Source organism: Coloeus monedula (assembly GCF_965178545.1).
Source record: "Coloeus monedula genome assembly, chromosome: 19".
Classification (NCBI taxonomy): domain Eukaryota; kingdom Metazoa; phylum Chordata; class Aves; order Passeriformes; family Corvidae; genus Coloeus; species Coloeus monedula.
In genome coordinates, this window is record NC_138799.1 from 5,628,588 (window position 1) to 5,746,463 (window position 117,876).

The 117,876-nt window shown below is 54.0% G+C and overlaps 6 protein-coding genes across 7 annotated transcripts; 4 read left to right on the forward strand and 2 right to left on the reverse strand.

The window, feature by feature from the left end:
* Positions 1-12,608: 12,608 nt before the first annotated feature.
* Positions 12,609-17,947, forward strand: FADS6 (fatty acid desaturase 6). 2 transcript variants are annotated; one of them, XM_082294360.1, is made up of 7 exons: positions 12,609-12,861; positions 13,086-13,441; positions 14,187-14,353; positions 14,609-14,789; positions 15,602-15,789; positions 16,346-16,525; positions 17,437-17,947. In XM_082294360.1, exons 1-7 carry the CDS (start codon positions 12,824-12,826, stop codon positions 17,584-17,586), a joined length of 1,260 nt encoding a protein of 419 aa, XP_082150486.1. In that variant the 5' UTR covers positions 12,609-12,823; the 3' UTR covers positions 17,587-17,947. The 2 variants fall into 2 exon arrangements, with proteins under 2 accessions (XP_082150486.1, XP_082150487.1); XM_082294361.1 differs by having other exon boundaries at positions 13,089-13,441.
* Positions 17,948-20,588: 2,641 nt separating this feature from the next.
* Positions 20,589-30,432, forward strand: FDXR (ferredoxin reductase). Its single transcript, XM_082294000.1, has 12 exons — positions 20,589-20,943; positions 21,028-21,125; positions 22,240-22,335; positions 23,521-23,643; positions 24,165-24,278; positions 24,789-24,890; positions 26,127-26,234; positions 26,442-26,526; positions 27,145-27,338; positions 27,646-27,817; positions 28,220-28,393; positions 29,074-30,432. Exons 1-12 carry the CDS (start codon positions 20,913-20,915, stop codon positions 29,202-29,204), a joined length of 1,428 nt encoding a protein of 475 aa, XP_082150126.1. The 5' UTR covers positions 20,589-20,912; the 3' UTR covers positions 29,205-30,432.
* Positions 30,433-36,951: 6,519 nt separating this feature from the next.
* GRIN2C (glutamate ionotropic receptor NMDA type subunit 2C) lies at positions 36,952-51,867 on the forward strand. Its single transcript, XM_082294147.1, has 13 exons — positions 36,952-37,412; positions 41,491-41,914; positions 43,436-44,031; positions 44,549-44,663; positions 45,185-45,396; positions 45,512-45,680; positions 46,024-46,177; positions 47,467-47,592; positions 47,684-47,913; positions 48,118-48,278; positions 48,812-48,999; positions 49,505-49,737; positions 50,127-51,867. The coding sequence occupies exons 2-13, from the start codon at positions 41,507-41,509 to the stop codon at positions 51,534-51,536; spliced, it is 4,002 nt and encodes a 1,333-aa protein (XP_082150273.1). The 5' UTR covers positions 36,952-37,412; positions 41,491-41,506; the 3' UTR covers positions 51,537-51,867.
* Positions 51,868-55,185: 3,318 nt separating this feature from the next.
* Positions 55,186-97,580, reverse strand: TMEM104 (transmembrane protein 104). Its single transcript, XM_082293903.1, has 9 exons — positions 97,467-97,580; positions 95,556-95,677; positions 93,580-93,661; positions 92,564-92,666; positions 92,093-92,173; positions 87,654-87,753; positions 86,765-86,873; positions 70,432-70,525; positions 55,186-58,699 (listed from the first exon to the last, which is right to left on the reverse strand). The coding sequence occupies exons 1-9, from the start codon at positions 97,509-97,511 to the stop codon at positions 57,939-57,941; spliced, it is 1,497 nt and encodes a 498-aa protein (XP_082150029.1). The 5' UTR covers positions 97,512-97,580; the 3' UTR covers positions 55,186-57,938.
* Positions 97,581-99,429: 1,849 nt separating this feature from the next.
* On the forward strand, positions 99,430-102,841 carry NAT9 (N-acetyltransferase 9). Its single transcript, XM_082294061.1, has 6 exons — positions 99,430-99,773; positions 100,500-100,609; positions 101,560-101,694; positions 101,915-101,974; positions 102,134-102,228; positions 102,317-102,841. Exons 1-6 carry the CDS (start codon positions 99,697-99,699, stop codon positions 102,461-102,463), a joined length of 624 nt encoding a protein of 207 aa, XP_082150187.1. The 5' UTR covers positions 99,430-99,696; the 3' UTR covers positions 102,464-102,841.
* A 3,368-nt stretch (positions 102,842-106,209) lies between these two features.
* Positions 106,210-115,194, reverse strand: NHERF1 (NHERF family PDZ scaffold protein 1; the record flags this gene model as incomplete). The annotated part of the gene is made up of 6 exons (XM_082293865.1): positions 106,210-106,362; positions 106,492-106,590; positions 107,123-107,163; positions 107,712-107,865; positions 108,626-108,787; positions 114,802-115,194. 6 exons carry the CDS (start codon positions 115,192-115,194, stop codon positions 106,210-106,212), a joined length of 1,002 nt encoding a protein of 333 aa, XP_082149991.1.
* Positions 115,195-117,876: the final 2,682 nt, after the last annotated feature.

Here is a 117,876-nt window from a genome sequence, read left to right on the forward strand (position 1 = left end):
AACTGCTTTTGGGAGTCTCCATGGCTATTCCCAAAACCGAAGTGCCCCAAAAAGCAGAAGCATGGGCACAGCTCAGCGTGTCCTCCCAGTGACACACTTGCTGAGTGGGCCAGGAAAGTGGGAGAAGTTGAGAGCCATTTTATTTAAATTCTGGCTTTAGATATTAACAGGGCAAATAATTTTCTACATTTACAACTCATAAATTTTCCACTTAATGCCCATTCATAAGTATTAGCAAAATATCAAGCAATGCCATGGATTCTGACACCAGTTTTCTCAAGGCTGGAGTGAGCTCCCTGGTACCCACTGTCCTGGTACCCATTATCCTGGCTTGCTCTCAAGAAGGAGCACAGGGACACACCTGCTAGATGGCACCGAGCATCCCAGGGGGGAGCCAGGGCAGAGAAAGGTGTGAGGCATCACCAGTGTCCTGGGCCCACTCAGGATTCATCCCACTGGGCACTCACTGACAGTGCTGCTGGGAAAAAGTGTACTTGGAGCACAGGCACCACCTGACCATCCCAGGTCATTGCCCAGGACATCATCATCCCCAGCTGCTGAACATCCCTGGTCCTCCATGACACCCAGGCCCTGGCACAGCCCTGGAACCTGCAGGGAGGATGGGCTCCCGGAAACACTGCTGCAAGGAAACTGAAACTGGGGAACTATTTTAGGAGGACTTGACTCAAGCCCAGTGATGGAGCTGGCTCTGTGCCCTCCATGTGCTGGGGTGAGAACACTGAGCAGTCAGGAACAGCCCCAGCACCACAACATCTCCTGTGTGAACAACAAATCAGCTCAGCAGGGACACCTGGGTCCCAGGGGTGATGGCAGGTGGGAAACCCTCAGTAGCCAGGACAATACCAACAGTGGCTCCTTGGCAGTGCTGGTAGCTGTGACCATGCTGTGCCTGGGGCAAATACTTGCACTGCAGGATTGATGCTCTGGATGGCCTGTACATCCTGCTCTGGACACTTTGGTGGGAGAAAGCTGGGGGGAAAAGGCACTGAGGGGGTTGTGGGACCCTTGGCTGGTGTGGGGCCAGGCCAATGACTGTCACTACATGTGCCGTGGCACCGCCTGCCCTGTGGCACCGGAGATCCCTGTTCACAGAGCCTGAGCTCCAGGGTGCCTCTGAGGGCTGTGCTGATCCCAGCTTTCATCATTATCTCTCGCCTTCTTGGAGTGACAGAGACAACTTTCCTGCTGCTCCTGATCTCTGTCTAAGCTTTAATCTTTCTGTCTGTACTTTGACAACAACTATATCTTCCTGTTCTAACACATCAGCACTCTACACAGCCAGCAGAGCCACCCAGCCCAGAAAGTCCTGGTGGGACCAGGAGCAGCCATCACCAAAGGAGACACCTGGGTGAAGGCTGGGCCACCCAATCCCTCATGGAACTGCACTGGCTGGAGCAGCAAGTGCAGGGCTGCCAGGGTGGCATCCAGTCCAAACACCACCTAAACCCAGACGGTAAGCAAGCATGGATGGACTTCCCAAGGCTCCCATCTCCTCTCTGTTGAGGCTGCAGCCACCGCTGCCTGGGCAGAGGTAGAAGCAGGCTCAGCTCCAGCCCAAGGACGGGCTCTGCCCTCGCAGGAGGCGCCAGCGACAGATCTGTCTGCCACAACATCCCTTTGTTCCCATCCATTATCTCTACCCCAGGAAACAGCAAAACTCGGCAGGCATGACCATGTCCAAGCAAAGCCTGGGATCCTCACCCACGCTCATCCCCCCAGGACACTGCTCTGGGCTCTCTGGCTGCGTTTTGGAAATGCACACATGTCTGGGATGGCCGGGCTCCACATGTCCCCATACGTGGAGTGCAGTGCCAGCAGCTGTGGGCAGCGCTGGTGACCAGTGTAGAGAGATGTGTGGGAATTCCAGAATGCCAAAAGGCCTGAACAGGGCAGAAGGCGGATTCTGGAAGCAGGCCTGGTGCTGCCTTTTACGTCTGCGGTGATAAACCCACAGCCTGGCCCTTCTCCACAGCCACAAACAAACCCTGAGCGTGGCACTGTGGCTCGGCTGACCCGGGATGCCTGCGTGTCACAGCACCAGAGTCAGACGGGGATGCTACCCCCAAACCTTTCCACATCCCTGGCACTGCACACCTCCCACACCAACACCCCTTATTTCAGCTCCTCGACCCCACCAATGTTTTGGAGCAGACTTCCCAGGTCAGGGGGATGCCGTGGGGTCCCACGAGGCCAGGGAAGGCTGAGCAGCACAGCTGCCCACCTGGAGAGGGTTGGGAAGCTGCACAGGGCATCCATGACCCCCTTGGAGCCGCTACCTCCGGAGGAGCAGGGAGCCCAGCCCTCGGCCCCGGCTCAATAACCGAGCTAACGAGAGCCGCTGTCAACAAGTCCGCAGCTCCCCAGCCGGCGCAGGAAGGACGCCTGCTCCAGGGATCCGGGAGGAGAAACCTGTTTCACTGACCTTGCTCCATCACCGCCTTCCTGGCTGCGCCGTGGGCGTTTGGGGCTGCGGCGGGGGGCGAGCGGCTCGGCGGCCCCTCAGGGGCACGGCGAGGAGGAGGAGGAGGAGCGGGGCTGGGGCCGCATCGCCGGCGGGCCGGGGCGCGGGGGACGCGTCGGGCGGGAGGGAGGGAGGATGAGCCCCGCTCCGTCGATGCCGAACCTCGGCGCGGCTCCTCGCCTGCCTGCGGAGCCTCGCTCCACCCCTCATCCGCTAATAAAGCCTCCGCCGCGCCGGTCCCTCCTTTGCCACTGACTCACGAGCTGACCCAGCCCCATCCCCGAACTGCCCCGCACTTCCATTTTCTGACCTACAAAGCCCGGCTCATCCCCGCCACTCTCCTGCTCCTTTACATAAGAGCACCCGGCTCCAAACCCAACCCTGCGGCACCGGGACACTCTCAAGGGATGCCCGAGGGGCCACAGTGGGTGCTCGATGGCGGGGTATGGGCTCGGTCACCCGTGCCCAGGGAAGTGGACCCCAGCTGTGGTTTCATGGGTGCTGCACAGCCCTCGAGGGCACTCGCTGACACCCACAGACAGCATCTCCCCAGGGGCTTTGCTCGCGTTTCAGGAGGTGGGAAGGGAGGGTGAGCAGCAGGTGCTGTTCTTGGCATGGTGTCCTGCCTGGTTTAGTGCCAGGGAATGCCTTCACCCCGCTGCCCTGGTGCATTGGCACCCCTCCAGTACCCCGAAACCCAGCCAGTCGGGTTTGAAAAGCAGGCCAGGGATGGCTGGGGAGGTGGAGGCTTTATGGGCACTTGTCAGACTGTGATGGGATGTGCTGGACTCATCTCCACTGCTGGTCAGGGAGCAACTCTGGCCACATCCTGCCCCTTCTCTTCTCACCTGGGAAAAGCATAAAAACATCTTCTTTTTTTTTTTTTTTTCCCCCCAGTTGCTTTCACAGGCAATGGCAAGTGCTGCTCTGTGAGAAGCAGGACTGTGCCCCAAAAGGTCCTGAGGTGGAGGATGAGCATCCTTGGGTCACACTGGGGATCAGGTGACAGCAGCTGCCAGCATCCCTGCAGCAAGGCTACCGGGCAGAGAGGTCCCCAGGGTAATCAGAAGATGCAGGGATCCCCAGGGAGTGAGACCTCGGAGCTCTGTGTCCCAGGACTGGATGCAGTGCCGGGCTAGGATGGGTTGGGAGAGGAGCTGGCTCAGCCGTGGCCCAGCGCTGCCTGACGTAAGGGGTTATACAATCCAGTGCAGGCAGGGTGCTGGGAGCAGCACTGGCGTGTCTGTGACCAGAGCCCTGCTCCAGCTCCAGGGTAACACCTACAGGAATGGGGACAGCCCTGCCCTGTGCTGGGCATCCCTCACGAAAACCCGGGGTGCAGTGAGGGCTCCCTGACCCTCCCCAGGAGGCATTTTGGAGGTGCCAAGATAGGCTCCCTGGTGCCAGCGGAGCAGCATGGCTCCTCCCTGCTGGCATCAGGTGAGAGATCAGCCCCCGGTATTCGAGGCAGGCGGCTGAAGATGTTACTCACTTGGCCCGGGGCTGCTTGGCTCCACCGGGCAGAGATGCCACGTGCTCAAACTGCCTTTCCCAAGGGAGGATCAGCCAGTGCCTCCTGGGTGGCTTTCCATGCCAGGGGGGATGAGCAGGTCCCCAGCCCTCCCCAGGCATCCCACAGACACCAGGGCCTGAAGGAGGTGACATGGAATGGGTGTCTTCTTCTGTGAAGGGGACCGCAAGCTCGCTTTCTCACCACCCCAGGGACAGGTGATGCCAAGGACTGTGCCTGCCCTGACAGCAGGATAAAGCTGTGAAGGGACTGAAGGCTAAAAGAATTACCTTTTTACACTGTTTCTTCCCAAAATTATTATGTATGTAAAGAAGGGGTGGGATCTGGCAGCTCTGACTCTCTCTCCTCAGATATCCTCCCCACCCTGGATCCCCACCAGACCTGCCACCAGCAGAGCCTTCCCAAGGGACTGAGGGCAATCTGCCCTGCACTTCCATGGGGCAGGGAAAAGGCACTGGAACCCACTCATGATATCACTGTGGACTTGTCTTCAGGAAAGGTAATTTTGTTGACCGCAGGGCTTCTTAGGAAAGAGAGACCTACTGCTAGGGGAAAGCAGAGATTATGGGGATATTTTTGCTGTCTGACAGCAGGTTTTCTCCCACTCTAGAGCAGATGGAGTGTGTTCCTAGGTGACCAGTTGTCCCGTCAGATTTGGAAAAGTCATCAATCCATGTGCAGGCTCAACATGGGATTTCCCATGAATTTCAAGGAGGCTGGTTTCACCCCTTTTTCCAACAAAACATGAGTCTTAGTCACTTCCCTTCCAGCAAATTTCCCGGTTTTCTGAGGGCATCACCTTTGCCACGTGCCAGAAGGAAACAACCTTCTTGGAAGCAGGCTCAGGCTGGGCAGAAGGGTTATTCCCAGAACTGCCTCTGGCCTCTCTTGGCAAATTCTGCTATCAGCTCCCTGCCTGGCTCCAGCTGGCTGTGGCCCAGCCGGGGATGTGGCCACAAGATGCCTTCTGTGTTTTCCGGCGGACCCAGCTGCCCTTGGGCTCCCTGGGCTGGCAGGTGCCAGGGTGGTGCTGGTGGCACCTCGTGAGTGCTCTGTGTGTTTCGCAGGAACCCTCTGGGCTGTGCCAAAGGCCCTATGACTCTCATGGTGCCACTGTAGGTGCTGCAGGAGGCCAGTCTTATCTCACCTTGCGCCCAGCTTGGCTCATTGTTGATTGTTCTCTTCCCAGTTAGGAAGAAAGGTAAAAACAAACCCTACTTCTTCTGCAGAACTTCTCTGAGTCTCCATTCGTGATGTGTCACTGGCCAGGCGTGACACTCCTGGGGCAGCAAGGACCCTCTGGAGGCACGTGGCCATCCGATGGACCAGAAGAGCCCTTGCAGGATGAAGCAATGGCTTTAGGGCTGAGCTCTTGTTCATTTTGCACCCAGCCTCACCCTAGAGTCCCTCTCTCCCTGTGGCCTCCAGCCCAGCAGCTCCCAGAACCAGAGGATGGAAAACCCTGGAAACCTGGTGAGGATGCAGAGGATGGCTCGGAGGCGCTCTGGTCCCCTGGGCTGGCAGGGCAGCCAGCTCCACCTGCCACGACAGCTTCTACACCCACAGTTTAGCCCTAACCTGGTTTCTATTCTAAGCCCTATTTTTTTTTTCATGGGCCTCCTCCCTCTTTTGCTGTGCCCCACTTTGCCCTCCCGCCAGTGAGGTCCAGCTGCCACTGACCCCGATCCCAGCAGGACCTTGCTGAAGTCGGTAATAAAATGCACTGGTGAGGTGAGGTTGCTTGGGTCAGGGTGGCTCCTGCTTCCCCAGGCTGGGATTAAGGAGCAGCACATTGGATTTACCTGCAATGGCTTATGGTGGGAGGGGAAAAGCGGGAGGAATGGGGCCAGGGAGACTTTTCTTTCATGGGAAAACCACTTGGAGGATTAACAGCTTTCCCGGTGTTTGTGTTTTCTTAGTGGGCTGCAAAAAAAGCCGTTTTTAAGGTGCTGGGGATGGAAGGCAGCTTCTTCACCCAGTGCTGCTGGCAGGGCTGGGTTTGAAGCCATGTGCCAGCCAGAGCTGACCCACAACCTCCTCAGGGCTCGTCCAGATATTCCCTCGGTCGACTGGGAACCAGAGCACCACTTCTCCAAAGGTATCATTAGAAGATTCATGTTTTTCCGAGCTAACTGGTTGTATGGGTCTGGCTGTGCTGATGAAATAGCTGCCAGGCAGCATGTGAGTTATCCCTCTGGATGGCAGGGAGCATTGGGCACTCACCTGGAAGAAGAAACAAAAACTGCCCTCGGTGAGTGCCCAGTTCAGCAGGGCTCTGGTGGTCTGCCTGTGCCCACTGGGAAGGATGTAATGGACAAAGTGGACACACTGGGTACTGGTTGGATGTGTCCCTAAGCCTGGCAGGAAGATGGAGCTGAGACACACCCTCTCCCCATCCCCTCAGCTCAACTATCATCTCTCCACAGCAGCTGAGAGTGGGAAAATAGGTAACAGCCACGCGAGACCAGTGAGGTGGGGATGCATTCTTGGAGTCCGGCTGGATTTGGGCAGCCCTTTGGCTCCCAACCAACTTTCCAGCCCGAATGAGTGACACAGCACACTGGATTCCCAGGCTGGCTGGGCGGCTCGCTCCCTTCCAGCACTGCCTCCCGGGCACAGCCAGTTACATCATGGCCCTGGCTGCCCTCGCCTACCCTGCGGCCGGAGCAGCGTGGGATCGGGCACCTGCCCGTGGACTGTGGCACCTAATTGCTGTTTGCATCCATGGTGGTACCAACCTGCCATGCCAGGGAAAAGCATGGACACATGCCCAGAGGAGGGCAGTGCCCATCTCAGGTGCAGGGGCTGCACGGTGCAATCTCTCCTCTTGCCAATTAAAGCTGTACTGGGGCTTCTTAATGAGCAGGGAGCTTTCTGTCTCGCAGGAATTCCTGGTTCCCGTGTATTCAAGGTATCCTGATACCACAAAGAACAGGAACAAAGACAGGTACTGGTGGGTGCCCACCTTAGCTCTGGTTTCTTAAAATGGGCAAACACAACAGCCCCAGCAGAGCCTGTTCAAAAACTCCTGGGGAAGAAAGGAAGAGGCACTCGGCCTTGAGCCCTGCACTCCCTGCCAGGCCCTTTCCCTTCTGGCATGTGAAGCCAGCAGTGGAAGCTGGCAGAGAGAACTGCCCCCCAAAAGCAGCTCTGGGTAGTGACACTCAACCACCCCAGCAAACCGTCCTTGCTCAGTCACAGATTGGCCCAAGGTGGCAAGTGCTGGCTAATGCCATCCTGGGGTCCACATCCTCCTTCTGCACACTGAGGAGGTTGGAAATGTCCCTCTTTCCTCGAGAGGGCAGAGGATGGAGCCTGGAGTTACACTGCCTGCACCGAGTGGTAAAAATTTTGTGTGGGCGTCTGATAGGGAGCTGCCGGCCTGGGTGCCTGCCTGCAGGGACATGTGTGTGGCCAGCCCCAGTGGCTCTGGCTGGGGACCAGGAGGGCACCTGGGAGCTGGGAGGGCTGGGGTTGGGTAGTGCCATGTTTACAAGGAGAAACATACTTAATTTTTGAGGACTGGAAGCGTAGAGTTGTGTCCAGAAGCATCGTTCCAGCCGCTGGCTGCTGACTGGCACTGGAGCCATGGCTGGTTCCCTCCTCAGGGCTGATCCTTGCCAGGACAGGACCCCACAGAACCTCAGGGTTACAAAAGAACTGCTGGGCTGGCAGAAGAGAAGACTCGGCCATCCCTTGGTGGCACTGTTGGGGGCAGGCTCAGCATTTTGGCAGCGGAGAAGGACAGAGCCCACAGCATCTCCACCGCGCACCTGCGTTGGGTAACACCTGGCCAGGCGGTGACGCCAGGGACACAGGGGTGGGGGCAAGCAGTTTCGGTCGGGGCAAGAGCAGAGGCATCCAAACCAGTGATTACCTTGGCCCTGAGCTGCTAAGTGGAGGAAGTCTGTGATTAGTTGACACCTCCAGCCAGGCTTTGGAAATTAAGCTGGGCTGGAGCAGGGGTGGATGACAACTGCTTTATTCACTGCTGATATATAAAACTGAAAACACAGCCTAGGCACGGTATCAGGATATGCTGATGGTGGATATGCAGTGAGTCCCCAGGGGCTTTGGGGGTGCTCAAGGGGAAAGGTGGGTTTTGGTGCTGTGGATGTCCAAGGGATTTTTGGGCTGGGATGTCCAAGGACTCAGGGCACGGCTTTGTGTTGGGTTTGGTTTTCATGTGCTTTTAATAAACCTCTATTCACAAGCCACTGCTGCGAGTCTCATACAGCCTTGGGAAGTAAAGAAATTACACGTGGTGCTGATCCTTGAGCTTTGGGATTCTTGTGTTTGCACGTGGCTACTAGAAAGGGAAGAGGGGAGATGGCTGTGTTTGGATCTATGGCACAGCTGATACCAGGCATGTGTTCGACTCTATGCAGGGAAGAATCTCCCACTCTGTCAGGCAGTCCCACGAGTCTGTCCCCACCCTGCAAGTGGGGGGATATTCGTGGTCTATCCCTGCAGCACAGCAGCACTCTGGCCTAGCTGGGGCCTGGAGGACCATTGTCCCAATCCCAGAGCCAGGAGGGTTCAGGCTCTACATTGCCATGTAGCCCCTATATCTTACAAGAGTGAGGAGGTAGACTGGTGTCTCCATACCTGGCTGCTGCTGGCAGGTAAATCCCAGCTGTTCTCACCCCGGGGTGAACATCACTGAGGTTTAGCAGAGCAATTCCCCACCTACAACCCCTCCAGCATCCATCTTGGGGTCAGATGAGACCCTTCGTGGATGAGAAAAATACAGCAGCAATGAAAAGGATGGTGTGAATGACACTGGGGGTGTGGGGCCCCCAATGCCTTTCTGGCTGGACAATGTCCTTTGTGGGGTTTTGCCATTCAGCCGGAGGTGCTGGGGCAGCGCAGGGCAGAGCTGGACCAACATGAGGCCTGGATAAGACCAGGCTTCTGTCCACAATTCCTCCCCCACAGCCGGTGCATGACCCAGGGCTCTGCCCGCCCCGTCTCGCCGTCATCCGGTCTGTGCCATGCAAACAGGTCGGCCAGATTAGCCAGCAGCGGGATCCAGCTTTTTCCCGGAGCTGCTGAGCATGAGCAGGAAGTTTTCTGTGACCCAAAGTGGCCATTTGGGCCCTGCAAACAGTGAGACATCCTGGGGAGGATTATTTTATTTAAGGTTAAAAGCATGACCTTGCCAAAGGAGGATGTGGACTAAAAAATAGCCCTTGATAGGTCTGGCATCTCACCCCCCCCTGCCAGCACCACTGGAGCTCTCAGAGAGGCTGTGGCTGTGCCCAAGGTCTTGACCCCTAAGAGGGGAGTTTGCAACCCATGGGATGGGGCTCAGTGTCTATGTCCCCCCAGCATCCAAGGTTTTGGTCCCTGGAAGGGGACTTTGCAACCTCTGGGTGAGGGCTTGGTGGCTGTGCCAGCTCTGGTGTCCCCGGAGAGCTTGTTGCCCTGACACACAGATCAGGCTGGGTCTCACATTTTGGGAGCCCAGCAGCTGAGGGCTAAGCATCCCTTGGGAGTCCACCAGCTCAATTTCCTGCACTTTTGGCCAAACGACAGTGCTAGCAGCCGCTGCACGGAGCTGTGACTCCCTCTGGTGCCTGCCCGGTGGCTCCCGAGCTCGTCCTTCGCCCTTTCCTCATTCCACAGCCCCAGGCAGGGAGGGTTTGGGGTGCCCCAGCTGGCCTTGGGGTGGATGAGTGAGTGGGGACCGGAGCTAATCTCCCAGCTTGGCAGCAGCTGCGGGAGCTGCTCGGCTCTGGAGCTCGGGATATGACGAACACCGTGTGCCAGGGCCGGAAAGCGGGAGGAGGGAGCTGGTTTTGGGGTGATGGAGGCAGAGCTTTGCCTGCAGATGGAGCTCCTCGCTCGGCCTCCGGGCTAAGGGAGGAGTGAGGGCATGAATCCGGAGATTTTCTCCTTTTTGAGGACCCCGCAGCTCAGCCAGACCCCAAAAGACAAAGAGAGGCAGTGCTTAAGGTCTCCCTGCTGGGCAGGGGATAGTGGTAATTAATCCCTCATTAAGTTAATTACCCAAAAGCGCTTGGTCTAAAAGAGGTGGGGGGAAGTGCTGCCCCGAACCTAGGTATTATAAAAGTGAATCTCTGCAGACTCAGCCACGTCAGGGGAAGGGGAGGTGGTGGTTTTGGGAGTGTCTGGCTGAGGCAAGTAGGGGATCTGGTGGTGTCCCACTGCCAGCCCCTGCAGCCTGAGCCTTCCTCCCCCAGGGAGGAGGATGAGGGTGTGCAAGGTAGGCAACTGGAGGGAGGGAGGGAGGGGCTGCTGAGGGAGCTCTACCCCCTCACCACGTCCCTGGGGTGCAAATACTGCAGCTTTTCCAAACTCCTGGATTTGGGCTGGAAACTGCACTTCTGGGGCTGCAGCAGGTGCTGTCCCACGGGCTGGGGGGAGCCTGGGAGGGCTCAGCAGGGAAGCATGTGCAGCTGCAGGGTCCTGATGGCCTGACGTGTGTGTCCTTATGCCAGGCTAAAATGACCTGCTTTCCCCTCTTTTGGGAGCAGGGACATGGGGGGAGCTTTTTGGGAGCCAGGTGTAGCCTTTCTAGGAGCTCAGTTCTAGGGGCAGAGGGGGTCAGATGAGGACCGTGGCGGGGTTCTGATACCCGTGGCTCCCTCAGGCTGGCAGATGCCTGAGGGGGCAGTGGGGGCTGCCTGTGGGACCCTCGTGCTGCCCAGGACAAGGGACAGCCACAGGGTCAGCAGCTGCTGGCCAGAGCTCGCTGCTCCAGGGATTACACTGATCCCCTCCAGCTGCCCTGCTGTGTGCTGAAGGATTTCTGAGCCTTACACGTGTTTTCCTTGCTAAATTGGAGGTCTTTGTGTCCACGGTGCAAGGGCCAGGCCAGCATTTGCTTTGATCTCTAAGATCTCAGCTGTGTCAGGGCAATGGTGTGAGTTGGCCTGTGTGTGGTGGGAAATCAGACGTAAATTGGGGTTTAAAAGTTTATTTTGGAAATGGAGCTCTGTAAGGTGGCAGATTTAGGGTTACAGTCCTGAACCTGCTGACTGTCCTAATGGCTCTGCAGACTCTTCTTACAGTTTCTGGTCTGTTGTCAGCATTGTGAATCACACCTTGGCTGTACCTTGATGGAAGAAACTCTTTCGGGTTCAGCACTTTTCCTCGGGAGCCAAAACTCAGCCTCTCCCGTGTGGTTTTCAACCCACTATTTGTTCTCTTCTCCCAGGTGGTCTCTGGTCCTGGTGGCAGCACAGAACTGAGCGATGCCATGCTGCCTCTCCCTGTGCCAGCTGCAGTGGGATCTTCATCGATCGTGTTGGTCTTGGATGTGTGGCTGATTCCCACCCCCTGCTCCTCCTCAGCTGCCACCACGTAACCGGTTCTGCCCCGCTGTGCAATGGGGCACTGCTCACCCTTGGCCCTGCCAAACGCCACCCCCAGAGCAGGGCTGCCACCCTCCTGCTGCTGTCCCTTTTGTGGTGACATCTGAGGTGTGACAGTGAAGGTTTGTGTCTCTCAGGAGCAGCCTCAGCTGCCCCACCCGATGCACCTGTGGGTCTGACACCCACCTCCCCCGGCCTGGCAGCACCCATGGGTGCTCTCCCAGTGTGGGCAGGTGACAAAAGCCATTCTGCTCATCAGAATGAATCGCTGGCTGGGCTTCACACACCGCCGTGATTCCTCAGTGCCCCTGGCTCTAGAAATGGTCTTTCCTAAATGAAAGCTCAGCAGGTCTCTGATGGACTCTCAGCTCTGCCCCTTTTGCAGCAGCTGGGATTTTTTTTTTTTAATTGTTATTAATTTTTTTTTTTCCCCAGGGGATGATGGCAATTCCCTGGGGCTTGGTGTAACTTGGGCGTGGGGTTTGCTTCCCTGCAAATTGTGGCAGTGATGTAGTGTTACTGGAGGTGCTGAGCCCATCCCAGTTTGGGGCTGGGATACCCTAGTGATGGGTGTAGCTAACCAGCCTTGTTTGTTGCAAATCCATAGGGATTTGATGGATGTCAATGTTCATTAAGGTTTTGGTGAATCAGCTGAGCTGATTTGAGGTTTGGCAAGGAGAAAATAACAAAGCAAGAAGAAATCCAGTGCCACAGCGAGGAACAATGCAATTTTAGCTTTCCTTCATAAAGAAATAGGGCTCTGGAGGTCCTGGTCTGTGCAGGGGCATCCCCAAAGCTTTTGGATGCCTGTGGGTGGGTGGAGGACAGTGATGGAAAATGGAGGAAATTCACACAGGAATAGGTCAGAAGAGAAGAGAGACCCTGCGGGGGTCAGAGCTGGTTGCCAGAGCTGCTAGGGACAGATCTGGCGTGGCCTGGCCCCTGGCGGGTGCCCCCGGGCTCGGTGTGCCCCCGGCAGAGCGGAGGGTGCTGGGCGGCTCTCAGCAGCAGCAGTTTGGGCAGGCGGGCACAGGCAGCCCCTCCTTCCCGCAGCCTGCTCCTTGCTGTGGAAAAGGTCGGCTTTCTCCCCAAAACGGCTCCCTCGTGGGACAGACAACGTTTGCTCCCTCTCCCTGGCAGAAGCGAAACCCTATCCCTGTCCTCCGTGCTCCGCTTGGGTTTCTCAGGGCTATTCCTGGCGCTTGGCTCCTTCGCCTCCAGCATTTCCAGCCTCTCTCCATCTTTTTTCCACTCCTTCCCTCCTCTGCTGCCGTCGCTTCCCTGTGCCCTCGCCGAGCGTCCTCCCCGCGGCCCCGCTGCCACGGCTGCTCCCCGAAATGGGCCACCAAGGCGGATTATTGCCATCGCTAATCTGCATTCGCCCTCCCCCAGTCCTCCCCTGCTCCTCCCTTCTCCAAATCGCAGCTGCCCTGGTGCGCGGAGCCGCACGGGCTGCCCGGCCACCCTGGGATGGCCAGCGCCGGGGGAGCCACCGAGCCAGGGCTGGCGTGAGTAGGGGGCTGTGGTGGCCGGGGTGTCCGTGTGGTGGGAGGATGGGTGGCTCCTCCGGCCGTCTCCGCTGGCTGCGTCCTCCTTGGATTGTTTGTTTTTTTTCCATCCCTGCCCTTCCCGTGTCCTTCGGCGGCAGCAGGAGCCGGGAAGCCCGTCCGCGGTGGGTCGGGGTGCTGGGGTTGATCGTCTGGGGGTGACACCCTGCGTGGCCTCTGCTCAGCAGGGAGATGACGCTGGAGGATGGGGACCCGGCGAGGCCGAGGGGACGGCAGGTCAACGGTGAGGTCGGCGGTACCCCCCGGCTCAGGGGGATGGGGGACCCCTCGCTCCGCGTCACGACAGCACCTGGTGGCAGCAGGACAGAGGTGATGGCAGAGGGCTGGGAGTGGGGGCCAGCACTGGGTGACGGGGACGTGACCCCCGGGGGAGCCCCAGAGCGAGCAGGGCAGCCCGAGGAAGCCCTGATGACCGAGCTCTCGGAGCTGGTGCAGAAGGTGGTGAAGAGCAGCAGCTGGTGGGAACGGCACGGTGTGGACATCAGCATCCTTGCCTGCAGCTTCCTCCTGCTCCCAGCAGGTAACCGGGCTCAGTACCCCCCAAACCACGGCCAGGGGAGTCCCCAGGGGTCCCACTGCCTCCTCGTGACTGCTTTGTGCTGGCAGCCTGTTGGCACCTATTGAGGTTGTAGCAAAGCCACAGTAACTCCTTCACCCCGTGACTTGGTGCACCCTGACCCCACAGCGGGTGACAATGACACCCGGGGGACAGCCTGGGGTGTGGGGACAGTGGTATCTGGGGTACAGCCTGGGCTGAGGGGATGGTGCCCAGGCAGATGTACACAGGGCAGGACGGGGGGTGATGTGTCCCACCATGGGACAGGGAAACCGTGGTGGTTTTGGTGGCAATGGCCCTGGCTGTGGTGGGTGCAGGGGAAAACGGTTGGGCATGGGTCTCTGGCTGGAAAGCTGGGACCTTCCCTTGCTTTTGAACTCCTGGGGATGCTGAAATCCTGGCAGGGTCATGACAACAGGGGGATCCCACATCCCAGAGCTGTGGGGTGGGATCGGGCACCTGCAGCACCCGTTGCCATTAAGGCTGGAAGTGGCCAAACCTTCAGCACAAGGGTGAATGTGACTGGTCCAGTCATGAGGGTGATGAGGAGGCAGACTCTGACTTCTGTGGTTTAAATACCTGTAACTATGGCTGAAGAACAGGTTTAGAGCCGTGGCTGGTGTGTTTGGGTGTAGCAACACCTCCAGCCTGGCTCAGAGGGCTGCAGGACATGCATGGCCAAGCTCCTGCCCAGCTGGTTTCTCCACAGGATTCTTGTGCCTGCGGTCAGCCCAGGCCATCCCTTTCTTGGTGGGTGTCCTCACCCTTGGCGTGGTGCATCACACCCTCACCGTCAAGGGCAGCCACCTGGCCAGCCACAATGCCTTGACTGAGTCCAAGTCCTGGGGCAAAGTGTGGGCTATCTTCTTCATTGAGGTGAGTGGGGCAGCCCCCAAAAACACCCCATCAGCTCCTTGCCATGGTGGGGAATGTTTGGAATGGTGGGAATGGTTTCTAATGCTTAACTCTTAAAAGTCCATTTCCAGACTGGTTTGGGGTCTGTGGGGTGCAGAGCATCTCCCCATGGTGCTTCGTTATAGTTCCAGAGCATCTCCCTGGGTTCCTCCCACACAAGCCCAAGCCAGGCAGTGCCCAACCCTGGCACCACAACTTCTCTCTCTTCCCTCTCAGCTCTGCTCATCTTTCACAGTTGAGCAGGCCACCTACAACCATGTGAAGATCCACCACGGCTACACCAACGTCATCGGCCTGGGGGACTCCAGCACCTGGAAGCTTCCTTTCCTGAACCGCTACGTTTACATGTTCATCGCGCCTCTCGCAGTGCCCATCCTAACCCCTCTGGTTGCACTTGGTACGTGTCCCAGGCACCTGGGGACAGGGTGCTGGGTGCAGGGAGCTTGTACTGCCCACCTCACCCAAGGGTCCTGCTTTGTTTGGAGGCATCACATTAACTACACCAGCCCCTGGAGGGACATTGGGCTGCAGGAAAGGCAGGAGATGCTGCACTTGCCCTGGGGACCCCATGTGCTACATCTACTTTCTGCTGATGCTGAGAAAAACCTTCACCATTTCCTCTGCTGAATGTCAAAATCTCTGGCAAAAGCCATAATGAGCCTGAAGCACCCCAAATCCATTCTCCTTTAACTCAGATCTGTGGCCATAATGGGTGTCACAAGTGGGTCTCAGGTTGATCAGAGCATCACATGAGGTGTTTGATGGCTGTGTATGGGGTGCAGGTGTGGGGGGCAGGGGCCAGACATAAAGAGCTTGGGCAGGAAAGGTGATGGTGCCAGAAAACAATTAGGGAGAAGAGCCCAGAGAGCAGTAAGAGGCTGGGGAAGCAAAGCCCTCCAGGCTGCATGACCCAGCTCTGGGCAGTGCCAAATGCATGGACAATGACTTGGCAAATTGTAAGAAATGAAGATGCATCCGAGTCCCCTGAGTGATGATGCACAGCTGGATCTGCTGCCCTGGGGAGGCTCTCAGACCCAAACTCCAGCAGTTCTATAGAGTTTGGGCCAACCTGGAGGATGGGGAAAGTGAGTTCATGGGCTGGGCTGGGCTGTGGGGCTATTGGCACACTGGGCAGCCTGGCTGCTGGAGCAGCAGTGGTGGTAAGGAAACAACACCTCTCCCATGTGCTGCCTCCTCTTCCTTGTGCAGATTTATTGAGGAATGTGGAGTGGAAAGCAGCTCTCCGGACCCTCTGCTGCATGTTTCTGGGGTTTTACTGCCACTACTGGCTCCTGCTCCACGTCTCAGGCTTCCAGTCACCGTGGTCCGCCCTGCTCTGCATGCTGCTCACCCGCTCCCTCCTGGCCCATCCCTACATCCATGTCAACATATTCCAGGTAGAGACCTGAAGCTTCAAGATATCCCAACAGTGCTGGAGACAGGCCAGCCACAACCCAGGGCTGGTGGCAAAGCCCTGATGCTGCTGGCTGGAGCTTGTGTCACCTTAAGGCGAGTGGGTCACCTGCCTTGTGCTGATGTTGTCACTGGGAGGATCAGGCTGGTGGTGCTGGGTGGAAAGTGATGGTCCTTGGAAAATGTCAGGGCAGATGAGTGCAAAGAGTGTGAGGATGATGTCCTCTGCAGTGGCTGGCAGGATTGGGAGGGCTGATGTGGGTTTCAGGTGGTGTTACAGGCCCTGGGATGGGGAGAGGCTGGTGGCTCTAAGTGTGGATGAATTGGGGGAACAGAGCCTGGGAGCTCCTTGGTGGCTCCATGGACAGACGAACACAAGATGGAGTGACTTTAGGGACCAACCCAGCTCTGGGGCTGGCAGAAAGACCCCAAAATGTGGCTCTTCATGCCCACACACAGGCAGAGCTGCCATTGGCTCTGCTGGGAAGAGACTGGGGAGGTGACAGGTGCCACAAGGTGCCCACCCTGCCTCTCCCACAGCACATCGGCCTCCCCATGTTCGCGGCCGACCGCAAACCCAAGCGGATCCACCTTATGAGCCTGGGTGTCCTCAACCTGCCCCGCAACGCCCTCCTTGACTGGTCCTTCGGCCACTCGCTCATCAGCTGCCACGTGGAGCATCACCTCTTCCCCAGCCTCTCTGACAACATGTGCCTGAAGGTGAGATGACCCCACAGGGTGGCTGAGAGTGCTGGGAGGTGACATGGGGATGAGACATCCACCACCTCCCGTCCCCACTGCCAGGCCTGTCTGTGCTGCTCCTTCCCGTGTTGGAAAGCACTCGCTGCTTTGCCACAGCCCGTAACCCACCTCCTGCTATCCCATTCCTGTTTCTCCTGGGTTTCTGCTCCCTGCCCCTTCTCCTGGTCGCAGTTCCAGCCTGCAACAGCCTTTCAGCAGTCCAGGATCCTCCCAGTTATTCCATTGGGAAAGCATCCCCAGAACTGCGCAGTTTTTGGTTCAGACAACATCCAAGCAAACCTCCTATCACTTTGGTCATGCTCTTACTTGCTGCTCTGAGGTGTGGGGTGTGTTTAAAACGTGGGCTCCGAGCACTGCCCTGGCTGGAGGGGATCCCAAGGCAGGTCCACACACTGCCCTTCAGCACAGGATCGCCATTCACTTAATGCTGTGCCCTTGTTTTCAGTGCCCTTTGCTCAAGCTCACGGGGCTGGCAGAACCTACCTCCCCCAAAGGGGTGTTGCAGGGAAGGGGGTAATTAAGTCTGTGGGAACTTCCCAGTCCCATCACCGAGCTGGCTGTGTGGGCACGTGGGGATAACAATGGGTGTGAACGATGAGCATTCGTGGCTGGCTCTCATTAGAAGCCTCATTAGGGCATCTCTCCTAATTCAGAGCCTTACAAAGGCGTTTTGCCAGGGTGAACTCCCTGTGATGCTGCAGCTGGAAACCACCTTCCTCTTAATATTCACAGCAAAGATATTACAGCTGGTGCTGCCTGCTCCAGCCTAGCTTTGGGGATCGGGGATGGGTTTTCTGGGCACGTTTCAGGCACCGTGTACAAACACCAGGGCGTCCTGCACAGAGGTGACGCTGCCTTTGCCTTTGCAGATCAAACCCATCGTCTCCCAGTACCTGAAGCAGAAGAAGCTGCCCTACAATGAGGACACCTACAGCTCCAGGCTCCGGCTCTTCCTCCAGAGATACGAGGAGCTGATGGTCCACGCTCCCCCCATAACGGAGCTGGTGGGCATCCAGTGAGGACCGTGGGGGCCACAGCACTCGGGGGGCTGTTTCCCACAGGGACATGCAGCAGGGATGGTTTTAACAGGACCAACACCTCCACGAAGCCGTGGCGTAGGAAACAGCCCTCCCTGAAGTTTTGCTTTTGGCTAGAAAATGGGGCACGGAGCCACTGCAGGGGGAGAGCCACATGGTGCAACACCAGGGACGGAAAAATCGGGGTCCCCCCACAGTTATTCCCAGCCAGGGCTTAGTTTTATTCACTCTGCTTTCACACCTGGGGAGAGGAAACCTCCCCCATCCGTGGGGGACGCGGCGCCACATCCAGGACATCCAGAACTGAGAAGCACCAGGATCTGTAGGATGGAGCTGCAGCTGTGTGGTCGGGGTCTCAGGGGAGGGGTGGATGGTGGGGAGGGGATTGTGTCACTGCTGCTTGTGCTTTGCCTGACTTTGGGCTAAATCAGTCGCTTCTAGGAACAAAGATTTGGCAAATTCAGCCTTAACACTTTGGGGTGGATTTCCTTTATCATTGGGTTTTGTTGCTGGAGGCAGTCTTACTGGTATCCTGTGGTGCCCAGGGTAGGACTGGGGGAAAGACCCTCACCGCAAGGGTGGTGTCTGCACTGGGGTGCCAGAGGTGACCCCAGACCTGGTCATTGCTGTGGCAAGGATTTATCAGGGCAATCATCTGCCAGAGGCAGGCAGGTGTCCAGGGCTTGGGAGACTTTCCCTATTTAGGGAGGGTTAACTTTGCCCCCTGTGCTGCTGCCAGGGGCCAGGATGCTCCTGTGGCCAGTTCCAGCCTCCTCTGGGAAGCTGTGTCTGGCTTCACCAGGGTCCTCTGCTGTCCCTGACCCACAAGACCGATGACAAAGTCCACCCCAGTGTCACGGTGGGGAGCTGGCAGCAGAAAGGGCAGATGGCCAAACTGGGATCAGCGTGGCTTTGCTCTGAGCCTGGGGTTTTATTCCCTGATTTGAGCTCTCCTCCCATCAGGGCTGGACCCCCACAGTCCCACAATGTGGATTTATAAGGCTGTACAAACAGATGTGTCCCAAGGCACAGGGAGGCTCTGCCCTGCTCCTGGCCTGTGGCAGGGTGATTGTGCAGCAGGCAGTCCATGGTGCTTTACCCCGCTTCTCCTCCACCAAGACCAGGAACATCCTCAGATGCACTGGGGAAGTGTCCCTGTGATGTGGGGCTGGAGCTGGGATGGCCATGGCATTCCTGTGTAGATGATCCAGACTCAGGACAAGGAGGAGTGGCCCTGGGTCCATCCAGTGTGACCCCTTTGGCATCAGAAATGTTGAATTATTGATTTATCCTGGGCTGGTGCCCAGGGAATGCTGATGCACTGATCTGGTGGCATTGCCACCTCTCTCCAGGCCCATGTGGGTCATCGATCCAGGACATTATGAAATATCCAAAGGGCAAATTCCCATCCTTTGAGCATGGGTTAGGCTGGGTGTGTAGGTAGGGGAGCAGCTGGAGGGGTTTGGCCAAACTAAATGGCCTGAATGGTCCCGGGGGTCAAAGACCCTCCCCAGAACTGCCTCCCTGATTCATCTCTCAGTTGAGCATCAGAGAAAAATTAAGATAAATGTGATGAATTAGCAGCATTCCCAGCTCCAGTGAGGGGGTGAGGGCCATTAGAGGTGCTTTTTGTTCAGGCAGGGTAATCTCAACCTCACGTGTTCCCGTTTGAGGGCACAAGATGCTCTTTTGCCCTCTCCTGCTGCAAAGAGATCAGCCCCAAATTGTGCCAAGCACTGGTGGGAGCAACAGCCCTTTTCCCAGCCGGATTTCATGGGTGTTGTTTAACGCAGTGCCATCTAAAGGCGAGCGTTTGCAGGTCCTTCAGCCAGCGGGGGACGGCCTGTGACTTGGGAAACCGGCGCATTATTCCCTGCCAGAACTGCTGGATACAGAAGTTAATGGGGGAAGGGGAGAATTCTGGGAAAAAGGAGGATTCTGACTCCTGTGATTGGAACCCTCCAACTTTAAGCGTTCGTGGATGACCTCTATGGTGATATTTGAAGCCTTCAGCCTTGCCTCTCTGGGCAGGGGGTCGATGACTGCTGTGCTGACCTGAGGATGAGGGGTTGGAGCCGTCGGAATTCCTGGTCCTCACCACAACCCCCCTGAAGGAGCAGCTGCAGAGGGAGGCACAGAGCCAGCTGCCGTTCTCAGCGTGTCTTTGCAGAAAGCCATCAACTCCTTTCCAGGGCCAGGAGAGAGCATGTGGGTTTTATGACCCGTATTACAACCGGCTCCTGGCTGTAAACTCCTCATAGTCTTAATTGCATTTAAAAAGGCCCGTGGAGCACTCGCCTGTGTGCTCTGGCATCTGGCCAACTTTTAAACGTCTGCTGGGCCCGCTGAGCTGATATTTCTGGCTGGTGTGTTGTGCAGAGGCTGAACCAAGATGGGATGTGGTGCTCCTGCCTGGGAGGTGTGAGTGCCAGCATTTGAAATGAGCTGAGTGATGGGGATTAAGGAGGAAATAAGGCAGAGACCATGGGGACGCTGGGCCAGGAGCTCTGTCATTTTTCCACTCTCTCTGGCGTTAATGTTTGACCCTTTATCGAAGGATGCTGTGAGTTTCTCCTGGCAAGAGCAGGGTGGCTGTGCAGCGCATGGTTAAAATCACTCTGAGCTTCTGTTTCCCTCGGTTGACCTCGGCAGCTGGTCGCGTTTTTGGGTGATAAAGGGGCGCAGGCAATTAGCAGCATCAGCGATGATGACGCTGCGAGAGCGCACCGGGTACCGCGGACGGCTCACCATAAAGAGCGGCGGTGCGAACGGCCGCCACACGGCCGCTCCTTCCCCGCTCTCTATGGTATCGCCTCGTTTCCGGTCAGCCTCGATGGAAACGGCGAGCCGCCATTGGCTGCCGGTGCGGGGGCGGGGCCAGGCTGCGGCGGGGGGGCGGGGTTATGCTAAGCAAGGCGCTGTCCGGCCTCACGATTGGTCGGCGGAGAGGAGGGGGCGGGGCCCGGCGGCGGCGGAACCGGGCCTGGGGGGGCCGCATGTGTGAGGGGAGAGCGGGCCGGGATAAGCGGGATAACCGGGGCAGCCGGGGCTGTGGGCCCGGGGGGCTACGAGAACCGCGCCCCGCAGGCCCGTGCGCCAGCCCAGGGGGGACTGAGACGCACGGGGACCCCGGTGCGCGGGGTCGGGGGTCTCGGTTCTGGCGCTCTGGAGCAGCTGACACCCCTCCGGGCACCCCGGTACCGCCGGCCCCGGCCCGGCCGTAAGCGCCAAGGCCCCTGACCAAGGGGTGTTTCCGCCTGCCCGGGTGCGGTGCATCAACCCCGGCCGCTCTGTGCTCCGCTGCGGCCATGGCCGGCGCGAGGGGACGAGCCCCGCCGGGTGGGTGCCGGGCTGCAGGGAGGGGCTGTGCCGGCCCTGGCCGCTCCTGTGGCTTCACTCCCTGCCTGTCCTTGTGCCCTGCAGGTCTGCGGCGGTGGCTGTCCTCGCCTGCCGCGGCGCCTCGGGTCTGCGTGGTGGGCAGCGGCCCCGCCGGCTTCTACACGGCTCAGCACATCCTCAAGGTACCGGCATGGGACCTGGGCACCGAGGGAGGCATCTCTGTGCTGCCTGGTTCTCGGCAGGTTGTGGGGTGGTTTAGTGGGCTCCTGGCCCTGCTCCAGCCGGGTCTGTGTTGTTGTGGGGCTGCTTGGGACAGCCCAGATGCCACAAGGTCCTCCTGGGCCTCTTTTTTTGGGGTAGGTAGTGCTGCTTTCATCCCTGCCCTGTGCCTGGCCCGTCCATTCAGGATTTAGGTTGGTTGCTGCGAGTTCATTCCAGGTGATTTTTCTAGAATCAAATAATCAGCAGGAATCTGCCTCTCTCAGAGCTGTTGTCACCCAGCAGGAATGACATTACCTGTGTGTTAAAAGTGGGTGTGTAGGACGTGCTCTCCTCCCTCCTCCTTCCCCACCGGAATTAAGGCACATGGGTGGTGCTTTACCTTGTGCCTGCAAACTTCAGTGCTCCAGGCAGTCAGGTCTGTTGGGAAATGAGACCTGAACACAGAACTGGGCTGCTGGCACCCTCTAGAGATACAGCAGCTTAACCCCATCATTAAACCGTGCTGTGTTGTCTCTGGAATGTGTTGGAAAATAGCTGTTACTAAGCCTCAGGGACGAATTTCAGGGCTGCTTAATCTTGGGAAGAGGCTGACTCAAAATACAAGATAACAAAAGCCTTGAAGCCAAACATCTGTCTACAGCTCTGACCCTGAGGTGACTCAGCTCAGGGCATGGGCTTCTCTGCTGGGGACTGGGAGATGTCTGGCAGGCCCCCCAGCAGCCAGGGTGCTGCACTGGGAGCTTCCCAGCTGGCCTGGGGGCTCTCTGATCAGCCCCCCGGGTATTGGATCCCACCAGGTTAGTGTGGAAAAGGAGCTCAGGACTGGGTAGGGACATGGAGCCCCACAAGGTGGACTTGATGGTGGTTGGGGATCACTCTGTGCTAGACCTTGTGGTCTGAGCTGGCAGTAACAGGTGCAGCATCATCCTGCTCATGGAAAACTCTGGGCGAGGCTGTTTCTCGTTTGCTGCACCCCCCTCCTGCCCTGCATTTCCCCCAGTGGCAGATGACTGTTGCTAGGCTCCTGTGACCTTTCTGTCCTCATCCCCTGACTGTGACTTTCTTCTCCCACAGCACCATGGCGGGGCCCTGGTGGACATCTATGAGAAGCTGCCTGTTCCCTTCGGGCTCGTCCGTTTTGGGGTGGCCCCAGACCACCCCGAGGTGAAGGTTGGTGCTGGCTCCCTGCCCTTGCCTGTGAATGTGGTGACAGTGGTGGGTGCAGCTGAGGTGGTCACTGTCCTTCCTGGTGCGTCAGGCTCTCTGTGACATGGAGCTGTCACACCAGAGAGGTCCGGATCTCCTCCTTGTCCATGCCACGGACGGGTGACATGGGACACCTGGCATTAGGGCTCTGGACAGCGGGTCAGAACCAGGGGCTTGTGATGGGAGGTGCTGCTCTTGGTGCTGGTCAGCCTGGCCCAGAACAAGGCTGAGGAGCATGGATGGGTTTCTTTGTCCCTGAGCACTTTTTACCAGCAAGATCTCACCTGCTCATTGCTGCTGCTGTTTGCCCCTCAGTCAGTACCCATTCTGGGAACACACAGATCTCCTCATGGGGGCCGTGGAGTTGGGCTGTAGGTGTTCTCCTGGGCAAGGAAAAGCTAAGCCAAAGATTTCCCGACCATTTTCCTTTGCCTGGCAGTGAGTTGTACCCAGGGGTATCTGCTGTATCTGAGCTGGAGTGGAGGTGGTTGGAAGGATAGGACACAGGAGATCCAGACACAGCAATATCTTGCAGCGATTTCCTCTAATCCCTGGAGATCATAAGACCAAAATGCCTGGATCCCTTTGTGCAGAGAGAGGAGGAGTGGACATACTGCAGATGCTGCCCCAGCTGTTACCGTGGTATCTGTCCTGTCCTGTCCTGTCCCCAGGCTGAGTCCATCTGGAGCTGCAGGGGTGGGAGTGGTGGTTTTGCTGTGTAGCCCTGATCACTCAGAAAAAGGTCTGGATGCCATCCTGGCCTGCATCCTCTCTCGAGGCTTTCAGGAAGGGCTGAGATGAGACGCTGGCAGAGGCGGTCGGGTGGGCTGCACACCTCACTTTTGGGAAGTTCTCCCCTGCAGAGGGGTTTATTTTGAGGGGCTGAATGTACTGGTAAGGTCTTGTCCTCCTCAGGTGGGTGCAAAATATGGATTTTTCTTTCACAAAGGGTGGTGGAGAGTCACAGCTGTGCTTATCTTCCCTGTGAGTTATCTCTGGCTGTTGGTAGATAAGAGTCTCAGAATAGCTTGACTGGGATGAGACGGTGAAGCATCTCAAGGCTGGAGGGGATGGGGACAGGGATCTCCTGCTGGCAGTAGGCCTTGTCCCTGGCTGTGGGACATAACTCCAGGTCTGTGCTCTCTGCAGAACGTGATCAACACCTTCACGCAGACGGCGCGCTCGGAGCGCTGCGCCTACTACGGGAACGTCACCGTGGGGAGGGACGTGATGGTGCCGGAGCTGCAGCAGGCCTACCACGCCGTGGTGCTGGTGGGTACCCACCACCTTGGTGCCCCAGGGGTCCTGGGAAAGGTCTGCAGGGTTATTCCCCACTAGGATCTTGGGAAGAGTGTTTGGGTGAGGTGTTTCTGGGTGCCCTGTTATCATGGGAAGCTCTTCCCAGCCTTGGGACAGCTCAGGGATTGTCCGAAGTCCTTGCAGGGGGAGTGTGTGCTGGAGCTTGGCATTGAGTGCAGGTCTCTGAAACCTCTCCCTATGCTGGCCAGTGCTTATTTCAGCCTGCCATGCATTTGTCCTTGCTGCTCAGTCCTCAGCTTGTCATGCTCTGCCTTGGACCAAGGACGTCAAATTTGGCTCTGGAGCCCAGGATGATGAGGTGGATGAAGCCCCTCTGCTTGGGCTGTGTTTAGCCCTTCCACTGAGTATCCCAACCCTTGGCATGGGATATCACAGCCATGCAGCAACCCTGGCAGCAGCTGGAAGGGGAGATTTGTGTTTTGGTGTCCAACCCTGCACATGGTGACATCTCTGACTGTCTGCTCCCTCCTCAGAGTTATGGTGCTGAAGACAGCCGGGTCCTGGGGATCCCAGGGGAGAACCTCCCTGGTGTTTACTCAGCCCGATCCTTCGTGGGCTGGTACAACGGGCTGCCCGAGAACCGGGACGTGAGTACGGCCCTGTGCTTCCCTGCCCTTCCTCCCATCCTTCTTCCCATCCCAACACAGGCATTCAGCTCCAGATTAAGTCCTGAAAGGCCTGCAATTGGAAAAGATTAGCAGGAGCCATGTTAAATCCTTCTTAGATGGTAGAAATGTGAACAATTTGCACATCAGTGAGAGAGGATTAGCTGGCTCTGCACGTTGGCAGCACATTTTGGCAGGGCCAGATGGGAACCTGTAGGGGTGATGCTCTGCTTCCTGAGGAGGCTTTTTGGCCAAAACAGCTCCTGGTCCCAGGAGAGCAGGCAAGGTGGGAAGAGGGATCGTGTGGGGTGCCTGGGGCGGCTCTGTTGCTGTCTGCCTGGGGAGGAGGCTCGTGTGGAGTTTCCCCATCTGCATCACCTCTTTCTGAGGCAAAGCAGCGTGGAAGGGAATTTGGGTGGTAGGAGAGGGTCTAAAGGGCTGGACATCATGGAGGCCATGTGGATTCAGTCACAGCTGGGTCTCTCCCCACAGCTAAAGCCTGACCTGAGCTGTGAGACGGCGCTGATTCTGGGTCATGGCAATGTGGCACTGGACATTGCCCGGATCCTCCTGTCTCCACTGCAGCTCCTCAGGGTGAGTGATGGGTCCTTTGCACCATGAGGGCAGCTCAGGCCCCAAATTCCCTCCCTGCTGGGTGGCTGCTGGCTCCCACCCGTCTCCTGGTCAAAGACAGACTCCCCTGCCTTTGGGATCTTTCCCCAGGGAAGGCTGCTGCCTCTCGGGTGCATCCATGGATTCACAGTCTGTAGGGAGTGATCCAAGGCTGTGGTCATGCCTTGGGTGATGCTGCAGAACCCTCTGGATTGCTCTTCTGGCATCCAAAAAGTTGGAAATCGAGCATCATCCCTTGCTTTCCCATGAGAAGCAAAAGAGGAGCCGCATTCCCTCTTCTGCCACCAAACTGGAAACTTCTGCTGGGGTTTATCTTTTCCTACTGGAGCTGAGGGCAGCAGTCTGGTTTCAGCTGGTGGCACTGGGCAGACTGGGGCACCTCATCCCTACAGACAGCTGGGAGCTGGTGTGCACCAGCTGCTGCCCCAGATGTTGGCAGCAAAGGCTTTCCCTCTGGGAGAAATGCCACGAGGTTTGTTACAGCTGTGCAACAACTTCCTGTATTAATATCTAAATTTTTTAAAAAACCCCCAAACTTGGAGGCTCTGCCAACCAGTGACTAAAGCCAGCTGGGAGCTGTGCTGCAAAAGACATGGCACTGGAATGAGTGCCAGGGTGGGCAGGAATGGTTTATCCTGGTTACCTGGTGTCCCTCCCATCTTGTTTTCTCTGGAAAAGATCGTGCAATCTAGATAAACACACATGACTGAAACAGAGCACAGGATTTCTGTGAGGTCCCAGTGCCAGGCTGAGGCCTGGCTGTGCTTGTGCTGGAGCTGCCTGGGGCAGGCAGGTGGTGATTTGAGCTGTGGGTTGCAGCTGGTTTCAGGCAGAGCCTGTATATCCTGAGCTGGGAAGTCACCTAACAGCATCTGCAGGCACCTCAGAATGGAGCTCACTGGAGGGCTTTGCTCTGTTAGCCCCAAGGTGAACCTGCTGGGTGGATCCCCCGAGGCAGTCAGGGAGTGCTGGCTCGTTACCTCTGGTGCATTATGGCCTCAGAAGGAACATTCAGTGATGAGGGACCAGCTGTGCAAATAGCTCTGTGCAAAGGGAGATGACTTGTTTCCCGTCCTCCCCGGGCTCTCTGCATGCACAGCCAGCTTTTCTGCTGATTTTTCACCTTCAGAGGCTGTGCCTTCCCCCCAGCTCCCTCCAGATCTGCCCTCGTCCCACTCTGCTGTCTCTGTTTTGCAGAAGACAGACATCACTGACAGCTCCCTGGCAGCTCTTGCCTGCAGCAAGGTGAAGCGTGTCTGGCTGGTTGGCCGGAGGGGACCTCTCCAAGTTGCTTTCACCATCAAGGTGAGGCTGGAGGTGCTGCTGTTTCCCAAAGTTGAGCCCCAAACTGCTCTGGTGGGGAGAGGTGGTTTGAGGGTGAGTGTGGATCCCAGGCATCCTCCTTCCTGCACCCATTTCCTGGCTCGTAGCCTGGACTGCTGAGGGAGGGGCTCTGGGGCTGTTGGATGTCCTCTCTGCTGGAGGTAACATTTTCCTGCCCACAATTCCCAGGAGCTGCGGGAGATGATAAACCTGCCTGGTGCCAGAGCTGTCCTGGACCCTGCTGACTTCACAGGCCTTGAAAATGCTGTTAAAGGTGAGGGAAGTGTGCCATGCCCCTCCAGACAGGGAATCACCTTGGCAGGTGAGCATCCAGGAGCGATCTGGAGGTGCTCAGAGTGCACATCAGAGAATCTCTTGTCCTCTGCTTAATGCCTGGCTCGTGCAGGCTCAGTGACCATGGTGTGTCACGTCCTCAGAGTGCCAGGAGGCACCAAGACAAGGGAACATTGTGTATCTCTGTTTGTGCAGCCACTCAGTGCTTACAACCTGAGTGATGAGGGCAGGAGACTCAGGAGGGCTGAGGGAACCTTGCAGGGGAGATCCCAAGGCTGTTGATTTAAGAGTTTCCTGTAAACCTAAAAAGAAAACACTGAGTTCAAGGGTGTCCAGAGACCTGCTCTTCTCCACAGGCTGCTGCCTCCAAGCACCAGCAAGACAGGAAATTGCAGACTTTGATTTGTGTGTCCCACTGGCCTCAAGCCTCAGGAGGTCCCCTGGTCACTTTGACTTGCAGTTTGTCTTCTCAAAGGTGTCAGACTCCCACCAACATGACAGACTCATACTGACACTGCCCTGACGCGGCCTTGGCCCCGTGCTGTGTCCCAAGGGGCTTTTACTGATTCCTGTTTCGACGATTTCTCTCTTTTCCTAGATGCTCCCAGGCCCAGGAAGCGACTGACTGAGCTGATGATCAAAACAGCCCTGGATAAGCCAGTGGGGGTGCAGGAAGGGGCAGCAGCCCCTCGGGCGTGGGGGCTGAAGTTCCAGCGCAGCCCCCAGGAAGTTCTGCCCAGTGCTGATGGGAGGAGGGCGAGGGGCGTCCGCATGGCCCTGACCCGCCTGGAGGTACCAGGGGGGCTGGTGTGGCCCTGGGAAGCTGGGATGGAGCAGAACACTGTTGCATCCCTTGGGAATCTCTCCAAGGACAGCTCTGTGTTCCCTGTGTGGCTGGAGTGGCCTCTGGCAGGCTCTCAGGGGATCTGGTACCAACAAGAGCTTCTGGTACCACCAGGAGTTTTTCCACAGGGAGCTCCTTCCCTGATGCTGCTTTTAGCAAATATCCAGGGGTCAAAGATGCCAAAGGGGACTGGAGGGGGCTGCTGCTCTGCAGTGGTGACTGGGGTGGTCAGCAGCCTTTTCCTCCCTCTCTCAGGGCTCGGGTGAGTCTGCCAAAGCCATTCCCACTGGAGATGTGGAGGAGCTGGAGTGTGGGCTGGTGCTCAGCAGCATTGGCTACCGGAGCCTGCCACTGGACCCGGCTGTGCCCTTTGACAGCCAGCATGGGGTCATCCCCAACAGCTCGGGCAGAGTGGAGGGTGTCCCAGGTCTGTATCCACAGGGATTTGCATGGGACATGCTGAGCACAGTGGGTGGGTTGGGGGCTTTGGGGTGGGAAGTTCATTCACCAAGGGGATGGATATTGCACGCCTTAGAGGGTGGAAGCTGGGGAAATGCTGCCTCCGTCAGGAGTTAAGAGCTGGCCACTCTCCATCTCTTTTTAGGATTGTCTGGTTTAACACAGGGGGGTTTTACTGGATGCTGTTAACTGAAGTGACACAGCCCATGCAGCTGCTTAGTGCTGATCTGCAGGCACACAGATTCCTGCCACAGCACTGTCTAAGGGTCTGTTCACACCACCAAGGTGGGGAGCAGGGCAAGGACTTGCAGCCAGAAGGGTCTGAGGGCATGTGCTGACCCCAGCCTGGCTGCTCCATGTGCCCCTGCAGGTCTGTACTGCAGCGGGTGGGTGAAGAGAGGACCCACGGGCGTGATCATCACCACCATGAACGACAGCTTTGACACTGCCCAGTCTGTGCTGGAGGATCTCCAGCGAGGTGTGCTGGATATATCCCCCTCCAGAGAAGGCTTTGGGGTCGTGGAGAGCATCCTGCGCAGCCGAGGTCAGTGCAAGGCTTGGTAGCAGCCAGCAGGAGGGTTCAATGCAGCCAGACTCCTCCTGGATCTGTGAGGGAGCAGAGTCTGAACCATGGGAATGGATTTTGCTGCTGTTTCGATGTTCCAAAACCCAGGGAGAACAGGACTTGAATTTTCTCAAATATCTGTGTCATTGCTAAGGTTAATGACCACTTTCTGGGAAGGGCCATTAAAAGCAGCACAGACCTTGGGTAAAATGTCACTGTCAGCTGCCGAGACAGTGAGCTATTGCTCTTGAGTGGTTTTCCTAGTAATCCTTCCAAGCAAGTTAGGGGAAGGATTAAAATGCCCAGGAGAGTAATTTCTTGTAGCCGTGTTTAAAGACATTCAATTAAAGTGTGTGTGTGTTTTGCCTCTTAAACTGTCTGAGGTTTAACAGTGAGCTGGAAGCATTTTGTCCCCTGAGGTGGTTTGTGCTCGTGGTTGTTACGGCTCACAAAGGTCTGACTGATCCGAGCCGACTGGAACCTGCCATCCCTCTCCTTGTGGCGTTAGAAATTATTTCTCCTTTGCGAGGCTGAGCTCTGACACCGTGTCGGAAAAGGGCAGCTCTGCTGCCACATCGGGGCCCTGCCAACGGGGAGGTGAGGCTGAACTTGTTCTCACCTGGTTAAGTTCTCTCTCCCGTCTCTCACCATCACCCCAGGGGTCCGTCCTGTTTCCTTCTCGGACTGGGAGAAGATTGACGCTGCTGAGGTGGCAAGAGGCAAAGCTGCTGGCAAACCCCGGGAGAAGATCGTGGATCCCGCGGAGATGCTGCGGATCATCGGCCACTAAGGCAGCAGTGGTGGGAATGTGGCACTGCTCCAGGGGTACCATCCTGGGGCAACACCAGTGGGTCATGAGCAGAGCCTGGGAGCCCAGGGCTTGTGCCTGGGGCTGGTGGTGGCTCCAGAGGGGTGTGTGACACTGGGGCCTCTCTGGTAACGATGAACTCTGGGTTCCCAAAATCTCAAGACCTGAGGCTGCTGGCTGGCCCCACATCCCTGCAGCCAGCTGCCATTCCTGGGGGTGATTCTTGTCGTGTCCTTGGAGCATTAATGAATCATGTACTGCAGGTGAGGGGAGGTGTGTGTGCACCTGGGGGACTCCTGGCCAGCCACTTTCCTGTGGCAAGTCGCATGGAGAAGCTTCCCTGTGTCTTGCTGCCTCCCCTTTAGCCACCAGCCAAATGGCTTTGTTGCCTTGTCATTTGTGCCAGAGCAGGCATCTTTTAATAATGATTGTCTTTTTAAATAAACCATTCCAGGGAAGCCAAAACAGACCTGCTACTTGAGTCTGGCTTCTTTGTCTGCCACTGCCTTAACCTCGGAGCAGCCTCTAAGTGCTGCAGCTCCTGCAACATCCCAAGGCAAGGCAGCTCTGGGTGCTCTCCACTTGTGAGCTCTATACAGGCAGAAAAGGGCATTAATTTGCTTTCTGCCTCCCACAGTTAAATCCTGGGTTCTGTCTTATGGGGTAGGTTGGGATAACAAGCATGTAATTGCTTTGTTCCGGATCAGGAGGGGTCCTGTGTCCATCAGTACCTGCCAGTGCTGACTGGTGCAAGCAGTGCCTTGAGCTCTTTGTCTCCTTTCACTGGTGAGGTTATTTTTCTGGCCTGTGTGTTTTGAAGCTTATTAAATGCTTCTCTTAGCCCAGATTGCCTACAGTGACGGTGTCAGGTTTTAAGCCAGATTACAAGCCGTGAGCTGTAATCTCTTCTTTATCCGTGGCGCAGGGGCAGCGTCAGCGGGGCCCCTTCCCTGGCTGTCCCTGACCCCCCCGTGCTCCCTGCCAGAGCACTGCAGGATTGCAACCCCTCCTCCCTGGCCTGTGGAAATGGTGACGGTGGCAGTGGCTCTGTGATGGAGGCAGAGGGTAAACCCACCTCAGCCCAGCCCTCTCTCACGGCAGAGGACTTGCCCACAGGGCACTGTTCTCCCACCTCATCTCTGTCTCGACTCAAGGAAGGGAGATCTCTGACTTCTCCCTATTTAAATCTCATTTGCAAGCTCATTAAGAAACTCAGGAAATGTGATAATGGGAACTCGTACTCAAACGTGCAATAAAGCTTTTGTGGAACAGCTGCTTGTGTGATGTGGCTCTCCTTACGTCTCGCGGCTGATGCAGTCCTAATGCTGAACTCTTGAGCAGGAGATTACATCAGTGCTGCTTTCTGAGGTGATTCAGAGCTTTGGCAAGGGGGGTGTGGAGGCGAGGGGGGCTGCACCTACCATGGGGAGCAGCAGTTCAGGTTGACAGCCCAGCCAGGAATGTGATGGCAAAGGGGTTGTTGTGGCTGCATCAAATCTGAAGGTTTTGGGAAGAGAGAAGACGGCTCCTCCCCAGGGTTTTCTTCCACATCGCCTTGACTGTTGATGCCAGGGTGCTTTTGTAGCCTTGGTAAAGGCCACCGTGCTCGCGCTGAGCCTGGCACACGGCTGTTCCCAAGCTGAGGATGCTTCAGGGTGGTTTTTGGGCTGTGATAACAGATTAATGGGAGTGTCTGTCCTTGCTGAGCTCAGTGACCTTGTTCAACCCTGAACTTGGCCAAGGCCCTGGGGTTAATGCTGGTCTGTGGGAAAACCATGGGATGATGAAGGTCAGTGAAGGACAGGGGACTGAGCCTCCTGGGCAGAGGGAGGATGGTTACAATCGTGTAAATTCTTATTCAACCCCTCCAGCTCCCCTTCCTCTGCCGCCTACGCTCCCAAGCCCCAGCCCCGTGTCCCGGTTTTTCCAGCCTCCCCATCGCGCTCCTTGCTCTCCGTCCTCCTGGGGGCAGCGGGATGCATCCAGCACCGGGAAGGGAAGGTCCCTGTCCCCGGCCGCCGTGTCGTTAGATGGCGCTGGGAGGCCGTACCGGGGAGCGGAGGGGCAGGGAGGGCAGGGGGGTGACCTGGCACCCCCGGGCCGGGGGGGTCTCAGCGCTCCTGCTGCCCGCCGGGGTTCCGGGCAGCCTGGGGGGCTCTCGCAGGCTCCCGCTCGCATTCGGGTTCTGCTTTTAGGCATGAATAACCTTGTGTTTGCTCCAGGTGTGTCCCCACCGCGGAGGTGAGAGAGGGCAGCCTCGCTGGGCAGCCGTCCCCTCGCCCTCCGCTCTCCCGAGCTGCCAGAGGAGCAGCTCCGAGGCAATTTTCTGACGCAGGTGAGGAGCTGGGAAGGCGATGCTGTGACTGACACCCGTCTGCTGTTGGAAAGAGGCCTGAAAGTCTTCGCTGCCAGCTCTGCATGTGGATTGCCCCGCTCGGATGAGTTATGGCTCAGCTTAGCTTTAATGAGGCTGCACAAAGCTGCTGGAGGTCAGCATCTGGTGAGCGATAGCCTGGATGAGCAGGACATGGCTCCCTGCTCCGTGCTCTCCTTGCTGTCTGTGTGCTTCTCCGGGCTGGCTGTGGGGCACAGCTTGTCACACTGTGGGCTGATGCCATGGTTTCGTTGGGGTCTTTGCAACTTCCTCTTGCTGCTTTGCACTGCCGTGCCTCAGTTTCCCTGTCTGAAAGACTGTCCAGGCAAGCTCTTCGTTGCTCGTGGGCTCCTGCCTTGGAGTAGCAGGTCTGACACATCCCAGAAGCTCCTGTTGATGCTGCGTTTTCCAATCACTCCCAGAAGACAAGTGCAGATCTCTCACTGGCTTTGCTAGTTGACTGCCTGCTGAAGTTGGCCTTTTCCAACAAGTATTTAGAGCCCACGAAGCAGGAGGTTTCCTGCGCTCTGGAATAAGGGAAGAACCAGCTTGAGTTGGATCTCTGGCCTGGCACTGAGGAGCTGTGTTGCTCTTTAAAAGCCAGCTCACGCGACCAGAAAAATGGTTGAAAAGGCTTTTCCCCAGCGTGGCTAATACACGATTTCCCAGCCCCATCCCCGGAGCTGGCGTGGCGCAGAGGCGGTGTCCGGCTCTACGCCGGCCCCTCGCCGCGTGAATCACCGAACTGCGGCACCCGCTGCCGGGAGCCCGGGCGAGTCCGTCTGCGCCGGGGCCTCGCCGGGAACAGATGGCTCCGGAGAGTGCTGACTTCAGCGCCTTGGCTGAGCACAGCACCGGCCCCTGCCTCAACCCACCCTCGCTGCTTGCTCTCCCGGGCACATCCCTCATGTTCTTTTCTCCTCCAGATCCATCCCCAGCCCTGGGCAGGGGTGGAGAACATCTTGGCGTACCAAGCTCCGGGGTCTTTGGAGCGGGATACCAACCCCACTGTGCCCAGGAAGCCACTTCACGCCAGAGACATCATCATCCCTTCTCCCAGAGGACCCCAAGCATGTCCTTGACTCCAGACCCACCAGAGGTTCATGGTTTCCACTCTCAGTCTTACAGATCCAGCCTTGCCAGGGTTCTGCACTCGCCAAAGTCTTGCTTGTGGTTGAAGGGTTGTGCAGGGTCGGGTAGAGGTGCTGTAAGCCCAGATGTTTTCCCTCTGCTTGGGATGAATTACTTTGGAAATTGGGACTGCATGAGCCCATTTCCCAAGGTCAAGAGAGGAGCAGAGGTGTAGGAGATGTTTCCAAGCAGCTGTTTCCAGGAGTTATTTAGGGATACGACAGAGGCAAATAAAGTTGTTGGCGGGTGATGGCTGGTTACGCCCCAGAAAGAAGCGATTTCCTCCCTTCCTGGGAAATTTCCATTTCCAGCAGCTTTGTCTGCCTTATCCCCAACCTCTGGGGCAGCCCTGCAGGCACACAGCACCCCAGGGGGAGGAATTATCCCTGCAGGGATGAAACCATCCCTGTTTATTTTTGCTCCCTTAATTACTGTGAGGGTAGGACATGGTGGCAGCAGAGCGGAGCTGTGCCAGATCGGAGCTGCGCCGGATCCGTGCCAGACATGCACCGTGCACAGCACCATCCTCGTGACTTCTGTCCCACCTTTCTCCTTGCTCCACTCTCTGCCTTGATTGTTTTTATGGCTGCTGGGGATCCAAGACACTGGCCAGCTCTGTGTGATTATTTAAACACCGAAGCCCTGAATTCTCTAGGGGATGGAGCAGATAGGGGAGGTGGGGAAAGAGGGGTGGTCCTGTCAGCTCAAGGTGGCACAGGGTGGAAGAAGGTGATCTACACCTATGTTTACTTCTTAAGTGAGACCCAGCAGGACAGGGTCAGGTGGGTCCAGGAATAGGAGCAGCTTGGCTCAGATCTTAATTTTTGGCCAGACTTCTTGGGAAGGGGAGGTTGGCAGCCAACAGGAAGGATTGGGATGGATGCAGGACCGGGACAAGTGCAGGGCAGGGAATGGGTGTAGGTCCATGGCCAAATCTCATGTGTCACAAGTGTCACCAGCAAGACTCAGCTCTGGCAGAGGGACCTGTGGGCATCTGATGTCAGATGCCATTAGTGGGATGCAGATGCCTGTGGGGACAGCCCAAGAGGGCTGTGTCACCCAGATGCCACCCTGCCTTTCCAGGGACAGATCTGGCTTTGTGCTGGCAGTGCACAGACGCAGGTCCTTCCCCAGGTCCTGGTTTAGGATGCACATGGGTTAGAAACCTTCAGCTGACTTTCTCCTAGGAACAGGAGGCTGATGCTGGGGTTTGCCCCACAGAGCTGGAGAGACCAAAGCCTTGGTGTGTTGCTCTCGTGGCTGGGGATGTGCCCTGGGGTGGATGCTTTGAGTAGGGTCTGTGGTGCAGGTTTATGCGGGAGGTGGGGGCTCCCAGAGGCTCTGCCAGGCTGGAGTTCTGGGGGAACCAGAATGGAGGGGGCTGGGCCAGGCTGTGGGGCTTTTCCCCAGTTTAGGATGTGGGATGCCAGTGGGGTTGCCGTGGGTTCTGAGGAGTCTGCATGGAGCCCAGGGCACTTCTCTGACTCTGGTGTTGGCCTGGATGGACCAGTGCAAAGCTGGACAAACATCAGGGTCCCAACACGACCCTTCCACATTCCTCTTGCTCCCCTGGCCCGGCTGCCAGCGAGCTCTTCCCTGCAGGAGGTGGCTGCACACCAGGAGCTGTCGGAGCACAGTGCCTTGCATTTATCAACCTGCTTACAGAGCCTCCTGCAAGAGGAGATGCCAGGGAAAGGTAACGAGGCAGTGGAGAAGCTGGCTGAGCTCCCTTTTGCTGAGACTGTGCCGTGGTTAAGGGACAAGCTGGGATGCCGAGGGTCACACACTGGGGCACTACCACAGCAGTGGGAGGGAGGACGAAGGTGGAGACAGGCACTTTGTGCCCGTGCTGTTGCCACCCAGCCCAGAAAGCTGGGCAAAGAGGGCACAGCATCCCCTGAGAGAGTGGCACCAAGGGGCTGGGGAAGCAAGAGGAAAAGTGCAGTTGCATTTCCTGGGGTTGTGGGCTTCATCTTGGGATGCTATTGGTGCTTGTGTTTCAACCTGGACTTTTGTAGCCATCAGGGCACTTTTAAAAAAATATAAAAAGGACTTTAGGTGTTTAAATGCACAAATGAATTATTTTGATGATGCAGAACAGCCCCCACAGGCTGCATCGTGTCTGGTGGCCCAGACCCAGCAGCAGGTTGGATTTGGGAATTTACTGCATTTTCACCCAAAAAAATGTTGGGGGTTTTTGTTTTTTAAGACATTGAAGGACTTGGCCAGGAAAGCTGCAAACCTGGAGTTGGGCTCTCGGTGCAGCTGCTCACTGTGAGCCACTGGACCCAGTGGAGAGGAGATGTGGCTGAGGGGCCTGGCATGAGAGTGTCACCACCAGTCCTTGCCCTCCACTGCTTGTCCCCACTGCAGACACCTTCCAGCTGTGCCCAGTTGTGCACCAGACTTGGGGTTGTCTCTGTCTCACGTGTGGGGATTGGGCTCGGATGGGGATCAAATGTCCCATGGGATGGGGATGCTGGGGAGTCATGGATGTGATGGTGGAGCTGGGTATTATCCCAGGTGTGGGGTTGCTGTTGCCCCCCTCAATCCACCTGGAAGCTCTGCTGGGAAATATTTGTGAGCCAAGACCCTCTGAGGGATCCAGTCCAGGGAGCAGCCACTCATGGGAGAGATAGATGAAGACCCTGAGCTGCTGGAGAAGCAATAAATATGTGGGAACAGCTCAGTGCTTCTATGCCAGCCCCAAGGAACCAGATCCCTGGGAAACTGATCCCCCAGGCCCTGTCACACTGGATCATGAAGGCAACAGAAAGGGTTAAATGCAGCCGCTGCTTCCTTCAATGTTAAACCCAAGATCGGCCCTTTTGTAGTCCTAGGAGAAGAATTTGAGGCATTGAGGACCTGTTGCCTACCCTTACATCTCTCTCAGGGCAAGAGAGGGACAATGCTGCCAGAATCAGGCAGAGGTGGGCAGCCTGATGCTGGGGGAGCAGGACACGGCCAGCAGGGATCCAGGACAGGATAGATCCTGCATCCCCCATTGCCCCGAGCCCCCACACTGCAGCAGCCTCAGAGATTTGGCTGAGCTCTCCTGCAGAGAGAGCAGGTGCTGCTTTACAGGGATTAAAATGTAGCCTTAGACGCATTTTTCTCTTCAATTTTTTTGGCACCTCTTCCATCCCCGGGGTGCCCTGAAGGCACCCACAGCACATGGGCAGAAGGTGGCCAGGCTGTCTCAGGGATTAGGAGTGTGTGTGGAGGTCCTGCATCAGGCAGCTCATGGCTGAGGACAGACAGAAGGTTTTTAGGCAAGTTGAAACCTCTCTGGAAACGGCCTCTCCAAGCCCAGCAGCCACAAGGATGCTGTTGCAGGTGGCTGCAGTGCCAGTCTGGGTGGCAGACACCCAACTGTCCACTTGGGTGACCCTGTCCCGGAGCCAGGCGTCTGTCCCTGGGGAAGGCAGAAGCGCAGTGCCTGGGCTCTGTTGAGAGGGCAGCTGCTCTCGGGGTGATGCCCAGTGTTTTGGTGGCTCTGAGCCGGGACATGAGGAGGTTTGAGAGAATCTGCCCCCCCACAGTGTGGTCTGAGTTGGGCTCTAACTCCTGCCAGGTCCTGCCAGAGCCGTAGTCCCTTTGCCCGCAGACAGTGGCTCGTTTTGGGGCAGAGTGGGCACCACCCAGGGACAAGGGAGCCCCAGCAGGGCCCCTGCCTGTCTCCCCCCTTCCTTTACTGTATCTCCCCCTTTTCTCCCCCCTCCCCCGTCCCCCAGTCTGGCTTGCTCTAAACCAGTGCTCCGGGATCAGCTGACGCTTTAATACTGGCCCTGGCGACAGCTGGAGGATGCTGCTGCCTGCGGGGGCTTTGTTCAGCCACCCCCCTCCCTGTGACCGATGGGGACCCTGAGGCTATCCTGCACCGGCTGGGGGGCACCAGGGTGGGCAGCTGGCCAGTGCCCACCACTTCAGTCACCAAAGGGATGGAAGATACTGGCGGGAGGGAAGGAGTCCAACCGCATTCCTCCGGCCCTCCCTGGGACTGGGGACGGGCAGTGCCCAGAGACGGCGTCTGTGCCATTTTGCCATGGGTTTTCCCTCCTGGAGATGGAGGAGAGGGGCGAAGGAAAGGAGGGGGTCTTGCCCTCTTCTCTCTCCGGCACTGGGGCCGGCCCCGGTGCCAGGAGAGGCGGGCCGGTTTCTGGAGGGAGGGCTGTCCGTCCCCCGTCCCCCCCCTTCCACCGGGGCTGGCGGCCAGCCCCGAAGTTGCGGCGAGGCGGGAGGACACACGTCCTGTCCTTCCACCGCCCCCGGGCTCCCCCCAGCCTCCATCCCCGCATCCCTCCGCGCTCCTCCCGACCGTCCCGCCCGGGCAGCCCCGCCGGTGCCGGGGCGGGGGGAGATGGCTGCCGGGGCTCGGAGGTCGCCGAGACACCTGCTGCCACCGGGCCCCCCCCCGTGCACACCCGCTCCGCTCCCGCTCCCTCCTTCCTCCGCTCCCGTCCCTGCCTCCAGCCGCCGCTGCAGAGCCGCCGCCGCCGCCGCCGCCGCCAAGGACGAGCCGGGACCGACGGCGGCCGCCGGAGCCCCCCGCCAGCCGCGGCGGGGGCTGACCCTGCCCCGGGGGGCTGCCCCGCAGGAGGAGAAGCTTTGGAAGAGCCGAGCCCCCGGTGGGACGAGCTCCGCCGGAGCCGCGGGGCATGTAGGCACCGAGCAGCGGCGGTCCCGTAAGTACCGGGCAGGCTGGGGGCAACCGGGGCCCGACGGGCTCCGCTGCCGCCTCGCCATCGCCGCCAGCAACTTTTAGGGATGAGGCGGTTGTTTTTTTGGGGTGGGGGCTTTCCCCGTCCGTCTCTCCCTACCTCAGCATCCCCCCGCATCCCCAGAGCTCCCGTTCCCCATCCCAGGCACGGGACAGAAATGAGCCTTCATCCTGGGCGCTGTTCTGGGGGGTTTTGGGGGGAGTGGGAGGCAGGAAAAATTGAGGAGACCTCCCTGGGTGCCACCAGCCCTGTGTCCCCCGCCGCCACCTTGCGTAACCCAGCGGCAGGCAGGACACTTGGCGTTTATTTTTGGTTAATCCATATTCGACCTTTTTAAGCTGCGTTTCGGTGCGTGCGTGTGTGGGGCCCTCACCATCGCCCCGGCCCGCAGCCCCCGGCCCGCAACTGTTGCTGTCGGAGGTGCGGGCGAGGAAGGGGAGGGTGATGAGGAAGAGGAGGGTGATGCCGGGTGGTGACGGATGAAGGTTGAAAGGAGACGGTGCTTGCCGGGGGCTGCCAGTGCTTCTCTCTCCCGAGTCATCCCCCCTGCATGGGGACAGGGATGGTGATGAGTTGTCTTGGAGGAGGTTTTGCTGCTTTTTCCCCTTCTGAGGGGCTTCATCGTGGTCTCCTTGTTCCACAGGGGTGTCCCCATCGGGGCAATGACAAGCCCTGGCACATCCTGGTGCCCTCCTCTGTGCCGCCTCTCTTCCCCACCTGGCTCCTGCCAGGTTTGGCTTCGCTCTGTCCTTTCCGTCCATCAGCAGCAGTTCCCCATCCCCTGGCGCAGGCTGCGTTTTCCCTCTGATTTCAGGCTCGGAGGCTTTTTTTGGGGGATAAGGTTTCTCTTTCCTGAATGATATTTTGCGTGTCGGAATTTTATTTCTCTCCTTCCTGAGGTCAAAATATCTGCATGAGCTCTCCCTCTCTTGGAGCAGGGGAGGGAGTGAGGGCAAAAAAGGAGGTTTAAAATTAGGAGCAAACTTTCCCTGTTGCATTAAAAATGACATCTCAGGGTCTGGTGGGAGGTAGGGGTTCTATTGGTGCCTTTAGCGTGAGGCTTCTGTGAGTTTGGTGCACCAGAGGAAGCTGTGCCTAGGAAGGGGGTTAACCTGCTCAAAACTACCCCAAAGCAACAAAAACAAGTGCCAAAGCCATCAAGCAGCTTTGTGGTGTCCTCTGGGGAGGCTGCCAGGAGGTGGCATTGCCTTGCCCAGTCTCCTGGCCATGGCCACCTTCTTCCTGACCCAGACTGGCCACTGGCCGTTCACCCGGCTGGAAAACCTCCCTTTTGGGAAAGCCTTTTCTAAAGGGACCGACTCTGCAGTGCTTCCTACGAGGGGTTGGAAAATGTGGGTTTTCTTTGAAGTCAGCAGGGCTTTGCTGTGTTGTGCTGAGCCCAAGAGCAGCCCCAGCTCTGGCAGTAGCTCAGGGATGGGCTCAGTTTCTCCTCAGCCTCCACCACTTTCCTGCAATCTGTCATCCCCTGCCAAAAACCCAAATTTTCCTGGACCCCTCTAGCTCAGTACGAGAAACAACGGGCTGGAAACGCATGGTGCTGGCTGGGCTGGAGGAGCTGGCTGCCCTTTGCCTCCCAAATTCGGCCATTTTGGAGTGGCCCTGTCTCCAAGCTGTGCATGGACCCCTTGCCAGCCATGGGCTCTCTGGCCTTAAACCCCTCCATCCTCTTCCATGTCTGCCAAAGGCTGTGGTGAGCCAGCCTGACTCTGCATGGTGGCACTGGGTTCCTGGGAAGGATGGAAGTTCATTGCCCTGGTTGCCTCAGCACTGGCTGAACGATGGGATGAGCCCGTGCCCACCTCCCCTCTGCCGCTCCAGTGCGTTCTGGCTGTGAGGGATGGGGATATTTTCCACCCGTGGCTTGGTCCATGGGAAACCAGATTGCTGAGCCCTGTCCCCAGTCACAGCCAGGAGCAGGGGGTGACAGAGCTTGGCATCGCAAGGGGTGTCTGCTGCTCTGTGCCTGGATTACTCGGTACTGGAAGAGGCTCCTGAGCTTGGGCAAGAGCTGGGTTGAGGAAGAGGAGGATAGGGGCCTGGAGTAGGTGAGATGCCAGGGCTGGCACAAGCAAACCCCATCAGCCACCACAAGGGCCCAGAGTATATTTAAACGTCCTTGAGGAGGGCTCAGACGGGCAGTGCTGCTGGCAGGGCGCTTCTGTTTGTTTTGGGTGGCGTGTTGCTCCCCTTCCTCTCTGCTCGGGTAGCTGATGCCGGATTCCCGATGAATTATTTATCACAGGACTAAAAATACTTGGGAATTCGCAGTGAGGAGCAGGCAGCGCAGGCTGCCCGGCCACTGAGCTGGCCGTGCCAGAGCATGGGACGCTGCCAGCATGGCATGACTCACCTGCTGCCCTCTCTGGCCAAGGGGCTCTGGCTGCAGCCATCGGTGTGGCGTTGTGGCTCCTGCAGCTCCACCAGCTGTGATGGGAGTGGGGTGGGGGATGCAGTCAGGTAGGGTGAACCCGCTGGGTGATGCTGGGTGCTGGGGGTGGATGACTCCCTGATGAAACTCACCTGGTTGAGAGAGATGCTGCTCGGTGAGCATCAGTGCCTGGACAGCTGCCTGAGCCTTCCCGGTACCCATGGGGCACAGGAGGGAAATGTAAGGTTCGTGTTCCTTGTCTTCTGGAGGTGACAGTCCTGGTGCTCATATCTGCACCACGCAGCTCTTGCAGGGTGCCCAGCCTGGCAGCCGTTGGGTTTAAATCCCGCATTTTGAGTCCAACATGCCGGCAGCGTTTTCGCAGTGTGCTGAAGGGGTGTCTGTCACTGCGGCACGGAGGAGTGTTGGGGTGCAGGTCACTGGGGCAGCTCAGACCCCAAAACCAGCTGGGACTCAGTGAGAGAAGCATCTGGCTGTGCTGTAAACACGTTAAGCAACAGCAGCTTTTAATTGCAAGTGACGTTTCTGAGAACCAGCTGGCACCTTGCTGCATGAAGCAACACCAGCGCGTGGCTGGTGCCACCACGGAGGGCTGCTCGTCCCCCTCCCCGCTGCCCAGCTTGGCACGAGGGTGACAGCCCTGGGGGAAATGGGGCTCAGAGGGGCTTGGATGCCCCTGACCACAGGTTGGTGGGCTGTGAGGGGTGAGCTCCTGCACAGGGGTGCATCACTGTGGGCAGGGATGTGTCCCCCTTCAGGGGACTGTCACCCCAACTGCTGCAGCATGAGCACCCACTGGCAGTGGGGAACTGGGGACCTGGCAGGGAGGATGTGCCCAAACAGCCCCTGAGGGCCTGGATTTGGGGTGCAGCCAGCAGAGACACGGTGTGAAGGGCGTCCCATCTGGGCGGGCACTACCAGCAGGGGACACATGTTGTGGGTAAAGACAAGAAGGAGGAAAGATGAAGGACGCTGTGTAGAGGGAAAACTTGGAGATACGGAGCCAGACTGGTGCATTGGTTGGGATTTTGTGGCAGAGAAGGGGCTGAGGTAGTGTGATGGGCGGGAGACAGGCAGCAGGACAGGCAGGGGACTACCTGCTTCAGGGACTGTGATGTGCAAAATCTCAGTAAGAGGGGTGCAGAGCTGAACCCTTCCTCAAGGGCAAAGCCTTTGAATATTGAGGGTGGCTGTCTGCTGCAGAGAGAGGCCCCAAGGAGCTGCCAGCCCCTCCTGGCACCTCTTGCAGCTGTCCCTGTCCCTAGCTGAAGGGACAATATGGACCAGCGTAGCAGTGGTGGCTTTTGGATGGGGTGGGAGGGCAGTGGGAGGGAGATGGTGGTGGTGGGATGGGGGCAGGGTGGTGGTGGGAAGCAGGGACTCTCTGTGAAGGGTTAGTGCTTCATAGGACTGGAGACAAGTGACACAGTACTGAGGGGTACAGTGGGTGGTGAATACAGCCCTGTGGCCATTCCTTCACCACATCCAGTGTCCAAGGGATGAGGGTCCCCTTGTTCCCCCGGGGTCAACCTGCAATGGCGATGCCCCAGGGCAGTGGGGAGGGCTGGGGTGAGTGGGGCTGGTGGTCCTGCTGTTCAGCTGGATGTGAGGGGCTGTGTCCTGTGCTGGCAGGGACGCGCTGGTGGACATGGGCAGAGCGCCGGCGCACGCTCTGCTACTGTCAATGGTGCTGGGCTGCTCGGCTGCCTTCACGGACATCCTGCTGCCGGGCCCTGAGGAGCCGGTGGTCAACGTGGCCGTGGTGTTCGGGGGCACGTCCTACCCCCTGCACATCCGCTCCCGCCTGAGCCCCCAGAGCTTCCTGGACATGCCCCTGGAGATCCACCCCATCACTGTCGTCGTCAACAACACCAACCCCAGCACCCTCCTCACCCAGATCTGCAACATCCTCGCCAGTCACAAGATCCACGGCATCGTCTTTGAGGACAACGTGGGCACGGAGGCCGTGGCCCAGATCCTTGACTTCATCTCCTCCCAGACCCAGGTCCCCATCATCAGCATCAGTGGTGGGTCTGCAGTGGTTCTGACCCCAAAGGTGAGACCCTCACTTGGTATTTCCAAGGGAGATGAGAGAAATTAGGAATTATTAGAGAGAGTATGTAAGGGATGTGGAATGCTGGAGGGCAGAGGAGCTGCTGGGCTGCAGCCTTTGGGATCAGGGGCAGGAATAGGCAGTGGCTGTGGCAGTGTGGCCAGCTGGGGTGATGGGACATGGTGGGGACTTCAAGGAGGGGCCCCGTTGATGGGATGTGGGAGAGGACCTTAACGCCCTGTGGAAGGACCTTCCCTGGTGTGCTGCTTCCTGTGCCCACCACGGGGTGCTGGGTTGGTGGCACTGGGGCTACTGGGGCAGTGGCAAGGTGATCACAACCTCATCTTCCTCCCACCCTGCTGGGGCTGGATGCAGCCCTGGAATGGCCGGGTGGGCAGTGTGAAGAGCCTTGCTCAGCTGTGGTGGCGATCTCAGGTGCACCATGGCTGACACAGGATTTCTGTCTTCCCTGCTCCTCGCTGGCACCAGACACTGTCAGTTACTGTCCCCTGCCTGCTGGGAAGTGCTGGTGGCAGGGAGAGCTGGAGCCAGGCTGGAGGGTGCTGGGCATTGGGGATTTGGGTTATCTCCTCATAGTGGCTCATCCCACCCTGCCCGGTCTGGGTGCTGGAGGGGTTTCAGTGCTTGCTCTTTCCTGTGGCTTGAGATCCTGCCCTTCTTCAGGGCACAGATTTTGTGCTTTTCTTGCATAGTGGTTTGGGGTCCAACCCCTCTGGATTGCACCCCCCCAGCCCTGCCTGTACCCGCTGGTGCTCCTGGAGCACCTCAAGCTCATTTTGGCTGGGTGGCAGTGGGGGCAGTGGACTCATGTGGGTGTAAAGGGCTCAGATGGAGCCTGGAGCAATGGAAAATAATCCATGGCTTTGCTGAGGTCCAGGTGATTTTCTGCATCTTTCTCCAGGGGTTGGATGTTTTGGGGTCAGTGGAGGGATCTTGTCTCCTCCTCCCTGTCTGGGATTTCCTGGGGCTCACCCCAGACTACTTCTCTGGAGGTGGAGGGGGTCTGGGTGGCAAAACCCTGCTGCCTGCATGTGACCTTTGGCAAATGCCATTCGCTGAATCATTTAAGACAGAATCAGATCAATTAAGGTTTGCTAATGAGAGGCCAGATGGCTGGGGAGGTGGGGCGAGAGGGAAGGAGCTTCACAGGCTCTGGCTGCAGGTAGTGAGACGAAGCAGGGATGGGATTTATGCTCCTGGCAGAGCTCTTGCCCACCTCTTTCTCCTGGTTTAAGGAGAAACTGTTGATCTCCTTTGGAGGATGGAAGAATTTTTGGTATATAAGCTCAGAAATGGATATGAGGCTGCAGGAGTTGACCCTTTGCATGGGGTGAGGTCCTTTGGAGGAGGATCAGTCTGATTTTGGGTGTCTCCAGCCCATGGACTGTACTGGTTCATGGCAATTGTAAACTTTTCATGATGGCAAATTCAAGGAGGCTTGCATAGGTGCAAGAGACGTGGATCATGATGCCAGAGCAACCCCTGACCCCTCTCCTCCCGCAGGAGCCCGGATCAGCTTTCCTGCAGTTGGGTGTCTCCATCGAGCAGCAAATCCAGGTGATCTTCAAGGTGCTGGAGGAATACGACTGGGGCTCCTTTGCTGTCATCACCAGCCTCTACCCAGGCTACAACATCTTCCTGGATGTCATCCGCTCCTTCACGGATGCCAGCTACTTTGGCTGGGAGCTGCAGGAGGTGCTCACCTTCGAGATGAGCCAGGAGCAGAGCAGCTCCAGGATGCAGCGGCTCCTGCGCCAGATCGATGCCCAGGTCCTCATTGTTTACTGCTCCCGAGAGGAGGCCGAGTATCTCTTCTCCATGGCAGAACAAGCTGGGCTTGTGGGGCCAGGATACGTCTGGATCGTGCCCAGCATGACAGTAGGCAACATGGAGGTGCCGCCCTCCTCCTTCCCTGTCGGCCTCATCAGCGTGGTGACAGAGAGCTGGAAGCTGAGCCTGAGGCAGAAGGTGCGGGATGGGGTGGCCATCATTGCCATGGGGGCAGCCAGCTTCTTCCGTGCCCATGGCTACCTCCCAGAGGTGGGGCGGGACTGCTGGACCCCCACCAGGGCCACAGCCACCAACACAAGCTTCTACCGGTGAGGCTTGGGGTCCCCCTGGGATGGGTGGGAAATGGGAGGAGTGGGGAAAAGAGAGGGAAAGGGCAGGGGAGGAGGGGTACAGAGCTGGTGGGCAGCAAGGATGATGCTCCCTGAGGGCTGCAGCTGGTGGTCCATGCCTCTTGGCTGGGACTCTCCTGCAGCATCTCCCCAGAGCAGCCCTTGCCTTTTCCCACGTTTCTTGGCAACTCAGGACCCCTGCGGATCTCAGGGGGGTTTTCATAGCTCTGTGGCACCTTGGGGCTGCTGTGGCAGTCTGTGCATCCTCAGCCCTGCAGTGGACCATCATCCTCAGTGCCTCCTTGCTGGAAGAGCTTTCTCCAGCTCCTCTCTGCCCCTTGCATGGGGGCTAAAGCTGGTCCCCAGCTCTCAGCCCCACATGTTTCCATGGGACCTGTGGCAGCCTGGCTGAAGGTGGAGGAGAAGGAGGAGGAGGAGGGCTGTACAGTGCAGGGCTACACAGCCAGGAGCTTACAGGCTCTCTGTACCCCACCAGGCACCTCCTCAATGTGACGTGGGAGCACAGGGACTTCTCCTTCAATGAAGGTGGCTACCTGGTCAGGCCCACCATGGTGGTGATCACGCTCAACCAGCACCGGCTCTGGGAGATGGTAGGACCCCCAGGCCCCCTGGGATGGGCACACTGAGGGGTGGCTGGGCAGGGTGAGCCTGGGGCCATGCACAGGCTAGGGTCCCACCCTGGGGTGGGTTGTACCATGTGAAACCCAAAAGTACTGTGGCTGGTCCCAAAAGCACCCGTGGTGCCATGGTGGGGGTTTGCAGCAATGGTTCTCCCCTGCAATTTGGCTGGTAAGTTCAGTCAGAAACGCAGATGCCCACCTCTGGAGAACAGCAGCCAAACACCTAGACCTGAAACAAGATGTGCGGAGGGGTTTTTGCTAGTTTGAAAGTATTTTGGGTAAAGTTTGGCCAGGTTTGTGCTCACCCAAGTGTGAAGCTTGGGGCTCAGGAGGAAACACCTCACCCCGTGGTCTGGGGGTGTGTGGGGAAAGGGATGCTGAGATGGGGCTCAACAGGAATAAGCCCCAAAGGTGGGAGGATGGATATGGGATCCCGTGTGATCCCCCAGAGCCCCTTGCTGGGGTGACCATGTGCTCTCCCTTGGGGGCAGGTGGGCAAGTGGGAGAAAGGCATCATCCACATGAAGTACCCGGTGTGGCCCCGCTACGGCTCCTTCATGCAGCCCGTGGTCGACAACCGCCACCTGACAGTGGCCACCCTGGAGGAGAGACCCTTCGTCATCGTGGAGAACACGGACCCCAGCACTGGGGTCTGCGTGCGCAACACCGTGCCCTGCCGCAAGCAGACCAACTCCTCCCAGAGGTGAGCAGGGACATGGAGCTCAACAATTCTGGCCACCACTCCCTTGGCACGTGGTGTCCAGGGTGCTCAGAGCATCTCTGGTTGGTCCAACCCATCTTTCCCGGTGTGTTTCCAGTGGCGATGGCCTCGTGGATCCCTACACCAAGCTGTGCTGCAAAGGTTTCTGCATAGACATCCTGAAGAAGCTGGCCAAGGCAGTGAAGTTCTCCTACGACCTCTACCTGGTGACCAATGGCAAACATGGCAAGATCGTCCGTGGGGTCTGGAATGGCATGATTGGTGAGGTAGGGGTGGGCATGGCTCAGACCCCCGCTTCAACACTCCCTGGAGGGCACCACTCACCCCTGACCTGAGGCTTTGCTGGTGGAGATGAGATCTGTGGTGGCACTGTGGGCAGGGGACAGCTTGGCATGAGCTCCTCCTTGGAGGAGGAGTCAGATGAACATTTACAACCCCACAGCAGGTTGTGTCTGTGCCACTGCTAACTTTAGAAGTTAATTTTTTGTTTTTAATAAAGGCAGAAATTAAGGCTGGAAATGCTGGAGATGAGGAAATGCCTGGGGAAAGTGGTCTGGGTTCCTCTGCTTGTCCCTCTGCCCATGCCAAGCCCACCTGCCCCTTTTCCAGGTGTACTACAAGCGTGCAGACATGGCCATCGGCTCCCTCACCATCAACGAGGAGCGCTCCGAGATTGTGGATTTCTCCGTGCCCTTTGTGGAGACGGGCATCAGCGTCATGGTGGCCCGGAGCAACGGCACCGTGTCCCCCTCTGCTTTCCTGGGTGAGCCCTGTGTCCCCCCGTCTTTCTGCAGGTTCATCCCATGCTCCCTACAAATGCAAATTGGAAATATTGTTCAGTTTGAATAACTTTCAAGAAAAAGAAGCCTAAGTCATAAGGGAAGGAGATTGTGCTGTCGGCTTTGGGGCTTCCTCCTTCCCTGTCTGAATAATCCTTTTATTATGGAGATGGAGGCTGGAGATTGAGGCTGGGCTCAGTGGTTTTCTCCCCTTCATTTTTGTGTGGAGGAGGAGGATGGGGACGTGGGGGGATTTGCCAGCTTGGAGCTCTGCTTTGGGGATCCGTCTCTGCCACCGTCACCAGAGCCAGCGGTTAAGCCAAGTGCAGGAAACCTCCAGTGCTAAAAGTTTTATTTAATGAGTTTTACACCAGCAAAGCTGCAGCCTAGGAAGGGGAGGAGACTGGCCAAGGTCGTCAGGAAATTCGGCTTGGGCAGGGCTTGAGGCTCTCGGCAAGGGCACAGCAGCAACGTCCCAGCTCTGCTGGAGCTGGGCTCTTGTGTGGGGAGGGTGCAGGTGGTTGCTAAGGATGCCATGGAAGGTGGGACCACCAGCCTGGGCACATCTTCCTCATCCTGTCCCCCCCACACCACAGAGCCCAACCTCCCAAGGAAGCAGGGTCACCTTCACCAGCCCCGGGGACAGACGGAGCATCCTGCCCTGCTTTGGCAGGGCCGGGGTCCGCGGTCCCCACGTCCCCGTGTCTCCTGCCTCTGCGCTAATGAGCCACACCCCCATCAGGGGAGGCCTCTCCTGCCTGACAGCGAAGGACGTGCTGACAAATGGACCTCGGTGGCCGCGCACTGACAGCTCAGACGCATCCCCAGTCCTCCTGCTGCTCCATCCCAGATCATCCCGGGCAGGCAGTGGCTCATTGCCTGTCCCCACTCACAGGCTGCGCAGGCTGGGGGGCTGGTTCCATGCCCGATGCAGGCACAGTCCTGTGGGCAGAGTTATCACGGGGGAGAACTTGTGATTCCATGGGAAACTCTCCTGCAGTGACCCTGGAGATGGGCAGCATTTTGTAAACATCTCCCTGTTGATGAGGACCTGATTTGGTCTAGGCAGGGCTGCATCCCCCAGCTCTGCACCAATCCCCTTCCCTCCTGATTCCCTGTGGAGCTGCTTGGCCATGGTGCTGCCAGCCTCTGACTCCTCTCCAAGGAGGGGCAATATTCAGAATGAGCCCCATCCACCAGGGAGGGCTCCTGGGAGTCCTCAGAGGACCAGGGGATGTCCCAGGAGGCTCACAGAGTTCCACTTGCTTTGCAGAACCTTACAGTCCAGCCGTGTGGGTCATGATGTTCGTCATGTGCCTCACCGTGGTGGCCATCACTGTCTTCGTGTTCGAGTATTTCAGCCCCGTTGGCTACAACCAGAACCTCACCAGTGGCAAGAGTGAGTTGGGCAGGTGGGAGCTGGGAGCTGGGAGGGGGGACACACCCCTGGCTGGGCTGACAACTGTCCCCTCTGTTCCCTGTCCCCACAGGGCCGGGAGGTCCCACCTTCACCATCGGCAAGTCCGTGTGGCTGCTGTGGGCTCTGGTCTTCAACAACTCAGTGCCCATCGAGAATCCCAAGGGCACCACCAGCAAGATCATGGTGCTCATCTGGGCCTTCTTCGCTGTCATCTTCCTCGCCAGCTACACAGCCAACCTGGCTGCCTTCATGATCCAGGAGCAGTACATTGACACTGTGTCGGGGCTGAGTGACAGGAAGGTGGGGCTGATCACTGGGGTGGGAACCCTAAAAAAATCCCTAAAAAAAACCCCTTTTTGAAGTTACTGGCAGTGATGTGTGTGAAGCTGAGCATCACTGCCAGTTGGCTGGGCATGAATGCATGAGTCGAGGGCTGGCTGTGGGGAGGGGACATGGAAAGCCATGGCCACTGTGTGATGCCACCCCTGGGGCTCCCCATTGCAGTTCCAGAGGCCGCAGGAGCAGTACCCACCCTTCCGCTTTGGCACTGTCCCCAACGGCAGCACCGAGAGGAACATCCGCAGCAACTACCCCGACATGCACACCCACATGGTGAAGTACAACCAGCGCTCTGTGGAGGACGCCCTCACCAGCCTCAAAATGGGGTACGGCTCCTCCAGATGGGGTGTGGTTCTTAGAGCTCCTTCAAAAGGGATACAGCACCCCCAAATAACTATGGCTCCCTGGAATGGGGTACAGGACCTCCCAGATGGAGAAGGGATTTCTCAACTGGGGTACAGTCCCCCACAAGCTGGATGTGGCCCCCCCAGGCTGGGTACAGCTCTCCCAGACTGTGTATGGCTCTGTGCATCTTCCCTGGATGAAGTACAGGACCCCCAGACAGGACATAACCTGCTGCAGATGGAGTGCAGCTTCATACAGCTCCCCTCAAAAGGGATGCAGCTCACCCCAGATGGCTCCCCCAGGTGGAACACAACTCCCCCCAAGGTTGGGTACTTCCCCTCCAAGTGTGGTTACAGCTCTCCAGGATGGGTCAGGGGCCCCAAGAGCACATAGAACCCCCTCCAGATGGGCTACAGCTTTCTGAAAGGGATAGAGCTTCCCCAGATAGGCACAGCCCTCCCCCAAAAATAGGCTTTCAGACCCCCCCTCACCCTTCCTCCTGTTGGTGGGGCAGGAAGCTGGATGCCTTCATCTACGATGCAGCGGTGCTCAACTACATGGCGGGCAAGGACGAGGGCTGCAAGCTGGTGACCATCGGCAGTGGGAAGGTGTTTGCCACCACGGGCTACGGCATCGCCCTGCAGAAGGACTCGCACTGGAAGCGGGCCATCGACCTGGCCCTGCTCCAGTTCCTGGGAGATGGTGGGTGCTTGCATGAGCTCCTCGTTAGCCCTGTCCCCATCCTCACCCCACCCCTGCCCTGCAGATTAACCCAGGGGACAGGGCTCAAACCCTGTGCTCAAACCCAGGCTCACATCCTCATGGCAGGATGGCACTGAGGGACTTCACCAGCTCCTTTCAGGGGATATTAAATACTCTGGATGTTGTGCTCGTCATTCCCTCTGGGGTTGTAAAATCCAGGAAATGGCTGTGCACAAGATTTGAGGGTCCTGAGGAGAAGCCTGGGAAGAGGACAGTAAGCATTGGTGGCTGGCGCATGGGTGGGGGACAGAGTCAGGAGAGGACCCTGGTGGTGGGATGCTCAGGCCAAGGGCAGCAGCAAGCATTAGGTGATTACAGCTCCAGAGGCTCAAGGGTCTCTTTCTCCTCCTCTACCCACAATGGGGTGGAGAGGGGCAAGGATGTGCTTGGGAAGGTGATTCCCAAGGGTGGATTTTCACCCCCTGCACCGTTGTGCGTGTCCCAGGCGAGACCCAGAAGCTGGAGACGGTTTGGCTGTCAGGGATCTGCCAGAATGAGAAGAATGAGGTGATGAGCAGCAAGCTGGACATCGACAACATGGCCGGGGTTTTCTACATGCTGCTGGTGGCCATGGGGCTGAGCCTGCTGGTCTTCGCCTGGGAGCACCTCGTCTACTGGAAGCTGCGTCACTCTGTCCCTAAATCCCACAAGCTTGACTTCCTCCTGGCCATCAGCAGGGTGAGGGATGCTGACAGGGGCTTTTGAGGGGCGCAAATGTCTTCACACGGTGTCACAGGGATGGACATGGCTTGGTGGGCATTGTCCTTTGACCCTCATGGGAGGGATTGGAGATGTTTGTGTTGATGTGAGCTCTTGGTGAGAAAAGCCAGCTTTTGAGGAAAGGGCTCACTCCTGGAACGACCCCACATCCTTATTAGCATCCCTGGGGAAAGGGGTGATAGAGGATGGTGTCACCCACCCTGACAGTCCTTGGAATGCTGGGGAAGGGGCATCAGTGCTCTGAAGCCACCTCACCTCAGCAGCATGAACTCAGCTCAGGAGGGTGGGCTCAGGGGGCAGGACGCCACTGACCTTGCTGACGGTGGGGGGCCCATTTCTCCCCACAGGGCATCTACAGCTGCTTCAATGGGGTTCAGAGCCTGTCAAGCCCCGGGCGGGCGCCCACACCCGATGTCACTGCCAGCTCAGCCCAGGCCAACGTGCTGAAGATGCTGCAGGCTGCCAAGGAGATGGTGACAACGGCCAGCGTGGGCGGCTCGCTGGAGCAGGCCACCCGCACCATCGAGGACTGGAGCAACCACAGCGAGCGCCTCCAGACCACCTTCTCCCTGAGGACACCCCAGCTGGTGGTGCAGAACAGCACCGGCGCACACCGGGGCCCCCCCTCTGGCCCGCACCCCACCGAGAGGCTGGGGAGAGCCTACGCTCCCAAGGGTGCTCCCCTGGGGCTGCCGCTGCCCCAGCCCATCCCTGTGGACTCCCGTCTGCACGGGGAGGAAAACTGGAGAGGGGCAAACGAGCACCCCCACCTGCTACACCCCTTGAAGTTTCGGGGTGGCTGTGTAGGGGATGAAGCCCTTACAGGTTTCCCCCACCTCCTGGTGAAGACTTCCCCAGGAGGGGATTATGGGGAGCAGGTGCTGGTGGGGAACCATGTCGGGGCTCCCCTCCCGCCCCCCACATCCCCCAGGGACCTCCCACCACCGGACATCTACAGGGAGCACAAGCGGCCATCGGGGCGGGGGGACCGGCTCCAAAACAACCCCCTGCTCCAGAGGGACGGGGCACACGGGAGCTCAGGGACTCTGCCTCGGCTGCTCTCGGCAGCGGAGAAAAAGCGGGAGGTGGGCAGCGCCTTCCTGCCTCCATCCTGCGCTCGCGGAGCCTTCCCGAAAGTCACCAGGACTTGCAGAGCCAGGGGCGAGCCGGCGCGGCAGGAGGCGGCGGTGATGGAGCGGGAGAAGCCGAACCGGTGGGCGAGCTCGGCCAGGGCGCCCGGGGAGCGCGGCGAGAAGCGGCGTCCCGGGGGGCTGCGGCGCTGCGGGGCCGCTCGCCCGCCCGCCCGCGCCGACGTGCCCGACCTCTTCCCCGAAGCCGAGGCCGGCTACGGCTGCGGCTCCCGCTGTCCACAGGCCGCTGGCCGGCTCCCACCGCGCTCGCCCGTGACCAGGCTGCCGTCCTACCGGGAGGCTTGCCGGCAAAACCCCCGTGCCACCGCCACCGTGTCGGGGTGCGCGCCCCACGCCTGCATGAACTCCTACGCCAACCTGCCCCTCTACGCGGGACACCTCTCGCGGGGGTCCCCGCCGCCCCGGGAGCACCCCGGGGTGCACCCCTGTGACCGGGGGTCCGGGCGCTGGGACAGCGCCTGCAGAGACTGTGGGAGGCGCGGGGAGCTGGCCTTTCTGCGGGCGCTGGGGGCGGAGAGGAGGGACCCGCTGGTGGCCCGCGGGGTGGCGAGTCCCTGCGCCGGCGGGTCCTGGCGGCGGGTCTCCAGCCTGGAGTCGGAGGTGTGATGGGGGGACAGGGGGGTGTTCGCACCCCTCTGCCTGCCCTTTGCCCGGGTGTCCCCACGGGCCAGCCAGCGGCTCCCGGCCGGGCTCCGGCCTCCCGGGGTCCTGCACCGCCGGCAGCGGGATGCTCCAAGCGGCTCGGCGGGTCCCGGTGCGCTCTTTGGGGGAGTCGGAGGAGCCTGGCAAAGGCTGGTACATGCTGGGTCGAGCTCTCCCCACAGGCAGGGCTGGCATCGGGGACGCCAAACACATCGCCGCCGTTTTGCCGTCACGTTTTGTTTTCATTCAAAGGGACTCGAAACGCCACGTCCAGGTCATTAAAAAGACATTTTCAGCTGTCTGGGGACCCTTCTTCCATCCTCCGGGGCTGCCCTTGGTATCATGGATTCCTATGAATATTCGTGGTGCTGTGCACCCCCTCCCCGTCCGTGTCCCGTTACTGCTGAGCCGGGGCACGGGCTCGTCCCACCGGCAAAGGAAAGCTGGAAAAGGCAAATGGCAACTGCGCTGAGGGGTAATTAGGAGCTGTCAGCCTGTGCAGAGGCTGGAGCCGAGCACTGGAGCCGGGGTTCCTGCCCCCTGCTCAGGTTTTGGGGTGCTGGGCACTGATGGCCCTGGGCTCGGGTCACGGCTACAAAGGGCAGCCTGGCAGGGATCTCCAGCTCGGCACAGCAGCCCCGGGAAGGTGTTCTGTGGGGAATGAGAAAGGGAAAAATTCCTTCCAGGCTGATGGAGCCATAAATCAGGTGTGATAGATGAGCAGGGTTTAATTCTTCTCTTCAGGTACGTCTGACACAGTCCTTTCCCTGCCGGGCTGGGGCGCGAGCAGAGGCGGCCGTGACTCACAGGCAGGGGAGAGGGTCTTTGGGAAATGGGAATTGAGGCTCCGGGGCTCCGGGCTGCAGCCACGGCTTTGCCGGGAGATTCCAGCCCCATCCCAGAGCAGCACTAGGACTACACGGAGCTGCCCGTGACTGGCTGGCAGGCTGTCCCAGGGAGATGCCAGCCCTCAGCCCCTCTTCCCAGCCGGTTTGGCATCGCCTTCCTCCATGAACAGCTCAGGAAGCTGCTCTAGAGCTCCTTTCTTTTTTTTTTTTTTTTTTTTTTTTCTCCTTTTTTCTTCTTTCCCGATTAAAACGCAGTTGTTGGGGGTTGCTGGCAGCCACCGAGCAGCCGGGGCCGGTAACAGCGAGGGGACGATGGCAGGGACTGCCCCGGGACACCCAACCCTGCCGCAGGGACGGCTGCAAAGCCCCGAGGAGGTCCAGAAGGGCCCGGCCACGCGTGGTCCAGGCTCAAAAGCATTGGCAGTATCTGGCTGTCCATCCATCTGTCTGGGGTTAAATCCAGCCAGTCCCCCATCCCCCAGCCTGGCTGCCATCACACACTGGTGCCGGCGCTTTAATTCCCTTTACTTATTTATCATCGCAATTGTCTCTTAATTGTTTTGGCAGCCCCTCCAAGCCTCCTGGCGAGGGTGGGAGGTGCTGGTGTATAAATAAAGGCCATAAATAAGTAAATCCGGTGGAAGAGGAGGGTATTCATCCAGGTTGCCCCAGGTGATGGCACCCATTCACCTGGGGCAGCTCTTCCCAGTTGAGTGCCCCAGATGCCTTGTCGGGTGACAGGCTGGTCCCCGGGAAGCTCCAGCGTGGCCTTGGGAACTTTCCCTCAAATTGCGGCTCTCTGGCTGGAGGAAGCCAGCACACACAGCTGCAGTCAAACCTCAGCTGGGGTTCGGGCTGTAACAGCAAAGGGGAGCAGAAAAGGGAAAAAAGTATCAAAAATCCCCAACCCACTTTTTGAATTAATTAGTGATGTCCCTGGTGACTCAGCAGAAGCCAAATGGATCTGCTTCATGTTTTATTGAAGGCCTTTGCTGTGGAAGGCTGAGGACAGCGAGGAACAGGGCAAATGGGGTGCAGGGGGTGCTCGCAGGGGAGGTGGCCTCAGGATTGGGTGTCAGCACCCGGTGTAAGGCCAGGGCTATTCTGGGTGCCCCATGTGAATGCCCACACCCCCGGCCACCATGGTGGCATTTGCATAATCATCTTTACATGCTAATTGGGATGGAAAAGCACAGTTTTTCTCCCATTCCTGGTGCCAGGTGCTGGGCACTGGTGGGAAAGGAGGTGTTTGGGGCATGACCAGCCCAGAGCCGGTGGGATCTGTGACCCCCAAGGACCAAGGAAGGGCTGAGCTGCTCCTGCAGCATTTCCCTGCTCCTGTCCTGCAAGGGACAAAGCTTCAGGGAAGCAGTAGTCTGGAAGCACCGTGCAGCAAAGCTTTCCAAAGAGGGGCTGGGTAATTTAGTGTTTAACAGACGTTGAGGGATATTATTTCTTTTTGGTGAAATTGTCTAATCAATCACTTTTTAATTCAGCCTGCTCTGGCACCCGGGACACCCCAGGAGGCTGTGGGCTGCTATGCAGAGAGAAATATGGCTGGATCACTGCTGGGCACCCACCTCTGGGGCTCAGCCCCACTGCGGGGGGTGGGCAGTGTCCCCCCAAACCCACCCCCTGCCTCTGCCAGCTCTGACATCTCCATGGCAGGTCCTATTTTCACTGCCCCGTTGCTCAGCATCATAAGATCCATCCTGATGAGGAGAGGGGGAATGAAGCAGATCAGCACAGGTCAGCCACTGGGAAGGGGTTCCAATGGCACGGAGATGCTGGTGCTGCTATGGGAGATGGTAACTCAGGTTAAGGCAGAGGGAACTGGTTAAATCACAATCCAGGACAGATACGGGGCCAGGAAGGTGCTGGGGACAGCTGCCATGCCTGTGCCTGAGGATGCCTGAGGGAGCAGCAGGTGCAGCCACCTCCTGGTTACTGCCTCCTGCCAGGCCAAAGCCATGGCACAAAACCTTCCCCAGCTGAGACCCTGCAGCAGGTGCCCTTCCCTGAGCCACTGACAGCTCCTGGGCTGCCCAAATCCATCCAGGAAAAAGGCTGGTGAGCACTTTCCCTAAACCTTCAAACAGCTGAATCCCCTCAGGGACACACAGCTCCGTGGTGGTGGTCAAGCTTTGCCTAAAGCTTCTTCTCAGGTTCAACGTTTTTCTTTCCCTGGCCATTGCTATTCCAAGCACTGCAATAGACTGAATTCCTCCCCGATGCCAGTTTGGCCTCAGATTTACAGCCCAAGCCCCAAAATCCGCCACTGCTTGTGAGGTCCTTCGAGAGAATCACAGCAGAAAGTGTTTATTTCCATCATAAAGATCTGCTTTAATATTTTAACATAAATCAAGCTGCGCTTTATGGTGATAATAAATTTGCTAGCAGAAACTGCCTTTGCAGCCTGAGGCAGCAGAGCAATTCAATTTGTTTGGCTTTAAGTGTAAAGAGCCATAATTGAGAAGGGGAAAGTACAGATGTTTTAATTGAGTTTGCAGCTAGCACCCAGAGTTGCAGGAGGCTAATAGAGAAGAGGTGAGGGTCTCCATTAGCCTCTCCACTTGCCATTTCTCCTTGGCCTGCACCCCCATCCGTCACAGCCATCCCCTCCAGGAATAGCTGCTCTGTGCCTAAGCACGAGGAAGAAAGAGATGGAAAAAGAAGTCAGACTAAACCAGATGTATAATGTGCATTTTATTGGTTTTAATCCCATTTTTGTAAAACTAATTACAGTCAGGACAAAGCATCACGTGTGAATCTGTAATAATGAATTGTTAGTGCTGATAATGGCCAAATAAAAATAGACTTATTCGTGATGAGCGAGAGGAGAGAGCTCATGCCCTGCACCGTGGGGTCACCCAGCATCCCCTCAGCCAGTGCTGGCTGCACTGAACCATCCCCTTCCTGCTTTCTCCAGTAATTTTTAAGGCATTGCTATGTCATGTTTTATATGAAAAATGTTCTCTTCCGTAGAGCTTCTTACTGTTAATCACCCCAATTCCAATTCCCAATTTGTTTTGCTGCTGTGCAAGGACAACAGGTGTCTAGGAATTCATGGGTTTTTATCTGAGAAGCACTCGTGCTCCTTGGGGAGCAAAGCCCTTCCCAGTAAGGTACCACGGCAAAGGCTGGGGCTGGAACACAAGCCCTCAGCATGCCACTGCATCCAAAACCTGGATTCCAGCAGCTCTTGGAGGTGCAGCCCCTCAGAAGTCACTGTCACACACTGTGTTGAGGGGGAGAGGGGGACACATGGGCCAGGGAAGAGAAGGCACATCTTTAAATGTCAGAGATGGCAGGAAAGAGGGTGCCAGGCTGGGCCCCCTCCCTTCCCCCTCAGTGGGGCAGCCCTGGGAAGGGGAGGGTGAGAGGAGATGAAACAACGGAGAACAGCCCCGTTCCCTGGCTGCAATGAAATGTGAAGGCAATAGACTGAAATGGGCATGTGGAGGGCAGGGGCTGAGCCAAGAACCTTGCAAAGCATGGGCAGCCCAGGGCAGACAGCCCTCAGCCTCTCCATGAACCCACACCTGCACACTCGTGCAGAGGAACAGCCCCCTCAGCCTCTCCAGCTTCCAAAGGCTCATTTCATCAGCATTCAATTCCTCCCTCCAGCTCTGCCCAGCTCCCAGCTGCCACACAGGTGGCTCCCAGCTCAGCTGCCCCATGGATCTGCCCTCCAAACTACTGCTGCCTAAACAAGACACCAGCACCAGCTACCTGTAAAACCCCTTCTTAATTTGGTACTGAAGATACCACATCAGCTTTGCAGGAGCACTTGGGGATGTTTAAACTCACTAGCAGGGGCTGTCAATGCCTATTTGGGATCAAGCTGGAGAGAAGATGAACAGTCCCTCCAGATCCTCTCCAGGCAGCTCGGCAAGGACACAGTGGCGGTGCTCAGGCTTGAGAGGTGCAGGGTTTTGCTTTAAAAGCCATGAAGTGGTTTTATACAGCTCCAGGTACTTGCATATTCCCCCAGGAGGAGCACTTCAGGTCATATGGAAACCAGAAAGTCCTACTTGAAAACAGAGCTTGATTAAAAAGAGCTGCAGTTCAAAGCTTGCTTTAGTGAGCGATGACATTTAATACTGCAGCAAGTGCAGAGGGCAGGAGGATCTGACATGCACCTGGCTTTGAACCTGCTTTGATAACAGGGGGGTTAAAATAGTTCAGGTGAAAACTTTTAGAGTTCTTCCTTCTGTCAGGAAACCCTGGATGATCTGTGCCCAAGGGCTTCTGAACACAGGACCCGAAGACAGAGGGTGGTGTTACAGTGACCACACTCATCCTAAAAGCAGACTCGCCTAGAGCTGCCTAAGGTAGGAGCAGCCCAATTCCGAGAGCAGCAGAGCAGGAGCATCCCAAAGCCCACCCTAACCCTGTGCAGAAAGACAAGAGGGGGAATTCAAGCCCAGTTCCAGCAGGGTTTCAGGTTTTGCTCCCTTGTTTTGGGAGCTCTGCTGCTGCAGGCAGGGCTGAGCCAGGGCACAGCGCTTCCTCCTGGCACCGGCTCATTCCCCTGAGTTAACACCCACCTCGTTTCAAGGCTAATTACCCAGCGCGGGAGCCGGGAACGCATCAGTGTGCACAGCCGGAGCCTCTCGCGTGTCAGGACTGGGTAATTAGCACCTCTCCAGCCCACACCAATCCCGGCCGCTGGAGTCAGGGTCTGGCTGCTTGTACCAGCCCCGGGCAAAGCTGAGAAAGGGAGAAGGGCTCTGCCGGTGGAAAGCTCAGAGTCGCAAACCGGTGCTGAGGGAAGCAAGGCTGATTTCCTTTCCAGTGGAAAGAGCTGTACCCTGCATGCAGAGGGGCACTGCTCTGCCCAAATGGGCTGCTACAGCACTGGAGAACAGGATGGAAGTGTGAATGTAAACTCCCAGGCTGGAGAAATCCAGCTCTAAGCAAAAGATCCCCGATCCCAGGCAATGTGCATAAACATGATAATGCTTCTACAAAAAGAAAGTGTAACAGCACAAAATTATTTCCTTCTGAATTAGGTCTATTTCCACCCTTATGTTTTCCTTCAGCTGGCACAGAAGGTTGGTCTGAAGGAGTCTCAGCAGAAAGAAGAGACTCAGTTCTCCCAAACTTCTGCCGGATTCTGCACAGCACATTCCTGCCTTTGGGAGAAGGGACATTTAGTGATGCAGCCAAGGCTGTTTCCTGTGTGCTGAGACCAGCAGCACACAGAGAGCCAGGGAGGGACAGACAGAGAATGTGCTGCTCTGACAGAGCCAAAGGCAGGAATGGCTGGACACTGTTTAACGGTGCAGGCTGCCAAGGGCTCAGCCCCAGGGCTTCGTCTGAGAACCAGAACTGTAACAAGGCTGAGTCCACTCCATCCACATCCAAAGTGGAGTGAAGAAAAGTCTGTGTCACCAAGCCAACGGCCTGGAAACTTCCCTTCACACTGCCTCTTCCCCTCACTGGGGAGTTCCAGAGGGGGAGCTGAAATGCTGGAGTCTCTGGAGCTCCAGAGGGAGTGTGCTGCTACCCCTCATCAGAGCTTTGACTCACTCAGGACAATGTTCGCAGTTACAAACACGAAGCAAGAGAAGCCCCAAATGAGCACAAACACAATCCAGAAGGTGTGCCGGAAAGGGGAGAGGTGCTTGTTCACGGTCCCGCTGCCGAAGACCAGCTGAGTGTCTTTCCGACTGCAGTACGCAAGGAAAGCTGGGATGAGATACTGGATCCCATTCCCGGCATAGGCTCCCGTGATCCCCACCAAGGACTCCAGATCGTGAGTGCAGAAAGCCACCAGCACTGGGGGAATCAGCGTGATGGCAGGAAAGACAATCCTATCCACCACCCACGGGTAGGTGCCCCCTTCTCTGTGGAAAAGGGTCTTCCAGTTGTTGCGCAGGGTCACTGCAATGATGGGGAAGTTGGTGCTGATGGTGAAGACCGGGAAGAGGCCCAGGAAGTAGCGAATGAAGGCCACGCTGATGATCTCGCAGTTGGTGAAGTTGAGCGTGTACATGTCCATGAGGGTGTCGTTGCGGAAGCAGTAAATGGCAGTGAAGGACAGGAGGCTGTAGAACGCCAGGATCAGGATGTAATCGAGCACCACAAGCTTGTTGATGTGCTTCTTCTTGGAGATGGGGGTGATGAGGGATGGCAGGGAGTGCTGGCACATGAAGGAGTAGACGCACACCCCAAACAGATTGCGGATGCCCGACAGCTGGGCCATGGACGGGTGACCTTCAGCTTGGCCTCTGCCGATGCGGATGAGGGCCAGAATAATCATGAGGATGAAAGCTGGAGAGAGAGAAGGTCTCAGGTCAAGCCCAGGCCTGCACTCCCCATGACCCTCCTCCCATTGCACTGGCAGTCTTGGCATCAACTCTCTCCTGCTATGCAAGAGCATCTCCTTATCTCTTTGATGTACCACCTTATCTGAGGGTGCTACATAAAAGGCGAGGTGCACAGGAATTAATCGTGATTTGCTGTCAGTGCCAGTCAGCAGATAAGGGAATGGGCTCAGGCATCTCCCTCCAGTCTCCTTCCCACAGGGACTCACCCTCCCACCCTCAAGAGCACAGGGCTGCCCTGAGCCCTTTGGAGGCAGAAGGCTGACATGGCTGGTGAACCCTAAGCCCTCAAAGGTTTTGGTCCATGGATGCTTCTGCCACACACACACACACACGGGTTAAATATCACCTTTTAAAAAAGCCTTGGAGATGTCTGAGCTCTGACTTGGCTCCAGTCAACCCCAGTAATATTCCTACACATTTCCAACCGGACTAATGTTTTCAAGACCTCCCCTAAGCACACAGGAGCAGCAGCTACTACCATGCTTTCCTGTCCCTGGGATCTGTCAAGCATGATAGAGCAAGAACTAGCCAGCCATTTCCTGGGCAGGAGGAACAGGCTGTCTGTAGCTAATCCCAGGGTGGAGAAGCCAGTCTGGAAGGGACTAAAGCAGCACTGAAGGACTGCTATTAAAATTCATCGTTTCTAGACACAAAGTCTGCTCATCTACCCTTCAGTTATGTCAGGAAAAAGCTTAACAACATTTTACAAAGCTTATTACAAATAACAACATGCCAGGGACAAAATGAATTGAGAAGATTGGGCTAATGCCCTTATTACTCTGAGGGTGGAAATTTGAGCCAGAGCAGTTACTGTGAGACTCATTCCCAGCACAGCATATAAAACCAGCAGAAAACTAATTCTGGTGTCACAAAAATTGCATCAACCTGGGAAAGATGATCATCAACTGCTGGAGTTAACAAGCAACAGGGAGAAAAGGACCTGCCTGGCAGGGCAGCAAGCAGTGAGATTTACAGTCTGGCACTGCAATGGGTGGGCCACAGTGGCTTGCACAGAGCTGTCCTTGCACCAGCACAGGAACAGAGCCGTGAATTATCAGGTAATGAAAAAAATCAACAAAATGCTGAGACAACTACTACAGACAACTTTGAATGCCATTAATATAAATCCAGAGGAATTAAACAGGGCAGTGCACAGTTCAAATCCATAGGAGGCTGGCACCAGTGCTAGGAGCTGGGCAGGCTCACTTTGGGGTGACAAGATTATGGGCCTGCTCTGTGCCCAGTCCTGCTCCCCACAACAGGCGGCTGGAGATGGGAACCCCTGCCAGGGATGCGACTGGGGAAGACAGCTGCAGACCAGTTAGTGAATGCTGCCTCTCTTGTGCCCAGCAAGATCAGATTAACCTCACTGAACGTTGCCTCCCACACACCCCCAGCACTCTCCAAAACCCTCTCTCAGAAATTCACGTTCTCCTGCAGCAAACACCAGCTCCATGCTGAACCCTTCCCAAGCCACATGCTGCATTTCATCCTGTGCTGCCTCAGGAAACCTCTCCCTTCCAACTGTTTTCCAGTGACAGGGCACGTCTACCAGCCCTCCCCAAACACTGGACTGAAGGCAGCAGAGCCATTCCTTCATGGTACCACAAGGCCAGGTCGTTTTGGGAGTGCTAGGTTCTACTTCCTCCCCCAAGGGCAGTCACAGAGAGCTATGGAAGGCAACAGCTCATTGCTCTGGAGGTGTGCAATTCCCCTTGCCTTCACTCAAGCCCAGCAAGTGAGGGGCACTGCGAACATGGGTACAGTTGTTGTGCCTCCCCCACTGCTCCCCAGAGGGGAGATGCTTGCCAGCCATATCTGCTCAGCAAGAGAGCCAGAGAGAGCTGTGTTCCAGGTGATGTGACACGGCTGCACTCCCTGGGGCTGCACATGCTACAAGGAAGAGGAGAAGATGCCCTGAGTAATAAAACAAAGCAGGCTGGGCAGCTCTGGAAATGTGCTGAGACTGTTCCTTTCCTGCTTGCCTGGGAGAGGCAGTCAGGCTCTGCAGCCCCATCCTGAGCTGGTCCCGTATCTGAGCTAGACGTGACTCAAAAGTCTCACACCTCTTCCCCTGCACACTAGACAGTGAATCTCCTCAGGTTCTGCACAACACAGTAATGAGTGACCTATTTCCATCCCCCAAACCCACTCTCACCATTGGCTCAAAGCCCCACTTTCTGCACCAGTGCCAACAGGACCAGTTCAGGGGCACTTTCAGGCAGGCACCCCATCCTTGAAGTGTCTCCCACAGGCTCTCCTCTGCCCCAACACGTGCTTTTTTGGCAGGAACACTGAAGGAACAGAGTTCTTGTGGATTCCCTAAATGATGGATGGTCTTTGGCTTAAACAACTAGAATTTAATACATTTGTTTTTCATTAAATGTGCGTTTCAGAAATTTATTAAAATTACAAGGAGTGAGGATCCAATACTAAGATCCAAACTAGTTTTGCTTCCAACAAGGTAAGCTCTGCTTCCCCTGCCTGAGCACTGGTGCTCTGCAGATGCAAGATCCTTGAGAGAAATGGTGCTGGGTAAACTGGACACCTCCCTTGCACAGTTCCAGCCTCAGAGAGGACAACAAAAGCCCTGCCCCACGGTTGTTTTCTCTCACTCCCTGTGGCAGAAGAGTTTCTCACTCCTGGAACTGGAGAGCTAAAACACTTGCATGTCAAATTTATCTCTCTGTCCCTGAGAGGAGGCAAACCCAAAAATGAAACTCTGAAACCTAGATATGATCTGGATGATAAGTCAAAATGAAAAGAAGATGACAGGCTGACTGACAGGCAGCTTTGAGCAGAAAAGAGGCAGCACAGGATCCTCAGGCACACACGAAGCTCCCACTCACATCCCCTACCCAGGACAGCAGGCTGAAGGCAGAGTCACATGACACTATTTCATGTCACCTATTGTTGTCACATCAGCTGTCCAACAGCGTTTCTTCACCACAAGGATCCTGGTGAAGTAAGACATGGATTCACAGAAACCCCTTGATGTGTTCCTCTCCACACAGAACAGAGGACAAGCAACGTGTTCCAGGGATGAAACACCTTCAGACCATGATCAACAGCACCTGGAGCCACAAAGCAAGGTCAACAGTGATGGCACCAAGGATTGTTAGTTGGTTATATGAAAAATTTGCTTTGAGCCTTGTTTTATATAAATGCTTAAAAAGCAATCAAGGGTTTTGCTTGTCCTGATTTTTCCACAGTGTTAAACCCACTCCAAGCCCCCACACCACAGGCTTGGCAGTTAGCAAGGCACAGAGGCCACTTCTTGTCTCATCTTGTCTCCTCTAGGTGTTCGAGCATCATTTTTAGTGAAGGATATGAGTGAGCCTGAGGAAAAAAATAAAGAGGGGCTATGCCATAAAGGAAAACTTGTGATGAATCTCATCCCAACCATCCAACTGCCTCTCCTACAGACTTTCTTTGTTCCCCTCACTATTTGAGGAACAAATGCTCTTCTCAGATAAAGCAGGCCCTGCAGTCAGCTACTGCTGCCTCTCCTGCTTGACTCAGGAGATGTTGATTCAGAGACAGGGCAGTTCTGCTCTGGTTCTTGCAGGTGAAGTAAAGATGAATACGGATGAGCAGACATCCAAAGTAGTACAGTTCGGGAAATATGGGAGTCTGGGGATATTAAGAAATACATTTTTGTGCATTTTGATAGAAACATAACAGAGCTGCAGAGAAGCAGTGAAGATAATTTAGCCATTCTGAGTTTAAGGATCGTTTTACAAAGTCAGAGAAAACACCTCTGTAAATGAAAAATGGTGTTTGTACATGAGCTTCATCTCTCTGCAGAAAGGCTATTGCAGAAAAGAAAATAAGTCCAAGCCTCAAACACATTTTTTCCCTGTCATGGTAGGTTCCTGCAAGAACTGATGCTCAGAACAAGCTTCTGGCTTAAGCCCCCCTTGCATCCCTGCAAGACATGGTACTTGTGAGATGTTCACATCTTCTCCAGCCCTGTCCCTACTCCCATTCCTCCTTCTACAAGGAAAGCCTGGAGAGAACATCACCACACCTGCCTGCCATGCCTTCCAGGGACCCAGAGAGGCAGTGGTGTGCAGCCACCCCACGCCTGGCTGCTCCCCTACCCCCCAGCCATTTGTCTGAGCTGCTGCCATGACACGTTTGTGGCAGGGCCATCCGTCACTGCCGGCTGATGGTGTGACAGAGCTTTCCTGTCCAAGCAGAGAATCAATATGCCAGGAAATAATGATAACGGATCACCCTATCCCAACGCACGCCGCTTGCTTCCCTTTTCATACATTAAGCAGCATGATGGATTCCAAGAGGAAGATGTTTTCAGGAGCTTCCTAAACCCAGTCTCTTTAGAAAGGGGAAGATTTCTCCCCACCTCAATCCCCTATCAAGTCAAAACACAGCAGGCCACTCTTAAACAGAGGAACAGATCTCATTTAATTTAACATTAGGCAGCTCTTTCATAGAAAGGGCATAAAAATAGGAGCATCTGCTCTGTACACTCTGAACAGCCCAGGAGCACATCGAGACAGTTCTGCATCCCCACCTGACACTTGTGCTGTCTACTTCCCTGCTGATGTCTTTCTAGGATGTTGGTGCCCCTTCTCAGAGTCAGCTGCCTTCCAGCAGTGATGTGGGCAAGCTGAAGAGCCCACTGCAGCTCTGGAACCACCAGGCATTCTGGATCCTGTGGCATTTGAAGTATTAAAGCACAGCTGGAGTTCAACATGCTGGCAGAACAAAGTATCTGAAATTAAGACATTGATTTTTAAATTTAAAACTCATTTAGCCAGTTTCTTTTGCAGAAGCTATATCCTGCCATTTGTTCATGACCTCCGGTTCTCCATAAATTCCAGAGCAGCAACTGATTAATTTCTCCAACCTTAGAGGTGGTTTCTGTATGAATTGACAGTAAAGAGGTAACATGAAAACCAGGTTTGCTTCATCAGATGTGGGAGCTGCAGTAGTTAAGGATCGGATTTGACAATGACAGAGCCTAAAACACCATCTCTAAGAAGATGAAGGATTTATGAGTGCAGAGACTGTGGGGAAGCAAGATGGATATGTTCATAGAAGACAGCAATTCTCTGGAGAGAGATGTCAGAAGGAAAAGAGGAGGGAAATTACTTCCCAGAAGAAAGGTATGAGCAAAAGTTGTGGAACATCACTGTGGCTCCTTCCTCTAATGGAGAGCAGGGACTTGCAGGGACAGTGTTACCCTCCCTGCCCCAAAGCCTGAGGCAGAGTCCACATGGCAGGGGACTGTTGCTCATACACAGAAGTGTGACACAGCTTACCAAGAAGGCAAGAAAAAGCACCTCCACTCCCCCAGGCCTGGCTTGTACCTGCTGCCTTGGGCCAGGTGGAGCCCCTTTCCTTCACAAAGGGAAATTCCATTTAAAAAGTACTACCAGGGCTTTTTGGCTGTCAAAAGCAGTTCAGTGGAGCTTCTTTGCTCTAAGGGCATAATTTCCCTGCTTTTCTTCATCAGGCTTGCAATATCATAACCAACATTTACAAGTAGCTTCCCCAATTATGGTAACAACTCCTGCCATGAAACCAGTGTAGCTGCCTCATCTCAGCCCACATCAGCTGGTCCCACAGACATCTGCACACCAGCAACAGTTCACAGGGAGAAAAATGGCTCTGCACTCGGGCGTTTATCACAGATGCTTTTTCTCAACATATGGGAAGGAAAGAGCAGCCAGCGAGGCTTGTTTGCTTCGGGTGGAAAATTACCCGTGTAGTTTATGGTCCCCTCTCTGCCGGTCACCTTTGGCAGAAGAACCATAAAGCCTCTGCAACCAGGACTCTGCTCTCAGCTCTGCTGCTGGCTTGGCCTATTAGCTCTGACAGTCACTTCTCTGTCCATGTCAGAATTTACTCTTCTGAGAGAAGGGAATAATACACACTTCAGTGTCACTGTGAGCCCAAACTATGGCTGTGCATGCTTTGGAAAACACTAGTTGCAGAGCACCCATGTTCCCTGAAATCCAGGTGCTCTGCAGACTTAGGCACATCTTGCCCATCCTGCCTTGGGCCCTACACAGCAAAGTTTTTTATCATCTTGTTCAACCAACATCCACTCTGAACAGAGAGCAACTTTTCATGCCACAGCCCCATTCTGAAAACCTGCCTGGGCACAGTCATCCAGACCCTTCTGCAGGGTTGAACATGTCCTTACATTTCCAGCTCCCTTTCTTCAGCTCTCAGACTCATCAGTGTCTCCTGCTGCCTGAATAAAGTGCTCTTTTCAGGAGCATCATCTCCTCAGGCAGGATCTCAGTGGTCCCGTCCAGCACTGCAAATCACTCTCCATCTGCATCTGAAGCTCACAAGGCTCTTTCCCTCACACAGGCACTGCTTCACCCCACTGCCCCCCATAAACAGTACTGAAATGAGCTCCTCAGTCGACAATTCCAAAAGCAGGCATGACAGAAGCACAGCATTTTAACTAACTCTTCATAAATATATTCACTTCTCTTAGTGAATTATTTACCCTGGGCTCTGGCAGCAGCTTCATCTGCTCCAAAAGAGATATAAGAACATGAAGTAACTTTGTTGAAGCAGCTTGTCAGAACGAACATGCAACAGTGTCCTGATTTACAGTCCAATCCCCTCAGCCTCCTGTATGCCCTGCAGTGTGAAAGGAGAGGGGCAGAGATCACAATGATCCCTCCTTAAGCTATTTGCAGAAAGCTCCATTTCTGATGTGAAAAGAGACCGCCCACCTTGAGGACTGTGGGCATTGGCAGACTAATTTCTCGGCAGGAGACTGGAAATGCAGGACTTCAGATAACTGTCACTCCCTCCTAAATCAGCCTCCTCTGTAATTCTTAGTCTCAGCAGTGGAAGGGATGTAGCACAGTGACTCCAGGTTTCTGCACCAAATCAACTCCAGCACAGATAGTTCTGCTGCTAAGGATGGCAGTGACAGTTACCTGAGACTGCTCACAAGGTGAGATGGTCTGAGAACAGCTCTCTGCAGAGCAGTGCTGTAAAGAGCAGGGCTCTGGTGGAAAGAGCAGAACTACCAGAGAAAGCAGCAGATACAGAAAGTCAGCCCCACTGTCACGCTCTGCAGAGCCCTTTCCTAGTTTCTTCCCCTGAAGCCTTCTACCAAGTATCCTGGAAGGGGACAGGATGGAAAAAAAAAGGGTTTAACACAGACTTCTTGGCAATTCTTGTCTGCTTTCCCTCCATCTTACTGGCCAGGGGAAAGAGATAGAGGAGAGATTTTATTCCTGGGCATGTAATTGTGAGATCATTGTTTGGGCAGGGTTGGGAAGGCTTTGTCTCAAGGGCTGCATTTACTTGAATAGATGTGGTGTGATCCAACAGGGAGAGAGAACTGAGCCTGTTCAACCAAACCCAGAAGTTTATTACTCTATAAACCATCTCTTCATTAAAATACAATACTTTCTAATAACTACAATACAGCATCACAAGCAGCACTCAGAGCACAGGCCCCACGTGGGAGCTGTCTGGGAACATTTGGCAGAGACAATTTAATAACAGCAGTGATAATCATGCTACCAATGTCTTTAAAGCCAGCAGTCCTCACCTATAGAGCTCCACATCTCGGGCTGCAACAGGCTGCAATTAATCGGGTTAGCTGCTTAATACACAATAGCCCAACGTTTGATGCTGAGCTCCACCAAGCTCTGTCCTTTTGTTATCTTTCCTAATCCATATCCTAACCCATGATGCTGCTAGACAGTTATTATCCAATATTATCCAATAATAAAGAGGTAGGGCTGTGCCCCAGCGAGCTGTGTCCCCTCTGCTTTGAGAGGTGCATGGGACTCGCCTGGCTCAGTCCCTCTTGTTGGGCTGTGACCTTCAGCAGCTCTCCCCTAACAGCATCCACTTGATCAGGACTGAAGAAATGAGAGGGAAAAAAACCAGCTAGACAATCAAATCTCTTTAGAGAGTAATCCATTGCCACCATAGATTTAAACCCTCCAGGAAAAAAAAAAGTGCCAGAAGTCCAAACAGCAGAATTGAAAATATCAACAGCTCTAATTTATTGATGGCTTAGTTGGTTTAGCCTTCAGCAGGAAGCCCTGCTCCAATAACTTTGTACAAGACCTGGAAAAAGGCTCCAAAACTGGTAAAGGAATTGACCTAATAACAGCTTTACACTTTCCCGAGGCTGAGGTAGAAGGGAGCTGAAAGGAAGGAAGGAATTACACTTTGGGGAAGGACCCTCCTGTCTTGGGGTGATTGACACCTCCCCACCCCATAGGAACAATCTGTACTCACATGGCCCCAGAGCCGGGTGAGCCAACAAGGTTCTAACCACAAATCAAAACAAGGCTTCACTGTAAGCACATTGTCAGGATTTAAACCAAATGATTTTTCATGACTGGCCCTTTCTCCAGGGAAGCACAGCAGGCAGGCTCCCTGTTGAACCCCTTAGGGTGCCTGTGCTCCATCTCCCAAGGCAGCTTTAGGTACCTGCAAAAGGCTGACAAAGCAGTCTGAGGAGCTTCTGCATTGGGAAAGGGATGAGAACTTGGGTAGGCAAAGCCTTACACACCTGCCAGCTCCTGGAGAACAGAGATCTCTAAGCAAGGATAAGGCCAGCAGTTCAAGCACCAACTGCTGCACTGAATTTAACCATTGGCACTCACCCATGGCAAGTGACAGCCAGTTCTGCAGCCAAGTGTGTGAGCTGCTACTCTTCAGAAGACTGGCAACAGCTCGATTCCTCTGGAAGCCCTCTCTGCCACCAGCCCCACTCCACCTGGAGACACAGATCCACCCTCTGTGCTCCTATCAGTCCTGGCAGGGAAGTGCCTTGCCATGCCAGTCTTCTTTCCAGATGAGCTGTCTGTGATCAACAGGCCCAGACAAGAAGAGCCCATCTGTCTGAGCTCTCTAGCAGCACAACACTTGGGCTTGCAAGCTCCTCCTTCAACTTTCTCCTTTCAGAGGCTTCAGAGGTGCCTGTCCTGGCTTAGTCCCTTATCCTGGGAGGATGCCAGATGAAGGGATGAACATCCCTGGAACATCTCCACATTCTTTGAACTGGCCCATTTTTAATTTCCAGCTCAGATCCCAGTGTTTAAGCCTATTTTTCAGAGAGAGAATGATTTTTTTTTTTTATCTGTGAGGTGTGGAAAGAGACTGCTGTAGGCTTTGATAGCCGATGTGCTGCTTGTAATGAGCACAAGGCTACGGAAGAGGCTTGGTGACATTTGATTATCACTTAGATCAGGAGAAAGAGGGAAAGCAACTTTCAAAGGCAAGGCTGACACTGTTACAAACACCAGCAGAAATGACCTTCACACACAGCTAGCTCTCTCTGCTGCCAAGAACCATCCTCTCAGCCACTATCATTTGAATCACCAGTACACCTGGGGCAGTGCTGCTTTACATCAGCCCCTTCTGCTCTGAAATCCAGGAACTTTCCACCAGGCTGGAGAGAAGGGTGTGTGGTGGGTCCTGTGACAGGCACATTGCAAAGTCTGTACTGACCTTCCAGCTCAGGGAGGCTTGATTTTTTTCAAATCATGATGCAAAGCACGGGTCAGATTCCCATCCACACCATGAGCACAGGTAAGCTGAATCAGCCACTGTCCACATGGGAATGTTTTTTTCCCCAGCACAACAAACAGGCAGGAGGGAAGCTCCAGTGTTGCTCTGCTGCTCACAGTGCTTTGCAGAACCACCCTCAGCACCACACGGCTAAAACCAACCCAAGGAAGGTGAAGGAAAGGCACAGTTTACACAGGACAAGGAGTTCACATCTTGCCATTGGCATACAGGCAGGAAAAGTCCAGAAGACCACAAAACACTACCCAAGACTATTCTTTAGGATCTAAGCTCAAAAAGTACCAACCTGTGTTTAACTCACAGCCCTGCTTTTGGAGGAGGGGACAGCAGTGATGTGAGGACATGGGAGAAGCCAGCTTGACAAATCTCAGCAGTACGGGATTGATCCTTACCCCAGGATCTGCAGCAAGAGCTTTCCTCTGCTCCCTGCATCACATGGCTTTTTGATGAATTATCTTTCCCGATAAATCTATCCCTCATTGTACACATATGGAATCCGTTCTTCTAAGTAGCCACTGAGGTGCTGTCAGGGTCATTAACTATCATTATCTGGGGCAGCTGTTCCCCAGTGTGCTGACGCAGGAATCAATCAGGCCAAAGCATGAATTTCCCCTACACTTCTCCAAACACTGCCTTTATCCCTCTCCATCAAGTGATGAAAAAGAGGAACAGCTCTGCCATCGTGCCAAGGTTTAGCAATCCTCGTACTGGAAGGAGCTGGCTAAAGGGAAACCAATGGCAGATGAGGCAGGCATCAGGCTGTCACACAGACAGGATGAGGTCTGACTTATGTCTTTACCAGGGAAGAGGAGGCAGGGTGACTGGAATCAGGCCAGTCAGCTGAGCAGAGATCACTCTCATTAAAGAAAAAAAAAAAACCCAAACGCAAAACTTCCTCATTTCCTTTAGTACCCCTTAATGAAATAACCTCTTTCTCTGAAGAACTGGGGGGCTTTCAAACCTTTCATGTGCTCAGACAACAAAGGAGAAAAACAGGCATTCAGGATTTTCACACCATCCAAAGTCAAACTGTTCAACATCTGAGACTTGAGAGCTTAAAATCCAACTTAATTTTCCTAGGTGTCAACTGCTTAACCCCATCTCAGGAATTCTCTAGAACAGAGGATCTCTATTCCTCTGCAGTGACTGTCAGCCACTTCCAGACAGGATGAATTCACAGAGAAGGGACAATATCCAACTGCAGTCAGGTCAAGAGCATGTGTGTAATGGGAAATAGTTAGAGAAGCAGCTTTTCTTCTTATTTCAGTAATAGATATAAACAGAGCTAATTCTGTGCTTGAATGGTCTGGATTCACACACCAGGAGACTGTTAACCTGCAGAAATGCTGGTCATTAACCTGCAGAAATGCTCTTTATTAACCCTGAGTATCAGTCACTCTGTCTAGGTGACACAAAAATAGACAAACCTGAACATAAACCTACACAACCCACACACACCTCTCAGCCTTTAAGGGCAGGTACACACACAAGCCAGACGTGAGGCAGCTGCATCTTTGAATGACAAAGGCATTGGGAAAAAAAAGAGGAGTGATGTCTTACTTCCCTTAAGGGAATGATCTGTCTTCCCAGAAGCTCTTGGCAATATTTTGGAAAGAACTCATAGGAGCAGGACTTCCCAAGGACAACACACATTGGTTTGGGGGTTTCCAATGCAGCACATCCTACCATAAAGGAAGGCCCAGGAAAATAAATGCAAGCAGATGATAAAACTAAGGGTGGAAAGTCTGACAGAAATGCCTTTTGTTTTCAGATCAAAACAAAGATTGTCTAAAGTCTGTTGTGCATATGCTGTGAGAAGGAGAAACTTCCAACTGGTGGGTATCACAGTCAGCACCCAGACAGGAGACTGCCAAACCTCTTCTGCCCCTCACACAAACCAGACTAAAACTTCATTTACCATCCATGTCTGATTGAGAACAATTTCATCCTAGACTAAAAACTTTCTCCTCAAAGATTTATTAGGCCTGCACAATTGTCCTCAAAGAGGTTGTTTTGACAAGCACTTGCTCCCAAACAAGAAGATCTTGCCAAAGAGAAGTGTCAGTGGCATGACTCAGGTTCCATCAATGGTAAAGAGGTGGCTGAGTCTCTGCAAAGACTCACCTATCCATCTCATGAGGGACGTCATGATTTGAAGATACTTGGTCTTCTGCACATTGAAGAAGGTGAAAGGACCCAGGAGGAGCGTGAATGCTGCCTGGAAGGACAACAAAATCACACATTAGGTTAAAAAACAGAAATTCTGCCAGCAAGATGAATTTATCAGTAGAACAAAGCTTGCACTGAAAGTTCACTCCAGACATGTCCGTTTGTCATGAAGCTTTCTTTGTTGCTTAATTTTACAGCTAAGTTGGCTGAGACACAGGGGGTCAAGTAAGCTGTTGGGTATCAGAGAACATGCCTCAGGCAGAAGTGGAGCTCAGGATCCTCTTAGCTCTCAGCTGTTTGCTATCACTGCTACAGCACTCCTTTACTGACACATTTCAGTAAAAGCTCTCAGTGTAGCCTTACAGAACATTAAATATTAAACTGTGGCCTCTTTGCCCAAGTACAGGCTCAGTTTAGGTCTGAATAGCAATAGCCCTGACCAGTCTGCTTCCATTAACATTGATGGGGTGGCTTCGGGGTATCCCAGGCTCAACTGCAACGGAGCCAGGTCTGCCTGGAGCTTTTTCCCCCCACGCTTTAAGGAGCTTGTGTAAAACACAGAGGTTTTTTTTTATATGTAAAATCAGATAGTGGGATGCTACAGTGTAACAGTTCAGCTCCAGGAAGCTGAAAACCTGTTCAAAGTCAGGAAAAAAGTCATCAAAGAGATACTCATAAGAAAGAGCTTAATTCAGTGTGGAAAGTAAAGGTTCTTCAATGAAGAACTTCCTCACTGCCCTCCTGGATGTCTATTAAGAGACTGGTGTTTCATAGAATCACAGATTGGTTTGATTGAGATTTGGGATCTCGTTCCCACCCCCTGCCATGGGCAGAGACCTTGCTCTAGACCAAGTTGCTCAAAGCCCTGTCCAACCTGACCTTGAACACTTCCAGGGACGGGGCAAATTAAACTGGGGTACACTGCAGCACCAATCTGCTGCATCTCTTCCAGCTGGGCTGCAAAATACATCCAACAAAGATCCATCCTAGAAACCTGGATTATACAGCTGCCCATGAGAGTTTCTTCTAGCACCTCCTAGAGCACACAAGGCAACCATGCTATCAGCCCATACCCAGAGGTGACATGTCCTGCGCAGCACTGTCACCTCTGCTTGGGCACTACGCAGCACTCGAGCCTTACCTACCCCAGAGAGAAGAGAAGAGAAAAGGCTTCACTGCAGGAAGAAACAGACCTTGGCTGCAGTCTGAACACAGATTGAGAGAAGCTACTTGTGACAGGGAGACAAAATGGGTGTTACTGAAGAGAGCCCTGCCTGTCCTCCATGGGATGGCACCAGCTAGTGATACGCTAACATGTCCAAACGCTGTAAGCAGGCAGTGCTTAGAAAGCCACAGCATACACAGCAAAGGTTTGTAGAGCATCCCAAAGAGATTTTTAAAGACAAATATTCAACATTAATATTTACACATTGCTCTTTTCCATGACTTCTTAAAGCAGTTCAAGAAAAGGTGTCACCAGAAGTGAAGAACTGGGACTCAAAGGGGCAGGTCTGCTGAGCCTCAAGGTCTCTGTCAACCCCAACAGAGTCAGGACAGAACAGAATGCAAGCTATTTTAAGACTAGCACAACCCCAAGAAACCTTTTTTGAGACAGTTTCAGAATATCTGCAAGGCAAATTGGAAATGCCTCACATCACAAGTATTCTCAGGTGATGAAAGTAAACCCAGAAGGGGAGCAGGGGAGAGAACCCTTGGTTTGACATGTTGCTCGGTAGGGATATATTCTGATCCAGGACCATTGCTTACACCAAGTCTTGCTTTTTCTGCTCAGATTTAAAAAAAGGACAGGAAGCATGCACAGAATTCAGATTTGTGAAGCAGTTGATGGTTGTTGGAGGAAACACCGAAATCACAGAGAACACAATGCCACAGGCATAACTGGCAAGACTGAGAGCCAAACCAGCTTTAACAGTTATGGGACTTGAGGTTTTAACACAGAAGCAAACCAGCCAGTTACAAGCCTTTTTTTACTCTTCTCCCTCTTGTTCCTTTCTTCTAATTGGCAGCTTAACTCCACTCTCCTGCCCAGTAGGGACTGCCACTCCACCCTAGAGCAGTGCACAAACCCCAACAGACTAAATAAACCTTTGACTAAAATGTGATGTAGGACAAGGGCCCAAAGCAAACAAAAGTAGACACCAACTCTCTTACCGAAGAGTATTCTTGAGTTTGTGACTAATCTCTTTCAACCTTCTCTCCCAACACTGCTCAACACAGCCTCCCTTCAAATCAGTTTATAGCTCCTGCATCAGAAAGCGCTGAACACAGAGACACAGACTAAGGATGGTGATAATTAAGGACCAGGTGTCTGCTGCAAATGAGAATGCTCCAGATCCAATTGGCAAAACAGCCCCTCAAACCATAGCAAGGATTGACACAAAATCACCAAGCACCAAAGCAGCTGGGTCTGAAACACAGATTTGCCTCACCCACTGAGGAAAGAGGCTATATTAAAGTAGATTTGGGGCTCAGTTGCTGAAAAGCATCACAAAGCATCCTTAGGTGCTGGAAGAACCTGGATGTCCTTCACCTTTTGCAGTTATTCTCCAGTCTGCAGAGTACCTTAAACAACTAAATCCATTCAGCAAAGTTTTCAACTCTCCTCCTCTCTGGCCTTTACTGTTTAACTCATGGGGAAGAGATACAAGTTGTTGTGCTTGAATGGTTGAATGCCCCCCCAATCCTTTAGGATGATCAGTGTCTTCTGTTCTTAACAAGATCCTGGTTAATTCTAGTGCAACAGAAATTTATTACCTTTTCCACTTGACACCCATTAGTGATCCAAGGTGGATATCCATGGATCAATACAAACAATGCTAAGGCCTGCAATGAGTTGAGGTTGCCCTGCTCTGCAGGGATTTGTGCCAACCACTTTTAGGAAGGAAAGCTACAGAACACACTGGACTGCTTGGGAGGAGAAAGGCTAGGCAGAATAGGATGTTAAACAGCCAGATTAACATCATTTTGAAGTGAAGTTGTGTACAGCTTAACAGGATTGAGCACAGGGCAGGAAAAAGGGGCCAGTTTCTCACCAACAGTCAGGATGTGAGGACAAAGACTCAGTCCCTGGATTAGAGCTAATCTCACCATCAACCATCAGAAGAGTCCCAAGGCCAGGAACCCTATTTAAAAACACATCCCCAAAAGGATGAGATCACAGCTCTTAGCAGGAGGATGTCTGCTTCCTCTACCTCGCTGTGCCAGACACCTCAGTGCTCTTCTGACCCATTAAGTTAATTAGTTTTATGACTTCTCCCTAAGGAAAAAATAAGACCAAATAAGCACCTCAGACATACACCCAAACTTTCTACCTGATGTTTTCCAAGCTCAAGTCTCTCCCAGAGGGAAATAATTTACCAAGTGCTTCATTATACACATAATTCAAACAATCTAAAACCTACACAGAAAACTGTATCAGCCCTGTCAGATTTCAAATATGCAGAGCCCTGGCACATGAAAAAAACCCTCCCAAGTTTTCCAGTTCACCTCTTGAGTCAGTTGAGGTATTTTCAAGGAGTCTATCATTCTCTTCCTAAGCTTCAGCAAATAAACCCACCCAAGGCAGAATGGGCATAGTCTACTTTAAGTAAGATTTTCCTGCTAGTGAAGTGGTTTCTTAACAGAAACAAGCAGGCATAGGGGGCTGACTTATTGCTAAACTGAAACAAGGTAAAGGAATGCTTCCTTCAGCTGAAGAGAACTGAAACTATTAAATGCTGTCTAAATTCACTGGATGTCAGAGAGAAGCCATTACAGTCCCTTTGCACAGAGCTGGCTATTAGGAGTGATTCCCTCATTTCCCTCCAAGCTCCTCCATTAAACGGGAAAGGCCTGGTAAATCACCAGGCTCATAGTGAAGGGTATGTGGAACCCACACACAGCAAATAAATGAAAAATTCTTTATTTTTCCTTCCTTTCTCATGCTGAAAAACAGCATGAAAATCCAGCACACTGATGACTAAAAAGGACAGTGTTTTTGTTGCTTTTACTGACATTCCCAGTCAAAAAATGAGAAACCAGCGAGGGTATAAGAAAGAACAGCAGCTTGTCACCCTGAATTATACTCTTCCCTGCAGGCTAGTAGGAGCCACAAGCAGCACACCAGCTTCCTCAGCTGCTGGGAGGGTCTTCAAATCCATTCCTCCCACCAAGCCAAGCCACAGCAGTACAGGCACCAAGGTTTGGGATCTTTCCTGAGCTGGCAACTCAGCTGACACCACTTTCCCAGCCTCTGCACCTGTCAGCTCTCAGTATTTCAAAATGAAAAAGCAGGCTGGTCAACTCGAGTCTTCTTGCCACAGGGGAACTAGCTAGGGCTTACCGTTGCCTGGAATATATTTTTATATATATTTATATATTTTTAAAAGTATATTTTATTAAAGCTCTTCTGTTAAAACTTGGTTACATAACCTTGTTTATTGGATTATCTTATAAAAGCAAGAGTAAGATCAAGCGTTAATAGGACATCTGGTTGGTTTTTATCAGCTTAGTTGCAGCCAAGAGGACCACCAAGAGAGCTCTCAACCACTCAGTGATGGCCAGCTAATGCCAGGAGTCTTTCAGACCATACAAACATGCTTTAAGCCAGTCAGAGGGCTGTTTGACCAAACGGGTTCTTTATTGACCTGAAGGGTCCATCTATCACTCTGAACCAGTACAGTTCAATAGCTTTCATCTGCTGCTCAGCATGTGGCTTTTACAGAAGCAGCCAATACAGCTCAGGAAGCACAATTAGCATCCAAAACGTGGCTGATTCATGTATTAGATGCAGTAGTTACAGCATTATGGCTAGTGCCTGCATACATTTGCAAGAGGACCATCTGAAAAACCAGCCTCATTCATAACTGTCATCAGAACTTGATTGTTTTCATGCTACACAAACTCATCTGTAAGAATTACATCTATCTTTGGTGCTTGCCAAGTAGTGAATTAAAACCAGTAGCAATTGCTTCTTATTGATTCAGAGCCTTGAAACTTTCAGAAAGATTGGGTGGAAGCAGGGTAGGTACCTGAGCAAAGTGAGACCATGATTGTTAAATGCAGCAAATGTGCCAAGAGCAGAGCAAAAAGTTCAAGAGATTTTGAATAAAATAATTTGTGCAGCACAGGGCTATCATACCAATGAGAAGTTACTAAGTTTCAGATAACAGAGCAATGATCCCTCAGTTTTAATGTGAAGATGGAGAAGAGGTGTTGTAGTGCTCACTCCTTAGATATCCATCTCCATTTGGGCCCCCAGCCACCCTGCCTTTTCCTTTTCCTCCTCCCAGCCTTTCACACCGTCATTCAAAACCAGAACCTGCCCCAAACCATTTAATTATTTGGAGTTCTTGCTTCCTTTTGATAGAAGTGACAACATCTCAGACAAACTTCACCTTAGGATGGTATCAACTCCATCTCTGCAGATATTGATGTTTAAATTTCACAGCTGTTGAGCAATGGTACCTCTGCCCCAGAAGACAGCACAGCAAATAACCCTGCCCTAAAGAGGGGTAAGAGCAGATCTCATAAAAAAAGTCACTGCTATAATAAAATGGATCACTCTCCTTGGTAGACTTTGATACTTTTGCAAGAGAGCCAAAGGTTGAATGCTTGACACTGGACTGTAGGTACACAACATTTCCACAGCAAAGCCTGACACCAACAAGAAGACACAGGCTCAACTGGACAAGCACTTGCCAAAGGAAGCTTTGCTTGATTCTGTGCTCAGATGCAAGGAAAGTCTCCTTGAGCACGGCAGGAAAAAGCAGACATTTCTTACATACTGTCAAAAGTGCAACTCTGACACTCCCTCTGCTTCTGCAAGACGTCCCCGAGCTCAGAGCTATTTCACAACCCAGATGAGCACTGGAAGGGACAGATGAAACAATCCAACAAAACCAGACTGCGCAAGTACAGAGAGCAAAGAAGATGTCAGGGAACTGGGATACTCTGTTCCCACCTCAGGTGCTTTCCACTAGAGTGTGTCACACGTAGGGAAAAAAACAGGTCCAAACAGCAAAGCTGGATTTATTGGCATGGGTCCAGGTCAGAGGTTTTATTACTGGTTGGAAGGCTGAACCAGACCTATCACCTTCAGTAATTCCTTAGGAACTGGTGTTCTATTCACATCCTCAAGGAATTTTTAGGGCTGACTTGGAGAGAAATATTAAAGGCACGGTGCTTTCCCCACTCTTGTTTGGGACTCCTAGATAAAGAAAACAGCTTCATGGCATTTCAGACCTACCTGCAGCTCCCCCAGCACACACCTGCAGCCTCTGCAAGCTCTTCTGCACCCATTTCAAGTTGTAGCTACTGCAGTGCTACCCCATGGTGGGCTCCAGTTACTCCTGCCAGGGCCTCAGGGCTTTTCAGCTGAAACATCTTAAGGGAAAAGGGTCTTGAGTGTGGTGTCCCCTCTGCCATCTCTCATCCCCTTCACTAGGGTGACAAGGCCATGTTTCTGTCCTACATGAGCTCATATCTCAAGCTACAGAGCCAGATGGCCTATCAGCAAGGGCAGCAATCCAAGCTTTCCTTGGTAAAGCTTTACCCCTTGCAGTGGACAGTACAAATATAAATACATGGAAAGAGTCTGATTGTTCAGGAAGGAGCTTTTTAGAGAGCTAAAAAAAAAAAAAAAAAAAAAAGCTGAAAATCGACAGCCTCTCAAGGCTGGAGGCAGGGCTGCAGCAGGGGCCGTGCTGATAGGCAGCAAGTTATCAGCAGACAAGCTGTTATGAAGCTCAAAGTTGGTTGAAAAGAGATAAACTAGCCACAGAACAAGGATTGCTCAAAGAAGTTGAGAGGCAAGAGGGATTTTAACCTCCAGATCCCCTGTGGAGTCAGGAAGTCACAATGGAGGGAGGATGCAGCCACCAGACATCCCACAAGGAATATTTATAGCTGAAGAAACAAGGGCAGTTATGCTTTGGGTACAGCAGGCAGCTGCCACAGCAGCTCTGGTAATTAACGTGCTGGTCTCGGGACACCTGGCAGAGTTTTATAATCATAACTCACACCAGGCATATTCCTGGCACTGAGGAGCCCTCACCCACCTTTTCCCCAGTTCCTTCAGGCAGAGAGGAGGTATCCTCCAGGAATTAAGACCTCTGCTGCTGCCAGGCTGGTTTGTGCCAGCGAAGCAAAGTGGCCTTTCACCCACAGTACCCTTTAAGCTGGATGCTGCCTCCCACAGTTCCTGTGCCACAGCGATCCCAAGGCCTCTTCCAAAATGGAAGACTTTCTGCAAGGGATGAAAAGAAGTGCTTGTATCCCCAAAGATACCAACTTCAGTGGATCTGAATACTATCTAGAGATTTTCAAAGGCTCTGGCCCAGGACAAGCATTTGATTCTAACTGCCCACCCAGCAAAAAGGTGTAGTCACCCCAGCTCTTTACAAGCTCTGATGTTGCTGGGCATCCAACACACCAAAAACCAGCTGTGAACTGGGCAGCCTCCACATGCAGCTCTGGGAGGCCAAGGCAGAAGCAGCACAAGGACAGCAAGGCAGTACTTGAGGGTGCTGCTCTCCTCTCCCTGTCCTTACTCAGGGCCACAGTCTGTTTCTGGAACTGGCCAATCTCTGAGCACCGGGAACATTCCACTTTGGAAAGAATACCCAGAAATACCAGTTCTTTCTCCACTTAAATTGAAGGAATTCAGGCACAAAGTGTTCTCAGAAAGTCATTAGGTGCAAGGATTCTGTCCCTGGCATACCTGGGGTGTGCAGGATCACAGCCAGCGGCAAGCTTACGCTCTCTGGGGTAAATACACTTCCATTATCATTTTTCACAACAAGAGAGAGATAGAGGCCAGCAATAACCCCGAGGTGACTGGCATCTAATTTTTTATCATTGGAGTATTTATGGCACAGCCGTTTGCAGCATCTTGTAATCACTTTACCGCCTCCTTGACCCCTGGCTCCCCCTTATTCTGCATCTCCTAATTGCATCTGAACAAGCAGGAGGGAAGCAGCAAAGTGGATAGATGCAGCAGAGCTGAATGCTTGGGCTGTGATACTTGGAAGGACAGCAGAGAAGGTGCAGAGCCAAGTTTGGCTGTACCCCCCACCACCAGCTTGCTCTGATCTCCCACAGCGTATGAAAGTGGAGCTTTCCTCCTTCCTGACACTGGGTAACCTTGAGGAGTTGTTCTCTGCCTCCCCAATTCATTTACGTGGTACAAGAGATTAATGAGTTTCCCCCAAGAAAGTGTGAGGGCATCATCTTTATACACAGATACTGCCCCAAATTCCTGCATATTTGTTGCCTCTCCTGGCAGGGCATTGGCAACTACAACAGTATTTATATTGACTACAAAAGCCCCGGGGTTAGACAGCACAAAGCAAGGGAGACGTGGACCAGCATGACACGGATGCACAGAGGGCCCTGCAAACATGTCAAGCTACAAGCTGCCAGGGTTAGGAGGTACTTGGGTTCAGCAAGGATGAATGTTCCTGAAGGCCACTAACCCCTTGTCTGCCACAACACCAACAGTGCTTCCACCACTAAGCTGTTAGTTTTCCTCTTTACTTTTTTCCCCTACAAACTTCTCAGTTGAGTTTCACAGGATTCTCCAGCTGCCTGGAGGATGCAGCTTCAGGGGCAGCATCACCCTGCTCACTGTGTCATGCCAGGAGTTGCCTGAAGGGAAGGAAAGTCCCTCAGTTTGTAACTACTTAGCACAAAAGAAGAGATTAAGCCTTGTTGCCTGGAGCTAGTGGGGTGTCTGTTCACTTCCAGCCTTCTTCCCTGTACGGTGCACACCAAACTGGTGCAACAGGCCTGGGAGATCAGCTCTGCCCCAGAGCATTATACCGCCTTCAACTTAAAAGATAAATCCCAGCTGCATTATTTGTATTTATAGTCCTGCTTACAGAGGCATGAGCTACGTGTGGGATTTGCTGATGTAGTCCAAAAATCCACATTTTTGGACAAGAGTGCCAGTGATCTCACTCAGTCATACAGCGCTATTTAGGATGACGTTAAGTTGCAGACTTATTTAGGAGTAAAAAGAGATATGGGTCTGTCCAGAGCTTTCCTCCACAGCTTCTGATAACGTTCAGAGCAGCAGAACTGCACAGTTCTGCAGCCCTGGTGCTTTCTACCTGTATATTAAGGAATTAATGGTAATTTCAGGGGATGAGAGATCAAGACTGCTGTCTTACTCGATGAAAATGCTGATGTGAATCAAGCAGGCAGCAAGGTCAGACCTCTGTTTAAAAACAAAGCTGGTGCTAAAGCACCAAACAAAATACTGGAAAATATGCTGTTAAGAAAAAGGCTTATATTGCATTTCCCAGGGGTCTGTTTAGCTGACTTAACAGGTCTTCTCTAACTCTGGCTCCTAGGATGCTGTCCAAAAAGTAACACTGCACAGGGGAAATGTATTTATTACTTATTTTCTACAAATGTTCTGAAAACCAAAGATTTGTGACTCTGCTGGAACAGCCTAGTCCAAGAAAGGAATTTTAAAAGGCCCTTTTTAAACGTTTACCACTCGGTGTGGGCAGAGGCTGATCACATATATTGGTTCTGACACCTGCCCTATTCAGGAGAGATTGGTCTCCAGTATCAGGAGAGAACAGTGTCAGCTTTGGTGCCTTTCTGCCCAAGTGAGCTGACTCCAAAAGACAGCTTTATTCAGGGAAAGCAACAGCATGGCCTCTCAGCCTTGGCAGGGTGGCTGTGCTGGGCAGCAGGGCTGTGGTTTGAGCCCAGCATCACCTCTGGTGAGCTCCCAGCTGCAGGATGTGCAGAAAAGCAAACAGAGATCTATCTAGAGCCACTGCTTCATCCAGTTTGCTTAGCTGGTTAGCTTCCAAGGTTCATGCTCACCATCCAACACCAAGTAAGTTAAACCAAGCACTAAAGTGTGCAGGACAGTCCTCCTTGGGGAAGCCAAGAGTGTCTGAGCTCACTGATGGCCTCTGCCCATTGCATCAGCCACCTTGCTTCTCTGAAGGCCCGGTAGCACCTACAGCACACCTGGCCATGCCTTCAAGCAGCACCACCACACCCTCCCGTTCCAGACAGCCCTTGCCAGCCTGCAGGAGGAGCCAGAGAGGCAGGACTGGTCCTTTGGAAAAGCTCAGCGTCCAAGTGACAAGCACAACCCAAGCTCCACTTAGGAAAAACCCACTTCTCATTGTGAAGTGAACAGACAGCTCTGTACAGAAAACACATTCCAGTCCCCTGCACTATTGATTTTCCAGTGAAAAGAGACAAGCTAATCCATTAATGTTAGTTGCTTCAAAGCGTGGTTCTTGCAGTTGCTTCAGTCTGGTCCCAAAGGCTGACTCTCCCACCCAGTGTTTGCCTTCTGGCTGATGTTTCTTTTACTTAAAATGCCATCAGTTAAAAGGAAGCAAGAAAAATCACCCATCAGAAGCTGAGCTCCAGCTCTTAGGTCACTGGTACAACAAGTTCATATTTCACCACACTCATCTGCCTCTCCTCCTGATGGCTCAGGAGGAACCTCTTTTTCACAAGGCCAGTTATTATCTGCAGATCCCTTTGCATAAGGAAACGCAAGGGGTCTGGAAACCTCCAGTAGAGCCAGTTTATCTGTCACAGGCATATGATGAGCAAGCAATTGAAAGGATTTATTGATGAGGCCACAGAAGAATGGACCAGGATGAAGAAGGCAGGATTTATGCCATATTAACAAGGCTGTGTGCCAATTTCAACCTATTAGTTGTGCAATAAAAAGAGCTGAGACTTGCCTTCCCATCCCACATCCAGACACCATTTATTTTAGCAGAACTTGGCTCCTATCCCTCTTCAACCACTTCAGACCAAAGCAACAACTTAACTGACCTTACTTTTTGGAGGCCGAGTAGAAGAGAGGCATGAGAAGACTCCAATCAGCCTCTGAGACAGGGCTTTTAGCCAAGCAATGCTGTATGTCAGAGGCACCTGTAACAATTTGCCCTACTGATATTGATAATTAATGCAGTACTAATTCCTTTCGTGGCACAGCAATGCTTCAAAACTCAGGTGGCCTGTACACACAGAAATAGCACAATATTCTGGACTCTTGAAAAGCTTTTCCTTATTTTGAAGTCTTTTAGAACTGCCTTTATGCACAGAAGTAGCAGCTGACTTTTTTGTACATTAGTTTCTATCTCTATATCAGTACCATAATAAACCACATCAAAGCATTTGTGGGAAGGAATATAATGCAATATTTTTGGCAAGAAGGTCTTACCCATGAACAACTTCTTATAGGATATGCAGGGTGACAAGCTAATAGTGCCCCAGTCCTGCTGCATCCTTACTGCAAGCTGAGGTAACCTAGAACACAACAATGCTACAGTTTAAGCAATTTATTTAAACAAGATGATGACTTCACACCATCAGGATAAACTTCCATCAGCTTTCCTTCCTTTTTACTGGCTCACTCTGGGAGCCCAGGACAAGTGTCCCAAACCTTTTTGACTGATGTGCTGTGAAATCAGCCCTCCTTGCTCCAGCTCCTGCCACTGAGGCAGCTCCCTTCCCCACCATGGGCTCTCAAGGTCTCTAGACATTGAGACCTGTAAGAATAAATATCCAGGAGACAGCAGCTGTGACCCATTTATTACCGGATATTGCTGCAGGGTACAGCTGAGGAAGGCAGGGCAGAGGAAAAGCACTTGCTGCAAAGGGAACCATGGAGAAAACCCAGGTGCCCTTGGAAGAAGCATTCTGGCTTGCAGCACTGCTCCAGCTCTGTTGCTCCAGCTCCCAGATGGCAACAGACAGTTTAGATCAAGCATAGATGTTCAAGTACTGCCATGAGGGCTCCTCTCATATCAGTGTTGGGAGGCAAAATATAAATCAAAAAACGAAAAATAAAAATCTACAGAGGCCAACAATGGACCAGGAGGCCACAAGAGCATTGTGTACCAAACAAGCTGATAAAACCGCCCCAGTGCAGGTAAATGCATTTGGAAAGATCCGTTTCGACAATAAAAATCTGAGACACCTTTACCCAGAGCAGGGCACAGGCAGAGCCGGGAAGGAGAAATGCCATAGAGGGAAGCAGAGCACATGCAGCAGCAGGCACACAGAGCCCAGCACTCCAGGAAGGCAGCACCGCGCCGAGGCCGACGGGATCCACATCAACACTTATCAGCTCAGCCTTGGCATTTGCTGATGAAGTTCTGCCGGCACTGAGCAATGGTACAATGGCACAATGGTACGTGTGTCCTCAGCCCACCCCCTCACCCCCCGGCGCAGCCTCCTGCAGCTGCAGCCCGGCCCCGCTCTGGCCACCGATCAGAGCGTCAGGCCGGGGTGACATTGTCCCTCCTGAAGAGGGACAGTAAGCGCCTGCGAGCCCGCTCATTTTCTTCACTGCACAAGCACGTTTCCAACTGGGATAATCTCCATTAAACCATCTGCGCTCCCATCCTCGCCCGGCCCGCACCCGCTGGGCTGCCTGCGATACTGCAGCATCTGTGAACCGGCACAAGCGGATGCCGCGTCCCTTTCCCAATCAGCTAAAAAAACCAACAGAGACTCAGACAGAACAGATGCACCTCGTGGCTTTGACGCGCTACCGAGCCAGGCTACCAGGAGTACCTGTGCCAGTGCCTCTTCTGAAAGGCACACGGCTCCCCTTGAGAATTTAAGCCATTTCCTTTCCATCATGGGAAGACACCATGTCCCAGATTGCCAGAAGAGGAGGGCTGGGAACAGAGTAGAGCTTTCAGCCTCAACGGCTGCCCTGGTGCAGAACAGAAGCATTGTTTGCCAGGTCATGAACACAGTTTGGATCAGACACTCTGAATGGCTGCTGATCCCCAGGATTTAATCTCTTATTTATCTGGGTATCTGCTTTCTAGAAACAGGGACTATCATGTCACACTCGTACATGACTTGGACAGAAAGACAAGGAAGTGTTACGATGAAAGATCTGAAACTTAAATCTGCTGCCCCTTCCCCACGACCTCCACAGCAGAGCCCCGTGGACCCTACAGAGAGCATGATAAAGCAACTGCACTGAAGTGTGAATTCAGCACTGAGAGAACGTGACCCTGTCCTCCCCATTGCCAGAGACAGCCAAGGGACTTGGGAGTCACTCCAGCTGTTGAGGACATGGCAGGGTGGTGACAGGTCTGAAGCAAAGATAGAAAGAAATCGATCTGCTTTAACTGTGATCACTGCTTTTCTTCAACAAGGTCGCTGGGCTGCCCAACACACGCCTTTCTTCCAGCCCGTTTGTCCTGCAGGGTCTTGCCCTCACAGGAGTGGAACAGCACAGCAAGGCTCACCCTTCAAACCTCTCAGGTCTTTTATGGTCCCAAAAAGGAGGCAAATATTAGCAGCAAGTGATGGGACAGGAGAAAAAGTCTATTTACATATTTCCTGCCCTTGCCTTCACTTATTTGTTTTGCAAGTCTTTATTTTCCAAAGCAATTTATAAACAAGAAGTGAGACAACCATTTATTCAGACAAAGGTTAATAGGGGCCTAGCGGTCTCTGAAGACTCTGCAGACACACTTAGGTGTGAAATCTTGGAGCAGCAATAAAGATGCTGCACAGACAAGCAAGTCTCAAGAGAAGAATTTAATCTGTCTAAATATTCTCATTATGTACATAGTTTTCAGCTTCCATTCACAGTAATCAGAGCAGAGACAGCTTCCAGAAGCCTTTTTAGACAATAAGGCGTGAAAAAGGATTTTTACGTCAGTCATTATTCTTCTCTCCATCCCCAGCTTGAAGAGTCAATGTTTGAAATGGTTTTTGTTGAAAAGAAGACACAGTTTTGGGAGAGAAAAAGTTGACAGGAGGAAGGCAGCACAGGTCTTTGGCAGACTGGTGGGACTTGGCACAAGGCAGCTCCCATTGGCACCATTTGTCCAGAAAACCTCAAATAGATCATTCTCCTGGTAGTCCAAAATAGGTTTTCTGTAGGGTCATGCACAGAGTATGAAATACAATACTACTTCCAGAGAACTGCTTCATTGGAACTGGCAAAAAGTTTCAGCTACATCCACCCATCTTACTCCTAAAAGTCACTTAAACCTAAATACAGTACTAAGATAAGGTAGGAAAACTAGAGGCAGGCATCTAGGACAAATGGGCTGATCCAAAAACTCAGCTGCTTTCTTTTGGGATCACAGTGTCCATCTGTCCCCTTGCCACAGGGGAACTTGTCTGCAAAAAGAGACCTTGTTTGTCCACTGAAACGTGGAACCTGAATTATTCCATCAGGCAAGAATTCAAAATAGAAAGTTAAGAAAACAGAATAGCTCTCTATGGGTATGATCCCCTGGGACCAAGAGAAGCTGTGCTTTTGATGCATCTCACCCTTCCTCACTTTCATATTGCGTTTTCCCCTTCAGACAGGCAGGTTTCAGCTTTTCTGGCATGTTCAAAACTCTATTTCTATACACAAGAAGCTTGGACAAAATGTGTAGAGGTAATTACAGTGGTTTACTACTGAATTGTTTGCTTGAAGTCAAGTGACTTCCTTCCCCTGCCCTCCCATCCCCCAGTTTCTCTCAGAAAGTTTAAGAACTCAACTGGTCACTGGTTGTCCACACTGCAAACAGGACAGTGGGGAAAGTATTAACCAGGACAGCAGGGGAAAAATATTAGCCAGCACAGCCACTTCAGAGGCAACCCAAACTCAGAGCCAGGGTCAGTACTGTGGTCTGAGTGTTTTATAAATTATTACATCTCTTATCCCTCTCTAAGGAGGTCACCATCCTCTCTGCTTTTTGGAGAATGAAACCACACAGGTCAAGCAGGGAGTGGGACCAGAAGAGCTGGAGGCAGAACAAGTCCCAGTTTACTCCCATCCTCACCCAGTAATAAGCATTAGAGACCTTAAGAGAAAAGCACGACTTGGAGGTAATGCTGACACCCAGCAGCCTCCTGAAAACAGTGATTGTGACCCCACCAGTAACCCAGTATAGACTGGTCTGCTCTCCCACAAACAATCCCACCCTCCATCTAAGGGGGCACAGAGAACAACATTGAAGCCTCATCCCAGTAACTGAGCAGGAAAGGATTAACCACTAGCAAAGACTTTGCAGATATTTATTTTCCAAATCCACAAGACAAGCAGAGGGAAAAGCTCCTCTGAGAGTTATGTACACAGACTGCAAGTCTAATGCTTACAGAGTCTTAATTTTTTTAATTTTGCAAGTCGTAACAACAATTATCTTCATGAATTATAGACATAATATCCGAGAGTTGCAGGCAGTAATTAATGCATGTCTGCTTTTTCTGACTAGCTCCTTCTGCTGGGTCAGGGAGAGTTATTGAAATTCAGGAAGGAAATCTTCAATCTTCTAGAAGTTTTAAAGAAGCAGACCAAGACAGAATTTAATAAAGCAATAATATTTCTCTTAAATAATTAACTAGACTTTGACATTCACTAATATTTCTGAGGCCTATCTCTTACTTTTGCAATAACACTGAATGTGATCCACTGCATGTCCAAAATGTACTAACTCCAAAATTACCTCTGGATTTCTCTGCACACACGCAGCCACCCTCATTCCTTTTACTTAAAATTCTCACTGAGACCCTTAACAGAAGCCACACTATGCAGCACTGGCATCCTTCCCTCCTCCCATTTTGCCCTACCAACATCTGTCTCCAAATACAAGCACTCAGCACTCCCCAAGCTCTAGAGAAGCCATGTTCATCATCCTTTGGGAAGAACCCTGGGTTCAGAGCAGAACCCCAGCACAGCATTAGATGCAATAGACAATCCTGAACTAGACAAAGCTATTACTAAGGCAGTGAGTAGCACTGGATGTTGTCTAAGCTGGTTGTTTCCATCATCTTTCAAGTAGCAGATTCTCCTGCAGCATTAACAATTTTATTCACATAAAGGATGGACTCAATGATCCTTGCGGGTCCCTTCCAACTCTGGCTATTTTATATTCTAAAGCACTCAAGTGAGTTTAATAGACTTCAGTATCTTGACAACAATTACCCCCAAGTGAATATTACTTAGCCAGCCACTGAAAAACCCAGTGAAGAAAAACGCAGCCTTTGGCAAAAACATCTCACCTGCTTAAGCAATATAAAACTACACACCAAGATGGACAGAACTCAAACTCAAAACCATAAGGATCATTTTGATGCCCAACAAGTTCAAACACAGACATGTCACCAAGAATAGGGAGGGGGTATTTGGCCAAAAAAGTCAGACTTAACCAAAAGTTTCATACTCCGTTGTTCACTTGAACTACATTATTTCTATGAGAAATAAAAATCCCTATGCACTAGAAGCAGAGTTTAAATGGCAACAATAGTCATCCCAATTCAAGAAGCTCACCAGATACAGCCTGTAAGCATCAATCCTTCGAATTGGCCCCCAGCACTTGTCCGTGTCGTTGTACTTTGTGCCATCTCCAACACTGCAAGAATGGTTGCCAGTGACACTGCTGGGAAAGGAGGGAGAAACAAAAGACAGTAATTAACTCCTAGCAGATGTCTTCCCCTCTCCTGCATTCAAGAAAGAAGAATGAGCAGAGGCCAATCCTCCTCTCTGTCCCTGATCACACTCACTTTCTTACATTTTCTGGACGGTGTAACACAGCAAGTCACTGAGCACCAGAGGTTTGAAGGCAAATTCTTGAATTGCCTGCAGTTATTTGCAAGTTTGATCATTTGATCATCAAGCTGGTGAGCTCAAGTCTTTTATGGTTCACTGAGGTTTTCCGTTTTCGAGATACAAGTCCAAATCCAGCCCAGATTTGATCAAACCAATCTTTTTCATTATCTGTTTCTTTGAGAAAGGCACCACTCCCAGTCCAGAGCTAAGTCCATGTACCATCACCACTCACTGGCCTCAGGCTTAGTAAGCATCACACCTCCCAGCTCTTACCCAAAGAGACAGAGAAGGGAACACACTGCAGAGTATTGCAATCAAACTGTGGAGCAACAAGTCCTATGTCTGCAAGTGCTGAAGCTGGAAATACTTCACATCTGAGGACTTGTCTGGAATCAGGTCAGCTACTTTGCAGGCAGGCAGCAAGCACTCAGGTGGGGAATACAAAACAATTTCACCTCCCACCCACAAGAGATGAGCTGTCCTTGAGTCATTTCTCCATCCCATGTTTTGGAAAGTACAGCTGATCCTAGTCAGACTTATCACCCCATCAAACCCTAAGCCTGCCCTGTCCCCTGGCAGCACACAGCCCCTCAGCAGTAAGCACACTTACCAGGTCACCTGCATGAGAGAGACTGGCACCGCTGCTGCATAGATTGCCAGATCTCCATAGAGGTAGATAATTATGCAGAAATAGAAGAGGTTGACACCCACTGCAGAAAAAGAAAATATTGTCCAGATTCAGCAGAGTACACAGAGACTCTTGTACTCTGCGTTTCAAATATACAAAATTTTTAAGGTCTTAAATCACCATTTGTCTCCATAGTTTCTACAGCAAACTCCACCCAAGCTCAGGGAACTTACCATGGAACAGGAAATGATGAGGCATGAGGGGTCTCAGAGCTCCACTATGCCTCCTTCAATAGCTGGCACTGTCACTAAACCCTCTAGTTCAAGCCCATCCTGCAGTCAAGACCAACAGGTCTCACATAAGTCACTGGCCAGATGAAGCCGTCAGCTCGGAACAGCCACAGGCAAACATCCAGGTGATGCTCTCAGACTCAGTGTGAGCACAGCCTGACAAAGTGAAATGTAGAGAGAATGTTTTTAGGCTCTGCTGATTCCAAACCCTCTGACTGCAAACCTGCAGGACCTTCACAATAGGGATTTGTAGGGATTTGGCCCTGCAGAGCTCTGATTCCAATGGGCTGAAATGGAGCTGCTTTGGGAGATTCCCTACCACTGGCAACTTGAGCCAAGGTCCAATCCTGCAAACTTTAAAACTCTTTCTGCAGCCTACTTACCCTGATGCCACCACATACACTGCTCCTGCCCCTACTTGCTTTTTTGGATAGGTTTTTTCTCCGCTTTTAAAAATTATTTTTAATTTAAATCTTGCCTTGCCTTCACCTATGAGATTAAAAAAAAACCCTTACACAAATTAATTGGGTGCATAGAACAGCCTTATTGAGACACAAGAAGACACTGCTGTGAAGGGCTAAAATCTACAGGGATCAAGAAATGCTTGATGAGACTCCAGGATTCTCTTCTTGCAAGCACATCTGTATAAATCTCACCAAGGAAAAACAAATTGGAAGATTATTTCAGAGTCAGATGAGTTACAGAATAAAAGCCTCAAATTTATTTAATTTAGCAAGTTGACATTGAAGGAAAACAGCTTAAGAAACCTGCTCGTACTTTCAAGTTGTGATGCCACCTGATGCTTAATCCCAGTGCAGCTTAGCAAACCTCACACTCACAGCTGTGACAACTATCAAACAAGGATAACACTGCTGCAGGAATGAGGACTCATTCCTAGTGTGCTTGGGTACCCCAAAGTATGTTTTGATGATTTGCCATCACACTGCCCCTGGATCCCTGGATGTCAGGAAACACTAATAGGCATTCTCCTTTGTTTAAATAACTTATTCCATATGCTGAACCTGCTTAGCATAAAAGGGGCTGTATCAGGAAAGCACCGAGAGCACTTCCCTGCTTCTGTACAGTAGCACACTAAATCAGTGCTCTGGAGTTGTTCCTGGAGACAAATGGACTTATCACAGAAATTGTCAGATCATTCCATATAGCTCTTCCCTTGTTTTCTTGCTCTGTGAAAGACATCTTCACAGTTAGGGAGTCTCTGAATTGTTTTGGAAACAGCAACAAACTACCTACCAGTCTTCTCCAATTTCCCATTAAGAAGGGTTGAAGGTTTTAAAAAATATCTGACATAGGACAGAAGCTGCAGAGACATGAAGCTCAGGACTACACTGACTCGGACAGATATTCTGTTTTGGGATCTGTGACTGGTCTCAGGACTCAGCTGCCCCATACACCCAAAATAAGGCTGATGTGACCAGCTAGGCCACAGAAGCACCAGCCAGTACCCAGCAGCACACACTCCATCCCCATTCCAGTGCAGAGCTCTCTGTCTGCAGGAAGCACAGGTGACACTCCTCTCCCAAACTCATCCTCTCCAAGACAGGAAGACTTTAGTATCAGCTCTTTTATAAACTGCTGCTGACCCTCCCTGATCAATACTTTCATTACTGGGCACAAAACAGGGTGAAAAAAAAAAAAATCAATGACTTCCTGTGAGGAAACAGCATGATAGATGTGCCTAGAATCTATTGCTGCAATAAATGACTGCTCAGTCCCAGAAGAAAGCATCCAACATTGCACACTAAAAAATAAAAATATTAAATCAAGAAAAAAGTAGTCTTTCAGAGCCAGCTCTTTCAAAAGAGCACACAGGATCTTCACAGCCTAAACCTAAGTCAGCTCCCTTTAAGAAAGCAGACAATCTGAAATTGAGATTTATCCCCATCTTATCTCCTAGGACTGCGGATTCAACTCCTGTCAGATTGTTGAAAATAAAAATCAGTCAAGGGAAAGGAGCAGAGAACTCACTAGAAATCAGGGGTTTTGAGGTCTACTGCACAGCTTTCATCAGCCTTCCCACTGGAGGCTGTGAAGCCCTCCATCACCGTGGGTTTGGATCCATACTTTGTATATCATGAGTAAACACCCAGACATTTGCCAGCTGTGAAACCTCACAGGCTGGTGCTTGGAGCTGGGAACTCCCCAGTGTGGCCCAGTTTCTCTGCACTAAGTGGTCACTGAGCAGCTGCCCTTGCTGAAGGCTTTTCTGTGCAGCTGTGGGAAGGGGGCACCTCAGCAGGGACCTGCAGAGGGAGGCCCTTCACCTGTCTGTCTCTGCAGCCACTTGCAGGCCAGAGGGTGTCTCTGAATCGGGACTCAGTGACAGGGATGGAGCCTCACTGCTGAGCTCAGACAGAGGGAGAGCAGCAAATGAGTTACAGCTGCCCCAGGCCCTTTGCTGTGGGCACCTCATCCCATCTGCAAGTCACAAGTGGGGTCAGGCCATGGTCTGCAGCTGTTCCAGCCACCTTCCTGCAGATGGATTCATCCCTTCACAATGGGCTGAGTACACCCTGGGGAGGATCCCTAACACAGAAATCAGATAACTCTGGCTAAAGCAACATTAAGAAGAGGGATTAAGATTTAAGAGTACTAAGCAGTTTATTTCACTTTGCTCAGAAGCTACATCAGCGCCGACAGAGAGAGGACACATATTCCCAGCACCCTCTACTGGCTGAGGCACCCTCTACTACCAGAGAGGCCCAGAACCTGCCTGGCTTCTGGGGGTCCTTTCCAGCTCCCCTGTGAAGCACATGCAAAGAAGGGGCCTCCCAAAACTTGATGAGAACACACTGACTCCTGTGATCACCAGCCCTCCACAGCCCAATGCTCAGTAATACTGCTGAACCCTTTCACATGATTGCTCTCAAAGCACTTCTCAAATATTACTCCTCAGAGGAACATCGGAGACAGGGATGTGCTCACTGTATTTCACACACAGCAAAGCAAACAAGCAAGAAAACTTGCCTAAGGTTGTAACAACTCAGTGCTAGAGGCAAGACCAGGAACAAGATGTTTCTGACACACTTCACTTCTCTGACTAAAAACATGGCAGCCTAGTCCAAGGTGGATTATTTTGATAGTCCTAAGTGGATTCAAATCTACAAAATCCCCGAAGAGGCACGCAGGAAAATTAAAAGGTTTTATTCAATTAACTTTAAAATCAAAAAATAAAGTTCAAAGAATATTCACTCCTTAAGCCCAGCTGTCCTTCAGAGGCAACAGCTTTACGCTGGCATAATACTGATGTAATGCAGTGGAAAAAACCCAGCCTTCCATCACCTCTTTGCAAGGTGGTCAGTGAACAAGGGAAAAACATCACTTTCCACAAAAAATGGGGCCTGACAGGCTCAAAACTGCACAGCCATGGTGTCTGATGATGTTCTGGCTCTGCACAGCATTTCATTGTCCTGCTTTACAGGTTTCAGAATCCTCATCACTGTGGTTTGCATTTCTATCACACACAGGAACGGATAGGGCTTTATTACAGCAGGGTTACAAGTTTGTTCCCTGGCATACAAAAGACATTTAAAAGCAAAAAGACAAGCCAGCTGTCTATCATATCCTCAGCAGGGACCTCTTCAGCAGCTCATGTCCCAGCTCTCCTGATGATTCCCCAGACGCAGACAATTCCTAGAAGCTCCTATCAGAAGTCTCTCTCCTTCAGACTGCTATTTACAGGGCTCAAGGAAGCCTGAGTGTCTTACTCTCAAATGCTACAACCAAGATGGAGCTGGAAAACAGTACAGCTGGGCTTCAGACAGTGGAGGTCACAGAGGACAGATGCAGTTCAGAGGTAGGTGAAGTGCAGTCAGAAAAGGCACTGACTTACACTTGTCTGTATCAACAAACTGGTCCCATAACCTGCAGTGTTTTGCTGGTTCCATGCCCACCACAGCAGGTTCTGGCCCAGCTGGCCCATAAATACTTTGTAGAAACATCACAAAGAAGGATGAATACAGTCCACAGAGAGAAGGAACAGCACATTTGGGTGGAATTATCACAAACTCAGGATGCAAACCGACACTGAGAAGCATGCAAACTTACGGAACAGCCATACACACAACGTGCAGGAGGACCCACAGGGACTTGAAAATGTTCATCACTTACCTTTATTGAAGAACATGGAAGCCATCTGGCCCATTTCCACCCTCTCAGTGATTTCAAAGATATTGGCTGAGCCACGTCTCTCTGCAAGTTAAAAACAAGAAGTGTTTCAACCAGTCCCTCCAATAAGCCCTGAGGCCAGATTACCTGGATGCTTGGGAGGCTCTAGCAGCAGTTTGAAGGACAGTATGTACAACTCCACAGCTGCAGAGTCACTGGGCCAATTACTCTGCTAAAGCTAGTTTAGAAGTGTTTGGAAAATAAGATGCTCTCATCTTAGTGACCTAGAAGGAAAAGATCTTTATCAGGCTGCAGAAGGCAAACTGAATTCTCAATGAGTCTTATCTTGCAAGTGCTGAGGACTTTGGGATGAGAGCATGTGGAATTAAGGGTGAAACGGACAGAAGAGACCACTGGAACACTGTCTGCAGAGAAGAGGCCTCACACCAGTGAAAGCATGAACTGGGTACTCACGAACTGACAGGATAGGCCGCGTCTCTGCTCGCTCGTAGCCATCGTGGAGGAGAACATCACTGTCAGACACTCCAGAAGAAGAATCCTCATCTTCATCATCCTCCTGCATGAAAAGACCAGACCACTGCTGAGATATCTGCTACCCACAGTACAGGCTGTGCCACCCCCAGTGCCACGGTCACACTGAGTGTTCCAGACACTCAAAGGAAGGTCCCAAACAGGGAGGGTAGGACATGCAAGCAAAGGCAATACCAGGGAGCCCTTGGGATGCTGTGGAGGGCAGAAGAGGACATTAGCAAAGCAGGCTGAAGTGAGTGACAGGCTCTGCTGTCCCAGCCCCGGGTCATACACACACACAGCAACACTGCCCAATTCATGCAGCGATAAGTGGCACAAGGAAGCTGGAAACTTCCGGCAGATCTGCAGTGTTGCAGAACTGGTAGAAAAAAATAAATCCAACCATATCTATCCAGAGCAGGCAGGTCTAGTTCCTAACTCCATCACACTGATACCAAGGCAGGGGTCTAAATTAGTGCAAACAATTATGCCTCCCTCTGATCCAGTAAAGCCACAAGTTTTACAGCAAGGACATAATTCAGAACTGTCCACAACCTGGGATACAGCCCGAGTAACAGCAAGGACATCCCAGCCTGTCCCAGTTAAATGACCTGAGATCAACAAGGATTTATAGTCCTCAGCACACTCCAAATAGCACCAATATATTGGCTGCCAGCTCTCCACATTCAGTGAGCAGCGCTTCTGGGCAAGGAGAGCGTGATCAGTAAGAAATGTGAACAGCACAAGAGATTTTTCAAAGCAGGAACAGAAAATCCTGTCTTTAATGAGCAACCCCACAGGGAACTAACAGCTATATTTTATATGGCAAAGTTAAGTACAGTAGAAATTTATTTCTTTAGAGTTAGTAACGAGGCAAGGCAAAGATGCAGGGAAATGCCAGGAAAATCCTATGTGATACAACAACAGGAGAAAAAGGAAAAATTAAACCCCACACAAACCTTGTGTTTTTCCATTCTCTTCCATCTCAGCTGGGCATTTGCAGCAGCCATGGCTTCCACCACAAAGGTCGTAGTCATATAGCTACAGAGAGAAAAATTCAATTGATATCATCAGTAATAGTCAAGAACTGTCACTGAAGAGAGATGGAGAATAATTCCCATCTGTTTGTTGAAGCAAACAAACAAACCAAAACAATCCTTTTGCCAGCTCCCCACACACTGTTTTGACAGTGTTTCATCTCAGCTTATTGCTCCCTTCTGCTCTTGAGATTCAGGTGTTCAAGCAGACCACAACACGCAGTAAAATATAACACACCTTCAGATATAATAACATTTTAGATATTTGGAAGTCACATTCCTGGTGTTCCTGTGGGTTGAAGGCAGCAAGAGGACTTTGACCTTTGCTAGAAAGCAAGTTTCCTTCCTCTTTTTAGAACCTAGGACAAACCCAGTTCTATTCTGAAGCTTGTGGCAAAGGTACTCTGGTCCCTTAAAGAATCTTACACATGGCATCAGAAGCAAAGCATCAATACAAGAACAAGGAGCAGATCACACGTGCAGGCAAATACTGGAGGACAGCGAAAAAGCCATCCAGGGAGACAGGGAGAGCCACTGATGGAAGGAATATCATTATCTCAGCTAAAACCAGTCCTATAATATGAATCAATAAATTTTAAAACCCCCTCAAATCAATCTAAGGCTTTAAAGTGGTTTCTCACTGCTTCAGGAACTGGACTTGCCTATCAAGCTCAAATAAGAGATCAGTTTTGCAAGAATAAGGAAGTGCTGAGGCCTGTGTAGCAATTTCCACCCAGGCTTTTTGTGACGGTGCCCAGTGGGCACAAGGAAGTCACAAATACCAGGACAAAAGCAACAGAGCTCCCAAGGCATGCAGCACTTTGAGCTGTGTCTTCTCAGCTTAATCCACTGCAGTTTGGGTGCACAGGTTTGGAGGTTTGTGCTCTTCTGCTGACCATGAAGGATCGTCTGCTGGTGCTGAGTTCCATATATTGAATTTATGCTTTTAAACTAACATAGCTAAAAGGAATTGCTTCTAAAGCTCCAGTTACTCGTAACCCCACAGATAGCATTTGATCAAACCTTGGCAGCACCAAGCTCTGAGGTGAGGCACTCACAAGCATTTGTACAGTCAGTACTGACCATACAGTCCCCCTGCACAGCAGCTCAGAACAGATCCCAAAAGCTCTGCCTCCAAACCAAAGGCACATTCAGGTTGGCAGAGCTGGTTACTGAAAAGGCTGGGACTTCAAAAGTCCATTTATAAAAATGGCAGGAGGGGATTTTGTTTTATTTTATTTTAAAACCAAGCAAGGAGCAAGCAGCGATTCCCAGCCCACCAGAAGATGGCAATTGTATCAGTAACTCCTTAGAAATCAGTGCTGTATCCTCAGCCTTCAGCTCCACCTGCTGCTCCAGCAGGGAGGCACCCGGGCAGGGGCTCACAGTGAGCCAGCATGACAAACAGGAGACCACCTCCAAGGTCTTGAGCAGCACAGGTCTGGAGGGGCTAAGACAGGCCTGAATATACAGGAATTTGTGTTCCTGACACTCTTGCAGCTGTGAGAAAGAGAAAGCTTACACATCTGCAAGCCACAAAGCAAAGACTTGACCCTGTGCCACCTGTGACCTGGTTGGTGTTTGGGGAACTGATCCGTGCCAGAGGCAAGCATGGAATTTATCCACAGCAAGGACAATGTCAAAAAGGTAGCTGGGATAAAGGTTCCAGAAGACTCTGGACTGGAAGAAAAAAAGTCCTTCCCATCAGTCAGGAAATGGAATGTAGCAGAGTCAGGAAGTGTATCCCCCCCCAAATCAGGTCCAGAGGCAACACCACTGCAGAAACCAACACTCAAGGAGCAGAGGGACAGAGCACACAGGAAAACAGCAGAAGTCTTCACACTGTCCTCACCCTGCTGAACCTCCCAGTCCCCTAAAGACACACACTCACATCCTACCTCATAAATCCCAGGAACAGCAGGAGGATGAGGCTGACAAGCCATCCTGCTGTGGCAAAGGCCTTGGGCATGGTCAGGGCTCCCGTTCCGACGATGAGGTTGAACATGTAAACCAGGCCAACCTGCAACCAGCCACATGATCCAGCATCAGAGCGTGCCAGGAATCACCCAAAACACCTCACACACCCCCTGATTTAAATGGACAGGGCAATCCCTGAGCCAGCAGGGTGGGAGCAAGTCCACGTGAGAAATAACTGGAGAAGGGGACTGCCATCCAAAGAGAACAATGTGGGTGTCAGCACATTTCTGGAGGCACTGACATTCCCCTCCAGTTTTCTAATAATTTTAAATTATTTTTTCCTCTCTAGCCTGTAAAGTTATAAAGTACATGAGATTTTTTTTTGTTTGTTTTCAAATCACTGCCTTCTACCAGAAGTGGGTTGGGGTCTCTCCTTTTTTTCTGACCTGAACACAAGTAGTTATGACTATGCACCTTTCAGGATCTTTTATTCTCAGTCAAGCAGGAAATATCCAAACAGAATTCTAATTCAAAGCCTGCTTGCCATTTTACCAGTAAGAAGCTGAGCAAATGCTGAAGAAGGGATTTTACTTCCTGAAGGGAAAGGATTTTATCTTCCCTGGCAATGAGCTTTTTCAGTGTCCAGAGACAAAAGAGAACTCTGCACTTGGACAGGACCCCCCAGGCTATGAATTTAGCTGAATTCAAGATCAAAAGCTGCAAAAGTAGTTGTGCTTTGGTGGGGTTATTTTAATATAGGTCAGAGTCCCTCCAGAGGAAAGCCAGTAAAGAGCTGTGTATGAGCAGACTTTTCTGGGTGTGGAGCAATTAACACCAGGAGAACTATTCCCCAGTGACCCTGAGAGCACTTCACTGGCATAAGCACAGCAAATTCGTCTTTTGCTGAACATCCCAGAACGAGGCTTTTCCTTTGGTCAAGCAGAGTTTAGAGGGTGCCTGTATGTTCAGCCTGGTCAGACATCTTCAGGGAAAGAGGAGAGTCTCAGCCTTTGAGATTACTCTAGGAAATTCATGCACCAGCATAACAACATCAGAGCAGGTGACACTAATCCTTGAAGGTCCAGACATCCCAGTTATTGTCTTACTTCTCCATTTTCTCAGTTGTGACCTATTTCTGCAGCCTAATATCCACTTCTCCTACACTCAATCATTAACATGGAGATGAAAATTTTAAAGCATTTAAAATCCAACACACAGACTTCAGGGCTGGTTCTATATTTATTGAGTTCACTTAAAAAAACAAAAACACTGTTTACAAAGTGTTGTTTTTAAAAGCTGACATTTTATGAAGACTTGTGGCTATGAAAACCGGTATTTCCAGTAATATAGGAAAGCGGTAATTGGCTCTGCAGTTGCACAGGACACCACATTACAGGGAAGAAACCTCTTAATTACTCACTTTTAATGAAGTGGTATAAAACAAATTACTGCAACAGCTGCAGCTAAGTAAACTTTGAGAAATTCAGGAGAAATTGTTTATTTAAAGCAACAAAAAAGAAGAAAGTGGGATAGTTTCAATGTCCCAGTCCCCCCGTTTATGCCAATGACAATTTGGGTAGATGAAAACATTAACAAAATGTGAGAAAGTGGGCAGTAGGATGAAGAGCTGGTATGGGACATTAAACTCTTTTTAGCACTTTTAGATCTATACTTTAAGCAGACGTCATCCCTTTACTTTATGAAAAGTGATCTGTGATGCAAAAAAACCCAATAACTACAAACACCAAGCATTTTTAACCACCTTTGACCTCCATCATCTCCTGAAATGCTGAGGTTGTGTCCATGAGGAAGTAGGATTTGCAAACACAACGCTGAGGCAAGAGGATTTTGAAAAAAAACTTGTGACCAAACCCACAAGCAGTGGAACTTACATAGGGAGAGTAAAGCTCTCCGGTGTCAGTGATGCCACCTGCCATCCTGAAGGTGGAGGGGAACCCCAGAGCAAAGCCAGAAGGATATTTTTGGGAGGGTGTTTTCAACTTCTGTTGCCTTTAACCTAGGGAAACATCATAACACTGTGTTATCTTTGCTGGGAAAAGGAAGAACTCACAAGTTAGCTTTTGCACACCAGTTTTCTGGTACTTGAACACATTCCAGCAGGACCTTGTCCGTCAGACAGACCCCACTCACCAACACCACTTGGTTCAGTGCTCTGTGAGAAGTTTTCATACCTGTTAAACTGGTTTAAAAGCAACCAAAAGACCCTGCCCTTTCACAGCATGTGATGACCAAATTTCATCTTCTCCAAACAGCCAGAGGGGCTGTTTCAGACAACTAAAACCTCAACAGGAAAAATGACTGCCTTGAGGATGATCTCAAACTGCTGCTTCTCATGCAGCTACTACTCCTTACAAACACATGCCTCCTGCAAACCAAACAGCAAAAACCAGCCTAAAGTCTCTCCTCCTAAATTCAGAAATAAGTAGACAAATGAAAATATTGGACCAATTAAACACACCAAGATGCTTTTCACACACCAACATTTCCAAAGCAGAAGTACTGGAGAAGCTTTACATTGTTAAAAAAAACTAGAGGTGTAGGGGGGAACTGAAGCCTTCTGGAAGGTTTCAGTGTCAATGATTAGCCATAACTGAATTGTTTAAGGGCCTCATGCTTCTACATGTGCTCCTACTCAGCCACACCAGCTGGGACAAGCCATCAGCACAAGCTGAGCTCCACTAAAAAACCCAAACAGTTCTAAGCTTGTACACCTACGCTGCATGACAGAAAAGAATCAGGGAGCACAGCTCACTGAGGTCACAACTGGACCAGCCTCAGAAGAACAGGTCATAACACCACCTTTTAGAACAAACCTCGGCTCAAAACACCGAAGCCAAGCTTGGCAAAGCCAGAGCAAGCAGCAAGACAACGAACACCCCGGGACGCGGCCGGGGACAGCGTGTCCCCGTGCAGGGCCCCCAGCCGAGCCGGGGGAACCGACCCCAGGGCCCGGGGCCCACCGAGGGCACCAGAGCCCCCCGGCCCTACCCCGGCCTGGCTCCCCCCAGGCCTGTCCCACAGACGGAACGCTGCTCGCCCCCGCTGCCCTCCCCGGGGAACTCCCCCCGCCCCACAGAGCGCCTACAGCCCCGGCAGCCGCCTCCCCCATCCCACGGCCTTCTCCCCCCGCCCGTGTCCCGCCGCTCCGGTGCAACCACCGCCTCACACCAGGACCCTCCCCAGGCCTCTCCCCGCCCGTCGAGCCCCTCCCCAGCCCTCATCCCACGCTGTCCCCACACAGGGCCGCCCCCGAACCTCCTCTGAGGGGCGGCGTCCCGCCCGGGACCCCTCGGCACCCCCGGCCCCTCACCGGCGGCGGCAGCAGCAGCTCGTGCCCGCGGCCCCGCCCCCGGCCGCGCGGGGGCACTCACGGCGCACGCGCTGCCCTCGAGCGGAGCCTTCCGCGCACGTGACCGGCTGGCGGGGCGGGGCGGGGCGAAGGGGCCGAGCGCGATTGGGTGAGGGCAGGGGGCGGGGCCCAGGGGGACGGGGTGGGGCCTGCAGGGGGCGTGGCACGAATGGGCGAGGCCCGGGAAGGGGCGGGGCCAGAGAGGGGCGGGGCCGTGCAGGAAAGGGGCGTGGCCTGGAGGCAGGAGCGGGGCGGGGACGGAGCGGGGGCGGGGACAGGGTGAGGGCGCCGAGCGCGATTGGGTCACGGCAGGCGCGGGGCGGGGCCGGGGCAATAAGGGGCGGGGCAATAAGGGGCGGGGCAATAAGGGGCGGGGCAACAAGGGGCGGGGCAATAAGGGGCGGGGCAATAAGGGGCGGGGCAGACGGGGCGGAGCGATGACGCCACACATCCCGTGGCGGGGAGGTGCGGGGGTCTGCGCGCATGCGCGGAAGGGGGCAGGGCGGGCGCCCGTGACTGCCCGTGCCGAGTCCCCCCTGTTCCCCCGGATCGCCCCCAGCCCCGGGGGTCCCGCCGCGAGATTGGAACAGGGATTCGGGCGTTTTAATGCAGGGGTATTGGTGCGACCTGGGAGATCCGGACACTGAGAGCCACCGGGCGCTCCCGAAAGGCCCCAGGCCACGCTGCCCCATCCCTTGGCCTTGGCGGAGACACCGAGTGGGGCGTTGGGTCTCTCCCTCAGTTCAGAGGCCATGAAGATTAACCAGGACACGGTGCTGCGAGGAAAGAAGGTGACGCTGGTGCCCTACACCGCTGCACACGTGCTCCGGTACGTGCCCCGTGCCCTCCTCGGACGCTCCTGCATGGTCTGATTCCATTCTCCCTTTGAGGACCATGTTGGGGTCAGGAAGGTCAGGGCAGAGTGGCAGCTGCAGGGCCCGCTCCCCCCTGGGAATCAGTCAGAGGACTCCTAGGAACTCAGTGAGATGCTCTCCGTGCCCGGCAGCACCGTCCCTGCCAGGGCTGTGGTCTGTGCCAGCCCTGCTGGCAGAGAGAACTTCACCTGTGCCCCTGGGAAAGGGAAATACCTGGCTGTGGGTGAACGCAGCAGTTCTTCTGTTCATGGAGGCCTTTCCCTGGTGACAGTGGAAGAGCAAAGCTTCAGCGTGTAAAGCCAGGTGGATGTTTGACAAATTAGGCATGCCAACAGTTTGTAAAGTAAATCAGCACAAAGGCACCAGCGTTAGTGTTTTGTCAGTGTCCAGGAGGTGCTGTGTCAGTGTCACTCGGGATGAAATGCAGCAGAACTCTAAAAACATCAGGTTTGCATTGGGCACTCCAGACAAAGCCCCAGGATGGCAAGCTTCCTAAATTTCCACAGAGAGCACTGTGTTAGCTAAGGGACAGAGGCTTGCAGATACATTTTAAGTTGCCATAAAAGCCAGGCTGGTGTTGCCAGAGCTGCTTTGTGATGGCCTGACCCCTAGAGCACTGTTGGGGCTCCTCCTGCGGTGCTGCAGCTGGGGCAGTGATGAGGGCCCGGATGCATTGCCAGGTACCACGAGTGGATGCAGTCGGAGGAGCTGCAGCGCCTGACGGCCTCGGAGCCCCTGAGCCTGGAGCAGGAGTACGAAATGCAGCGCAGCTGGCAGGATGACGCTGACAGTGAGCATCTGGAACGCTTTCTGAGGGAGGGTGGGAGTGGTGAGCAGGTCCTTTCCATTCTGAGAAGGACCCACAGTGATCCGGGAGTGCCCTGTGAGTGGGTTCCCCTAAACCAGAGGGGATGTGAGACTTTCTACAACAGCAGCTTGAACTGGTTTTCTCATTATAGATGGTATATACTGAAGGAAGTGGAGAATATCCACTTCCTCGAGCTGTTTGTGTCCTTTTTATGCAGTTTTCCAGAGACTGTAGTGCTTCATTTCCCACAGCATTTTGTGCTGAGCTAAAAATCTTTCAGCATCACTCCTGCACAGCCAACACTCCCCAGGTCTGATCATTGCAATAAAGGTGGATAGAAGGTTGTATTTCTCCTTGATAAATTGAATGATTTTATGATCGCCTGGTTGAGGTGTGTTGATTAAATTGGTTCCCTGACTCTCCTACAGGTAATGAATCACTGCCCATAAAAGCCTGGTAGAAGTTTAGTCAGCTGGAACATACTGAAGCTGGCAAAGGCCTCATTCTGGAGCATTTGCCTTAGGTGGCATTAAAAACCTTACTCAGAGCAGCAATAACATGGACCGGGTGAATCATTCAGTCTCAGCCTCTTGTGCACCAAACAATTCTTTGCCCCAACTTGCTGCTGAGTAAGACAAGGCAGGGAGACCTCAGACATGGGAAGGAAGTTCTCACACTTCTTCCACAGGCTGTTTCTAGTCTTGGTGTCTGTGCCATCCTCACAGTGGGTTTTTCAAAGTATTTCTTACATTTCTGCGGGTGGGAACAGGCACAGCTGGTGTGGGAAGCCTAATTATTAACTCTTCCTTGCTGTTAACACGTGGAAACTGTTGTTCCTCTGTCCATTATATACCTTTAATTTCGTTCTTTGGTAATTTATGAATCATTATCAGCACACTCTGAAGGTGCTGTCACGTTCTTGTTTTCCCCAGAGTGCACCTTCATTGTGCTGGATGCGGGGCGCTGGCCTGGGCAGGCAGAGGAGAACTCCATGGTGGGGGATGTGAATCTCTTCCTCACCAACACCGAGGACCCGACTCTGGGCGAGATTGAAATCATGATTGCAGGTCAAGTTCTCCTTCATAGCTTGGGGCTCTGTCACTGTGGCTGCATGCTGCAGGCAGTTGTTGATGTTCCTGCATCAGCTTTTTAGTCTCATGCTTTACCATGGCTGTTCAGCACTGATCAGTCCCTGGCGTGTCCAGGTCACAGCCTCTTCTGAGAAGTGTCTGGTGTGGCTGGTTTGTGTCCCCTAACTGGATGCTGACTCTGTGCTGTCTCTTTCAGAGCCCAGCTACCGTGGCAGAGGGTTTGGCAAGGAGGCAACTCTGCTGATGATGGCCTATGGTGAGGGAACAGGAGTGTGGTGGGGCTGGGATCTGGGAGCACATAATTCCCAGTGATACAGGCAGGGTGGTAAGGGATGCATCTGCCCCACAAGTGGAGTCCTGTGCTTTTATAGATGTAGCAGGTAATAGAAGTACCTCTCTCTGACTTCTTCTGCAGGAGTGAGAAACCTGGGCATCACCAAGTTTGAGGCTAAGATTGGTCAGGAAAATGAAGCCAGTATCTGCATGTTCAAAAAGCTTCACTTTAAGGAGGTGTAGTAATGCCCATCTTCTCCACAGAGAATGCGAGCAGCATTTGCCCTGTGGCTGGGATTGAGCTGCTTTCCTCTGTGTGCTGCAGGTTGCTGTGAACAGCGTTTTCCAGGAGGTGACGCTGAGGCTGGATGTCAGTGACCAGGAGAGACGGTGGCTCCTGGAGCAGACAAACCACGTGGAGGAGAAGAGCTACGCTGAGCTGAAGCAGGCAGCTGGGGTGCTGGACACCTGACAGGCACACCCAGACACCAGCTGGGTTTCCAAGGAGAAGTTGGACGTTGTTTCAAGGTCTGGGTGTGGAGGACACCACTGAGCCAGCACTGGAACTGTTTTCATCTGTCTCCTTCAGCTGCTTTGTCATCTTGTCACCTTTGCACTTTGCTGCTCCAGCCAGGATTACTGCCTGAAATTTGGGCCTGGGGAACAGCCACTAACTCACACGTTTGGCTAGGAATGACTCTGACTTTGATGTGCTGTTCCAGCAGAACCTAAAATCACCAGCAGTTGATTCCTGGACAAGCAGAAACTTCCCACTGCTCTCAAATCAGGAGTCATCAGTGAGGCAGTTTAATATACTGGCAGCTCAATCTTTTTTACTCTTGAATAAAAATCACAAAGATCTGAGGTGTCTGAGCACTATGTGGGGCTCAGCTGCTCACTTTGGCAGCTCAAAGAGTGGTTTAGAAGCTGTAAAGGATAGCAGAGACTCTTTAAACCAAATGTCCTGGGGTCTGTTAGGTTGCAGGGGGCACTGCTGGGTCCTGGCAGGGAGAAGCCCAGGTGTGAGTGAGCACAAAGGGCAAATTAATATGATGGAAGTTGCTGATACTGGCTGATCAAGACTAGATCTGAGCCCCACCATGATGAGGGGCTGAGAGCTGCAGGAGGCTTCTGAGATAAAGGCCCTTCAGCTTCAGGGCTGTGCTCCAGGGCTGAAAACCTCAGGCCAGCAGTGATGTTGCATTTAATTTTCCTTGGCTGCTTTGATGAAAGCAAGGAGGAGAACACACTGAAAGGAGACAGCTCCCTTCTTCCAGCAGCTCAGGACTGCTCTGCTGAGCCTGGAGGCTCCATTTGTTGCTCTCCACTGAGATGAATGGGGGGGAAATATCTCTTACTGGGGGGCAGATACGTTTAGGGCAGGAGTTATCCAGCCTCTGCTACAGTAGTTGCGAGGTCTGTGGATGAAAAAGAGGCACTTGCCAGACTCCCACTGGACAAACTTCCCTGTGCAGTTACTCAGCCTGACCTCTCCTGCCCTACACATGCTGTCCACAGCAGGGAAGCTGCTACAGGAGAGGACAGAAGGTCAGAAGGATAACTGATGCTCCTGTGTGTCTTCCTACTGTAACAGCAGCTGGAGTGGCTAATCCTAGATCACAAATTATCTATGTCAGTGATGGAGGATCAGGTAATAACTTTCAGATTTGCCCAGGGACGTTTTGGAGATTGGCAGTTTGTGGAATTTTTTGTGTTGCTGTGCCTGTATTTTTAGGGCCTGGGGGCTTTAGTTTTCCAATTTTAGCTAATTTAAATACATTATTCCTGTGACTAATATTAAAGCCAAGCGTGGGAACAGCGTATCATGGCATTTTAAACAACTATTTAGCGTGGATTTAGTTGTAGCAAAAGCTTTGTGTGGTAATAAAGTGAAGGGCAGCTCTATCTCCCACTGGGATTACCATGGCAAGGGCTACTAATCCTCCTGCTCCTCATCACCTGCTGCAGGCAGAAATGGATTCTGTCCTCCACAACAAGATTTGCAGGACCTGCTGGGTGAACTGCTGGCTCTGTTGCTCCTTCCGTGGAGCACCTCATCCCTCTGCCAGAGAAACAAGGCCAAACTGGCAGGAGAGACGGAGCTGGGTTGGGATTTGCTCCCCTAAAACCCAACCAAGGTGGGAAAAATAATTTCTTTGAACCTCTGCTGTCAGGGAGAAGGGGCAGGGTGATGTCCTTTCGCAGCTCCCCACAGCCAGCTGGTTGCTCTGGAGCCAGCGAGGGCCCTGCTTGGCATCCCCGGTCCCCGGCAACGCCGGCGCTGCCCCGGCTCCACGGGCGGCTGGGAACAGCCTTTCCCTGGCAACCCAAAACAAAGTTGGGTCTGTCCCGGAGCTCAGCCCGCCCCAAAGGCTGGGGGGAGAGTCCCAGCAGGGCTCAAATGGGGTTCCCACAGGGAACCAGTGCCCAGCTGCTCCGACCAGGGCAAGAGGCAAAAGATGCTGCTGGGACCCAGTGGGTGCCCCCACTCCTGCCCTGCATGGGCTGCCCCACCCTGCATCCATCCTAGGTAGGGGTGGTCCTGCTGCCCCAATGGGATGAGGATGGGAGAACAGGGGATGGGGGCTCACCTTCCCTCAGAGGACACGGCTTTGGAGGATGAGACAGGTTGGAATGGGTTCCCCCAGCTTCCTGGGGGAAGTGACAGCCTGCACATCCCCCAGAAATCTGGTGGCACTTTGTCACCTTGGTGTCTTTGCAGGTGCATAGATCTGTGACCATTCCTGTGCTCAAGCAGAGGAGCTTCTATGCAGATTTGGAGCACAAAACCAGAGTGTGCAGAAGGGGAGGAAGCAAAGGTACCAAACAGAGGCCAGGCACAGCCCTGCCCTGTCCCACTGTGCCACCAGTCTGGCCCCACTGAGCCACCCAGGGCTAGATCCATTCATTTAGAGGGACAAGCACCGCCCTCCTCACCAATCCCCCCTGCCTTCCCTCAACCCAGGTGCAACCCCCATCCCCTCAGAGGGACTGGGGGCACATTTGGGCTGTCCCCAGCAGAGCTGCTGCCCTCCAACCTGGCTGGCAGACACGGATTAGAGCTTTGCATCACTCCCCTCACCCCCCCTGCACTCCCCAGGGGATTAAAGCCTGTTAATCACCCTGAGGCATTAACCCCCACTGGGACCAGCCGGTGCCTCCCCAACCCCCTCAACCTGTCCTCATCAGGTGCTGAGAGGTACCAAAAGCAGGCCCAGTGTCACCCAGTTATCTGCCTTTGCCCCCAGCCCCTGGCCACAGCAAGCCCTATGCACCCCCTCAGGCTCTGGAAGGATTTAGCCTTAAACCAGACTCGTGAAGTCAGAAAGGTTTATTCCAGTAAACAGAATTTCTCTTGAGCTCAACAGTACAACAACATCTGATTGCAGCACATGGAAACAAAACATCCACAGGAAGAATTTCCACAAAATACAGTTTAAAAAAAATGGTGTGATTGGAAAAACGCTTATTTCAGAAAAAAAAAAAAGTCTATGAGAAGCCTTTAAATTAAGCAGTGTTGGATTCAAACCCTGATCAGCTCTGTCTCCAGGAGTGTGCAGGAGCAAAGGAGACTATTATTGCTTGCTGTGCTGGCTCCAGACACCCTCTCCTCTCCCAAAATTGCCCCAGGGCAGGGTGCTGGGCACTCCCCAATGCTGGGCACCCATACCCCTCCTTGCAGCTGAAGAGGCAAAGGGACAGGGTCATCGTGGACGGAGCTTGCCAGGCCGGGGTCAAACACCCCAGCTGTGGCCAGTGGCTTGGCAGGTGGGGTTTGGTAGAAGACACTAAAAGCCTCAGGTTTTGCAGTTAAAGGGTAATTTGGGGGGACTGGCTCAAATGGAAATGGTGTTTGTGGTGGGGAAAAAAACAGGGAACAGTGGGGACCAGGAGTGTTGGGCATCAGGCCACCCCAAATCCTTGATCCCTCCCAAACCCCTGCTTGTGCCTACCAGGGTGTGCAGGGCTTCAAGACAGGGCTGGAGAAGCACCCTGGGGATGAGCTTTTGGGAGGGGGCACCCCCAGCACCCCCGGCCCAGGACCCCTCTGCAGGGATGCTCACTGGCCACCAAACCCTGGCACTTGGGTCAGGGTGGTGGGGAGCAGCCCCACATCCCCACCGGGAGCCCATGGCAGGGAGGAGAGGAGCGCAGGAGAGGCGGGTATGAGGCTGGGGCAGGGGGGGGCTAGAAGACCCTCACCCCGCCTCAGGGCATTCACAGGTTGCTGAACAGTTCATTTTTCTTGCTCCAGTCCATCTGGGGTGCCCTCTTGCTGGTGCGCTTCTGGTGCGCCCGCTCCTTGGCCACGGCCAGCGGGATGTCAAGGTCCAGGAGGGAGCCGGATGCTGAATGGCGTTTGTCACCCTCCTGTGCGTGGGGTTGGGGGTGAGAGGCAGTGTCAGCCCCACTGTGTGTCCCTTGGACAGCCCCACAGTGGGGGCTCAGCCCAGATCCTACTTTCCAGCCACTGCCTCCCCCCAGCATTCCCAGCCCTACCTCGCTGTGGGTCTCGCTGGAGCTGGGGGACACGGCCAGCGGCACAGGGCTGGATGGGCTCTCGGACACCGAGCTGGACCGCAGCTCTCCACCGTTTTCCTGGGGGGAGCAGGGAGGGAGTGTAAGCTCCAGCCCTGGGGCTTGAGAACAGCCTCCAGGGTTGCAAGTCCCACCCAGGGGGCCATGAAATCCATCCTCCTCACTTAATCCCCTGCAAGCTCCAGACACATAAATACCTCTAGCGCTGCCCATCCAGGGCGGGGAAGGATTAAACCCCGGCCTGACTGCCCTGGCTTTAGCGGGAGCAGGAGGAGAAGGGTGGCTGCAGGGCTGGGTGCTACTTCCCTACAGCAGCACAAGGGCTCCTGGCCCTGGAGCAGCAGGAGGCAAAAGGGAGGAAGAAAACAGGCAACATAGCCACCTCCGTGACACTCAGCACCACGAGCATCCCCCCTCCTGGGGGGCACCAGTTCCCAGTCCCCTTCCCAGTGGCACCAGCTCTTCTGTGGCAGCCTAGGACCACTGTAGTGTCTGGTGGCATCACCCACCCATGGGCAGAGGGGACATGAACAGGAGGGTCCCTGACTGGAGATGGGCATAGATAGAATGAGAATCAAGATGAAGCTCTTACCTTCCCCATATCACCATTGGCAACTGGCTCTGGCAAGGGACCTGTGGGATGAGGACACAGGCACCCAATGAGGATGTGTTTGCTTTGTCACCTTGCCAACGGAGGGCAAGCCAAGGCTGTACATGGCCAATGCTCACACAACACTGCCCAGTTCCTGGCCACGTCCTGAATTTTTTAACCACCTGGTGCAGCCAGCCCCGTGGCACAGGCAGATGTTGCCAGACACATCCCCATGATGGCAGACGTGATATGGAGCTCAGTGAGACCCCCTCCCCATCCTCCTGGGGACCACCATGACAGCAAGGAGGGGGTCACAGAGGAGAGCAAAGGGCAGCTGATGCCTGTTTGCTCCCCGAGCCATAAACCCTGCCAAAGTGCAACCCAGGGCCATAAACCTGCCCACATCAGCCTCACCAGCCCAGCATGGGGCCCTCAGCCAGGCAGGGGGATGCCAAAGCCAGGTGACTCTGCTTGGCCCTAGGGTGATAAGACCCCCTCCCAGGGCTCAGCACCCTTAGGTTTGGTGAGAAGGTAACAGAGCCAGCAGAGGTGGCACAAACCCCTCCCAGCAGCACAGCCCCCAGCCCACCTGTCAGGTGCTGCTCCGAGGGCACCACCTTGCACTTCTTGAAGAACTCATCTGTGAGGACATCCACCACCAGCAGCCTGGTCTCGTCGCCACTCGCCTTGATGGCTGCCACCACGTCACTGTGCTGCTTGCCCTCCATGCACACACCGTTCACCTGCAGGCACCACATCACCACTGGAGCCAGGGGACATCCATCCCTCAGAAGCACCATGGAGGGGTCAGATACCAGCCTTGGTACCAGTGACAATCCCAGCACAGCCACCTCACAGCCCCCACAGGCATTTGCAGCCTTGAAGGGATTAGCAGTGAAGCCAGGAAAACCTCATTAAAAGCAGATTTTCCTCTGAGTGATTAGCATGGGACGGAATGGGCAAAGCTGGCAGGGAACTCCCAGCAGGGCATGGACCCGGGGCTGGCATGGGATATGGGCAAGACACAAAGCCCTCATGCCATGCCATGGTCTCCAAAAACATCAAAAGCTTCACCCCAGAAGAGGCAGCAGCCCCACGCCCTGGTGAGCAGCAAGGCTGGGGCTCACTTGGTCCTTGCCCTCATGGATCATCATCCCACCTGGCACAAACCTGAGCTCATCCCCACCCCGGTCACACCTGACAGCAAGAATGGTGACCATCATGAACCTTGTCCCTAGCCTCCCCCACCCCAGGGGCATCCCGGGGACAGGGGACAGTGCTACCGCTAATTAACCCCCAGCTAGCTAATTAACGCCCAGCCCTCCACAGTGCTGCACCCCTGGGTGGGGACTGGCAGGCTGCTGCAGGTCGGGCGGCTGTGCCGTGAGTCACCGGACACTGCGCCTTCCCAGCCAAGGGCAGCTGTCTCCCAGGCACCAGGATGTGAGGGAGTGCCAAAGCTTTCCAGAGAGACGCCTCAGACCCGCCCCCACCCCAGCACACCTCGATGATGCGGTCCTGGGGGGCCAGCCCTGCTGCCTCAGCCGGCGAGCCGGGGTCGACGGCGCGCACGTACTGCCCTGGGCGGCTCTTGTCGCTGTGCAGGTTGAAGCCGTAGCCATCGGGGCCCTTCTTCATGTGGCACAGCCGAGGTCTCAGCTCCTCCTGCAATGGGAACAATCTGTGGGTGAACTTCTCCCGGACCCCCCAACACCCAGGGACAGCACCAGGAACCCCAGACAGCTGCTGGAATGGCAAGGACACCATCCTCAGGTGGCCACCTGCGGGCACTGACACCTCAAGATGGGATGCACGGTGCCAAACATGCTATGATCCTGGGCTCTAATTAATTAATTAGGTGCAGGGCACACTAATTGCAGTGAAGCATTGAAGAAACATGTTATCATGTGTGTGTTCCCAGACCATGCTCTTCCTTTTGGGATCAGGATTCCAACTGCCATGAAGATGGAGGAGGAAACACAGCCCAGGCTGCTGGGAAAGCACCCCCACTCCACCCCATCCCACTCAGGAAGCTCTGGCTCCTGGAGAGGTCTTAGGTGCTGGCACAAGTCCCCTCCACCACCCCCTTGCCAACTGTAGCCCCTCTCCTTGGCAAACCCAGCCACAGGATCAGGGAGCTCCCCCACCCAGAGCACCCCACGGCCACTCTCAGCACAGAAGGGGCACACAGGGCTCGGGCAGACAGCTGGAATCCACATGGAGCAGCTGCAATGCCCCGGCATGACCTTCCAGGATTGCAAAACAGAAACCTGCTCCACCGCGGCGGCACGACTGGGACATTCACCTCTCCAGGAGGCAACACCCAGTTCATCTGCACCTGGTTTCACCTTGACCTGTGGATCCACCAGTACCTGGAGCTGGGGAACCCCACTGGGGCAGCCACAGCCACTCTCTTGGCCCACCTGGCACCCTTTAAGCTCCCCACATGGTGAGCAGCAGGAAGAAGCAGCAGCATCCCTGGGAGCCTGGCACACAGGAACTGCCTTTGCTCACCCAGTGGGGAGTGGGATGTCCAGGAAGCATCAGAGGGAACCAGGTGACACAAACCAGACACCTGCATGTGGCACTGTCAGAACTGCTCTGACCCTAGCACCCAACACCACTTCTACAATTTATATATAAAATGGTTTAATCTCACCTTGACCACCAGAACCTGGGCTTTGGTTGGGCTCTCCCAGCAGCTGAGCCTTGCTCAAGCTGCTGGAATATTCCTCACCAAGGGGGTTAGTACTGAATCTTTCATCCGAGATAATTTTTTCTCTGATTGTACCCACAGCATCACTGAGGACAGGCACTGCAGGAATTTGCCCTCCCACACCTGCACTGGGCTGCTCATTACCCCCTGCACAGCACCCTTGCTTCTTGCCATGAAAACCCCTTTGTCCAGTGCCAGGAAAACCTGGGTCCTGGGGTGCTGACACCCCACATCTGACACACTGATGTGGCACAGGGTCCCACACAGGCCGGGGTGACGCATTTACAATTGCTGAGCCCAACGCTGCAATAAAGCCCTGATAAAGCCCTGATAAAGCCCCATCCTCTTGCACAACTCTTCCTTCATGGTCAAGACTGGCTGCCACCCCAGCACCACTTGACAACACCCCAGGAAGGGAGGTGCAGGCAGCACCCAGCACATCTGCCAGGAGTGAAGGTGATCCCGAGATGCCTCAGCACTGGCATGCAGGACTCGTTCTCCACGTGTCTCAGCTTCACATGCCCAGTGCAACAGCCCAGCTGTGGATTCCCTGGCTGGGTGGAGGACTGTGACCCCCCTCGACTTCGCCCCACCTACTCTGCATTTCCCCCTGTGCCCAGGTGGCAGCAGGTTCACAGGGTGTGACAGCATCTTCCACCCAGGCAACAATCCCAAGCAATGGTGGGGACAGACAATACCCAAAATAAGGACAAAAGGCAGGAGCTGCTGGAGCCTGGAGGAAGGCAGCACCTCCCCGGGTCCCTGCCCTGGCTCGACCCTGAGCAAAGGGTTCAGGCTCTGGAGCACCCACGCTCCCGGTGCCCTTGGCAGCACTGCGGGGTTGCTCCACGCCGATAGCTCAGGACAAAGCCAGAGGGAGCACCCAGCGAGCGGTGCTGGCAGTGCTCCCGGGCAAGGAGGAGGAGGAGGAGCGAGGGCTTCGCTCCCACCCATACCAACAAAGCCCTGGCAGCCTGCGCTCCCTGAGATGCTGGTGCCATGAATTTTTGGGGGGGATGGGAAGGCCTGCAGGGTGGACAGATGTCTCAGGACATGGGGACAGGTCATGGCAGTGAGGGAGGCACTGATCCCGCCAAGGCAGCTGGCCAAGGCAGCAGCGCTCAGTGCCAGGGCAGCCCGGCTGAGCCATGACCCAGCCTTCTAGCATCCCCCCACCAGCCCGGTGTGCCAGGCTGCCTGCACCCTCCTCAAACCGCAGAAACTCTGAGGGCAGCCACCATTCTGTCTCACAGAAACGAAAACAAATGCATCCGATCCTCCAGCAGCTGTATCTTGCCCATCCATGGGGCGAGCACCCCATGGCATGGCATCCTTCCAGCCCCAAAGTCCCCTTTGGGCTGAGCAACACGAGGCAAGAGGGTTTGGGGCCAACACCTGGGATGCAAGAAGACCCATGGCTACGGAGCTGGGCAACAGAAATGCCCCTAATTTCTCTAAGCTGCTACATCCTCTCCTGCAGGGCCGGCAGCTCTCCCACCACACTGGGACAGGGATTAGCCAGCAGAGCCTTGTTACAAGCAATTACAGCCTCTGTCAGGGAGGGCAGTGGGGGAAACTGGAACCAGCCCCCAGCATAGGCATCCCATGCCACCCCTCTCCTCTACACCCAGGGAAGGCAGAGGCGCCTCTGTCTGCAGAGATGCCCACTTGGGATAAGGAGTTCTGCAGCATCACACTGCTATTCCTACTCTGGAACAGGATTTGGGGCACATCCAGATGCTTCTCCCTCTGCAGCACCTTCAGCCACCTGGCAGGACCAGCAATCCCAGGATTGTGGGGACCCCAACTGCAAAATATGTCAGGACTCACTCCCCATTTCCCAGCCCCCCAACAGCAATTTCAGGACAGCTTTTGAAGCCTCAAGTCCCAGGAAATTCCCTGCAGCCCTACAAGCAGCATCAAGCCCGCTGGCGGCAGCAACGTTCCCGGTTACTCAAAGAGAAACAGAACAACTCTGAGGATGCCTGGGCCAGCAAATTCACACGGGTCCCAAAATCTGGCGCACACATTCGGGCTTCATACAAAGGGGATGCAAAGCAGCCTCCTTGCAGCATCCCTGTCACGTCCTGTTTGACTGGAGCTGCTTTTCATGCAGCTGCCTTGAGAGGAAATTTAATTCATTTCCTAATTAACCACCAGCTACCCCAGTAGCTGTGCAATGCTCCCAATGCCGGGGGAACTGCTCCCTGTTACACTCTGAAACCCAGCCCTGGGAGGCTCACCCAGGTTTTACAAGAAGGGATGAGCCTCGCTGGCAGGGAGGGCTCTAATTTAACACTAAATTTGCAAGAGGGAAGCCCGGGGCTGGTAGCAAATGCCTTGCCCTGCTACCAGGGTGCTGCACTGGCAGCACCCAGTGCTGCCCTGGGAACACTGTGTGGTTTGCATGAAACTTTCTCAAGACACTCCCGAGCAGCTGAAGCCTCCGGAAACAGGAGACAAACTATCACAGCTCTTGGTGGGGGGACACAGCACAGGCCCCAGGAAATGGGGCTGACCTCAGGGATGTGAAACTATCACCATGCTGGCTCAGCACTGCAGACACGGATCAGCTCCCCAGGGGAGGCTCAAAACCTCCACTGCAGCATCAGGGGGATTTGCACACTCCAGGTTTGATAGGAATGAAAAATGAGCCCATGACGAGTCTCCCACAACTGCCTCAGGGATCTGTGGGGGTGTCCGAGCGCCTGGCAGTCCCAATCATGCAGGACCCAGCAGACTTCGGAGAGACAATGGATTCTGCTGGAAGGTGGGACACACTAAACATTGCTCACCACAAGCAGCTCTCCCAGCTCTTAAGCATCTCCAGGCTCATTAAACAAATAAAGGCAAGTCCAGCCCAATAAAGCAAACAGGACTCTGACGTGTACAAATCTCCCGCTTCCCCTGTGATCCCAGGGAATCCCAAGTGACGGGATGGGGCTGCAGGGGGATGGGGCAGCTGGCACCAGCTGCCTGCCAGTGGCCAGAGAACAGGCCACTAGCATGTTCCTGCCTCACTGAAGAGAAATCCCTTTCTCCCTGCTCCGGCTTGGCTTGGCATCCCACCCGGCGTCTTCCCACCCTGCTTGTGGGTGCCTGGCCGGGGCGATGTCTCCAAACCCACTTGCCTTTTCCACTGGGCCCTGCCCCTAACCGCAAGATTTCCTGCTGCTACCTGTTGAGAAACCGTCTGGGGCCTTGTGGCGATGTCACCCCATGTCACCTGCTTCCTGCTCTAGTGAGGAGAGAAACCGCCAGTAGTAACTGCGCCTGAGTAACTGTGCCCTGAGCCTGCTCCCCAAGACTGTGGGGAATCTTCAGCTAAGACTGTCCCCCAAACCCCATGAGGTATCTTCATCTGGGGCTGTCTCCCAAAATCTTGCAGGGCATCTCTTCTCATCTTCCTAAGCTCTTTCCATAGCAGCGAGCAGGCAGCTGTCCCACAGCATCTAAGGGCTCCATCCTCTTTGAGGACTGCACGTCCTCAACCCCCCAAGCCTGGCCGGGGACTCAGCTGAGCTGCATTAACGACATCCCTTTTATTTTCCCCAGCTGATGGAGAGGTCTGGGAGCAGAAAGCAGAGCACAGAAGGTCTCGCTAGCCCTGAGGGAGAGCAGGCATGTTCTCCCTATGTGGGGCAGCACCGGAGCCCGGCATGGGGCCAAACCCGAGGGATGTGGGATAATACAGGGAACAGTGAGCAAGAAAGACAGCAGAGGGATAGAGCCTGGCTGTTTCCACCCAAATAAGCCCATCAAGGAGGTGCTGGAGTGATGCTTTAGTCAGGCAGGGATGAGAGCTGTGCCTGCAGTGCATCAGCCCAACCAGGGGAACAAGCACAAGGTTAAAGTCCAACAGGAGGCACAGCTCAAAACCACCTAATCCTCAGCAAAACCCTATGTGACAACAGCTCAGTCGAGCACCAAGGTCTTCCTAGGCCTCAGCATCCACACTGGGAAAGTTCCACTGCACCAACGTCTCTGGGAACAGGTCATAAAATTTCCCCAGAAGGTTCCTCACACTGGGGACACCAAGAGGCTGCTGCCCAGGAAGCCATCCACATGTCTGTTGTAACAACAAATAAGTCTTTGCTGGGTAAATAAAAAGCAGTATTATCTCCCGGAGCCCAGAGCGTCTCTTAGAAACCGATTGGGGCACAAAAGGTCAGCTGTTTCTCAATTCCTCACCTTTCTACATCACTTTGTTTGAGCAACTGCTCACTCCCACGCGTGCTAAGGCTGACATTCCTGAGTTAGGAAGGGTCTGTGGGGACTGACTGCCAGGATCAAGCCCCCAGCCCGGGAAGGGCTCTGCTATCTCCGCTCCACAGCAGAGACTGGACATACTCAAAGCAGGAGCGTGCCCCTGCCACCAATACCTGCAGACTCAGCCCCAATAAACACCCTCTGCCACGGATTTTTTGTTGTATCTTGAGGTGGGTTAGTGCCAGCCGCCCAAGCTTGGCCCAGCCCTGGGCTCAGCTGCACGTCAAAGCTCGCCCTGTTGCTTTTCTCACCCCGTTTTACCGGCCCTGCAGCACAAGGATGGGCCGAAGGGCTCCCGGGCTCAACGGGCCCAGTTATGGGTCCAACCAGCCCGGTGTGCCCGCCTGCCCCGCCCGTCGCTGACACGGCTGGGAGACAGGAGCATAAAGCAAAAAAAAAGAAAAAAAAAAGGAAGAAAAATTATATAAAATTAAAAAGGCAAAGCAGCCGGGCGCGGCAGGACCCGGGGCTTCTGGGAAGCCGCCTTTAAAGCAAAGGCAAAAAAAGAAAGAAAGAAAGAAAGAAAGAATAGAGACCGAAACCACACAGGACGCCCAGGACAGCCGCGGCGGCCACGGCTCCGCTCGCTTGCCTGGAAGGCGATGACCGCGGCCGGTCGCGACCCCTCCTCCTCGGACAACACCCTCTGCCCCGAAAACTTCGGAGCCCCAGTCCCCCCCGGCCGCTCATTTACCCGCTGGTCACCGCCGCTGGGCTCCCGCGCCGCGGGTTCCGCCGGCACCGGGGCCGCCTGCCCGCCGACCACCGGCTGGTCGGCACCCGCCGCGCCCCGGTTCGGCAGCTGATCCTCGGCCGTCGAGTCTACGACGAGGAGGCTGACAGCGCCGGCGGCGGCGCGGATCCGCTCCACCACCTGCTGATGGCTCTCCCGCTCCACGTTCTCGCCGTCCACCTCCAGCAGCCGGTCCCCAGCGCGCAGCCCAGAGCGCTCGGCCGGCGAGCCCGCCTCCACCAGCCGGATGAACTGGCCCGGCTTGCCCTTCTCGCCGTGCAGGTGGAAGCCGTACCCATCCGGGCCGCGCTCCAGGCGGCAGAGCCGGGCGGCGGGGCCCGTGCCGCTGCTCATGGCGGGGGGAGCGGCGGGAGCAGCGACGGGCCCGTCCCGCCACTCGCGCTCAGCGCACTGCGCGGGGCTGGGCCCGCAGCACGCCTTATATAGGGGGGCGGGGCGCGGGGCGAGCGGCCGCCAATGGGGGAGCGGCACGGGACGATGCTGGCCAAATAAGGACAGCGGTGGGGCGTGGTCATGCAAATATTGGGGGTGTGGTTATGCAAATTTGCGTGGTGGGCATGCAAACGTGTTCTCGCCCCGGTGGGGCGTCCCGGGCGCGCCGCCGCCGGGTCCCGGTGCCCGCGGCGGGACTGGACCGCCGCCCGCTGGGGGCCGGCCGCTCCCCCGATGGAGTCCGACCTCTGGCCCGCGGGGTCCGACCGCTCCCTCGAGAGTCCGACCGCTCCCCCGATGGAGTCCGACCGCTCCCTCGAGAGTCCGACCGCTCCCCCGTGGGGCCGGGCCGCTCCCCCGTGGGGCCGGGCCGCTCCCCCGATGGAGTCCGACCGCTCCCCCGTGGGGCCGGGCCGCTCCCCCGATGGAGTCCGACCACTGGCCCGCGAGGTCCGACCGCTCCCTCGAGAGTCCGACCGCTCCCCCGTGGGGCCGGGCCATTCCCCCGCAGCCACCTCCGCCTCTCCCTGCCAGCCACACGAGCCCACCGCGGCACATCCCGATCCTCGCTGAACTTCCCCCACCGGGGTTCGGCTCTTCCATCGTCTCAGAGACAGCCCCGACGGTGGCCGGAGATGGGCGGGACGCTCCCCGCTGTTCCCGCTCCGCGGCACATCCCGGCTGGCGTCTCTGGGAACATCCATCCCATCCCCTCCCCCAGTCCTCGAAGGCTCCAGTCGGTCCCAGCGCTGCTCCGAGGTAGAGGGCTGGAGGGATGCTCGAATCTTCGACAGTAAAATAAAAGCCACCAATCGAAACTGCGTGGGACAGCGGGCCAGGGAGCGGGCCTTGCAGTGGAAATGAGAGAGCCCTGTTCCCCCAGCTGCCTGTGAACCCTGCTCAGCACCCTGCTGCTGGGGGCCCGAAGGGGGGAAGATGGAGGGAACCCCAGGGGATTTGCTCTGCCCTGGCTCCATGTCCCCTGCCCATAGACTGAGAAGCAGAAATGGCTGCAGCGTGAGGTTTGGGTTCAGCCAGGGCAGAGCAAAGCAGCAACAAGCCTGGGCTGCTCCGGCAATGCCGCAGGGCTGCTGGTGCCAGGCAGAGCTGCCTTCTGCCTCCTGGGATTGTCCCAGAGAGGGTGGCACAGAGGTACCATCGGTGTCTCTCAGTGCAGGGCCTGGATGAAGTTCCTGGGCAAGGGACCTGGGCAAAGGTCCTCAGGGCAGGCAGGATCACGTTTAACCGAGCTGCGGACAGGCAAGCAAGGAGGGGACAGCTGCATGCCATGGGACATGTTGCTCACAGGGCTCTCTGCCCCAAAACCCTGCTCGGGGACCCCAGCGGCCGAGGAACCCTCGGCATGGCCGTGCTCCAGCTCCGTGGGACCCAGCTGGGAGCCGAGGGTGGGCTCATTTGTTTCCTCCACTCGGCTGAGCATTCGCCCGCGGCCGCTCGGCCCTGAGAAAAGCGGCGGAGAGGAATCCCACGGCGGCCGGCGGCAGATGCCTGCGGAGAGGAAAACCAGGGCAAGCGTGCTGTGGTGCGGCCCCGGGACGGGGGGATCTATCTCCCGCATCACAGCCGTCCCCTTGGCGAGGTGGTTGTTAGGAGCACAGCCCCACAAGTGAGCTTGTTGGGAGGACACATGGGGGGCACGCTTTGGGTACCCTGCCCTAAGTCAGGAAACAAAACCCAGCTCCAGCAGGGCTGATTTGAGCACGGGACTGTGATAAGGAAAAAAGGCAGCAGCAAAGGAAACAGCTGGAGCTGCTTTTGGGTCTAATAGTGCCTGCGGGATGGTAGGGCACAGGCAGGACCGTCACACCCCAGCTGCCTCCTCCTGCCCTTTGCATCTTGGAGTCACGTTAAAGGAGCTCAGGCAGGAGGGGGGAAAGAGAAAAGAGCCAGCGTCTGTTTGTGTTGAAGCCATCCAGCATTTTTTTGCAGACATCAGCCAAGCAGCAGCAGCAATGCCATTGGTGGGAAGACAGAGTTATTTGGGGAATGCTGGACTCTGCACCATGAGAACAGCAGGGGAGGAGGTTGGTTTTAATTTAACAGGCCACGTTTACTCTTCCCCTCTCACCTTTGGTCTGTCTGAAATGTGCAAGGAAAGCCCCGGCAGGGAGGAAGGGGCCGTGGGCGCTTCCCCCTCCTCACGGCTGCTCCCAGGGCCCCCTGGCCCGGCTGCTCTGCAGTGCCTGTGTGCAGCAGCCTCCCACGTTGCAGACCCAGGGCTGGGATTTCTCACGCAGTAAACAATCAGACAGATGCAAAGCTTCAAAAATACCCAGCTTTAATCTGTAAACTTGTGAAGAGAGACCCAGGAGTAGAGCAGAGGTGAAGGAGGCACCAGGGCAGGTGAGAGATGAGCAGTCGGGTGCAGGGCCTGGGAAGATGCTGATGGGGACAGATGTGCTGGACAGTCCTTGACTCCTACGTGCAGCAGTGCCATACCCTCCACAGCTGCTCTCTGCATCAGTGCTTCAGCTACACAACCAAATATTCACCATCTGATCGCTCTGTGTAGCGCTCAGGGGAGTGGACAGTGTGCTGGAGGGAGCAACAGAGCAGGGCTGA

Bases quoted from the DNA above. Each gene is read 5' to 3' on its own strand.
- NAT9 (XM_082294061.1), top strand. From the start codon at position 99,697: ATGAAGATTAACCAGGACACGGTGCTGCGAGGAAAGAAGGTGACGCTG. The intron at 100,610-101,559 runs GTGAGCATCTGG...TGTTTTCCCCAG, and splicing joins CTGGCAGGATGACGCTGACA to AGTGCACCTTCATTGTGCTG. The intron at 101,975-102,133 runs GTGAGGGAACAG...CTTCTTCTGCAG, and splicing joins TCTGCTGATGATGGCCTATG to GAGTGAGAAACCTGGGCATC.
- FDXR (XM_082294000.1), top strand. From the start codon at position 20,913: ATGGCCGGCGCGAGGGGACGAGCCCCGCCGG. The intron at 26,235-26,441 runs GTGAGGCTGGAG...CACAATTCCCAG, and splicing joins AAGTTGCTTTCACCATCAAG to GAGCTGCGGGAGATGATAAA. The intron at 26,527-27,144 runs GTGAGGGAAGTG...CTCTTTTCCTAG, and splicing joins CCTTGAAAATGCTGTTAAAG to ATGCTCCCAGGCCCAGGAAG.
- TMEM104 (XM_082293903.1), bottom strand. From the start codon at position 97,511: ATGGCAGGTGGCATCACTGACACCGGAGAGCTTTACTCTCCCTAT. The intron at 92,667-93,579 runs GTTTGTGTGGGG...CTTTTCATGCAG, and splicing joins AGAGAATGGAAAAACACAAG to GAGGATGATGAAGATGAGGA. The intron at 58,700-70,431 runs GTGAGTCTTTGC...CTCTCTCTCCAG, and splicing joins GTCCCTCATGAGATGGATAG to CTTTCATCCTCATGATTATT.
- FADS6 (XM_082294360.1), top strand. From the start codon at position 12,824: ATGGCCAGCGCCGGGGGAGCCACCGAGCCAGGGCTGGC. The intron at 14,790-15,601 runs GTACGTGTCCCA...TTCCTTGTGCAG, and splicing joins AACCCCTCTGGTTGCACTTG to ATTTATTGAGGAATGTGGAG. The intron at 16,526-17,436 runs GTGAGATGACCC...TTGCCTTTGCAG, and splicing joins CTGACAACATGTGCCTGAAG to ATCAAACCCATCGTCTCCCA.
- GRIN2C (XM_082294147.1), top strand. From the start codon at position 41,507: ATGGGCAGAGCGCCGGCGCACGCTCTGCTACTGTCAATGGTGCTGGGC. The intron at 41,915-43,435 runs GTGAGACCCTCA...CTCCTCCCGCAG, and splicing joins CAGTGGTTCTGACCCCAAAG to GAGCCCGGATCAGCTTTCCT. The intron at 49,000-49,504 runs GTGGGTGCTTGC...TGCGTGTCCCAG, and splicing joins GCTCCAGTTCCTGGGAGATG to GCGAGACCCAGAAGCTGGAG.